The sequence below is a fragment of the Aquila chrysaetos genome, chromosome 8 (genome assembly GCF_900496995.4).
Source record: "Aquila chrysaetos chrysaetos chromosome 8, bAquChr1.4, whole genome shotgun sequence".
In the NCBI taxonomy this organism is placed as follows: Eukaryota; Metazoa; Chordata; class Aves; order Accipitriformes; family Accipitridae; genus Aquila; species Aquila chrysaetos.
The window spans coordinates 23,583,455-23,727,633 of NC_044011.1; the positions used below are offsets into that span (position 1 = coordinate 23,583,455).

The following is a 144,179-nucleotide window of genomic DNA, read 5'->3' on the forward strand; positions in this document are numbered from 1 at the left end:
CAGAATTGTGTAGCAGCACTCTGTTTCAGCATCTCTGACCATAACGCTTAGAGACAGCTTCTTTACAACTCCTGTCCATACGCCATTGCTAGCAGAGGAAAGCATGCAGAAACTGAAGGATCCTCCTGTTTTATCTAAAAGGGTGAAACAGAGCACGTTCTCCCAGTCAATGGCTTTTCTATAGGAGTTAACCAAAATCTTCTGAGGACATACTGTGCTCTTAGTAGTATCTGATCAATAAATAGGACTTTCTGGCTGGTCTATTAACTGTATCTTCATAATTATTTTATATGATTATATTAAAGAGGCTACTTAAGTATTTTTGTAGTACAGACAACATTCTAATGAGAAGTTTGTTTTATAATTCAGCTTTTCCTCCCAGGCTGTAACATCTTTGCTGCAATCGGTTACTTTAAAGAATCACATCACAAAGATTTTTCAGTTACGTAACAATAGAAGGTGGATGCTGATGATTAGTGAGCTAACAGCAGGTGAGCACCAGCATTTTGTTCATAAAACACCCAGCATCTTTAGTAAAGCATTAGGATACCTCTTTTCCAAAGCATGAGAATGAACATTGATCAGTGATGACTGTGTATTACCTCCAAGTCTCAAAAAAAACCCCCAAAGTGGTGATCTGCAGATAAAGTATTCTCACTGATGAAGGGTCACTTCTTTTAATGGGAAGCCCATATTTGAAATCAGATAGCAAAAGATGTATTGTTTTCTTGAGAAAAACTGACAGTGGACTCAGCTGAAGGTTTATAAAGCAAGAGTGACTGGGCTCAATCAACAGAGTTTATACAACAAACACTTGGAGATAAAAATCAAGGCGAGGCCTTAATTCAGAAGGGATGTGCATTATACTCTCATTACTGCACTGTCTAGTTGGATCATCTTGGATCAGCTCCAGTATGTCAACAGCATGGGGGCAAACTCCCGCACATGTAGCAGCACTAAAATCACTGCTAATCAAAATAGTCTATTAAAACTAGAATGAAGATGTACACAGCATTCCTGCAGCAAATAGGCATATCAGAGTGTTTTTTCTTTAGTAACTTTAATTTATGAAAGTGAGAAAAGGACATTTCCAAGCATCAATTAACATAAGAACTATATGTAGGCATGCAAGTCTCGGGGGCTATGTTGTGTCGCCTTTCAGCACGCTTTGAGACACATCAAGAACCACCTATGTAAAGGGTAGTCTTGTCTCTTTCAGGCCTTTAACTTCACTCTACTGTGCTGGCAGTTTATTGGACTTTTCTATCGACGTTGTTTGGTTAGGATGTTATTCAGGTTTCCACTGCTCCAGTTATTTCTAAATCTTAGCGATGACCGAGATCTATGACGTAGCAGAAATAAACTTACACTTCCCCACTTCTGCAGCTCTTCCCTAGGCAAGGCTGGGCTGTGCGGAGGAGACAGCGTTCCTAGCCATCGGGTGCTGCGCACTGTTTGCTCTGCGGTGTTTTGTGCACGGGGGGGTATCCTGCAGATGAAGCAGCCCAGCCCCGGGGCTCTGAGGAGCATCTGGTCCTGTAATTTTCCCTTGGAAGAACTGGGGAGGATGCCGAAGGGCCCCAGCCGCTCATGAGGAGGCGGCCTCGAGGCCCACCTGTTGCTTCTTCCCGGGCGTCTGGGCCAGGAGGAGAGCAGGTTTCACCGTGCCTCTGCTCCCCTCGCTCCGCTCCCGGGAGCCGCCGCTACCGCTGCCCTCGCTGCCACGCGCGGCCCGCTCCTCCTGCGCGCCGCACCCAGGGCCGGCAGCCACGCCAACGCACCCTCCGTTCCTCGTGGTTCCCGGCACCGCGTGCCCCCTCCCTCAGCAACATGTTGCAAATCTCGGCATTTACAGGCACCTTTAAACACGTCCGTAATTCCCCACTCACCTTCCTCTAAGTGTCCCTTCCCCTTTAGAGACAAAGTGACCAAAACTGGAGGCGGTGCTTCAAAGCGGGATATTAATGTGGTAACATCCTACTTCTCACTGTAATACTGTTTCCTTACTCATGTTTTCCCCTCAGTTCCCGAGGCAACAGCACCTTTTCCTTAAATTACGCTCCCTTCCCCCCCCATTCTTTCCACTCGCACGGTGCTGCGTGCGGCTCCCGCGGCGGCCGGCGAGGGGCCGGGGCTGCCCCCTTCCCCCGGGAGCCCCCGGGACCCGCCCGCAGGCCCGAGCGGAGCCGCCCGTCGGGGGCAGCGCCCGGCGGCCCGCCCGGCCCCCGCGGCCCCGCCTCCCCACGCCTCCGCCGTCACGGCGGGACGGGGCGGGAACGGGCTGGGGCCTGGCCGCTCCTCCCTGCCCCGCCGCCGCCCGCCCGCCGTCAGCAGGTTCGCCGGGGCCGGGTAAGAGCAGCGGGAGCTCCGCTGGGGCGCCGGGGGGGTGTTCGCCGCCCGCCCCGGGGGAAAGGGGTGGTCGGGGCGGTGTCCGGCCAGCCGGGAAGGGGCTGCCAGGCGCCGGGAGCCTGTCAGAGGGCGGCGGGAAGGGCCGCAGCTGGCCGGGGCCGCCGCGCCCCGCGGGCCCCGGCTGCGGTCGGGGCCGCCCTCCCCGGCCCGGCGCTGCCGCCTGGCCTGGGGCGAGCGGGGCGGCTGTGGGCGGGAGGGGGTGAGCGGGCCGTGGGGCGGGCAGGGCCCGGGCCGCGGGGCGGGGCGCGGTTCTGTAGCGCGGTCGGTCGTGTCAGCCTTTGCCTCACGCCCCTCCCCGAGGCATCCCCCTGATGTCATGGCTTTGGGCTTGACGCTGGCCGTGATGCTCCAAAGAGGGACTCGGGGCCTGCAGCTGGTGTTTGTTTTACCGCAGTTGATGTCGAACTGTAGGGTAGGATGGTCACCTTCGCCGTATCGAAACGCTCTCCGTGCTGTTCCAGATCCGAGGTGAGCAAGGCACGTCGGCAGGAGGAAGGGAGATTATAAAAATCACCTATGTAAATAGCAAGCCCGGCCCTGGCGCATCAGGCCCCTGGCCTGACCTTACCACTGCTTTCCTGGTGAGCCACTCACCGCTTTATTAGAAAAGGGCACTTCTTGAAACTGTAGAAGGAAGTGGAAGGTTTCGCTCTGCTTTGCGTGAAATGCAAGGCACTGCATCGTAATTGAAGCTCAATGATAAAATCCCAGGGTGCTTATTGCCAGAAGCGATGTGCTCGTGTTGTGAACCCCTCCGCTGATGAACAAGCCATGCAAAGGCAGAGAGCCGAGCTGGCAGGGCGAGCGGAGCCCTCCTGACCGATCATCATTCAGGCATGTGCTTTGCCGGCAGTGCAGCCCTTCTGCTTGGAGCTGAGGGTTTTGTGCAAGTGCTGTTAATAGAAAAGAAGGAAAAGAGGAGAAAAAAAAAGTTAAAATATATTAAAATTAGAAGAAAGTGATGCTAAATGGTGGCATTGTTATAAACTGATTTGTGTTCCCTTCATGAAGACATCTCTTGTAGTCTTATCAGAATATTAACTAGCACTCTTCATGGTGGCTTATGTTGAAGTGAAACTCTTGCGGGGCGGGAGAGGAAAAAGAGAACATGAGCTATAAGTAGTCATTAGCATCCTGGTAGGCCTCAGAGAGCCTCAGCATCCAGCACAATCAGATGTTTGTGCAAAGATAACTTCTCCGTCAGTGTACTTGATCTGAGCACTTGGTTCAAAGTGAACACGCTGCCATTAGGGAGACTTGGGTGAGAACATGTAGCGTGCTAGATGTCCTGTGGTTCTGGTCCATCTTCGTTTTCCCATGAGACATTGTCTATCAGCAGCACAAGAAACTTGGCACTTTGAAATGGCCGTCTCAGGTCCGTTTTCAGCCCTCCCGTTCCCTCCTCTCCCCAATAATTCCAGTACCCAGTGTTCATTTACCTATTCCTGCTTCATCGTAGGGCCTCTAAATGCTTTGTGTGCACCTAGGAAACGTAATTCCTTTACTTAAGGCATTTCCCCGACAACTAATATGTTCTCTTAGGTTTGTGAAAGCTATGTGCTTCCTTCACCTAGTTCATTATAAATATTGGTGTGGATGAATCGGACAATGATAAACATAGTCTTTTTTTAGCCATATATGCTGAGCATTGGTGATGCATTAGGCCTAATAGTATTTCAGGCTTCTGTAATTTAGTTTTCCACACTGGGCAGTTCTAAATGCCACTGCTTTAAATTACGTCTTTGTTGGACAGAATAATTTCTAGGGAAAATGACTAAAACACTGACAAGTGTCACATCTAGTATTATTTTTTTTTTCTTTCTAAAAAAAATACTTCTAGCTATTACACAATGTGAGCTTGGTTTTGGTATGTTTCAGCATGACTAGTGTGGCAAGGCTGAGGGAACTGGGCAGAGAGGAATAGAAAATTACCTTTTGACATCTTTTATGTTAGTGTTGCTGCGTTAGAGCAAAGAAAGTTTTAAATAACCTTTGCTTTTTCCTACCCTATATGGATTTAAGTTTGACTTCTCCCTGAAACTAGATGATAAAAGAAAATCTGGAAATGTTTTTTTTTGTTGTTGTTGTTGTTTTTTTCTTTTAAGGCGGCAGGAAGGATTTCGTTTTACTGCTATTTTGTTTGCATGTTTATTATGCTCCATAGTTGGTTTTGTATTATGGAAGCCCCCAGCCTGCCTTTGTGGACCAGGATTCCAGCACATTAGAAGCTGTAAAAGCACAAAGTGGAAAATACAATCTGTGTCTCAAAATATTTTAGCCTAAGTATAAGGGGAAAAAAAATAGATAAATCCAGAAAAAACTTACTCTCCCCCATCCCCACTAGAAAAAATAGTGACAGATTTAATGCTCACCTGTGTAGTACTAAGTCAGTTGCTATGAGTTGGTTATAAGAATCCCTTAGGTGCTGTAGCAGGGAGTACTTATCTTACAGTGTACAGTCTGCCCTTTATTCCAACAGCTTTTTTTTTTTTTAAATATTAATTTTACCTGCTGCAAAGTTGCTGCTAAAGTCAGCAGCAGATGCTGTCCGAAGATGGTAATGTGTTTCAAGTTGCTGTAGGTAGGTACCAGAGTCACTCTGTAGATGGACCTTGTCTCCTCTCAGTATTTGGGTGGTAAAACCTACTGAGGTGAAATAAATTGAGCAATTCTATATTGGAGGAATCTTACTAATCATGGCTGTTACTGTGATACAAATTTTCTGTAGCTAACATTGTGACTGGCTGCAATTTTTTGCTGCCAAAGTCTTTCAGCAGTTTGTCATTTTTGCCTGTGTTGTCACCCTGCTTGAAGGATTTTGCACTTTTTTTTGGCAGTAGTTTACAAAGGAAGTCACATTTAGGAGCTGTTTGGGAGAAGCTTTGTTTCTGTGACCTTTATTTAGGAAAAAAAAAAATCACATACAAGAAAGCCTTATGACTTGTCTCTGGATATTTAAAGGCATAAAATCCTAATTCAGATCAGATTTAAATTTTCAAGCATTTCTATGGAATGCAGCATGTACTTTTTGCTTTCTCAAAGTTAAGGATCCATGTAAACATTTCTAGGTCCTGATGCTAAAACATTGCTTAAACGGTAAAATTATTAAGGGTTCTTATCCTAATGTATGGGGGCAAGATTTATAGGAGTAGGAAAACTCTTTGACTGTCTAAATGAGAAAATACAAAATAGATTAGGTGCTTATTAACTGTAGCTGTCTGGAGTCTGCAAGTGTTGTGGTTTAACCCCAGCCAGCAAGTTAAGTACTACACAGCTGCTCACTCACTCCTCCCTGCTCCCAGTGGAATGGGGAAGAGAACTGGGGGGGAAGTAAAACTCTTGGGTTGAGATAAGAATGGTTTAATAACTAAAATAAAATAATAACAATAATAATAAAAAATATAATAATTGTAATGAAAAGGAATATAACAAAAAGAGAGAGAGTTAAAACCCAAGAAAAGACAAGTGATGCACAGTGCAGTTGTTCACCACGTGCTGACCGATGCCTGCACAGCGATCGGCCCCTCCTGGCCAACTCCCCCCAGTTTATATACTAAGTATGACATTCTGTGGTATGGAATATCTCTTTGGCTAATTTGGGTCAGCTGTCCTGGCTATGCTCCCTCCCAGCTTCTTGCACACCGCCTCGCTGGGAGAACATGGGAAGTGGAAAAATCGTTAAGTTAGGATAAGTGCTACTTAGCAACAACTAGAACATCAGTGTCTTACCAACATTATTCTCACACTAAAACCAAAACACAGCACTGTACCAGGTACTAAGGAGAAAATTAACTGTCCCAGCCTAAACCAGCAAGATATTTAGGTGACTGCTGCTGAGATCTAACATGTGCTGTGCCTGTCATGACACATCGTTTTGTCCTGATGGAGCTTTCAAGAATGGCACTGGGGAGCTGCTCAGTTGTGGAGTTCCCACTTTCTTGTCTCTGCATTTGGCAGTGATCTGGCTGGAAATAGCAAAGGAAAAGTGGATTTTTCTCCATGCCTGACAAACACCTTTCTAGAAAACAAGTTGATATTCAGGTTAATTTTTTGCTTGGGTATGGAGTTACAGTGTGATGCAGGAACCAGTTAATGTAGAAATTAGGAAAAATATATAGTGATCCTTTGCATTCCTTGAATTTCATGTATGTACAGAGAGGTCTTGCTTCAGTGAGTGTTGATGAAGTGTTCTGATTATTTCATTTGTGCCAGTAGACTCAGTTCTTCAGGCTTTCTTCAGTAGCTCGACAAGCCTAGTTGCCATTAGGTATACTCCCATTCAAAGACAGAGATGTTGAGCAGAAAATAAAAGGTACAATCAAAAGCTCACACCCAACTGAAACTTTTAGAGGAACTGAAGACTACCACAGATGTAGCTGTGTTCCACTTTGAATGCAAAGTGTACTTCCCTCAACTGCAGCAGGTTATTAACTTTCCCATTTAAAAAGTTAGGCAAGCAGTAATACCAAAATACATCACAACAGAGTAGTTAAATGCTGTGGAAGTGAAAAGAGGTAATTTCTATGGAAATTCAGAGTCTTGATGAATGCTCCTATCACCTTGGTATGGAAGGAAGTGCTTGGTGCCTGCGTCTGTTTTGTTTCCTGGTGGTTGAAACCCTAACCTTGTCAAAGCCATTAGCAAAACTCCCATTGGCTTCCCAAGGGCTCAGCTATCTGTGTTTTCAGAGGAGTTTGAGTCACTCGGCACTAACAAGCGAAAGGTGTGTGAATGGAAGTAGGGTGTTCGTTTGGTTCAGACACCCGTGTTTGCTTTGAGAACTAGAATGAGGAAGAAGTTCAAACTTCCCGTTTAAAAAATAATAATAAACAAATACAATATTTTCCTTCTCTTTGAGCTCTTCAGTTTGTTTTTTCTTGACTTGGGGAGTTTGTGGTGAAGACTGGGAGGCAGTGAGAGCTGATGGCTGACCCCTTACCTCTCCTTCTGTCTGTTCCCCAGACCAGTAGCTTACCCCGTCACCAACCTGTATTATTAACATGCTTGGTAATAGTGTTGCTGGTGGAAGAATTTGTATGGAGTAAAACAGATGTGAATTTACACTCCTATCCTACAAATTTACTATAAATCTCAATTGAAATATGTGTGTTGATACAAAGAATTGTATAAACAATCAGAGATCTACACATGCAGATGAAAAGCTAAACTGTATCCTGTGGACTTTGCAGTTTATCATCTGAACATCCTTTCATTATGTGTTGTGTTTGGCTGCCCAACTATGTAGCTAGAAGCCCAACTATGTAGCTAGAAAGTTGAAAAGCTCAAAGTCTTACCTATTGTACAATCTGTACATTTGTCAGTATAGTGCAGTGTAACTTGTTTAAAGATATGTTTAGATGTAGAAATTTTCAAGACAAAACAAGAAAGTCAATCACTGCTTTTGTCAAGACTTGGATGAAATATTTTGTGTATATCTCTTGATTGTAAAGCTGTTGCTGAGAACAGTGTTACAGGCAGCTGTCTCATGAATACCAATATGATGGGAGAAACAAATATCATGAAGGACTATTTCAGTTAGTTCTGTAGCCTTTCTATACCAGGTAATTTGGTCTTTTGCTATCTCTTCTCCCGAGCAGCTGCATTTTAATGTTTAACTTTTAACATTAAATATAATATTTAACTAAAAAGTATTTTTAGCCAGTGCTAGCATTGTAGTTAGCATGCTCCTAATATGTCTAGAAATAGTCATAACTTTAAAAAGAAACAAACAATGTCAACAGTTCTGAGAAATCTTCTTTTTCAAACTAACTTCTTTTAGGTGGTTTCTTTGGATTTTATGCCTATGATTATATTTTCCACTAAATTGATAGAATTTCCTTACTTAGTCAGTATACCAAGGCATAGAGCCATTTATTCGCTATAAAGTTTCCATGGGTTTGGTCTTACCGTACAAATTCAATGGACTATTGCCTAGAGTTTCCAAAAAGATCAAAGGTTGTTATGCCAGCCTCGGACCAGATAAGTGGGATTTAGGCTGGCTGACTGGCTGACTTCAGACTTTCATCTGTGACTCGAAATATCTTGAATCTGCATGTGGTACAGACAAAGACAGGAAACAATACTGCAGAGAGCTAGCATGACTGGCAGGTGTTTGTGCAGCAAGTACACAGAAGAGTGCAAATACACTCCTTGTCACCTCATCTGCAGTGAGGTTGTTCATTACTAGAGGATACTTTATGGCCTGAAGACTCAAAGCAGGGTTTGAGACCCTGCTACAGCAGCCATTTCAAAATTGTGCAGGGTTTGTCTTCACAGTAGCAGCAGCTTGTTCATCCGGCATAGGTAATGTAACCTGCAGGGCAGCAGGGGTGAGCCTGACCTCTGTAGTTATATTGCTGGTGAAGTTCTGGTGGGATGTTTCACGGGTCTGACCAGTGCAATGTCTTGGCAGCTCTACTGGAGATCATTTCGTATCATAGAGATATGAAAACATCGTGTTATAAAACAATCAGGATGTTGCTGTGCTGTATTAATACAGGCATTTCCAAAGGTGAAAGAAAATAATATTTGGCAACAAGGACTGTTAATTTTTTTTTTTTTTTTAATTAGAGTTCATCAGAACTTGCGTTTGCAAACTGTAGCACAGCTGGTATCACACTTGACATATCAGTTGGCCTTCTCATTTCCTTCTTTTCTGTTTAAACATTTAAATGTGCTTTCTCCCTCTCCCTGAAATTGAATTTTAGCAGTGTCTGTTAACCAGAAGCTGACAGGCTAGGAGAGGAAGACATTGCTTGGAAGGCACATGGTTTGGGTTGAACAGTGGACGTGCAGGGAAGTGGTGAGGTTAAAATGTTGAACCTGTGAAGGTGATTGGAAAGAATGAAGTTAAGACTAAGCACAGCCTGGATGAAGTTGTGGGATTGTGTTGGATGCACGTGTGCTTGATTAGTCTGCATTCTCACTGCAGAACAGATAAATGGATGGTTTTGATTTGCACGTGTATCCTAAGCTAGGTCTTGTTAATTTAGATTTAGAGTATCTTTGAGCTTGTGCTGAGATTTGGTCTGTGTGGATGGAAAGCAGGCTATATGACTATTAGTTACATGCTGTGTGATTGTATATGAGTGCTTTTAGGGCAAGTGTATTTGTGAGTATTTGTGTTGTAAGATTTTGACCTCCTTAGATAAGATACCATAGTTTTAGGTGCAAAAAACACCCCTAAAAATGTATTTGTATACCCAGGTTGTTGAAAAATGACTTCATATTGAGAAACACAGCAGCTGAAACAGGACAAAGTGGCAATTCATAGAATGAAACTGGATTACAACTAAAACTGAAGTTGATACAGATGATTGGTGTTTAGAGGGAACTGGGTGCCTCCTTAATTCTGATAACTTGTGTGATATCTGCTGTTTTTTTTTTCCAGTGGTTTATATATGCTAGGTTGTGTTGGTGGGATGGGTGATAAATGGTATGGAAATAACCATATAATTGGTTTGGGACATAGCTCATCAGAGGATTTGGCATTGACAGATTAAATGTACAGCTTTTTTCTGGAATGGCAACAAATGAAAATTCATACTTTTTCTTTGCTTACAGTGGGGAAAATATGTAAGAAGTTTGACAAAGGTTGTAGTTTCTGTGATGTAGCTGCTGTAGTGTAATAGCAGACCTTAAGCTGTGTGTATTACTAAGAATCTTAAGAGTTATTGTAGGAAATACAAAAAGGATGTCATATTCTTATTTAATACTTTTTTAAGAAAGTGTTCCCTTAAATTCCGTCTTTGAAGTACTGTGTTTTTGGAGAGGATAAATATTACTATATGGAGTTTTCTTTAATCTTTTCCTGTGTATTCTTCTTTAGGATGATGAATACTGTTGTAAACCAATGACCAAGACATAACTCTGTTTTCTGGGGTGGGGGGGCTTAGGTTTCCTTAATAGGTGGAGACTGTCTGAGTTGTTCCCATCGTGGATGATCTTGACAGCGAATCTACTCAGCCATGTCGTACAGTGCGGGTTTTGGGGATCCTAATCAACTAGCCCAACGCATAACTTCTAACATCCAGAAGATCACACAATGCTGTAAGTTGTATTTATGAATGTTTTATATAAAACTTTAATAATGGTGGTGTCCCCCATTTGAGGTTAGTTTCTCAGATTCATTCATGGGAATTCACTCTTTGACTTCACCTGCTCTTTTGACAGGTTTGTGGCACCCCGCACAGCTGAACCAGTCCTTTGTATGTATGGTTAAGTGTGATCTATCCTGGGGAAGTACAGTATCACTCTGTATTCACCAAACTAATAAATAATTAGTAAGAAGGCTGCTGGTAATAAGCCAGTTTTGTCCTGGCTAGTTATGTGGCACCTTAAGATGGTAGGCTGAGATGTTTGCTGAGCAAGGATTTCTTCAAATATTTGCTGGAGCTTGAATTGTTTAGCAGGGACAGAAGCTGTGGCCTTGCAGCTTGCCTTTGGAAGTACATATTAGATATGTAAATAAGACTATGCAAGTTTTAATATACTTGGGCTTAGATTCATATCACCTAATTTTTTTACCCACATAACTGGGGTGTTCAAGTTAGAGGGAAGTTAGGCTGCTGGGGTTTTCAGTCCTTTTCCCTTTCCCTCCCTTTTCCATTATATTTTTAATGTGTGTGTGTGTATATATATATAAAGCAAATACAACTTCATCTCTCAAATTATGCAAGGTATACTGTTCATGAGAAGGGAGCTAGCCATGAACAGCATATGGCTAGGTTTTGGCATGCATGTTTTTAATGATGTACAGGACGTAGTGTGCATGCAGAAATGGGTATTTTTTTGTTAAAACTGCAAATGAATTCTGATCAGTTAAGTATGTCATTTTTTTTAGTAAAAACTTTGATCTTTGTTTTTCAAGACAAGTTTTAGGAGTTGGTATTTGTAGCACAGATTGGTGGCACAGATTGGCGTTTTGCCTATTTTTTCAGCTACATTTTGTATTTTCTTCCAGAAGGAATTTCTTTAAATCTCAATAGACAGGAAGAAAAAATTGCACTTTTGCTTTGTTGAAAAGTTTCTGTACATTGGGGTTGTCTTCCCTCAACCTAAAATTAACAAACTGGCTCTGTAAAAGCCCTTATGCCTTATTTTCTAAAATCGGCTCAGTGAATTCACTCAGTCTCATGGCTTCTAACTTGGTCTTCCAGAGATACCTGCCAACCTGTGACAGACACCGAGGCTCCAAGATGTCAAAAAAAAAAAAAAAAAAGTCTCAGTTGTCAGGTGAAAACTTAAAGTTAAGTCAATGGCTGAAACTGGAGCATTGTGAAGACAGTCGCTGAACATAATTAACCATCTTGTGCTGGACTCAGCGACTCCTTAGTCTCATCCTGCCTTTTCCATCTCCTCTCTTGCTTCTGCTGTGTCTCCCCTGCCCTTGTGACAAGCAAGGCGTACTAAAACCAACATGCCCAGGCTCAGATGGAAGGAGACATGCCACAGGGGTTACCTGCAATCCTGCTCTCCTTTCCTTTTTGAAATTTAGATGGCTAAAGTCTGAGCAATAGACAGGTGCTTCTGCCCTTCCCAAGACCCAAGTCCAAATCTCTCTTAGCCCCACTGCTGCATGGTTTCAGAAACAGGAGCTTTGCTTTCAAAAACTCCAGCCAAGCACATTTCTAGGACTAGTAGGCACACAGCTGGATTCCATCCCTCACTCTTCTGTAGATCTGACTGAACTGTAACCAATCAGTTACTCTTGTAGTCCATTCTCCTCTGGTGGATTTTAGGAGGATCTGGATCCTATGGGCATGCTGAACATGCTTCCTGGACTGAGCTCTCTAAGGGCTTATATACACTTTTCTAGCTATTTTGTTCCCATGTGTAGTACCTGTCCAGCTTTCTGTTGGAAGATGTGAGCTGCAGGAACTTCCAGGTCAAATGGGGAAAAACCTGCAAGCTTAGGGAGCTATAGAGCTAGTCAGCTGCTGAGGAGGTGTCTCTTAGACTGCAATTTATGATCTTGGTTAGGGAGGGAGGGAGTGGGAGAGAAACAGGAATCTTGACCCTAAATCCATATTTTGCCTTCTAAGCAGTTGACTTGATTTTGCACTTCAGTCCAGAAATGCTTAGCACTTGTGAGATGTGTCAACAGATTTGAATTGTTCTTGATTAACCTGGAGCTGTGTAGATATTCTGGTTTTCAGAGTAAGATTAATAGAGTTTGGTTTCAGATTACAGAACCATTTCAGGAGGTCCCTGAAAACTAATTCACACTTCTGCTAAACATGCAAGCAAACTGTGAATACTACTACAGAGATACAGATGAGATACAGATTAGTTGAAAGGAAGCTGGCTCTTCCAGCTAGAAGCTGGCCCTTTAACTCGTGGGAGAAATACAGAAGAACTTCCGGAATCAGACAACACTGTGCTGCCAAGATTTCATAATATACCAGAGTTTTATAGGAAGCAGCATCGGTCGGAACAACAATTTTTACTGTAACACTTCTTCAGGGTTGAATTATTACACACACACCCTCCAAGTAATAAATTTGATCTGGTTCTTGATTAACTCCTTGTATATGTATGGCATATTAAAAAATGAAATACATATATTAATACCTCACATTTCATAATGCATCTACATGATGCTGCTGTCATATTAATACTTGTGATCCTTACCTACGTTCTTTCCTAGTTCACATAGCCCACTGTTACTGATTGACAAGCAAAGTTCACCTCTCTGCTGGTTTAGCACACCTTTATTTAGCACACCAATAACTAAATCAGTTGCAAGATAGTATTTTCTTTGGTTTGGGTTTTTCCATGGTAATGGAAGAGGACCTGTATTTGTATCAGGTAACAGCTGGGTTAGCTTAGCACCCTTTTAAATTTAAAGAACAGATTCTTTTGATCTGTTGATCCAATCATGCAGTTAATTGTTATGTTGAAGGTGTGTTAGAGTTGTAAATTGCTTCTGCCTTGCCTGAACCGCTGATGACCCACTACAGTAAATGCTATCTGTTGTGGGCTGTTTGAGTTTCTTTCAAGGAGAGGGTCATTTTTAGGACCTTGAAGATATAATTGAGCTAACTAATGGGAAGCAGCATATGCTGCTGTCTGCACTCTCAGCTCTCTTGGAAACTTAGGCCAGGAAGGCACCTATATGTGTTTGGTATCCCAATCCCCAGAGCATTCCGTGAAAAGGAGGTTCTTACAGCTGTTCTTTAAACAAGGATCTGTGCTCTGTTTTGCGTTTCCAGCATTTCTGCAGAAATAAGTGATTGTAACATCACTTGGTAACATTTAGGGAATGGAGTCTAGTTTCCTCAGCCTGAAACTCATGTTTTGCTTATCAGCAGCATCTCTGAGCTGAGATTGAGGGAACTAGTCTGCAGACCGTTTCTGGGTACCTTTTGTTAAAACTGTTCCACTGAGCAGCTGGAATTGCAAAACTTGGTGGTGAGGTCAGCAATACCTGTGAGCTGCAGCTCGCTAGTTGGTTTCAGGTCTGTGTTAACTGTGGTGAGAAGTAGATCTGTAAACAGATAAGGAAAATTCAGATTTAAATAATAAAACCAGAGAAGTGTATAATGAGCTTTGGCACCTCTTAGGCTTAGGCAGCTGCTAAATTTCTGTGTTACTAGAACACAACTTATGATTAAGGTTTGAAATTCTGTCTGTCTGGAATCTGGTCCAAAGTAACTCTGATTCTCATTCCAGGCCTATCTTGTATCTGATCATAAAATCTAGATGACACACATTGTGTTGGACTTTTGAAATGTGAATTTAAAGGTGGTTGAAGTTTGTCCCTAACTTTCTGAATATGGAGAACAGAATATAGGGAATGATGCAGGGTGTAGAGCTCCAACCTGTCTGGGCTTTGCAGATGGAGAACCTATTATCAAGGTGTTTTAATCAGTGTTTGCTGAAGGAGCAGTAGTTCCAGAACTGGATTTCATAGGTTGCACTCTCACTTACGTGGCAGCTTAATGGCAGCTGCTATTAACTTGAGAGAAATCTCAATGCCTGCCTTCAGTATTTCCTTGAAATATTTCCTGTTGGTCACTTATTTACAGCAACTGGATAGAAAAGGAATGAGTGTGATGCACAGAAACAAGGTGAGCTAGCAAAAAATATTTCTTTGTGACAAAGCAAGTCCTGTCTGCTTACAAATCTGTATTTCTATCAGGCATGTTCATTTACCATACTAGGGATATGCCTAGTAGGATGAGAGCATTGAGTCCCTATTGTGATTCCCCCCACCCCTCGTCCTCTTCTTAAAGAGCATGTAACAAATTGTACAAGAAGAAATCTGGTCTTTCAACAAATGGAAAGATGAAAGTAGAATAAGTAAAACAAACAAAAAGCCTAATTTAAACACTTTAAAATACGTTAATTTCAGATTTCTTACAACTGTGAAGATGAGGGGGAGCAGTTCTTTGAAATCTGACAGTTTTCTGCATTTTAAAGAATTGATTCTCTGTGTGAAGCAAAAAGGGGGAAAGCATTTTGTTTAAAAAAGATGTTCCCGAGAGGAAGCAAAACGGGAGTTGCATTCATCTACAGGGCCAACTCCAGAGTTGTCAGAGTAGGAAGGGTATGGTTAGAGGAGGAGGGGCCTTTTCTACTCAGCTGGAAAGATTTGACTCTTGTCTCTGACAGGAACTGTGCAAGAAGTAACCAGCGGTGGTTTTTCCTCCCCCCTCATACTTCTTCTCAAGTCTGTCTCCTATGTGTGGGTCATTGAGGAAGCAGACTTGTATGACTTTGTTTTGCTTTGCTCCTCATATATTCTTTCTAGCTACTGAGTATGTCACTCAGTGCAATCCCCCAAGAAAAGCAAGAATGATACAGGCTGGATAGATAGCTATCGTGTCTCCCCTGGCATCTTAAGCCAGGGTTTGGGAGCTATTGGTTTAGAAGCAGTGTAGATTGCTGCCTTTTGCTTGGGAACACAGAACAAAGCCTGGCGTTGATAAAGTACACCCGGTCTTTGAGTTTTAGAGAATTTCTGGTTTGTAATCAGTTACAGAACCTACGCTAACTGAAGTGAGGCATTCGTATTCCCTCCCTACCTCTCCCTTCCCAACTCTTCCAGCTTATAAAGGTCATGGCAGGATTTTGTGTAGTGGTAGTTGCAAAGTCAGTAAGAATGGTATAATCTACCCTTGCTCAGTATTGGCAAGGTTAGTGATAGAGTATTTGACTTGTTCATGCACACTGAAAATCAGCCCAGCTGGAGAAACATATGCTCTGCATACTGCAAGATAATAAAAATAAAATAAAATTCAGTAGCCACAATCCACATATAGCTAGAGGGAGTCTGTCTGGCTTTGAGAGGTTCTTTCTCATAAGTGCTCTTGCTTTCTGCTGACTTTCTTTTCTGGTCATTAAGGTAGCACAAACATCAATTCATACAGAGCACGTTCCCAGAAGGTCAACTTCAGCCAGCTGAGATTCCTCTGTCATGTGATACCTCTCCTGTGACAGCAAGATTGTCCAATTTCTGTTGCATCCCAAGTTTTCAGTAAGCCAGTATTTTTGCTGAATGTTGTTAAAATGGGAGTTGAATTACATCCATTATATGACTCTCCCTTTCAGTTTATGTGACTGTAGAAATTCATAAACTTAGATTAAACCCTGAAGAATATTAGGTTTCTGATATATGCCTTTTTGTTGTGGTTTAAGCCCGGTAGGTAGCTAAAACGTTCAGCAAAACAGGCTGAAACATTAATGAAAAACTATGTCTGCCACTATGTTTGTATCACTAACAGTTTTGCATGATTATTCTTTAGCTAAAGAAGGATACAGATGGGCAAGTGAAAAGTAAATGAAATTGCTGAAGTGTTGAAATCGGAGCCTGTATGAAAACAAAATTCTGTTTTGTCTATATTTAAAGTGCGGTTTTGTACAGGTGTGGTTTTAAAGCAAATAGGCTTAAAGTAGAGCTTGTTGAGATTTTTAACAATGATATTGTCAGAAATTTCCAATTAGCTGCAGTTAACCAGAATTTAACTTTGTGGGAACATACTAGTTGGAACAGATCTTTTTTATTATTGTTGCTGTTGTCAGGAAGGATTCTTGGATTTAGGATGAAGTTTCAGTAAAACCTGGGAAAGGCTGGTTATTTAGGGGTTTTAAGTATCCATTATGGTCCTCCACATTCCTTTTCGTGGGCTTTTCCAAGCCGAGGAATTGAACTTGGATCTGCTTTATCCAATTCATAACATGAATATGGAGGATAATCGGAGGAGGAATTCAGATATTTCAGGTCTTTCTAAATGCCTGTCTTTCTGCAACAAGGTAAAGTCATGAAGCCCACAGTTCTTTCAGAAATGAACTATTACTGAAAACTTCAAGCATTAATTATTTGCATGCTGTTCCTAAAGGCTTTGTTCTATGTAAAGTAGCATATCTATTTAAGGTATTATGCCTCACAGATTTGTTTATGAATTTGGAGTGTTTTGTTAATACTTTTCTGTGTTTTGTCTTGTTTGTTAAAAATATTTTGGTTCTACGGGAAATGCAATATGAAACTGTGTCTTATGTGGATGACATTGCACAAGAGGGACAGGGATTTATTTATGCTAGCGGCAGAATAGAGTGAAAAATGTGTCTTCCGTGTACAACCCAGAGCGCTATTTGTGTTAGTATGTGCAGGAAAGGCAGAATTTTCCTTGTCTTAGACTGTTTTGCTCTGCCTTAGTTAACTAGTCTGGGGGCGACGGGGACAGAAGAGCTCTGTAAATTAAGCCATCTCTAAATGGAAGACATTTAAATAGCAATTGTAAAAACACTGTGCAATTCATAAATACAAGGTGACCAGTGAAGATATCCACAGTTTGTCTGCAACTGTTGCTTTTGTTGTTGGAGCAAGTATAAATGGACTCACCTAGACAAGTTAACTTTTTTGCAAACCAGCCTGCATTTGCAGCAGAGAGAGGGGAAGAGGTGTGGCTGGGGTCCTCATGGTCCTTCCCATCTCTAGAGAGTTTCATGTCAGTGCCTCTCTAAGGTACTTAAAATACCTATTCCAGTTCAATTCTATTGGATTTTCCCCTTTGCAGACAGGAGAAGAGGAGATTGCATGGCAGTTTGATTATGCAGAGAGCCCTCTATCAAATCTCATATATAACTGCTGTGCAGGAGGCTGCACTGCACTTAGGGCTCAGAATAAACCCAGGTCAGTGGTTGATTGTGAGTGATGCCAGGAGTGACAGCTACTTGCTTATGTCAATCAGTCTGTGATGTGTTGCATGTCTTTGCTTTTGTGTTAGCTCCTGAGTTACCTTCCTGTGTCAATGACTTGACCTTAAAAAACCAAGCTTTCTTCATGTAGGTGGGCTGGGTTTATGGTGTTTGTGCAGCTACTGTTTACTGGAGAATCGTGCATCCTTTTCATAACTTAATAAGCTATTGGTTTTCTTTAGAGAAGCATTCAAACTTTGGGGTTTTAGGGAGTTACCAGCGGCGTTTTAGGATATGAATATAAAGTGATTGTAACTTGATTTAATGACTTCCCCTTGGCAGAGCTGTAATAATTGATCACAAGATCAGTTATTGTGCACTTAAACTGTGTATTTAGTGTGCTCTACGCCCACATTAGAAGAACAGGCGCTATTTCAATTCTACTTCACAGTGTCCTTGAAAGACCTTTATAGAGGGTAGTACACTAGCATGAAATAATTACAACAGCACTGAAGAAACTAGAGGCAGATCCTGAACTCCAGACGTTGTTACTGATGTTCCTGGTCACTTTGGGGAATGATTCTATTTAGAAATGCTAGAAGCTCTAAAAAAATCCAACAGGAAAGGGTACAAGACTTGATGTTTTCCTACTCTTCCATGCTTAACAAGTCTTTAGTCCTTAGAGCTCTGAAGACAATCTTCATCTCCATCCTCATTTTATTTTCTTCTTCCCACACATACTTCAGCTACTGTTTTTCTGTGCCAATGTATTATCCTGTTTTAGAATAATCAGTGTTAAACACTGAGTTAAGACAGAATAAAGCAAATGACTTAAAACCAAATTACTGAAGCTTTACATACTTGATTCCAATTAGGTGAGCTCTTGGGCATGAGGGTGCTTTTTACTAAGCTGGGGTCTTTTGGCTGGTGTCCTGGATTTGATTCCTCTAGTGAAACTGTCACTCTTGGTTAAAGTAGAATTAGCAAGGTGTACAGCACTGGCATTTTGATTTATTTAAAATTTTAGTGAGTGTGAACTATACTAGCAGCTTTAAAGAGGCACTTAACGCTCATACAGAAAACTTGAGTCTGCTGAATTTATTGCAACTACATTAGGTTGCTATGTGTAACAGCTTTTTATAAAAGATTGATCCAGAAATGTTATCTGCAGCATCTGTCCTTCTTTAGTCTAGTATCCTCAGTTGAAGTGCAGAAGGAAAACACATTGAATTGGATTTGAATAAATTGAGGAAGTCTGTTGTCCCCAGGCAAAAGCAGTTAGAACTGGTGTATTTTTACAAATAATTCTTCTGTTCCAATTACCTGCTCTGAAGTGACTCTGAAGTTTATTAGATTCCACACAACTTAATCTGTAACTGGATGTGCTGTTTGTTGACTCACTTGTTCAGCTGGAAACAAGTAGGACATTTCTTCATAGTTACCCAACCGGTGGCAGCGCGTGTAAGGTCTTTGATGAAGCATTTCTGAATGGTGACTGTGCTGGTGTTGTATTCACTGCTTATTTGCTGTATGAAGCCATAGCTGAGCTTGAGCCTCATGTGGAGCAGACTTTGCATTGGTGCACACAAAGGAACGCTTTGCTGATTCTGTTTATTCTGCTTGGGCTCAGGAGCTAGGAAGATGACTGAAAATCAATGGCTTTAAATCCCCATTGTTAGTTTTAGTCCTGTGAACCTTAGGCAGTGACTAAAACCCTATCTGTCCCTTTTTAAGTAAAAGACAGGGGCATGGAGGGGGCCCTCACCATTACACCATTAATATTCAGGAGCAGCTGTAGCTGCTGGTTGGAACAGTACTCTGCTCGTTCTTCCCATGACAGGTCCCAAGCCTTGCTGTTCTGTAGGGCAGGTTTCATTGTACTTGCCCTGCCTGCTTGTCTGGTTCTTGTCCTCTGCAGTACAATGTCTCAGTGTTTGTTGCTCCTGTTGCTGCTGGTGTTTTTTCCAAGCACACCCAACAGGTGCTGCATTTCCTCTGGAAGCATTAGACTGTAGCTTTATGAAATTGGGTGATGTGGTGGGTCTGGCTTGGACGGTAGAACTGAAGGGAACTGCTGCTGCGTGGCTGTAATGTGATCTTGTGTGATCCAAGTAAGAAGTGAGGTTCCAGGCTGCAAAGGGGTAATAAGCAGCACTCATTAAACATATTTTTTTCCCTAATTTCATGCTTCTATGTTGTGGCCTTCTTTTTAGAACTCTGTGGATTATGTGTTGATTCACCTCACTCTCCAGCTGTAAAGCAGCAACAAGCTTGATCATGGCCACTTGAAGTTTAAAGTTTGGTTTCCCAAATGCTAAACAGAATGGAGGTTGAGATGGGAAGAGAGATGACTGTAGGTAACCTGGGAAAGCTTCTCCTGTAGTTGGAGTTACTGGCAAGTGTTCCAAAGTAAGACCACCCTCAGTTTCCCTTGTCTTATGCTGGGGATGAACATGGTGCTTGGACACTTCTCAGTCCTGCCAGAGAAGGTGCGTGACCTACAGTTCACTCTTCATTTCCCTCCTCTTAGTTCTTTGCCTTTTAAACATTAGGATTTTACTGAAGGGTTTGGAGGTTTTTTCCCCCTTTTATTCTGCAACAGTACTGTGGTGTTACAGCCTGTACAGTGATTACTAATTCTCAGTTGGGGGTAATACTCTTTGCTCCTATGTTCTTAGAGGAAAGAAGTTGTTTACATTTTGGTCTTCATTGTATTGTATTAATTTATTTATCTGTATCTTTAAGTTTGAAACTTCCTGTGTGATATTAAACATTTTCATGTTCAAGGAGCAGAAGCAGCAGTTATGTCAATGTGGATTTACTTGTGGTAATGGAACAGCTTTGCAGAGCTGGCTGAAAAACAAGGGAAGATGAGGAGAATGAAGATGAAACTTTCTTCTTTCCCAGCCAGCTAAAAGCCAGCTGTTAAGCAAGGATAATGTGTGATCCAATATGTGAAATATATTTTTATCTATGGAAAAAATAGTATGTATTGCAGATCTGGCCAGAACATGTTTCTTAAATACTCCTACCTGTTAAAAAATGTAAATATTTCCACTGTAAATCTCACTACTCCTGTAACTCATGTAGAGAAAAGGAGGCCTTTTATACGAGACAGTATTACTAATTTTCTTCTGTGCCCCTTTTTTTTGTTCCCTTTAACTAGAGGGAGAGCTTCCACTGACTAGAAGTGGAACCACTGTTTGGCTGAGTAAAAGTAAACATGTGCTGACTCTTAAATAATTTTCCCTGTAGAAATTCAGGTTAGGCCTTAATTGTTTCTCTGGCTCATCATTAACCGTGTCTGACCTGTTCCAGAGCATGTGACCAGTCTGAGAGTAGCCGAGTACCTTTCATCAGCTAATAGTTATGTATTACGAGATTTAGATCAGGAATGCTGCAAAGACAAGTGAAAAGTCTTCTTACTAACACGGTATTGCTTCTTTCTAATACAAGACTCATTTTCAGGTGGAAAAAGTGAGATTCTTTTCTTTTGCATGGGAGACAGCAGTTGCTTGGAGAAAATGCACCTTGCTTGCCTGATATTGTACACCTTGCTTCCTGCGCTGCGCAGTTCCCAAGGGGCTTGCCTTCTGCGGTGGCTCATTGCCAGCCTACAGCTGGCAAGGTGCTACTCCTGCAGGGTTGCAGTATGAGCCCTGAAAGAGCTGTTGCTCTTTATTATATGCAAACATCTACCCTGATCTTCAGTGTAGAAGTGGCTGCAGGAGTTCGCGCGCCCCTGACAGAGGCTGTTGCCATATCCAGGTGACTTTGGTGAAGAACACCTATGTGTACACAGTGTGCGCCCTTTGCAGCTCCTGAACAAAGTCTAGCAGCTAGCTGTACATACCCAAGGAACCTGAGTGTCAGACTTTGCACTGAAATGGTTTAAAATCATGCACAAGATCCAGTCAGCCTCTGTTACAGGATTGGTAATGCCCAGAAGGTCAGGAGGGACCTCTAGTAGTCGTATTATTCCTGTCTTTCAGAGCTGCTTGGGAAGTTGGAAGAATGACGAAGTGGGGAAGGGAAAAACATAAAGGGTGAGGTAACCTAGGAACCCGTCAAAACTGTGCTCTGATCTTTGGTCCCTCACTGTTACCAGTATGTTTGCAGTGCAGAGCTAGGACTTCGTGCGTTGGGTCTAAGTCTTTGGCTCTCGGGGACAGTTGAACATTACTGATGGATTGAGAGGCACCAAAACAGTTGCCGGGTGCCTTAATGTGCCAGCCTGAACTCCCTGCACAGGGGCAAAAAGCTGGTTAAACAAGGGAGGCAGTACCTTTATAAATACCACCATCAGCAGTGAAGCTGGAAACTTAGGGCTGTCTGTTTTATGAGAAGTAATCCCAGGTTTCCCGTAGTTTTGCTCTCCCCCTTCAGTGCCAAGAGCCTCTCCCTGCTTGTTTCCCAAATGGGGCAGTGAAAGGACCCAGCAGAGATGTTTCTACAGTCTAACCTTCAGGAGGACAGGCTGAGGCTACCCTGCGTTTCCCTTGAGGAAAGGAAGGGATATTGACTTTTAACAAAGCAGTTTTGAAGCCAGTTCTTGCTTTCAGATTCTATAAGATCTCTGTGTGTGCGTGTGAGGGGGAAAAGGCACTTTACCTCTATGGTCCAAGTGGTAATGTCTTAAAGCCTATTTTAAATTTTGTTTTTATCAATAAAGTTGTACGAGTTCATGAGTCTGGACAAATGTCTGTGGTTCAGATGGTTTTGTGATTATATTTATAATATTATGTCAAATGTCTGAAGGATTAATAGCTACAGTAAGAAATCTGTAAAAAAAACCAGGCCAAACCAAAAGAATTATGAGACTATAAAAAATAAATTTTTTAGCCTGTATACACTCCAGCATGTTTATGTTAATATGAAGGAGTACAAAGGATGGATTTCATTAACTCATCAACCTGCAGGTGTGTACTGTAAATCAAGATTTCAGGAAGGTCAGCTTCTCTGCTTCCTGTGTTATACTGGTCCTACCAACTTGCTTTTGTTTTTTTTTTTATGAAGATAACTTCAGGAGTGCTGCTGAAGACTGTTGGCCAAAATTTACTTTTACTGCTCTGCCTTGTTTCTGTTTGCTTACTTGAATAAGCAATGTTTCACTTTTCAATGCAGTATACTTCATATGAACAAAAAATTGAAAAGAGAAATGCTATTTTTTTTCTGGATAATATCCTTGTAAAAGGTTAAGGTGGAAAATGCTAAATTACAGGGAGCCCAGAAAAATTGATGTCAGTTCAGTCCTTGGGTTTTTTTTCTTTATTTTATTTTAGTTTTTCCCCTTGAGATTTGAAAACCTGTTAGAACTTTGCTGTTTTGATGCATACGTACAGACTTCTTGGTAAAAGGTGTTTTAATTTTGTGCTGAATTCTTGAATCACAAGACCTGAACTGGGATGAACTTCTCCCTGCCTGCAATTGTATAGCTGACTAGCTACGCGGTGCTGGCTTTTAATTTCCCCTCAATTATCTAGTTGTGTTCAGTTTTAGAAGTAGGATAAGTATCTAACTAAGTTGGAATGCGAATTTTTTCACTATAGGCTTTGTTTCAGAGAATTTTTCGAGTGAGGGCTTTTATTTAAAACACGAACCTGTATTTACTTTATTTGCAGTTAAATAATGCACCTCTAGGTGGCAGTAGGACACACCGGTACTTTTTCTGTCTGCAGTGCAAACAGCTGTTAGCAGAGGGCTTGCAGTTTGTTTTGGTTTTTTTTAATTCTCCCTGTAAAAGTACATACAGAATCACTGAGCTCCTTGGCCCTTGAATCAGAAGGGAGAGTGCCTTGGAACAAATAAAGGATAATTTGTGTTCAGTTTTATAGATATTAAAACTTCACACTGTTGAAGATAACACGAGCCAGTTACCTTTTTGTTTGTTTGTTTTAAAACAATGCATTACACTGAACATAAAAAGAAGGCTTAATTACCCCAAGTCGGTATTTATCAGTTCACGTGACCACCCCAGCTGCCCAGGAGAAGCACAGTGGGCTGGCCGGTTCCCCGGACCCGGCAGGTTGGAGGCCTCCACTGGGCAGGGAAGGGCTGGTGCTTGGTGGAAGGTGGCGACTGTAGGCAAAATTCAAAAATTGTGACTTATGTTTTGCTGCTTTCCAGCTCAATTAAAATACAAGCTGCATGAAACCCATCTTACAGTGCTGTTCCCCTCAATAATCCTTTCAGCAGCTTATGTCCACTCAATTCCCCCAAAGACTTCTGCCTTGAAGTATTTGATTTTTTACCTCATGCAAAACTTAGGTACTAACTTTCCCCTTTTTTCATATCTTTGTTACCTGGGTATGCACAGGTATACCTGGCTATAGCAGTTGTTGACATCGGGACGTTATGTAAAGCAGTGTAGAAAATCCAATATAATCTAATTGGAGACTTGCTATGAAACAAAGATTAGACTTAATATTATTACTTAAAATGTTCTAAGAAATTCCAGTTCTATCAAACTGCTTAACATAAGTCATAGGTAACTTTTGTCTTGCAACTGAAGTTCTGTCTGTTACAGATCTCTTCCATGGTATATGGAAAATACTCTTTTTTTTTTTTTATGGTTTTCTTCATTACTTATAGATGCTTTTTACAGCAATTTAAACTGTATTCAGGAAAAAAAGATAGTGTGCTAGTAAAGTGAGGATCCCAAGTACTATACTGTCATATTTTCTATTGACTGTGTGGTACACCAGTTTGCCTGGGGAGGGCCACAGAAATACAGGGAAGAGAAGTCTACTCCTAGCTGAGGTCAAACAAAAATAAGTTATTTTGCATATGTATTCTTTCATTTTAGAAGATGTGAGGGTTTTAAGCTGAGATAAAATATGTCAAGGTTATTAGTTTTGCAGTGTGATAAACTGCATATCCTTGAAGTGTCTGTCCATTTTTCTCCTTGCTTTCTCATGTGACAGTAAAATACATTAAGCTGAAACTAAGGCTCAGATGATGTGTCACTTCTTGCAGTTCAAAACTAATATATGAAATACAAACCACCAGTGATTTTTAAGTGTATCCCACATTTAAAAATGTAAGGATCTCAAAATTACAATTTAAACCTGGACATTTTTGTTTGTTTGTTTTTTGTTAATTTATCTTAAGCCCATGAATGCGTTGTTGCTGTCTCTTCATTAATGCACTGGTTCTGAGATATTTGTGTATGATAATGTCATGGCAGTCTTTCATATGGCTTTCCAAAATGGCATGCGTAAAATACGATTAAACCAGAATAAGAATTGTACTGCTTATTTTAAAAATTAATATTTAAAGGCTTGATTTATATTTATTATAGTGAAACTATTAACTGATCTTTAAATGGCATGTTTCTACCTAGGCACTTGAATACATTCCCATCCTTTATAAGAAACCCTGGGCTTTGTCTTTGACTTGGCAAAAACCGTTCACTAGTTGTTCTGGCACTTCTTAAGTGGAGTCTTTGTAGTAGGTTGAAAAAGTCTTGAGTATCAGTTTCTGTCAACTTCTATGGCTTTAGAATTGTCAAGCAAACATGCATAAAATTAAGCAGGGAATTGTCTATGCCCCATTAAAATTTCTCTTACTCTTCACAAACAGCTGCTGAAATACAAAGAATACTACATCAGCTTGGAACACCACAAGACACGCCTGAGTTGAGGCAACAGCTGTGAGTACTTCACATGAAAATGTTTAATTTCATTGCATTGTAAACAGTCTCCTGGTAGGTGATGAGGTGGGTTTTTGTTAGGCAGAGTACTTGATGTCACCAAGAAAGGCAAGGATAGAGAAATACTTGAAACTTAAATGTTGAGATGCGCTTTTTAAAATTAATCTTGGGTAGTCTGTAAACTCAAGTCAGCTGGTTTGCCCATGTATGTTGCCTGCAGTATCAATACATCTATAAAACCCATGCTGTATGTCAGCAAAGGGAAAGTGGCAGGACCAGAAGCACTATCACTGTTTAAAAAACAAACACCCGCACCCCTCCACTCCAGTCAACTTTTCAAATCTGTATGTATCAGTTTCACAAGGTAATGAATATATTGGGGGAAGTTTGTGAGATATGATACTGGGGGAGAGAGGGGAATGTCTTTTTAGTGATGAAAGCTACAATAAGGGATGACATTATAGAATAAACATGTACCAGAAATGCTAAAATAGCAGAAATTAAATAAGGCTCCAAGGCAGATGCTGTGCTGTAGTTCAGTCACCTGAAGGTGCACTTTCATTAATACGCCACTAGCAGAGACAGTTGGCTCTTCTCTGCTTCTCTGTGTGGTCTAATGAACCGGTATGATTTTTTTCCATTAAACTGCTTTACCACATTAATCTTAGCATCATAAATGCATGTAAGCTATGTGTTGTGCTAACCCTGAGAAAGTTGGCAGTCTTCAGTGTGGTTAATGCCCCACTGTGGCCATTGAATAGTAGGAGGAGGTGTGTGTTGGACCAAAGGTATCACATTCATCTTGTGTGAACAGCCAAATTGCTTTATAATAGCCTGAGTTCAGGGCCCATAACATTAGCTAGGTACAATCCACAGTAGATATGCTACTGGAGTCTGTGAATAGGTGAAGATCAACATATACAGTTTCTGCAGTAACCAGACAGGATCTGGGCATAAATTCACAACTAAACAGGATAGAAACTGTTGTGAAGGTCATGTTCCAGTCGCTTTATGGAGGTAATATATATGGTAATTTTCCCTGAGTTTTCATCTGTCCCTTTTTCACTTGTCTGAACGCTTGGCCTTTCCTTTCATGTTGGTATGTATCTGAAGAGTTATTTTATTATTTTAAATATTGATGTTGATTGTTTGCTAATAGCTTTCCAGATAAAACCTTTTTATATACACTGGGGAGGAGGATGCAAAAGCAGGTAAAGCATTTGAGTTGCTCCAGGAAAAAAGTATGAAGATTGGTAAAGGAGTGTGTGATAATATCAGAAGCAAAGAGATAAAAAAAAAAAACAAAAATAGCAATGCTGTTGAAGACAAGGCTTTTTATTTTAAGCACTGTTAAAGCTATTAGCAAATCATGAAGTTTTCAGTTAAGTTTGCAGCTATTGTATCATGGGAGCATATAGATCTCTTTGGAGAAGCTTTCCAGTAACTATTAGGAATTGACCTTTCATGGGCTGTGGTATTGGAATTATATTCAAGCCACAGTATGTTCTTCCACACAGAAGAAACTTGGTCTTTTCTACAGTTATTCTGAACTCAGAAAGGACCAGGTGTGCCCAACTATTGATAGACTCAAAAGAACTATGAAAAGCATGTTTGGATATTCATAATAACTAGAAACCTATTGCTGCACATTAGGAAAATAGGAGAAACCTCAAAAAAATAAAGGTGAGTAACGATGCTGTCATGCTAAGGAACACACCTTCTTCAGCATCTGTCCCACCTGGAATCCATGATGTCACGCCTTTACAATGAAGAACAGAATAAAGATGGCTTTGTGCACTTGAGGAGCATTTAGTACTGCTGCTTTTCTGAGAATCAGTGAAATTCAAAGGAACCCAGTGGTCTCTAATGAAACTCTGCATTTGGTTTTAGGCAACAGAAGCAGCAATACACCAACCAGCTTGCCAAAGAAACTGACAAATACATTAAAGAGTTTGGATCTTTGCCTGCAACAAGCGAACAGGTATAAAACCAAAGAGCATGGCTTGTTTGACTATCATGTTGGCTCATGTAGAGTATTTGAGTGACTTCAGTTCTGCATGCCTATGTTTGTGCTCCTCACCGGGCTTTCAAAGTGCTGTTTAGTTAGTCAACACATTTGCACAATAGGGACACTTAGAACATAAGAGTATTTTGTTGCAGTCCGGACTTGTTCCAAAGTTGGTGTTATGTATCAGGAATGAGGTAGCTTGACTGAAATGGTAGGAATCAAGGCAGTGCACTGTGCCTGTGATTTCAGGTAGCTGGGCACTTTGTAATCCGTTGCAGTGATGCTAAGTCTGACTCTGCAGGTACTCTGACTGCTTCCAGGGTCAAGGAATTGTGTGCCAAAACCACTTGCAGGGAAGGTGGCCCAATAATTTGATTATGCATAGTAGGTCTGTTCTACATCACTCAGATTAGCATACGTGCTATGTCTTGTCCACAGGCTTTTCCCTTTCTTAAGAGAAGCGGACAGGAGCTGTACAAGTTGGTTTAGTAACAGTTTTTAAACTGCTTCTTTCCCAGGTTGGTGTAAAATCTCGTCAGGAGGTAACATGTGAAGTAGCTGTTGTCATGAACGCACTCCTGTCTGCCATCCTATAGTTTCCTATCCTAGTGAAATCCATTGCTTAAATAAGGGATGAGCAACTGGATCCCAGAAAACAGGGATTCAGGTTATTGTCACTCAAACAACTTGCCTGGTCTGTGGCTGGTTACCAAGGAGCCTTTAGGAAAATGAATTGTCTTGAAACACTGAATTCAAATGGCAGGCCATGATCTGTGTGTGCTCATCCTGTCAAGCTGTAAACTCCTAATGGAAGTGTTAAAACTTGGTCTTGGTATATAACCTCTAGTTCAGGCAAAGTATGTTTGGGTGGGGTTTTTTATGGTTTTTCTGTTTCTTTATCTTGGAGCTGAAAAGTTGGCGGTGAGATGTTTTACTGTTTAATTTTACTCCTTTTATCATGAGCATCTTCATCAAAGCTACCTCTCAATTAAATGCATAAATAACAGATTGATAAATGGCAAATTATAACCTCTCAGAAATTTGGAAGGAAGGGTTGATATAATGTATACATTTAGGGAAATATGGTGGAGGCTCTCCCGAGTGCCCAGTAAAAAGCACTTAAGAGGGGACATGAACCCACTTCTGGATGCAGCTCAATATGTATTTCCAGCATTTATGTAAAATACATGTGAAGTGCCCTGTTCTTTCTTTTCTGCACCCTTCCGCCCCATTCGGTCACCTTTGCATATTTTAGCATTCATGGTATCAAAATATTTCATAATTAAACAGTATGTTTTATAATCAAAAGATAATAAGGAAGATAGAAGCTTTCTTGTCCCTGCCCATTTCTCATTTCCAGCTGTTAAATGAAAATAAATACATTGGTTTCCTCTTTCAATACCGTAAATTGTGCAGAGTTACATGATCCCAGCGGGAAGGAAGGTTTGTTCATGCAGTTGCTAATGGTTTTGTAGACAGCCTTCCTGTACAACTATTTAGAAAAAAAAGAGTATATGCCTTAGCATCGAGCAGCCTGAAAATGGCAAAGCCTTGAAAAGCCTGAGCTCATTTGACTTGGTAAAACTTTTTCTCCTGTAGCGTCAAAGAAAAATACAGAAAGACCGTCTTGTGGGGGAGTTCACCACAGCACTAACAAATTTCCAAAGACTCCAAAGGCAAGCTGCTGAGAAAGAAAAAGACTTTGTAGCCAGAGTAAGAGCCAGCTCAAGGGTATCTGTAAGTATCAGAAAATGTGCCATTATACTCTGTTTACAATGGTGTTAGTGGTGGTCGATGTCAAACTTGCCTCCACAATGCTACTTTCAAAAGCTCAGGTCTGACTTCAAATACTGCAAAATGCGTGCTATATGATTTTATAGTAAAGGCTGAATTAAGTTTTGGTAACTCCCCCGAGAACTGTTACTTTTTCCTTGCCTTTGTCACACAAAGACATGAACCGCCCCTGGGTTCATGCCATAATCTTGCAAAAGCCATTCTTAGTAGATTTTTAAATGCTTTTGCTGGACTTTTAGATATCAACAGATTTTTCCTACAGGGAAGAATCACTTGCCAGATTTCTATGCAATATTAAAATGGAGAATTTGAGATTCCTGAGGAGCTTGAGATATTGAGCTTTTCCTTGTTAGCATATCAATTTTGCCTTTTCATTCTGTGCCAAATACACATTGCTGTACTTGTAAATTTTAGCAGGCAGTTACTGAGCTGAATGTTTTTGCTTGTATTTCTGCTTTATGCATACATAAAGCAAAATGAGGATGAGAACATGTTAAATCACGTTTCAGTTTGAAGTTGACTTACTATAAGCCCTGTAATATTGACTCATTATAGAAATGCTGATGGTGCTCCTTTCAGGGCCATAATGTTTTATTTCTATTTTTAAACACTGATCATGTAGGGTGGTGCTCCTGAAGATAGCTACAAAGAAGGAACACTTGTCTCTTGGGACAGGTAGGCTGAATTTATTACTAAGTCTTAACCTAGCTCAGAATAATAAATGGCCTGCAGGGAAGCCAGCTGCCAATTTTTTTGTTTGTTTTTTAAATTTTATTTTCTGATCAGTTGCCTTTTTCTGGAGGGAGTTGGGATAGGTTGTTCAGTTAGACTTTCTTCCATAGGACAAGTGTAGAGAAGAGGCTTTGATGGAATATGTGGGAAGGAAAAGGAGCAGTTCACATCATCTCCCTCTTTTCTTCCCATGCTTCAGCATTAGTCATCTCCTTAAGCTGCCCTAAGTCTGTATGTGGGCTTTCTGAGACCCAAACTTAGGTAAGCAGAGTCCAACCTGTGAACAGAGTAAAACTGCTAAGTTGTGGTAAGGGTCCAGTTTTTATTGGGATCTCCCATTTCTTTCTTACTCTCCAAGAACTGCTTCTCAGTCTCAGATTCTGTTTTGTTGGCTGGCTTGCTTTTGCCTCAGATGGATATAAACTCTGCAATTTATAATTCAGAAGAAACTTTGCCCTTGTGTTCATACTTGGAATTTCCAATCAGGTAGCTCAATGCTATGTGCAACGTTGCTACAGCAGCAGCTTCCTATACCAAAGGTGTGACTGTTAGACCTTCCCTGTTAGCTAGACAGGCAAGGGTAAAAATGTGCATTTTTGTTAACTGATAATGTAAAGTATGTGTTATGTATTAACTGTTGTTTTATTCTTCTGAGTTATTTCTCATCATGCCTGTTCCATTCTGGGTGGGGGTTTTTTTTGTTTGATAGTCAACCACAAGCACAAGTGCAAGATGAAGAAATTACAGAAGATGACCTCCGTCTTATTGAGGAGAGGGAATCTTCCATTAGGCAGCTTGAGGTAAGTACAAGTGGTTTTACAGCAAAATATGCTTTTAATGCTTCCAAAGAAAAAACATTTAGTGGCATGATCATTAATTGCAGACATTAATCTTGAGGAGTCAGGGTTTGTTTGTGGATGTGGGTTTTTTCCTTCAAAACTACAAATAATTGCCTTTAGATGTGAAATGTGCATTAGAAATCTACTGTATGAAAGCCATGTTTTGATACTGTATTTAACTTCAGTGTTTCAGTTATGGAATAAGAGAGTGCTCATGTGATTGCAAGAAAAAATACATAAAATCTTTTTCCAACATAGTTGTCATATTAAATAACCTTTTTTTACCAGTGATTATAAACGAAGCAAAATTATACCTTTCCTCCCAGGTGTTCCCAATGTATTGTTCAACATCTTCATTTCTTAAGCATTTTTTTTGAACACTTCTGGAAATACAGTGATACTCTGTTTCATTCAAACTTTTGCAATTAAGGGCTTGTCAAAAAGTTAAACACATTTAAAAACAAGATGTAAACTACACAAAAAATTGTCACGTGTGATGAAATGCTGACATCAAGAGACTTATGTGAAGACAAAATAAATTTTTGCAGCCAGTCTGGATTCCAGACATCTCTACGATCAACAAGAAAGATCCTGGAACTGGAGTTTTTCAGGAAGTCTTACTGATGCATGTGGCAAAGTCCATTCTATGTGTACATTTTTCAATAATCTCTCCCTTGCCACCCATAACTTACAGTGAATTGAACTAAACATGAATCAGTCATCAGTTAAGAAGAGATCATGTGCACAGTGGTAACATGGCATCTATCACTTCATCATAGCCAGATGGTAATAGGATAATGTAATATAGGTGCAATAGCCTGGCCATATTATAGAGGTAATTTCTGTAAACTGTGGTGCTTATGAAATTCGTGTGTGTTTAATTTAAGTGTACTAAAACTAATGCAAAATACTTTCTGCACATGCTTTTACTGATTTGGCTTAACCAGATAGCTTTTAAGCAAAGTTGGCATGAGCCTTTCCCTTCGGTTAAACTAATACAAGGATGTGTGTAGACAAGCCCTCAGTAACGAGAGGTCCTGTTTGTGATGTGATGTGAAGTGTACTTTGCACACATACTCATCTTTGGTTAGTTTGATTATGATAAACTTGGTCTCGTAGTACCAAAAAAGCCTTCCAAATAAATATATTAAGGGGTTTTTTTTATCCTGTAAAGAGTCATGGTTGTGTACTCAGGAGGAGAAGGAGCAGTACTTGTATCTAAATGTACAGAGGTGCTAGAATATGTTATGTGAATTAATACGATGATTATTTCCTTGCAGGCAGATATTATGGACATCAATGAAATTTTTAAAGATCTAGGAATGATGATTCATGAACAAGGTGATGTGATAGGTAAGTCCAATTCAAATGTTCTTTGAAAATTTTTTATACTGTTTCTCTGGAGAGCAGTGATGTAGAACTTCCTTTTGCTGGAAGAATTCTTCTAAAGAGAATGTCCATGCTAAAGCAAATCAGGTGTAACCTAATAATGGGTACACTGGCTGAGGTGACTGGGGAGACATTAAGAAAGTTTGGTTAAAATGTAGTTTAAAACATTATGTAGTTTTTCATGTGTATAAAATGTCTTTAAAAGTAGGTTTTTGAACTGTTTGAACATAAAATTGGAGTTCATGTGGGGAGTTTTACTGTATTGACTAATGATATAGGTGTGCAGATTCAGCATAGGTTCCTGCTTTGCCCTCCATGCAGACAGGTTTATTCTTTTAACTAAATGTGATTGGAAAATACATTTTCTGAGTCTGCTGCTAAGCCATGCTCTTGTCTGTGTCCAGCATACATTTTCAGGGCTTGTTCTATAACCTTAGCCCATAATCTGTTCATAGTTTTCCAGGAAAAAAAAAAAAAATCTGTGTCAGTATGGTAGAATACCAAACTAGTGTCGTGCCTCTTGGGGTGTTTTGTGTGCCTGTTTCCTCTGCTTTCATAGGCCTTGGGACTTTTTTAATCTGAGCAGAGGGTAGCCAGTAGCAAGTTGGAGGACAAGTAAAAGTTAAGAGAAAAAGAAAAAAAAAAAAAAGTAGAAGTACTGAAAGTTTCATCTAGAACAGGGGAGCTGTTACTGACATGAATTCAGCTACTCATTGCCTGGGTGGTTCTGAAATAAACTCGGACATAGGTATAGGATGGGTCAAACTTCCATAATGCAAGGTATAAAACTTTGGGTATTGATGAAGACACCAGCAGTTGAGGGGGCAGCTATTACATATGCTCTCAAGTGTATTTCAGCATTCCAAACCATTGGCTGGGTTATGACTAACAACAATTTGATATCTTTCCTTTTAAAATAAAGACAGCATAGAAGCCAATGTCGAAAATGCAGACGTACACGTGCAGCAAGCAAACCAGCAGCTGTCAAGAGCAGCAAACTACCAGGTAACGTCAATGCTGACTGCCAGTTGCGTGTAACTGTCCTTTCTCAGTAGTCCTGACTTCCACTTTCTTACGCAGTTCAGATTTTTCTTATCAATTTCCTCAAGGCTTGGAGACTTACTTAAAGGTTTATGTTAGACTATGTTGGTATTTCTAGGTCACTATAAAACAAAAGTCAGTGACCTCTGAAAGCTTTGGGTTTCCTGTAAAATTAGCCAGGCTGTTTCAGAGCACCTGGAGTTATACCTTTATTTGAAAAAAAACCCAACCAAACAAAAAACCCAAACAAACCAACCACTCCTTTTACAGCTCAAGAAGTAAAAAGTTCCTGTATATGGAGAGCAAGCCTCTAAAGATCACTGGAGGAGCAGGAAAGATAGGCAGGGAAGTCTTCTGAAGATGCTGCCAGTTAGTACCAATTTTTGCTGTCTAAAATATTCTCAAAGCTGTATATATCCAACTTCCGTTAATTGCTACCCTGATACTAAAAACATATTTCAAACTCAAAATTTTTTGAAAAGCCTTTTAAATACCTTGAAATGCCACTTCTGTGTAACATTTTGGCAACTTATTAGAAATAATCTTATTAGTAATAAATTTTCCCTCTTAAGTCAGAGTTAGTCTGCGGACTTTTTTTTTTTTTTAAATCCTCTTGTGTGTGTTACTAGTAGCCAGGACAGTAAATCAGTGACAAAATGTCTGCAGGATTGCCTGCTAATTTCAGAAGTGCGAGAGGGAAAGGGGTGGATGCATCCTTGAACTGTATTTGAAGGCACTAATTGGCACGTTAAGAACGGTTGATGGCTCCTATTTTGATACTGACAGAGTTCAGGAAAAAAAAAATAGCAGCAGCCAAAATTTTCTGTGGAAGGTGTTAGTTTTCTGGTTGAAATTTAAAATGAATAACTTTGTGATTTATCTTGAGGGGGAAAGGATGAATATCTTCTGATCTCAAAGGAAGGTCATCGAGACTTTTGACAAGCTTCTGTTCAGTTGGGTCTTGCAGCAGACACCAAACACTCTGCAGAGTTGGCCCATGTTTGAAAGGATTGTGTAGTTTGCTTCAGATTTGAACTTTCCTTTGCTTGAAAACTCATCCTTATTCCAAGACACTGAAAAATCATTTCCACTTTCAGCAGACTTATCTTAATTTAAGCAAATATTATATCTGTATGGTCTGACCCCCTCAAGAAAGTGTTAGAGGCCCAGGCATGCTGGCGGGGACGAGGCTGCACATGGTTGGTACCCTTACAACTCCTGTTTGTGGTTGGACGAGGTATGCACCACTCATCTGCCATGTGGGGTGCATTCACACAGCAGAGCTGTTTGGGCAAAGCCAGGCTCCTCTCCTTTCTTTCCCCTTTTACCACTGTTGCTTCAGCACTTGTAGAAATGACGATCAAGTGTATGAGGGAATAAGATCGCCATGGTTTTAGTCCACTGATTTGCTTAAGTAGTGTTACAGGGGAAATGTTTGACTTCAATGCAGTGTTGGCAAGAGGTGGTCTCCAGGATGAAAAAGGAAGAGACTGGGAGTGTAAGGAGAGAACTGAACACAGATTTAAAAACAGGAAGGTACTCTAGCAAACGTATTGAGTTCTAGCAAGTGAAACAATGAAATGAAGAAATCTTAGCCTGACGATGGGAGAAGTGGCAGTGAGATAGTAAAACTAGAAGAAGAGAATAGTTAAGAAACTTGGTAGTCTGCATGGTAGTGGGCAGAGAACTGGCAGCTCCAATGAAGAACTGACACAGATGTAATTCTTCAAAGGGGAAAAAAAAACCAAAACCATCCAGGCAGAACAACCTCTGCAAAACAGAGCAAAGCCTGGCTTTGCTTCTGGAGCTGTGGCCTAGAATCCCAAGATTTGAGTGTTATTATCCCTTGGCTATCAGCAAAAGCCTGTGAAACCCACTGGTAATTTCCTTTCCTGCTGTGAAGGAAACCTTCAGATTCCATATCCTTCAGATAAAGGATGACAGACTGCTGCTAGTCTTGGGTGCTCTGATATATCAAGTTACAGACCTGTATGGGAGATGTGAAAGTTCTGGACAAGTTCATAACTTTATTGTAGTGATATCTATATAACTGGGTCTCTAAGTCAGGTGTCTTTTTTTTTTTTTTTTTTCTTTTCTCTTTTTTCATTAAGAGCAAGTTGTACCTAAGAAACTTGACAAAAACAACTTTAAAATAACTCTGTGAATAGATGCAAAGTCAATCTTCCAGTTTAAAATTGCAGTCCGTTGTCCTTTTCTGTATATACATTAATAGTCGTTAAATATTTTTTTTTCTAGCAGACCATTTCTACCTCATTTACTGTGCAGATTGATTGCTCATTTTCCTCTATATGTGGTCACCTGCTCTCTCATGTTTTCTTCCCCCCTGTGTTCTAATTACATCCATTCATTACGTTACTGCATTCTCTTTCATTAGTTTATTATGTATGCCAGAAAATACCACTGAAATCATTCTGTTGAATAATATAGCCATAAAAGTAAGTTGTGGATAACTTAGCTCTTTTTTTTTTTTTTTCTTGAACAACTTTATATGACTTGTTGTTAGTAAGGACACAATTTAGATTGCATAAGCAGTAGGACCATAAAAGCATTTGAGTAGTCTTCTGATGTGGTTGTGCCGTTTTCAATCAACTTGTTTTCTTCTCTGTTGGCAGCAAAGGTCCCGAAAGAAGATATGCATCCTCATTATTATACTTGCTGTTGGAGTATTGCTTCTTGGAATCATCATATGGTTATCTACTTAATAAGTCTCTGGAGAAAGCACTGTAATTGGTATTTAAATTATGAAAGGAAATTCCTAGTCATGGTTTGCTCATTGTGAAGCTGAGTAAAATAATGGTTCTGTACTTCATCACACTTCCTTTTTTTATAAGACTTCTTGTTTTAACCTGAGAAGTAACATTCTCAGTACTACTGTCAATATAACTGCCTGCCCTCTTGGATGTGGGTGCTGTCTTACCAGAAAAAAAACAGTCAAGGTCATAAACTGTTCCATTAACTTAAACATAAAAACCTCCTAAGGTTTAGGGGTTAATCAAAATCCTGATAATTTTTTTGATGGGGCGGGTAATTATCTTTTGGGATATTGCTAAATGTTGCTGCCAAAACAAACTCCTGAATTGTTGCTTGAGGCAATGAATTCACATCTCAGAATTTATTTTTAAGTTAGAAATGTCTTTCTGTCTCTTTCCCTTCCATCCCACTCACCTGCCCATTTGATATGGGTGGTTCAAAAATAAAATGTAGGTTGCTGAAGTTGGTGTGATCTCTCTTTTGTAACTGAAGCCTTTGAATTAAGCCTTCAGTTTGCCTGAAATCTTTCAGATGCTTTATATATCTCTGTACCTGGCATTGAGTATGGTTATGCCTGGAAGCCTCCTGCAAAGGCAGGTAGGGTGGATGATGTAATTATGTGGAGTTTTTGTTTCAGTTCTTGCATTAAGAAATACCGTGGTTTATGTGCACGTCTGGTATCTTTGCATCTGAAGTGTGCATCAATGAGCTTGGCTAGATGAAAATAAGCTCTAGTCTGTGAATTCTTAGATATACTGGGAAGAACAGAAATTCCCAACTTCCTAACTGCACTTGAATGTCACTGTTATGAAACTGCTGTGATTTGGTTTCCATGAACAGATCCAAAGTTGTATGTGAGGTCTTTCATACAGCTGAAGAAAAGAAGATTACAAGTTCAATTCCAAGTTCAACAGTGATATATGAAATTAAGTTGAAATCAGTTGAACTGATTCAAACTGTTTAAGACGTTTGATGCTTATAGCCTTTAAAATGACCTTTTTTCTTTTGTGCCATTTTGTACTAATATATTAAAAATGCAACAATACTTTTTTTGCCAATTAATCTATTTGCCTTTTTAATTGATCTTGGTGAACTAATCTGAAAAGTGTACAAATGAAAAAGTCACTTAATCTGTATTTTATAAAGTTCTTGTACACTAGTCTGATAGAGAATGCACTGTTTACATGGTGAGCTATGAAATATTATTTGGGAACAATCTAACTGTAAGCACAAATGGACTTCAGAATTGTAACCATGCAACCCAAATAAAGGTCTTTTAAAGAGTACATTTTTCTAGTAGCTCCTTTTTTTCAGAATCCGTCTTTACAAGCACAGCTGTTGTCTTTGCCTTTTTATAAATGATTGAAACTGCTCTGAACAACTCCAGAGAATTTCAGCTCTGCTGGCCAATCAGCCCTGTGATGCACTTCACATGGTTAATGAAAATGCTCCTGGATGTTGCATTCCCACCCGCGTGAGCCCAGTTGCTGGAGGAAAGGCTGCTTTGCTCTGTGTGGCTGCTGACAGCGGGTGCTGAGGGTAGATTGTTACTAGTTCTCCTTCGGCATAGGATGAAGCATTTTGAGGGATGGTGCGGAAGGAAGCTTGTGCTGCTGTACTTGGATTCCAAAAGCAATGGAGGAAAAATAAGTCCTGTGAAACTGCATGATTATGTTCTATGTAACATGAAAAACATCTCTGAGATTGAAAGAGGAATTTAAGTTGCAGTATGGACTCTTCTGTGTTGAGATCCCAGCCACTGTGTTCCTGTGGCTGCCTTTGTGCTGAGAGTGAGGCTGGGACTCCATTCACCCTTAGTTGTTAAATAACCATCAGATATGCTTTGGGCCACTACCAGCCATGGTGAGGCTGTCACTAGTGGTGCTAAGGCCTTTTTTTGTTTCCAGACTACACTAGTCTAAACTAAAAGAGCAGCTGAGTAGCTTCCTCACCAGGGAACTGTCTAAAACAGACTTTGCAAGTTTCCTGACCCTAATGTTTAACAAACTCTTTACGCTATTGCAAACAGGTGCAGAGGAATGGCCTGATCCTACTTGCCCAGGAGATCCTTTTCTCTGTTGCAATACCTCATACCTGCTTCTGTCAGTGACTGACTGATTCCACTGACATGCCTGGGGAAGGAAGAGCAGCACTTCAGCAGCAGATCTTCAGCTCTGGCTCCTGGCAGATCAGAAAGTCTATCTATGCTTGATACTTGTCACATTTTGTCTGCATTGCAATTTGTCTGTTTGTTTGGTTTTCTACTAGGAGGGTTCTCTACTAAAAGGCTTACCAAGCTGAAGAATATCGCTCATCTTGGGATGAGTGACTGCAAAGCAGAATAGCCAGTATGTAAACCTTCATCCATCAGGAGCTGGTGAGAATCAGGCTGGGGCAACAATTTTGAGTGACTCAGAATTTCCGAGGTGCGCAGCATTGCGTTTCCTGCTGCAGCCTGCTGCCTCTGTTCTTGTTCTTCTGTGTCTGATTTGTCTGCATGTCTTTATTTCCCACATGGAGTTGGCTCTTTATTTTCAGGGTCATGCGCCCGTTCAACTGCTCCCTGGTGGTAGTGGTTCAGGCACTGTCAGGGAGAAGAGCGCTGCTGAGAGCCACGGTGCGTGCATCGCTTGCGTCTCTTCATGATCTACTGGTAAAAAGTGCTTATGGTGTGGGGGTGGCTCCCCCACATGCTCTCAGATGAAAGATTTCTTCCTTTCTTGAATCCCAGTGGAGGGGGGACACTGGAGCCCTTTACCTGTGGAACTGCTGAAGGGCCAGCTGTCAGAAGTCATGGGGATGTCTCTGCCTGGGCAGCCAGCTGGGGGCTGGCTGGTTCCAGCAGGTCAGCACTGCAGTGTTTACACACAGGCTCCTGTGCCCATTGGAGAGACCAGCCTGCAAGGCCCTAATTGCTCATTAAGAATCTTGGTGCTATTAATTTTCAAACTTGATTACGCAGAAACAAAAGTGTTGGGCTTTTTTGTATTTAGAGTGTCCATGTTGGGGGACATAAATACTCCTTTTTAAGCTGCTCTTAAGGGAGCTCCTCTCCTCCTATCTTTTCCCTCCCCTGCATACACTCATGCTTAACTGTATAAAATGCAATTTCCAAGTATTTAAAGCAAGCTTTGATATCTGTTAAGAACCCAGTAAAACATCTGGATGTAACATGTATGAGTCAATGTTTTTAGAACAAAGATTTTGGCTGTTCCATATTATCCATCAATATCTGTCAGATTAGCAAGGCCAAAAAATGCAATCAAAGCACCCTTCATTTTACTGAAGGAACCTGGTAAGAATAGTTCCTTTGTAGTTATCTTAACCACACACCAGGGGTGCTTTTCTGTTCTTTCTTGCTTTTTCAAAGAGCTGAAAATCACAGGGGCAGACAGCTTTTTAAAGGCTTTTTCCCTGCCCCCTGCACCTCCCCCCTTGGAAATTGCTCTTGATAATCGGCAGGGTATACAATATTCCCAAACTAACTTCATACCGAAGAGCCGCCTTAAGTCACCCACATGCACACTGTGTGCATATAGTCAGCAAATATGTTTGATGTCAGAGGTATGGGCTAGATGTGGGGCATCAAAAATAGTTTGAAACCATGAAAAAAAATTTCAGCTTGGGAAGTAAGGGGTCAAAAGGTGGAGGGAGGGAGATAATGACATAATCTGTTAGTAAAGTTTGAAAGTTCAAATACCCTTGTAGTTGATCACCAGTTTGGGATGTTTCAAGGACTGTTTGTGTTGCTGGGTATCACATTTGGAAGAGACGACTTGCTTTGCTTTTGTTTAGTTCTGGTTGAACTTATTTGATGCTTTCAGGAGCAGAAAGTTAGTGAGGGAGGAAAGAGCAGAGATCTCCTTGCTGCTGTATATCAACATTTGATGACCTTCTGTTTCTTATGATACCTACAGTGCAAAGTGGTGCTTAAGTGCATGGCATGCAGTTTTCCTTTTCAGTTTGCAATTGAGTCCAAATCTCTCACCCAAAGCTGTTGTGGAGTGAGGAGTAATTATTCTCTGATGAGGTGCCCCCCTGCAGATCCATTCTAGATGCTACTGCAACATAACGTTGCAAGAATAAATATCTGAAAGCGATCAGCTTTCAGACATCTTTGTCCTTGTACGTGCCTCCGATGGTGCCCCTGAAGCTGCAGAAGTTTCTGTAGCTTAAGAATGCAGATAACAAGGCATTTATTTAGTTCTTTGTGTGTCCCGAACATATTCAATGATACAGGAGGCCAAGTGTTTGCTTGCACAACAGTAAGGAACTCTACAAACCCAGAAATAACCAGAAAAAGTAATAAAATGTTAATTTTCGAAAGGCATGCTGTATTCCCTCAAGCAGAACATCATGAGAGCACCAAACGATGTCGTAATTTACTATTTATACAACTGCTTCTCTGCTTTTCCCGTTGGCTATTTTGAATGTCTGGGCTTGAACACAGCTGTAGTGATTCCTTTTGCTCCTATTCCAAATATCAGAAAGGTACTTGGGGTAAGGGAATGCATCACACTTGTTGATATTTGCAAGAATATTCTGAAGAAGTGTCTGCTTGCTGATAGTTATGCCTCAGTCCACAGCACAGCACTTTTCTCCTACTGCTGATAAGATAGATTCTTCCGATTTAAGAAAAAAAACCCCAAACCCTAGATTACAAGGCTTGTTAGAACAAGAAAAGATTGCAGCTTTGTTTTTATCAATGCCACATATTTTAAAATATGTCTTGCAAAAAGTGGGGGGAAAAAGTAAAAATAAGAAATAAAGAAATTGGAGGTTGCTAGCAGCATTGTTCACACCGACCCCCCCCAACCAAGTTCTTCAGGATTTATCATGGACTGAGTTATGATCACGTTTTTCCTTTATTTAATGTTTAAGCAGAAAATATTTGGTCTTTGGCAGTGCAGATTGAAGTCTGAAGAGGTAATAAGCGTAGGAAGGAGCAGGCAAACTGCATAATCCAGGCAGTATAAATGATAATATACCTTCCTGCCTTTACTTAAAGAAGGAAAAGCTGCTGGAGCTATTGCTGTGACTGCCAAGCTTGCAGCTTAGGAGAGAGGACTTGACCACTCTCAAGACCCACAGCAAGTTCCTCAGCGACAGCTTCAGCTGCTCCTGAGCCCTGCCCACTGGATGGACCTTTATCTAAAGGAGGTAAGCAGGGACAAGGAGAGGCTCTTTTCTGCTCTAAAGGAGAACATCAGCCAGCAACTTGCAGAGACAGTAGATAAATGTATTCCCTGCCATCTGCGCCGTGTTTGTTCCCTCCCACTCAACCTCGCCCCATTCGCGTACACTCACATGTTCTCTCTGCAGAGAGAACTGAAAACCCAACATTGGGTTCCCAGAGCCCAGCAGAAAGGAAGAATTAGACCTTCGTATCTTGCGCTCTTCAAGAACTTCTCTGCCACTGAGTGTCACTGAAATAGCGAGAAGCCCCATTGTCTGATATGCTGTTCCCTGACAGCTGCTCTTCAACCAGATAAAGAATAAACATAATCTTGGAGAGTAGCCACTGTGTTGTCAGGGAGAATTAGGATGAAGAAGCTTGGAGGATTAGAAATGCTTATTAAAAATGAGACTTAAACTGTCTTTGTAAGATGACAAAAACAAGTTGAGGTTTTCTTATCCTGTGTCAGCCTTGGTTTTGATGTCTTCAGCAAATTACTTAAAATAATAAAAAGAGAACTTTAAAAGGAGAAGGAAACTAGAGCGTTTGTCCCTGATCTGCATTTCTTCTGTTAGTTTATAAGCTTGTTTGTAAACTCCCAAGCAGGCAATTGCAAGCCTTGAAGCTCTAGGGGAAGAGGAGCTGTCTCCGCAGCAATGAGCCACCATCCTTCTTCCACTGCTGACCCACAGTGCCTGGAAAAGGGCAGTCTGGCACCTGAGCCGCCAGACAAAAGCACAGGGCATCATTAATTTTCAGGTCTTAAGGCAAAAGCAGGTTTTTCATTTAAAGGATGAAATACTTTTAAATACCATCTACTGCAAGAGGAATCGATGTGTGCCTCTCTGATGCCTGAGTTTTAGAGTCAGGCAAGGAAGGGGCTCTTCTGCAGCCTGGTCAGCCGTCACATGCTGGGGCGGGATGTGGTAGTGATTTAAGCTCGTCTGGTTGCAAATAGGAATAGAGTCAGGTGTTTGAACACCTGAAGAATCTGAAATTACAGTGAGCAAATGCAGCTGCATTATTGGAGAGAGCCACTTGGGTGTATCTTAGTAGTTGCTTTGTGGATGAGTGTTGGACTGGCTCTTGTTAAAGACTGTGGTGCCTTGAGATGAGTGAAGAATTTCTTTGTTATGCCTTTTGTGGAAGTTTCTTTCACAGTTTCACTATCTGGATGTTTCAATGAAGGGTAGAAATCACCTTCTCCTAATTTGTTTTAAGGAATACGGATTTTGTTAGAAATATTTGGAATATAAAATATGTTTTGAAATATACAGATTTGCTTTCAGTACTGTATAAACCGAGAGGAGTGGATTATATGCTATTTGGGATTTATTCAGGAAAAATATCACTATGATTCTGTGAGATGGGAAAGGTATTTTCTTGGTTTCTTGTTATGCTAAACTAAACGAGCAGCTACCTGGAAAGATGGGCTGTTTTAATAGGGTTCCATAGCTTTTGTTTGGGGCAGATTGTGACTGTCCATAAGGACTGAGACCTCGTCAACTGCTGCTCGGTCATTCTGCTTAACTATGTAGTGTCCCTGTCCCTTTGAAACTGTCTCTGTGAAGCACTGCTTGCAGAAACTTGAGAAGCAAACACTGTTTTTTGCAAGAGGGGGTTGTATCTGATTCACAAACGGAGTGTGGGAGGTGCACAAACCAGCACAGAGAAGGCAACCACCGCTACAATCCACCTCTCGGGCTTTGCCACCCTTGGAGTGGTGCCCTCAGAAACCGAGGTCCCACTCCAGGACTTGGGCTTGCCTCCTTCAGCATCTTCCCCATGCTCCTCACACCAACTCACCCTGACAGGAGGCTTTTTTTTTTTTAAAAGCAACTCTTTGCTCAATTTATCCTGATCTTGCCTTTCCTACTGGCAGCTTTTCCCCTGCTCCAGCTTTCGCCTGGCAGCCCGTACGGGCAGAACCAGCTCTGTTTTAAGGTTCTGCCTACCCCATTGTGCCGACTTTCTTTCTGCAAATAAGGTCATTTAGGTTGGCTACATGATTGCTATGCAAGTCAGTAGTTCTAGGCTGGGAACAAACATTTTATTCACTCGGTGTCAAAGGCATTCAGTGATGGAGCAATTTGACATCATCAATTCAGTGACTTCCATGAACTCAACCAGTTGTAGCCTTGATCTCAGTGTATCTCTTCCCAGTGAAGAGGAAAATTCAGTTTATTTCTTCGGGCAGACACTGGAGTGGGATTTTTTTTTTTTTAATCTCTCCAGTTCTAATTTTCTGATAGAACTGCACCTGAAAACAGGCAAGTGCCCAGTGAGCCAAGCATTTCCTTGCCAGCCAACCCTCCTGTCATCTCCTCTGCCCCCCCGCCCTGCCCCAATTTACTTCTGAACATTGCCAGGGCAATGGAAGTTTGACATCAAGTTTCTCTTTCCCCCCAGACATAAGATATCCATAAACTCTCTAGCTAAACTGCAGCTCCTCTGGATTTTCAGTAGAAATTATTTCTCAAAAAAAAAGTATGAGGTTTGTGATTCATCCATTTGCAAACACAGCTCTGCATAAAAAGGCTAAAGGGATGTTTTGTAAACCATGCACATAGACTAGAAGAGCTCTGAAAACCCAGAAATATTACATAAAGACCACAAGACTAAATGAAAGTAAGAAAAATATTTGAGGGGAGAGGATGAGGTAGGGGAGACAGAAAAGGATCTTTCTATAGCTTGTGCTATAGAGAAGGGCAGAGGCAAATATAACAACTGTAGGTTTGAGAAACTGGATATGACTGCGGAGGGTTGTACTGAGTAACACTATGCAACATTGTTCTGGGCAATAAATGGTGGCTGACTGTCACCCAGTACAGATGACTCAAATTTTGGAAATTACTCTTCTATGAATAGCCTTCTGAAGCTGGTCTTCTCTACAGCCAGAAAAACCATCTCTGCTGTTGTTGTCTTACAGCTTTGGGAGGGAGAAAAACGGGAGCTTTTCTGCATGTTGTGTTTTGTTTGTATCCTGAGGATTCAGTAGTCTGAGGGAGTCATTTTTATTATGAGTCTAGGGAAGTGCTCAGATCCCTGAACTTTTCTTGACTTCCCAGTTATGTTCTTGTTTTCTGGGAGGGGTGTGTGCAGAGCAAGGACAAACGTAAGGAGGACTGGAGCAGAGGCAGGATGTGTTAGGAAGGCTTGTTAAAGGATTAAGAAGACCAAAGTAATGGCATCATAGGAATATCAAGGAATTGAGATATACAGGCATAATTCAGCTTGGTTATGCACGAGTTGTTGTAAGACAAAATATATACCATTCTCAAAAACTTAGACACTTAGCAAGTCAGATATTTTATTAATTCATATTCAAAATTTCAGGAAGACATAAAGATATTTGCCTTGACAGCATCCTTAAGATTGCAAAGGGTCCAGGAGTGTTGATATTTAAATTACTTTTGGTTCTTAATTACTTTTGTGCCTCCTCATCTCTGCTGTTCTATCGGGAAGGTGCTGGTGAAGGAAATGGGCTGTTCCCAATGCACGTTTCTTCAGTAGTGCTTTTCACCACGATTCCTCTGCACCAAAATCATATCTGCAATACTCCTGTGCTATTCTGTTGGGATGTTTCTAGCAAGAACCCTGCCCCAAGCTGCGTTCTCTGCTTGGATGCAGCAACTCCAATCCCCAAAGGAATGCAAAGGCAAGACTGATCAAGACTGATTTTTGGAAAGGTGTGTTCAAAATACCACAGCAGGTAAGGAAGATGTAGTAAAATCTTATGTTTATCTGACATGCTGCTCTTTGATGTCAAGGACACCTTGAATATTTTCATCTGGCAACTAAACCTTTTTTTTTTTTGGAGCCCCAAATTTCAGCTGGCCTTCAGTAGTCATTCCTAAAGGGAGAAGGGAGGAGTTTCCTCAGCTTGGTCCTCAGTCTTTCCTGGTTAGGCTTTGCCATGTAGCTACATAGAAGATCTTTTGATGCGGTCCATAACAAAATCAGCACAGAAGCATTTAAGGCAGGCAAAAAGTACATTATCAAATGCTTTATCAAGAAACTACTTGTCTGATCAAAACTTCCTGAGCACTAAAGAAAAAACCATATGGGGTTTGTAAATCAAAATGAGAAAGGAGAATGCAAATTTAACATGGTTTAACCCAGCCTCTAACACGAGCTCTTTTTAGGAGCTGTTTGTTGTTGTGTTTTTTATACTTATCCAGGGTTGTAAAATTTTCTGTGGATATGCATTACAGAATACTTCCCACCGTGCTGAGTAGTGCTTAATGACTATTAGTCATTACGGTGCTAATAATACTGATTTGCTTTTAATGGGTGCCAAAGTAACTTGAGTGTTTACTTTGTTAAAGATGCTGTGGGCAAGGGGATGAAGTAGACTTAAGAGGATGGCACAAGACTGGGGCTAGTCTGGGCTGGTGCATGGGTGTCATCTCAGATGAAAACAAGTAGGTGACAACTGCACCTCAGAACCATGCTGCTTCTGAGGTAGTGATGGGGAAATAATTTATTAAAAAAACCCAAACCAAACCAACAAACCAAACCAACAAACCCTAACTGTCTGGTTGAAACTCAGGCAACAGCCTAGTGTTAAGAGTTGGAAGCCCGAGATGCTTCTGTGGCGTTCCCACCTAGGCTGCCTTTTCCCTCAAAGAGGGTCAGAGCAACCTGGACCACCTGCACACCAGTCACCCCATTGATGACATTTTTCCACCAGCTGTATGAGCGCAGTTTGGTGATACACGGTGGTGAAAAGGACCAAGACCTAGAGCCTAAGTTCTGCAGATGCTATCTGGAAAACCCTTGAGGGTGTTTTTACATCATTAGCCCAGACCAAGATTTGCTGGAAGAATAAACAGGTGACTATGGATGTCTCTTGAACTAGCAGTGATGTACTTCACAGAGAAATCTCTGACAAGAGGCTGCGAGCACGTAAACTAGCAATTTGCAGGGAAGTTTGGGGTTGGGCTGTAACCTCTTATCCTACCAAGGATAACAAGAGTATGGTGTTAAAATAATGCAGAAGCTCCTGAAAAATGCTGAGGAGTCAGACTCTGATCTATACTTAGCACTGTGAAATTACAGTACAGCGCCAACAAACCAAAGTTCATTACTCGTAGACCATCTATTTAATGGAAAACTGAGAGTTTGGCTTTGCAATGTCAGGCTTGTAGGAATAGAGCGAGCTGAATGAAGCTAAACAAAAAAGACATTATGATTTAAAGTCCATGAAATGCCATTACTTACTGAAAATGACACATTGTGCAACTAGGTTGGAAAGAAGTGGTCAACAACAGCATTGGTATCACATGAGTCTTCTGAGGCTGTGACCACAGATGGATGTGTACTGTGACCGCCTTCTCCAGCTTCCACAGAGGGTTTGGGGGAGAGCACTGAATTCACCGCTTCCTCAAGGAACTCTGCTTCAAAAGCACAACTATTATGGGCCCAGATACGTGAGCTCCAGAGCATTATGCTGCCAGAACAAATCATTGTCTGCTGGCAATAGCGGTATTGGTATTTTAAAGCAGATCTGTAAAACGCTAACAGGGCAAGGGGCCATCAGAAAGCAAACGCTGTTGGTAAGTTTTGCTGGTGAGTGCTAGTAGTGTGTTGTCTGGGAAAGGAAGATGCAGTATTGGGAACTGGTGTCTTTAAAGGGCTTAGCTTCAGAGGTGGGAAGTCTGCGAAGTGGTGGTGGAAGTGTGAGTTCCCTGGGCAGAGCCGCTGGGACCAGTCCCTGATGAAGAACAGCTTCTCTGTGCCCAGAGAGACTCCCCAATACTGCTCTCTGTGGCCTGTCTTTATCATACAGCCCTTCCTAAAGAAGAAATGGAGATCCTCTCTAATGGAATTGCCCCTCCCAGCAGGGATTGTAATTCCCTGTAGTTTTCCCTGCTGAGCAATTTCTGTATCCAGTTGATCTCAGTAGGGTGATTTTCCTCTTATTGGAGGAAGGAAAATGGGGGGAGAGGGGGAGCTTCTTTTCCTGCTCTGAGCTAGAGTAGTGTATGAAAACATATCATAAAGAAATCATGGACTGTGGAAAAATTTTCTGTTTGCAAGGTGCTTCACAGGCCATGTCATCACACATCACCCAAGTAAGTCAACTGCTTGAAATCTTGGCACCAGTGTGGGGCATTTAGGGCAAAAAACCCAATCCTTTGCAAAAATTCAGTTTGGGAATGCCTCTGACCTCCGTTGGGAGGGAGGTTTGAGAAGACTGTTTTGTACCTACGTATTCCTGTATCCAGCTTGCACAAAAGCCACTTCTCTTATATTTGCACTGTTAATAGTTTGCTTGTGCAATTGCTGCAGAAGTCTTGTTTGCCCAGCCCCCAGCGCACCCCCAGAGCCGCTGGCTTTGCAAAACAAGCACTCCTGTTGATTTACAGCTTTTGTAGACTGGCCAGCTCTAACCCCCAAGCCTGCAGGAATGGGGATCAGAGCTGTTTTCCTATCTTTATGCCTTTTTCTCATAGAAATCTTTTCTCTTTGGTAGTGGGGAAAGGACAGCCCCTGCTTTGGCTCTTCTGTAGAGGAGTAAGGTGGGGGGGGGGCTCCCTGTCTTATTGTGCAACCTCTTCCCTGCTTTCCTCCACCCCAACCATGAGGTAACCACACAACCTGACCTGAAGTAAATTCAGGAATCAAGTAATCAGGTTTGATCCTCATATTTAAAAGTAAATGTTTTCTTAAATTAGAATAAATATTTAAGAGATTTTTTTTTTTTTTTACTTGTCAGCTTTTCATATTAAAGGACTGCAGCTCCTGGAAGTTCAAAGCAAGCTCGGTTACGGGAAGAGGTAGTTTCTTTTTGCCGCAGCCCAGCAATGTTTTGTCAAAATAGGATATTCTATGTATTTTGTTAATATCATGACTTGTGACTAATACAAAAGGAATTAAAGGCTCGGTTAAAACAAAAGCCAGCAAATAAGCAGTCCCTTCTGCATGATCTTTGTTCTCCCCTCACACCCACGCAGCTTAGCATGCCTGGAGTCATCTGATGACTTATAAAGCAAACAAGGACCCAAATTCGTATCACCAGCAGAAAGTGATAAATACAGCTCCACCCAGAAGTCCCTACAAACAGTCTGTGGCTATTGAGCTGAGCTGGTACCGTCACATGTAGAAAAGTTTCTTATGTAAGTACGGGTTTCAGGCTTCAATCTCATGGGTATATGAACAAACCTGTCATCACCAAAAATTGAAATAACACGTATTCATGCTTTGGATTGTTATTGTGTGCTCCAAGCAATGATTCGTTTAGTTTTGTTTGGAAGACTCCAGCTTTGGTGAAGTGAGCCCTAATTTGAAAATGTTTGTGCCGATGAAAGTTAGATGGCTGCAAATCCATACAGTAGTGCTCATATGGGAACATCTGACAGCTGCTTTTCTCCTGATGTTTAGAAGAAATGTCTGTGATCTGCTGTGGTCTGCACTAGAAATCTCTCCATCATAATTATTGTTTCTTCTGCAACACTTGCATAATGTCTTTGAAAAAATGTCAGTGATTCATAAAATAATATATACTGATGACACTGTATCCTCAACATGGCTGTATTATAATAAGAATGCAAAAGTATAAATAATTCTATTAGAGTAACTCTTAAATGAGCAAACTGAGCATGGGAGAATATTTCACCAGATAAGACATTCTCGTATGGTCATAAACCATCCGTGCAGACCCCTCTCTACACAGCCAGCTACTGGGAAGGTGAATGGTGGTGTTGCAAAGCGATTACAAGACTCCCTCATACAAATATGGGGCAGGGCTATATAACAAACCTGAAAAAAAAAAAGTAATTTCTTGTCAAAACTATAATGAACTAGGCTAATTTAAAAGTTTTAAAAGCATGATTTTGGGTCCACTCATTTGGCAAGCACTGGGTTAGGGAGTGGTTAGGGCAGTAAACTGAGGAGCAGAAGCAGTGTAGGGAAAAAAGGGAGAGATGGGGGAAAAATGGTAACTCCTGCCCAGGAAAGTGATGGTGAATATTTAGGATTTGGCTGGGAGAGCAATCTTTCTACCCAGCTCAGATGCTGGAACATGTGCCGAACAGGACATGTACAGCAGCCTGAACGTGCTTCAAGTTGTATTACATCAATTAAAATATCTTACAATGATAACTTGTCATTAAACATCGGAATTTATCTTTCCCATGAAGATTTTTTATTTAAAATCTATGTCCTGCTATCTCCTGCCTGTGTAAAGGCCAGAACGGCTACTGTGACTCTGATGTCTGTTCACCATGAAACATTGCCCAGAAATTTCTACACACAATTCACAGCTCCAGGTTGAGCTGGCACGTACCTGCATAGAGGACCACGGGTCCTGCCTTGAAGCCTGCAGGGCCTGAGTACCCACCACGTCTTTTGGGAAGCTGGTCAGGCATTTATGGTTACCGTTTAACTTTTCCATACAATTGTCCTTCTTGCTTTGAAGTTGAACAGCTTTTGCTTTCAGTGATACAGTTGGATGATATCTTTATTTACAGATTATCTTTTTTATTGTAATTTTATCCATAGGTATTCACAGGCCATGATCAACTCATCTCTTACCTTTGACTCAGAGCTAAGAAATGGAAAGAGATTTCTGAGGCCTTCAGTGAGTCTTTCAGTCATTTTCTGTATATTTTCAGTTTCTTAACTGTCTTTTTAGTGTCTGGATCCTGGCATAAGGGACAGGGCACAGCAATGCTTGCTGCCTTCCCTGGAGGCACAGCCAGTTCTCCTCTCTCTTGTCATTTCACACTGGGTGTTTCTTACTCAGTAGATTATTTAGCAAGAAGCCTCAGTCTCTTTCAGCATCACTGCTTCCAGGGTACTTTTTCTATCACGTATCTGTGACTTTATTTTTTTTCTACACTTGATGTTATGGTTTTGCTTTTTTTTATTCCTTCTTCAAGTCTGCTTTGTGTACCCTGAAGTTAGTGATCCATTACTGACATCACTAATGTCAAGAGGTAATGTCATTTGTTAATTTTAAGGATTTCGATTTCATTGCTTTTTGTCATATTCCTTTCACTTTCATAGTAACAGTGCTTGTCATTCTAGGTTTGAAACTTGTCAAAAGCATCTACGACCATGACAAGCAACTCAACAAATCCAGGAGAAAAATCCAGACATTTTAACGGTGACCATGTTGAACACCATCTTTTGGAAATCTTAAGGTAAACTTACCTTGAAATCAGCAGGCAAGAATCTCATTCCTCAACCTGTGTACACTTTATATGCATACACTTTATTTATAAACTCCACATTTTGACAAAACTTTCTTCTTTGCTTAAATATAAGCCATCTTGTGTGTGCGTAAGTGTTTGGGGGGGGTGTTATATACACAGGAGCAAAACGTATTGCATCAGTTCTAAGTAAAAAAACTCAGCTCAGCAGAGTGCTTGAAAGTTTTAAAGATGGGTATTTTTTTTCCACCAAGGAATGTTTTTCTTCTCAAAAGCAAGGTTACTTCTCCTGTTTGCATTGGGAATTTACCACTGACTTCAGTGGAAACAGGATTGGGTTCAATAGTTTGCTGTGTTGAAAAATTCTGGAAACTTTTATGTGATGCAGTAACTGCAAGCTAATCTTCATAATTCGTTGGGAAGACAGATGCTACCGTTGTTGTCCAAGGGATGTAGTACATTTGGCACCCTCTTTCTGCTACATTTTTGTTTCGTGTGTGTATTTATAACTTTGACTGGCTATGCAGGCTGTTTGCACAGAGGGTAGGGCATGGGGATGCTCTCCACTTGTGCAGAATGACACATCCCCCCAAGGCACCAAGTCCCACCTCCTGCTCTCCTCCTGTTTTGTGTTTGTTCTGCTAATTTTGACATTATAAATAAGAGAGGGAAATTAAACCCAGAGGTAAGTTATGCTCTCTGAACCCATCCGTCCAGTTAGGAAAAAAAGTAGAGATCATTCATTTAGATTTAGGAAACTGGATGCCTATCGAGCTTTGTGAAGGCTGCACAGGAGGCATGGTCTTCAGCTTCTTACAAAAGTCCTACAGGCTGAAAACCTATACCCCCCAGTTGGTTTCTGAACTGTATGCAGACAGAGAACAAGGCAGTGAGGGGTAGGGACCGGGAAGCGCCTTCCTTTCCTCCAAGAACAGCTGTGTTGGCTTCCACACAGTCAAATAAATACATAAGGTGCAGAACAGCAGTTATGGGCTTAAATCGCTGCTTCCAAGTTTGGCACCTAACAGAGCTTTCTAATGGGAAGAATGGTGATGGATCGGAGTCGATTCTATCCAAAGGGAGAAGGAGAGAGGAGAAGAGAAAAAAATCTGCGCTGATGGACATTGTGAAGGGGAGGCTAGACAGACATCTCTTAGGTCTGACACAGGTAAAAGGTCATCCTGCCCCAGAGTCAGGGTTTTGCTTAGGTGGTCTCAGGAGGTTAACTCTCACCTGGGAAGTGCATTACTTTGATAAAGACTTTCTTTTTTATTTTAGCCAGTCTGTCTTAAGGCGGGGGGGGGGAATCATCAGGTCTGTTCTCAATCTGACAATTATTTGACAACCTGCATTATTATTTTTTTTTTTTTTAGTAAAAGAGACATTAATATTAAATCATTATTAACCCATTAGCATATACTCTGTCTCAGAAATTTAGTATTGTGTGGAGATAGCAACAGACAATATTTAATTAACCAATAAAATCTATGATAGTCTCTCTACAATCTTGTTATAACCAGTAAAAAAAATGAGTTTAATAACCTTGGTTTTCCAGATTTCTACTTGTGTTTGAAATTAAAAAGATACAGCAGAAAGAAGCAGTTTGACTCCATTTTTTTCACCGTTGTCATTGTGGTGAAAGTCCACCTGGCACTGGTTGTTATTCTTCCTGGGGCCGGCTGGCTTCCTGCACTCTGCCTCTACTGCAAATAAATGGATTTATCTGGCCATATGAGAGGAAGAGTATAGGAGGTACTTTGTAGATGAACAAATATTAGAAAAGAGGAATTATTTTATAGTGTTTAATCCAGCCAGGTGTTTTGTGTAATCATCTTTGGGATGGAATTTTTAATGGGACTATGAGACACCAATTTAGAGGTGTACCATAAACCTCCCCAAACCAGAAGCCTCAGATGCCTCATTTGTTTTGGAAAATTAATGTATGCAACTCTAAATTTTGGGTTTTTTTCAATTTTTCAGCTATGGTTTGTGTGCATTTAAAGTTAGAGAGATTTCTCTCTAAAATATATGCTGTTTTCATACTCATTATATATAGGGATTTTCTCATTAATTCAGGCCTGCACGTTACAACTGTAACACCTGTACGTAAACTAAATGTGGTAGGTTTTAGTGCTGTGTGGAATACCCAGGTTTAGCAGATGGTAGCGAGTTCTGGGAAATAAGAGATGCTCTTTGCCTCCTGGTGCTACCTTGTTGAGGATGCTCCTAGGTGTTGACAGGAGCTGGGGAGCTAAGGGCAAAGAGATGATGCCTCTCTATTGTTCCTTAATGAGTCAATTAATTATGAAGATTTAGCCTGATCATGGGTAGTGGCCTAACACCTAATTTACCCGTGCTGGTGTGTTGTGGCACTGAGGCATTCTTGCTAGAGAGCAGCCCAGCAAGAGCTGTCTGTTCTGTCCGTTTGCAGGCAACAGGATATCCCAGAGACATAAACCGGTTTGGTTTCAGCCTGTTTCTGGTGTATCCTGTGCTCTGTGGCACACTTTGGGTTAGATGCCTGCTGGCCGTTCTCTTATGCAATTTAGCTTACACGCAGCAAATTAATGAACATTGATTATACATTACTAATTAATGCAAAGTCTTTTATAAACTACCTAGCCAACGGCAACACCATCCTGCTAACAGAGGGCAACAAGAAGTCTGTTCTTACCAGTGAAAATGAAATTAAGCACCTTTTATTTACCCTTTTAATTTAATGATTTCTATCCCCCATTGGAATGACCTCCATAAATCCAGATTTTGACATCAACATGATGCAAAAGGGTTGGAGAAGTAGCTTGCAGATCCAGCTGGAAGCTTGTTACAGTGGGAGAATACCTAGGCAGAATAAGCCCACCTTCACTGACAATCCTGTTTGTGTTCATTGTAGATGGGGGACCGAGAGCAGGAAGGTTTGTGGGTTGAACTTGACATTGTCTCCAAAATGCTGAGCCAGCAGGATGGGCTCCTAGGGAACATTAATACCAGCACAAGTAAGAGGAGATGGAAAACGGTTCTGTCTTGTTCCAAGGCCAAGATTGCTTCAAGAAGAGGAAGGTGGAAATGTTCCACCTGTGCCTCCGCCAGCGCCAAACATTCCCTCGGGCACACACGATGATCTGGCTGCTCTTAAACATTTGTTTAAAGTATTTGACTTAGAGAAAAAAACCTTCAAGTTGGGAACAACCGTTTTGTCTTAACCTACTTGATTAAGGCAGGAGTACAGAGCATCGTGCTTATTTTACTGATGTTTATTGAAGCTGCACTTAGGAGAACAGCAGCATGGCCACATAAATACACCAGAAGTTGTGTATTTGCCATTCCTATGCACTCCTGTGTTTTTCTAAAAAGTTATCAAAGGCATTGACTAGCTCTTAGAGGAGAAGTATCTGGCTCCATTGTGTCTTCTGAAAATGGAAGGCCTCTGAAAGCAAGTTGTAAGTCAAAGTGGCGATAGAAGCTCTCCAGCATTTCAGTATATATTTTTTCTGGAATTCGCTCTATTACTTCACCTTTTGGTCTTTAAAGTTTTTTTTCCCCCTTGTCCTTTTTCCACCCCATTTCCCAAATACTTGAAAATTATTTTTACACTGTAGAGTGGAAAGTGCCTGCAATTTAATTGATCACTGTAAACAGAGTAACAGCACGAAGGCTTTTATAAGTCTTTTTAATTCTCTTTTTATACATTTTATGTACATGGTTCGCATTTTTCTTTTCTTTTGCTGGGGGTAGTAGGTTTTTTTGCTCTCAGATTGGCATACCAGGGACATACAAATTCTCCTTATGAAGTAACATATATTAATCACTGGAGCTGGAAGCAATGTTTGGGACCAGTGAGTACAGAGGTGGACCATTTCTACCTTTCTGTTCTTGAAGCAGCCTGACCTTGGCTCGAGTTAGGATAGTTTTGGAGCGCTCCTGTGCTCCCTACAACCTATGTTTTAAATGCTCTGTTAATCTCAAACTAGTATAAATAAAGACTAGGATGCTTTCAGCTATTCTTATGATGAATTTGCACTCATGTCGGTTGATGTTTTAAATGACTTGCCTGAGGACAGAAAAGTAAAATCAATGTTAGAAAAAAATTATTTTCCTGATCCTGTGCTCGGGGCACTAGCAGAATGATTTAGCTTTCTTTTCCACACTGGCAGGCTGGTTTCTGCAGATGTTGCCAAATTTCCAAATACCTTGACTCAAGTTCATAAAAACTTCTTACTTCTCTTGGGAGAGAAAATTGGAGGGCAAGAGTTTTATTAGACCAGTTGGAAAAGCCGACAGGCTTTACAGCAAAGAGTCTCTCATTTCTCTTGGTTGTGGTTGTTGTCTTTTCCCTTCTTTTACGAGTACCTCTGCGAAAGGAGGCACTTAGCTGCAGTCAGTTCCACAGTGTAATGCTGGGAGCTGATTCACAGCAAATGCCACAAGGGGATACCTCAGCCACGGCATTTCTACATGGTTGTATCTCCTCAGGTGTGGGGAAGAATTCATTCCCTTTTGTTTGAATTTAACCCAATCTCAGTTTTTTTTACTTTTCACTAAGTGTATCTATCTGTTTGGGCACTGATGTTCCCTGAAGAGGAATACCTTTTAACATATGTACCTTTAAGTACCATTTTAAAATGGTTACTTGTGCTTTATATATCTTTACTAAGTTAATCCACGTGTAATTAAAAGTGTACTTGTCTGTCCATCTGTCTGTCACACACAGGGCATACAGTTTAAATGCTTTTTGCATAGGTGTCATAGCAGATTTTTTTTTTACAGTAATTGCTATGTACTGTTCTCCACAGCATTACTCACAGGTACTTGGTGCCATGCTTGTATGTAACGCATTTGCATGCATATCTTGCAGGACCAGAGAAAGTCCTTACGCAGACAGTGTCAAATGTTTCTATACTAATTAGACGAGGGATGTCTGGTGCAGGAGTGTTTTTTAGGTAAGTTAAGTGGTGTGTTCGAGGGAGACAGTCATGTTGTTGCTCTGGACGAAACCCAGTGTCACTGTTGACTCCAAGTGATTTTTAAGGTTTCTTTCTTATACAGCTTAATTATCTCACTAGCTGAGGGCCAGCTTTCTTCTGGACAGTCAGAGGTTGTTGTTTCAGCTGTGCTGTGTTCTTTCTTTCCTTACAGTTTTGGGAATTGATGGGTGGAGTGTCTCCTACAGCAAAGCGCACTGGTTTGTATCAAAAGATGTCTACGGTTTTAGTAAGTTTTTAATGCTTCATAGATCCTGTGCTTTTTTTCTCAGGTATTTGTGATATGAACAAGAAGGTGCCATTTTTCAGTCAGTACTTTAATATATGAACCATGCTGTGCAATGGTGCGAGGGAGCAATTGGCAAGATCATCTTAAGTAACGGTAGTAAGAGATTTTTAAAAAGAAAACCACTTGCTGAATCTTTCTGTACTTGGTTAGGCGACTGCCTTCCTCGAGAAGAGAAGCGGCGGGATTGACTTCAGGTGGTAATCTGATGTCGCCCTGTGCTTCTGCCAGCAGCATCACTTCTAGGCCAAGGCTCAGATTTAGACTGTGTTTTCTTCATATGTTTGGTCTCTTAACGATGCAAAAAATTTTTGGTGAAGTCACCAAAGTCTCTTAATGTGAGTTTTGGGAATTGTACTACCCTGCCCACAAAGTGCCTCTTCTAACTCTACTAGGAAAGTTTTATTACATGAGTATTGTTCTTGGGATTATAAATAGCAGCAAGTTGAAAAAGGTTGGTTTTGTCACAGTATTTGTAGATCAACTGTGCAGCTCTGCAAAGCTGTTCGGATGGTTTGTTTTAATGGAAAAATATCTGCTGGAGGTTGGAAAGCAATACGGCTGCTATTCCTGCACTTCTACTAGTCTAAACGTCACCAGCTTGACGGGGTGAGCAGTGCTGCTGAGTGCAGTGCCATTGCTGGAAGACAGGTTACCAGCACCCCCAGGTTTTGGTAAAGGGTCACAAGGGCTTTGGGAATAAGGGCTTCGGAGCTGCTGAGAAGCAGCAGACTGACCCTCGAGCTGTGCGGAGGGAAGATCATTCAATCCCACAGGAGATTTCAAGAACTTGAGTATTGTTTCATTCCAGCTCTCAGCCTCCAAAATGTCATTTTTCCCCACAAAAGCAAAAAAAGCCCAGGAGCAATCTGGGGTTAGCTCCAGAGCTGTGGAATAGGGAAGCCCTGGCCACAGGCTCTGCCGACACAAGACACTCGCATGCCGGGCTGTGCGGGGGCTGTCCACCCTCCAAGGCCCCTGCAGCTCCCCAGAAACACCGGGCTGTTTCCCGTGAGTGTTACCGCTTTACCAGACCCACTATAACCAACCTCTGGCTTGTCTGAGATACTGCAGTTTGTCCAAGTCACCAGATGATCCTGCTGCTTTGGCTTTTGGCTGAATGATTGGAATGATCTCAGCTGACCCCAAGGTTGAGTTCATTGGAGCCTGTTTGTCAGTTTTCTGTCTGTGCCTGTTTGCTGTAAGAGGAGCAGGGAGTTGGCTGGAGGTGCGGGAGCCGGAGGTCGGGCTTTCGTACAGGGAGATGCACAGCTCTTACTGACAACAGCCTCTACGGTGCACATCTCCCTCCAGCTCTGCTTCCCTCATGGCACCCGCATCCAGGCTGGCTGGGGAACCCTATTTCTTCCTGCTGTGCTGGACGGGATATTCCATCATCTTTCCCTAGGTAACAATATCCCCTGTTGTATACAGGCTTCTAAAATGTTGTCAGCACCATCCTTACCAAACTGAGACACGATGGAGTACTTTAAAGTGAGTATTTTCCATTATTTTGTACAAACGCTTATACCGTGCATGCTATACGAAGCGCTAGTTAGACTTCGGTGACCACTGTTGTGGTTGAAAGGCAGCAATTCTCCTACCAGATGTGTAATTCAAGTGTTCTTTCCGAGAGCAAAGTTGTTGTATGAGCTTGTCATGTCCACATGATTGAAACTTTATCTCAGGGTTCCTGTTGTGTAAAAACATAGTATACTGTCTTATAAGAAAATTAAGAAAAAACCTAATTTTAAGAAACATTCTTCATTCCTTCTTTGTCCCTGCCCCCAGAAAACATAAACATGTTCTTTTGTAACTGTCCTAAGGACCCCTTCTTTAACACACAGTTTTACAAAGGGTGCATCCCCCCAGTTTAGTGCTGAGGTCACACCTTTGGCCTCGAGAGGTATGGCACACTTGCAATTTCTCCTTAAATTAATCCGCATCCACTTGTAGGTGTTAGCAATTTTTTAGAAGAGAATCTAAACACTCAGCATCTCACCATTTTCTGTTTTGTCAGTCATCTGAGTTTGTACCTTTGAAGTTACTGCTGTAATTAGAAGAAAGGTCACGCCAATCTATTCCCTTTAAAAATTATTTTCTTTCCACTGGTATCTAATTATTGTTTTTCTCTGACTTCTTATGATGTTTTAGGTGAAAGTCATTTTTGGTGCTTAGCATTTTTTAAGCATTTTCTTTTCTAGAAGTTGTTTTGTAGTTTGATGTATTCCTCACATCACAGTAGGTGGTGATATTCTAGAAGTCCCAGTGATACTTGTGAACTATTTTCATGCAAAAGCCTGGAAAGGAAGCATTACTAACTTCCCTTATGTACTAGTTTGATTGGTTTTCATAGAATTAATGTTTAATTTCTGTTGAGTGCCAGGTTCTTTCTCTTTTGTTTAAACATGGACAAAACACAATTCAAACAGCGTAACTTCATTTTAAAACTGATTTCGTATTGCTTGGAGCTTTCAAGGGCCTCCGTGACTTCTTGTGGACCATGACTTTGCCGTTTTGGGTGCCGTGCTCTTTTTTTCTTTCCATCCAGGTTCGCAGGGGGCCGGGGAACATTCCTCCAAACCCATCTTTCGGATCTTTACTTTCCTACCGCCGTGGCAGTGGGGTTGGCGGTGGGTGCAGCTGCTGCTGCCGGGGTGTCGGGGACGGTGTGGCCAGGCCAGCCGAGCCATGGTGGCACCGGGGACCCGGACGGGGGGTGTCGAGGGACGCGGGTGGGGTTTTGAGCTGTGCTTTTGGAGCCGTCTCGGTGCAAATCACTCGGGGGGGGGGGGGTCTCGTTTGCCACTCACGGAGCAAAAATAGCCCTCCCGACGGGGGATCGATCGCCCGCTCAGCCATCCCTCCGCGGCACCGCGCTCTCGCACTGAGCGAAGGAGCGGCTGAGAGCTGGGAAGCGCTCCTTTGCCTCCGGGCTTCCTCCCGCGGACTCCTTCCACTGGAGTTAAAGCTCCCGCGGGGCCGGGGGTCCCCGGCGATCAGCGGGGCAGCCCCGTCCGCCGCCTCCTCTCCGCTTCCCCCGTCAGGAGGAGGATTTTTCGCTCGTTAACGCCAGCCCCGAGCGCCTCTCCGGGCAGCCCCCGCGGGAGCCCGGCAGCGGCGGCGAGCGCACGGCAGGTGCTGCCGGCGCGGCGCGGCGCGGCGGGGGCTCGGCCCGGCCCGGCCCGGCCCCGACGGGCGGCGCGGGGGAACCGGCGGGGGGCGGCAGCCAGCGGCGGGCCGGGGCGGGGAGCGAACAAAGCGGCTGCCGAGGGCGCGCTGCCCCGACGGGGCCGGCCGGCACGGTGCCGCCCGCAGCGGGGGCGGGGTGACCGGGGCACCCGGCCCCCCTTCTCCGCGCACACACACACACACACACACACACACGCACAAACAGAGACGCACGCACACGGGCGCAGGCAGAGACACCGGCGGCCGCCGGTGCGCGGCGGGAGGATGCGGCGGCTGCGCCCCGGGGCGCTGGTGCTGGCCGGGCTGCTGTGTGCCGCCGCCGCCGCCGCCGCCGGGCCGCCGCCGCGGAGCTACCCGCACAGCGCGGTGCTGGACGGCGCGGCCGCTTACCGCCTGCGCTGGGGCCGCCGCGGCAGCTCCCTCGCCTTCCGCCTGGAGGTGCGCACCCGAGGCTACGTGGGCTTCGGGCTCTCGGCCAGCGGCGGCATGGCCTCGGCCGACATCGTGGTGGGGGGCGTGGAGAGGGGCCAGCCCTACCTGCAGGTAAGGCCCGGCTCCGTCCCCTCGCTCGCAAGCCGCCGGCGCCTGCCGGGGGAGAGCGCTCCGGCACCCCGCTCCCTCCCCGCGTCCGGGACCTCTTTGTCCTTCCCCCTGCTGGTTCTTTCTCGGGACGCCCCTCTTGCCCTGCCCCTCTTCCTTTGGCAGCCTCCTCGCCCCTCATCTGCGCACCTCTTTGCCTCTTCCTTCCAGCTTTTTGGTTATTCCTATCGTTCGGCGTTCCTCTCCCCCCCAGCCCCAACCCCGGAGGAGCTCTTCCTTTTCGGTCCGCTCCGTGCCAACCTTCCCGCTAAACTTGTACATGGGTTTCGTCAAAGGTGTCGGGTTTCCTTCCTTTTTAAGCAGAAAATGCAACAGCCCTTTTCTCTCTCCTTGGGCGCTCTCTCCTGCCGGCCCTCCGAGCCTGGACCCGAGGAGGAGAGGGGAAGGATGGCAGAGTCTCTCCCGGCGAGGTGCGGCACCTTTCCCTCACCCTGCCAACAAGTGGCAGAGCTTGGATGTCCTGGTGCCGCCTGAGCTTCCTCTTTGTAATCCCAGTGGTGTGAGGGCACGGTCCCACCAGCTTCCCAGCCTGCTGACCTCCTCGTCTGCTGGGGTACAGCCGGTGCTGCTCCTGGCCTTGGTGTTCCTCCTCTCCTCACCTGGAGGTGTTTTGACCCAGATGTTGAGAAGGACTTACAGAGTAACTACTGGGGCTCCTGGTGCTTGGCCTCGTAAAGCAACCTCAGAGGAGCCCAGCTGTATCAGTATAATTCTCTAGGTGTGTTTCTGTAATTGTCTAAATACTGCCAGGGCTACGGCTGGGAACAGGAGTGTGGGACAGAGGCTCCGCTGGTGCTTCCAGTGAAGCATCCCCTTCAGAGGCACCGGTGGCTGGTGGGGTAGGAGGGGTGAGAGGGGAAGGGTCCCACACCTTCGGTCCCCTCTCAGCGACCTGAGATCCAGCCTGGAGGAGTTGCTCTGGGGCTGGGGGAGCAGGGACAGCTTGTCCCACGGGTGAGTGAAAGGGGAATCAGGCTCGCCAGGACATCTGGTCGCCCCCAGTTGCCTGAATGAGAACTTTTAGAGAGGCAATTTAAGAGCAGAGTAACACCCAGTTGTTAGAGTACAGTCTAGGAGAAGCTGTCTGTCTTGTCTTCGTTGTGTTAGAGCTAGTTGATCTTTGAAGCTGCTGCTTAAATTTTGACAGCTTTTACTTTAAGGATATGGATTTTTGTTAACATTTCACCATGAGAAAACTAAATGCTTAATATGGTCTCCCTACTCTGTCAAGATTTTATAAAATCAAAACTTTTCCAGAAAAAGGGATCTTTTATCATAAATATTGCCTTTTTTTTTCCCCAATTAGTTTGCTGTATGAACTTTAGGCAAATATTTGTCTTATCTAAGTTCAGACTAATGATTTTCAGAATATTTTTTTCTCCATATTTCAAAATGAAGACCATTTTCCGAAAAGCCTCAGTCTAAATGAAACACTAATGATAAAAAAACCCTATTCTGGTCATCAAGCAATGAGCTTTTAGCTCACAGAATGTAAGGCTTTCTGGAGCCTTACGCTTAGGAAGATACATCTATTAACCGTTAAGAGAAACCCAAACCTTGTGCTTGGTTAGTTCATAGATCCTGTTAGGGTAAAGCAAGCCTTTTAGAAAGGCATCCAAAGCTAGTGTAAAGACATCTAGTGATGGAGAATCCATTGCTTCCCTTGATAGTTTGTGGCAATGGCCAGTCTGTGTTATTCCCGATTTCCAGTGTTAGTTTGTCTGGGTTCAGGTTCCAGTTATGTATTTTCTCTACTATATTAAAAACTCTACTTCCCCCACATCCCGCCTCCATAAAGTTATTTATAGGCTGTAATCAAGTCACTCCTCAATTTTCTTTTGCATAAAATAAATAGATTGAGCTTTTTAAGCATCCCACTGCAGCACATTTCTCCCCAACACTCAAAACACTTTTCTGGCTCTTTTCAGCACCCGTCGCTGGTTTTCAGCGTAGTTTTAAAATGGCCCATACAAATTCCATTCTTCTTCTGAAGATTTTATTCACTGGCATCCCATGACAAATACAACTGGGACAGAAGAGAGAAGTCCTGTTACAGAACACCTGATGTTTTTCCTGAAACACTAATTTAGCACATAAACATATGCTGTGCTAAGTGCTATGAGTTTTGTTGCACTTTTGAGTAGGTAAGGCACAGAAGAAACACTTCTGTTAAGGCACAGAAGAAACACTTCTGTTAAGCTTGGTTGTGACATGAGGTTTTCTCCATCCCCATTCTTTCTTCAGTTCTAGGCAGAAAGGTTTCTTTTTAAACTGGACTGCGGTCTTTTAAAAAGTTGCTCTGTTAAAATATTTCTGTACTTGCACCAGAAACAAAGACGATGAAGAAACAGAATTTGTCCAAAGGCTTTTTCTGGCCAGTCAGCAGGGATTGCTATAAAATGAATAACTTGTTCTAGAATGCTATTTCAATAATATCTAATTCTTCCCTTTACTGGACACACAAATACAGTTAATATTTTAAAAACACGTTCCGTGTTAAGTGTGTATCATCATCATTTACATTATTTACTGCTGAAAAAGAATTTTTCATAGATAGTACCCTTGAAAGTATGTGGTTTTATGCCTAGCTGCACTCTATAAAATACGTACACCCTAAAATGAAAGAACTTACTTTTCTTTTCGGTTTTAGAAATATGTTTTTATTCCATGATCATCAGTCGGAAAATGTGCATCGTGGTCTAAACTCTTAGAAGGGTCATTTTTTGGTTTCTTTGAAAGTTTTGAGGTGCTTGTTAGTGGCCTGATTTTCAGAAGATGTTCTGAAACACCTTTATAGCCTTTCAAGTGGGCATAGAAATCACTAGTCTTTTGGGAGAATTTAGCGTTTTTTCCTCCCCTTAAATTCTGCCTCCTCCTTTAAAAATAGAAAGTGTTCTTGGAAGGAAGAGTCCTCTTCTGGGAGCAAACATGTAAGTGTAGTTAGACTACAGCCGTCAGTAAAGGTAAAAGCAGATACTCCTTCGTCTGTGGAAGATCCATGTATCAAGGTAGAGGAAAACTTCCAGATAGTTTTCAGAGAAGAGAGAAAACATTTCCTGTGGCATTTATTCTTCATCCTCTCAGAGCAAGTAGATGCTATTCCCACCGTCAGCAGGCAGTGCTTGCCTTGAAAAAATCTGGTGACTCAAAGTTCTGGATAGCCGAGATTGGGTTTTACTTTCTTAGTTTTTAGGTGTATCCTGAACTTGGGTGTAATGAGTTATTTGTTTTGGTTTGCTTTCTGGTGTTTGAGCTGTATTTAAGCTAAAAGGTTGTCTGGCTTAAGTAAAGACTAAAATGATTTGAAAGTCTGAGGTTTAGTTCTCTCTAAATACATCAAGGTGAAAAGTGTTACAATGTCATGAGGGAAGAAGAACAAACCTTCACGGTGTACCAGAGTATTTTGGAGAGCATTCAAATGATGGGAGAATTATGCATTTACTGTCGTAACATTTCAGAAGTTCAGTATTTGGAATAGGAACCTTGACATATTTTGGAAGGATGTAGAGGACGTAGCATGAATACATGTATACATATATGCATAGCTTTACTGTATTGTCGTGAGGCAGGCACCTCTACCAAGCAGAAGGAGAAAAAGAGGGAGATCATTGAACAAATTATTCTCGCATGTAACTGAGAGCCCTGTGGTGACAGAATGGCAGATTATGTGTGGTTTGGGTGAGCGTGTTTGAGAACAAGTAGAAGATACCAGTGGGGGCTGGTGTTGGAAAGCTGGGAGCTGCCTTTGTCTCTATAGAGAGGGGGTGGCCTTGAAAGGAGAGTTCATACTTAGCAAAATGTTACCTTGAGATATTGCCATGGTCGCTTGCAGCATGTGTTACTCTTTGTAAAAGTTCTTGGGGCAGCCTTAGCTTTTGCATCTAGTTTTCTTTCTTCCCTTTTTTTTTCCTTTTCTTTTTTTTTTTTTTTTTAAATGCATCTCTTTTGTGCTTATGAATTGACACAGCATGCATTTTTCATGCTAGACCCATGCCTTTTCCTTGGTCTCCACCCCTGTCTGGAATTGTGCATCCCCACCCACAGCACGTAGCTGCTGAGAGCCCCATTTTGGGGAGAGTAATCCTCCTTGATGAATGCCTATTTTGTGCAAGTTATACAAGAGGGTTGCATTGTTAGAATCTTCTGTTGAACTTGCACAAAAATAGTCCCTACTCAGGGTGAATAGGGACTGTGTGTCACTAAAAAGTGCTTTATTATTCATTACAGCCTTGCTTGTTAACTGTCACCCAAGCTAAAGAATATCTGTTATCAAATGTATCCCATAGAGTTAGCTTAATTGCTCATAGGGAAGTACTTGGAAGAGATTTTAAAGGACAGAAAACAGTGAGCATTCTCTGTACTTAACGATATGCTGCTTTTAAGTGCACTCATGCCAACAGCAACAAAAGAAGTGTTTAGAAAACAACTTGAAAGGCACCAAGAGAGAGATGCAAAGTGAGTGCCACACTGACATATCTCAGTTGGTGCTCTGTTGGAGGTATTTCATGCCTTTGGGCATTGGGGCAAAGTCTCCAGATGACTAATGAGTCCCTCATGGCTTCGATGTGGGGCATAAAGAGACACTCCAGTGTACATCTCCACTGGCTGGGGGCTTTGTAGTTCCCTTTCAGAGGTACAATAGTTAGGACAAGGAAGCAACAGTTGGTGAACAAAAGATGAGAAGAATTCTGTAGCTCTTGTATTTTGCGGGCTTTGGGGGGCTGTCTTGCAAGGGTTTTTTGTTCTTTATGGTATTTTTTGTTGTCCTTTGGATTTTGGGAACACCAAGAAAATGAAATTTTCTTACAGCTCCCCAAAAATAAGTACCTGGGGCAGGATGGAAATTTAGCCACCGTGAGTGATGCAAAGGCTTAAAATAATGGGGGAAGGATTTAATTCTTAATATAAACAAGTATCTTAGAAATAGGAGAGGGAAGGGGTGAGATTTTCTAAGGCACCTACAGAACTTTTGGGAAAATGTATCACTAATAGCTGTGCTTGAAAATCCCTTAAGTGTTTTTAAAACTTCCTCATAATTGAAGTAATTAAAGTAATTAAAACAAGAAAACTTGTACTGGTTAAATGTGGCTCCTGTGTAAGGAATGTTCCTTGTGATAAAGTACAGTTGTGAGATTGGATCATACAGTGTCTCCTACTTACAGGTTTTCTTTCCCTTAAAACATAGTTACATGTTTTGTCTAGTCTGTTTGTGTTAGGACAGCCTTTAATCTAGCGTTATAGCTTCTGATATAACTGGAATATAACCTCTTAAATCAACATTTATTCTTGATGTAAAGACTCGGATAGGTCCTCGGGACTCTGCTGCAAAGTCAAATTATCCACGCCAATAAGCAATGTCATATTTCAACTTCTAACCACTCGTGCTTCTTACACCTTTGTGTGGTAAGTTAGAGAGCTCTCCACATTTCAGTGTTTTTCATTTGTGCGTGGAGAAAGCAATATTTTTGTATCTATCTCCCAGGAATGCCACAGAAACCAAGGGGTGTTACTGCTGGCTGTAGGCTACCAGGAAGCCGCCCCAGGCAGCATTTAACTAGATACAAGAAATACACTGAAGTGTATTCAATTGACTTACAGTTTGAATGAAGAAAGACATGTCTCTACGTAAGTAACTGCGTTTCATGTGTAAAAAATTGCACACCCTCTTTTTGCAAAGATAATATATGTACATGTACACACACATACATGCATTATCTGTTTTTATAAATACACATGTGGAAAATGTATGTCTTTTTTTGTGTATATGTATATGTCTGCATTTAAAATGCAGACACACCCACAGTTATGTGTTAGAGATAAAAATCTTCTGTCCTTGTCAAAGTTAGTAGTACACCTGACGTAAATAATCCACATTTACTCCGGTGTAATTCAGCCAGTTTAATTGGGCTTGTACCAGGAATTGTGCTCAGCTTCTCGGAACTGCCGGTGTGAGTGAGATCCAGGCTTCCTAGCAAGGACTGAATCACTTCATGCTAATCTGCTGCGTAGGTAAAAAAAAAAAAAAATAAAAAAAAAAATCAGTACATTAATTACAGACTGCTCATAGGGCAGCAACTGAATTTACTTGTCCCAGTTACTTTAGGACCTTCTTGCAACTGCTTGATTGCTGTTGCTGTACCCTTTCTGTGGATATTGTTTCATTTGGGGCCAATCCCAAGATTGGATCAGTCAACTGGAATGCTCTCAAGGTGTTCTTATACAGAGCAGTGATGCTTTCAGACTCCTGCTTCATGTTAGTTTTCTGTGGGTGGGCTCTGCTTTTCCCTAAGAGCATAGTAAGATCTTTGCCTGAAACTCAAGCTGCAGTTTATTTGAGGATGCAAAAAAGTTTGGTTTGCTTATTTGTAAACTCATGCTTTGTTTGCTTCTTGCCAAATACAATGTAAAACCAGCTTCTTTTTGGTGGTAACATCCAGTGTGTGCTGGAACCATGAGCAGCAGGATTCCATCTAAATTGAATGCAACAATAAAAAAGAGAAATGTTAACCACAGTTATTTTTTTGGAAACCCGGAAAGGCATAGCTTGGTGCTTATTTCAAACAAACGTTTTGGTCAGTTCTTTTGCGTACTGTAGCAATTTATCCATCCTATTTATACTCAGATAGATCCTCTCCTGCGCCAACTTTCTTCTTGGTTACAGCTTCCCGATTCCTTTGCCAAACTTGTCTTTAGCCCTGGTCTTAGACGTCAGTTTGGGTAGTTTGGGGATGTTCAAAACTGCATGGCTTGGCTACAGACCATAGGTGAAGACTAACTGCAAGACAGCTTGTTTTTCCCGCATTTCCCATTCCTGGCTTGCCCCTTTACTTGCTCGTAAGTGTTAAATCGCTGCTGAAATGGCAGCGATCTCCCAGTTAGAGAAGGGCAGCATGTATAAATCAGGGCGGCAGAGCTGCTCGCAAGCCGAGCCTGCAAGGCGATTGCTGGACGGGGCCACAGTTTGCGAGTTATTTTATGCTGCCTGAGGTTGAAAGGTGCTGTATATAATTTAGGATGGGAAATGGATATCATAAACAAAACAATCTGGTACATTGTAAAGATCTGGGGAGGGAGTCCCATAAACACCTGCTCAAATCTGCGATGACAGCTGGTGGTGCTTTTGGGGTTAGGCTTCCCTCTGCAGCTGTGCTTACATTCTCGAAGGAGAAACCAGCCTCTTTTCACATCCTTAAGAAATTATTCTTCCCGACTGCTTGTAGAGCAGCAATCAGAAACCATATATGCCGCAAAACATTTTTTTTAAGAAAGAGAGAGGTCAGTGGGATCTGAAAAACAGTATAACGTGATCGGCTTCACATCTGGAAGAGAACATAAAATAACTTGTACTGTCAGGAAGATTTTTCATTTTCCATATGTTGTTTCAACTTCTAGGTAATGTGAGGAAGGAGATACCCAATTATTTGACTGATTGCACAACTTAGTCCAGAGTTTAAAATGCCATTTTATGCAATATTATCAAAGGGAGGACAGAAAATTTGAATGTTTCACGTGTAAACAGTTTATGTAAGCAAATTCTGAAATAAAAATAACATATTTGTTATTACGTAGCGTGACCAATAACACTTCTGAAACTGTTTTAAACACTTACTATTTAAATAACCAAAATAACATATTCATTCTAGAATTCATTCACCCTTATCTTTTCTTTCTGTAATGCTTGCACTTCTGTAAAGCTGATGTGAAATTTGAAAACTTTATCTTCATTTAATGCGTGGTCTATACTTTTGTGTGTATAAGAAACTGAAGAATCTGGATGCAAGTGCCGAATCAGTCCATAAATCCATGTTGTCAGGTTTGTGCTGTGAGTGTTTCAGGAATTCAGTTTTAAGGACTTGATAATTATCGTAGTTCTCTGCTGGGACCCCATGAAATTCAGGGGGACTTGTATCAGTATAATCTATCCCACAAAAGACACAGGTTTTCTAGCTAACTGTATGGGCTGAAAAAACCAAATCTGTGTAAAAGAGGTCGCCACATTAGAGCCTTTTCCCACCTGGTAGGAAGGATAAACTCTTCTAATACGAGGCACATTTCAGACCATCTGTGATAGATATCGAAGCACTGTAATTCTGTTGATGAAAACGTCACACCCCTTTCTCTACAGAATTAAATGAGTGAAACTTGTGAATTTAGATGAGTTCTGTGTTACAGCAGTCTGGCCCTGAGGGAGTTTTGAACCATGTTTAGATACCCTCAGTTCAGCTGAAGCCCAGCTGCCTCATGTCCTCTCTCTGGTCTCTGGTGGATCCAACCTCTGTGCTGTCACTTTTCAAAGGCCTTCAGAGGTACCCAGCTTTCTCCTTTGACGAGACGCAAGGACTTCAGTGGAGTGTAGGCTGTCCAAATGTGGTGGTTTTGATTGCATTTGTACCATGGGAGCAGGACTTTATTCTTATTTTTCTACTCTGAAATGAAGCGTAGGAGATATATAAAGATACAGACATATATCCTTGTAGATATATCTGCAACTAACTTTTTCTTACTTTTCCAAGATGCTCCTGAAAAGGATGTGGCATCACAGTTTGTCAGTGTGTCTTCATTTTTGATAACCTCCTTTTGTTCATTACGTTTTGTACACAAACACGTCTTAAAGGCTTTTAAGCTCTGATGAGTAAATTGAGCAAAGTCTGTGTAGTTTGACTTAAAATCTTCTCTTTGAACAGAAAGAGATCAGTATGTTTCCTTGGAAATGTGGCCTTATTTTGTTTTAAAACTGGTAAACAAACCGTTTTCATGTGAGAGTTGAGCAATCAAATTCTGAGCTGTTCAGAAATTTTTTTGTTACATTATTTGATTTTATTTTTGTGATGAACATCTGGATAATTTTCAACAAAGGAAATAAAAACAGTAATAGAGGCAGCTCACTAACACCTAAATAGCTCCTGGCAAGCATACTCACACTTGATTCCTCTAGGGTAGTCCCCCTGTGCTCAGTGGAGTTGTAGGATTTGGGGAATAAATGGACATCTCTGCTTCCTGGGCACTACATAAATTTGCTTCCCAGGTATTCTCAGCACCCCGATATTCAAGGGCTGTTTCAAGGTGGCGCGTATCAGGCAAAGAAAGTAAGTAGAGACAAGGAATTCATTAATTCACAGAAATTTTCACATGGGAAAGATTAATGTTAGTTGGTCAGATTAGCATCTACCCACAAAATAATTTAAGGTGAATCACTGAGCGAGGTGTTGTTCTGCATCGACAGCAGGGGTAGGCAGTGAGCGCCCGGGCAGGCAGCACTGCGAGCGCCCGACGCGGCTCTCCCAGCGCGGCTCTTCTCCCGCGGGGAGCAGTGTGGTCCTCTCCTGGGGCCTGGGCTTTGGGGCCACCTTCCCCAAAGCATTCGCCGGCAGCAACAAATGAGCCCCTGGCAGTGAGCCGGAGCTGTGACCTGTCTTTGACCGTCATCCAGGCGAATGAAATAATTACGCCGACAATCACGTTATCGAGGCACATCTGAGCTAATACCTTAATTACACAACTTCTTTGAGTTATTTTTGCATTTCCCCCGCAGGCTCATGTAAGTCAGGGCTATATCACAAGAGGTTTTTTTGTTACAGCTGTGTCCTCTAGACTTGTTAAGAAAAGGTGAAGTTCACCAGCAAAATATTTGAGTGTGCACACCTAACTGTGCTTCACGTTTCTGAGCTTTCCTTCACAGCAGTTTCAGGCAGACTTTCAACCTGTTCGCATGAGGAAAAGCTATTCTTGGATTTGTATTCCTCAATAATTCAATGTGTGGGTGCTTTTCCTAGTACAAGGGTGCCTGCCTCCAATTTAATGTAACATTTCAGCAAGGATATCTCACTTTAATAAAAGCTAATGTTCACAAGGTTACATTTCTCGTCCAGACAAGCCCTTACTATTTTTAAGGTGGAAGCGGAGATTCCATAGAGGAGTGTTTTCGGTGCAGAGATGGTATTGCGTATAGACATACACTGCCTCTTCCCAAGCTCTGATGCAGGGTTAAAGTGGAGTGTTTTGATTACATAAAGGACCCATCTTCAAGCACCATCCCAGAACAGGCCCATTATTCCCCTCTGGAAAAGCAAATCGAAGACTCTTCCTCTAAACAAACATAACTCATCAGTCCCCTTTCTTTCAGCATACAACTTCAGGTCCCAGACACCTCTTCTGCTCTTTTGTGTGATTATTTTTCCATGTGTGTATCCTTTCCCATATGTACTCATTCCTTTGTAGTTGTGAGAGGTGCTGACAGGAGAAGAAGGACTCTTTTCGGTACCTTTCAACATTTTGAGATTTAGATTTATTCCAGAACTGAAAAAAACGCAAACAGTTTCACTAGTTTTGGCAAGTCAGAATTAAATCAGAATATTTCCGTACTGATAAAAAACGGTCAGCTTTCTACCCTTTTCTTCCTTGAAACTGCATCATGACTGAGATAGTTTTATACAAATTTTCATCCAAATTAATATACCTTAATGAAATGTTTGGGCATGCAGTTATTTGTACATCCATAAAAGGCGGACCAGCTTGTGAACTCTGACTGGTGTGCATGTGGTCTCTTGCACACACGCTGATTTCTAGGGTGGGGTTAAGCTTAAGATTACAGCTCCTAAATTATCCTTTAGGGAATTACTAAGATATCAGCTACTTTTACCGGTATCAAAATACTTGGACGTAACATTTTACAATTTTTCAGCTTGGTAACCTCCACTTTAACAAAAGGGGAAAGCTAGAAATCTCTCTAAAAGTGAATGGAGGTCCAAATAGCTACAGAAGTACACGTCTTCCAGGAACAGCCGGCGCTGCACTGTTTTGCCAAGGACACCGCCCAATTAATGGTGTCTGCCTGTAGCCTGTTGGGCGTAAGAAATACATCTGTTAGTTAGAAGCCGCTCTCCCCATCCCAAACCGGGCAGAAACAGCCTAAAACTCCAAGGAGGGCGACCAGAGGAGGTGCGTCTGAGGCGGTGGCCAGCCCTTTCCAGGTGGCCAGGGTGGGAGGAGAGGGAGGGCCGGCTCCCAGCTGCGCGGGGCCGCAGGAATTCGGGGTGAGGAGGTTAATGACTCGGCATCGCTGCAGCCGCTCCTCCATTGTACCGTGCCTCTGCTGAACCCCAGGCGGGGAGCGGCTTGCTTACAAACTGCTCCACCCCCCCCAAAACCCCAACCTAACCCCAGCCCAGCACCTTTTGTATGAACTGAGCACTTTTCGTGCTAGTTAAGCCGTAGGGCTTCTGGTTCCGGTCGATGTTCATTCAAGAGGTTTGCTTTTTGTGGGGAAGAAAAAAACAAAGAAAAAGTCGGGAAAAGAGGGAATGACAATAGCGTTGATGTGAATATTAAGTGAAGTTCGTTCTCTCTGTAATTTCTCCCAAAGTTCACGACATCCCAGTTAAGATAAATTAGGCTTCTTGGTTGTCGGCTACAGCCTTTATTTCTGCAGTTACGTACAAGCAGTGTGTTGTTAAAGTTGCTCAAGACATTCTTTAAGCTGCTTATCAAGGAGACTTGCTTTCTTGGAGACTTCTAATAAAAAAAGTTCAGTGCTGCCTCAAATTTATCATTTGATACAAAACTCTGGTACTTCAGCATTTTACATAAAGATGTGTTTTAAGGGGCTTCAGAATTGGGCATAAAGTTTCATTTTTAATTTAATATTAGATTTTAATAATGGGCCACCTTTTCTTTTCAACAGGATTATTTTACGGATGAAAACAGAGTACTAAAAAAGGACCCTCAACAGGATTACCATCTGGAATATGCCATGGAAAACAGTACACATACAATACTGGCTTTTAGCAGAGAACTGCACACTTGTGACACAAATGACAAGAGCATAACGGTAAGAGGCCCTGTCTATATGTAAAGAGATGAAGTAATTAATATAGGCCAAATGCATACGTGGTTACAAAGCTGGTTATTAAAACCGCATCTTAGTAAAAGGACAGAATTGGAGAAATTCACTTTCCAAAACATGTTTGGTCAACTTAAGTTAACCAGGTAAAATATTTGTGCTAGTTTTATTAAGCTCTTCTATTTTAATTTGAGCTTTCTTTGTCCTTCTACTTTAATGCATTATGTTCTCTAATTTCTAACACACCAAGTGAACACAGGATTGAAACAGGTACTTCTGGGCCATGAAGTCCCATATCCCACAGTTGCCAGCTTGAGAAACACTTTTTAGGTCTGACGCTAACTTGTAATTCAACTTAAAGATAGACTTTTTAAAAAGTTTGGAGCAGATAGATATATTCAAAGTACATATTTGTTTTATTTCTTTATTCAAAATTGAGAAGTTGAAGTGTTTTATCATAAAACTCTTTCCATGGTAACTTACTTTTAACGGTAAATTCTTGTGTTGCCCTAAGGACTGCTGTACTGTTTCCTAAGCATAATTTTGAATTATATGAAGTTGATGTCTTCTGTATTGGAAATGACAGATAGGTTAGAGAGATTTGCAAGGCTTTCTATGCTTTGGGTTGTTTACTACTCATTTTGTAAGCATTGCTACAGTAGTTCAAAATTATTTTCATTGTCTATGTTTTCACAATATACACAATAATAACAACATGAGGAGCTGAAAGATGCAGGAAGCAAACCACAGCTGTATAAACCGCCAGATTTTCAGGCAGTCAATGGATCTATGGTTTTCGCACCTGCTCCAAATTCTCAGCATAATTTAACATTCTGGGACACTTCAGGATTTATTAGAGTACTTTGTCTCAAGGGTGATTATTGCAATCTGAGAATGGTTTACAGAGAATTGATCTGTGCTGTGGCTGTAGATTGATTTTTAAGATGTAAATCTGTTCTGTAATTGAATGTCTATCTTCCCTAGCATGTAAGGACAGCAGTTCACAGAAGTATTCACAGCTTTACAGAGCTGAGCCTGGAAAAGGTTTTGGGGGGAAACCTTCTGATTGCTGGCCAAATAAGTGATATCTCTAGAAAAAAATTTTCATGCATTTAGTTGGTTACCTATTTATGACTCTGTTCTGCTATTTGCAGATATGACTTAAATTCACGACTTTAGTGAAGGAATCCACCAGAGACAGGTTCAACTTCTGCATATCTCCAATGAACACTATGAGTATAAAACATTATTAATTTTATAGGCAAAATTGTGTCAGTAGGTGACTGCTCCTCTGGTATACATTGTCATTGTTCAAATACAGCAAAACCTACATCATATCTATAATAGGATTTATGTGAACTATGTAAGGAAGATATTATTCCTATTTCTTATGGACTTTTTGGTTTGTGGTTTGGTTTGTTTTTTGTTTTAGGAGAGCACGGTGCGAGTAATATGGGCCTACCACCACAAAGACATGGGAGAAGCAGGTCAAAATTACCATGGGTCTAATCGTGGTACAAAGAGTCTACGTTTACTGAATCCTGAGAAAGAAGAAGTCTTATCTGCCTCTTTGCCATACTTTGACTTGACAAACAAAGACGTAAGTTACTCCGGGTTTTGGCTTTATGTGGAGTTGGGGATAAGGTGGCAGCCAAAGCTTTGGGCTTCCGCAGCAAGGTAATGTGACTTTTATAATATGGTGTTCTTGCCCTTTTTATTAAGACAGGTGCCTGTACCAGATAAGGATACAACATATTGGTGCCAAATGTTTAAAATTCCTGTACAACATGAAAAGCATCATGTGACGAAGGTGAGTGATTCAGACTGAGCAAATTTAGAGGAGCTCAGATAACGATTATGCTTCAAATCAATTCTTGCACTTTCAAAATTTGTTTCACTGCTTACTGGAATGAAAGCAAGACCTCTTGTCTGTCTTCTCAAACATGGGTCAAGTGTATGTGTATGTGTGGCCAGGACCCGATTCTGGTGTGCCCTGACAACGAGCACGTGCGGTGACAGAGCTTCTTCCTTTCTCTTGCCCTATGTCCTCTCTCCCTTAAGAAGATGAGGTTGAAAATTGTTTCTGTCTGTAAACATTTCTGGCAAAGACTTAAGTAAAATTGTCTAAAAGCATGTTCCATCAAGTTTCTGCTTTTGTATAGGAATTTAATGAATTTCTTTTAACAGACAGTAATTTTAGATTAAAAAATAATTAAATGGTGAAGTTTGTTCAGATAAAGGGCCAAGTTCTTATTTGATTCCAGTCACCTCTCTTGCGATGACCACAGTGGAGTTATGCCACGCTACATCACATGAGCACAGACTCCGTTATCTTCGCTGTGTAAAAGCCAAATATTATGAAAAAAGAGATGGATGTTGTAGTTTATTTAAACATTAAAATGAAAACCTGTAAACATCCACACAAGGTTCAGTGGGATCCAAGGCGATTTCAAAACCCACATGCATAAACATGTTTTCCTATAACACATTTTCTAACTTTTCTTTCAGTTTGGAACTGAAAGCTTAAGAGTGCTGGGGAAAAGACAGTTCTCACATTCCTTCCCAGGAGCAATATACTGAAAACCTCCTAAAAGAACAACTTATTATTATTGTTCTAAACTGCTTAAGATAGCACAGTGAGATAGCTCTGGCCCTCATTTTTACCTTTCTTTGAAACCATGAATTAAGTATACATTTCTATTCCATTTTTTGGATTATTGTCAGTCATATTTCTCCAATGCATTCAGTAAGACTGAAATTTTAAATTAACTCAGAGAACTTAACATGTGATCTCCAGTGTATGTCTGAGAAATACCTATAGTTATCCTGAAATACTGTGCGTTTCTGCACTTTATCAGAATGAAGAATTGCAAGGTCCAAACTTCTGCCTGCAGGTACTGGATCTTTAACCACATTTGAAATTTGTGACAGTTACTTTCACAGATCTGTATGAAAAGCAGAATTTGCTTGTAATACAGTATGCTTGTTGGGATTCCTAGCTTTCTGCTTTCAAGTGAGAGAGCTTCAAAATGGTAGTATCAGAATGGTGCTTTCCATGTTAAGTTTGGTGGAAGTTGTAGATACATGCTGGTTTGCTAAAAAGTTACCTGGAACTATTTATTATTTATAGTTTCTGAATTTATTTTTTAAATGTTTTGCCTGACTGCACATGCAGTTACTCATTTAAAAAAAAATCGTGGTTGATTGAAGCTGAAACATGATTTTAGCTCAGAAATACACTGACTAGTGTACTTGCAGAATAGTTTTATATTCTTTATTTTTATGATGATGTATAAAGAATATTATAATTTTAAAATCATATTTTAAACCAGCAATTTATTTGTTTTTTATAAAGTTAAACATTAGAGTAGAATCCTTAGCAATTTTCCACCTTCAGAAAAGCAAACAAATTTCATCTTGCTGCTTAAAAAAAGTTTAGAGAGAGAAAAAAGATTACAGAAAGAGAGAAGAATTATGTAGGAACACTTCCTTAGCATTTCTTTTCAGGGGCACAACTTATATTTTCATATATGTGACTTTTGTAGGTGACACATAGGGGGTTGTTGTGGAATTGTATCTATGCACTCCTGCAAACTGATTAAACATTTCCTAAAGCCTACTGATGCACAAAAGATGGGGCTTATGGCTACTCAGGAGGATATTAGCTATGCAAACAAAGATTGAATTTCACAAAAGGAGGACAGATGAATTATTTGGCCTGATCAAACTGTCTGTGTTAGTTAAATACTTACACAGATGTTGATTCTGGATTCCTTCTGTAGCACTATTTTCATACAAACCTACACATCTCATTTTTACAGACAGAAAAAAAAATGTTTAGAAAATGGTACAGATTTGTCTCTGGTATAATTCAGTCTACTGAAGTAGCGTACGTGTGAGCTGACTTTGGCCATTTCTGTCCTCCTGTATGATTATGTGGAGCAATTAAGAGCAGTTCAGCTCTTGTTGGACAATGTGTGCCATCAGCACCATGGAAGTGTGTGCTTAGCTGTGCATTATGTGTAAATCTGCTGATGATCTGGAGTCTCAAGTAGGTGCAATGGCCACAATAAGAATTTTTTTCATACTGTTCAGCTGTTCTCTGTCATTCCTTTCTTCCTGAAAATTGCTCTGAGTGTTTTGTAATAATGTATTTTTTAAAATATCAGTTTCATCAGGAAAGCACAACATTTTAATGAAGGAGACGACAGTGTGCAAAAAAATTAGACGTATCATTAAAGGTAGAGGCCAAGACTTTTAATCGTCTCTGGTTCACGAATGCAAGATTCTGAATCCAGATTCCGAATTAAAAAGGATTTTTTAACTTCCATTGACCGTGCATTATTTTAAAAAAGAGTGACTATATGCTGTCAGGCAGAACATATTCAAAGCATTTACAAATATATTTTGTAAATACAATCTAGTGGTGCAACAGCTGGGTAAGTGAGAACACTTGGTCTTGGGGTGCATCTACAGTAGTGTTTTAGTTTGGATGAGAAGCACGCTTCTGAAGTGAATCTTCAAGTTTTTCTTGCTTACTTCGGCGTGGTTACTGCCATGGAGCAGTCATGGAGCTCATGAACTGAATCCCTTTCGGTGAAACTCAACCGGAGGGTGTGTGCCAGGAGCACAGCAGAAGTCCCCCAGGTGGAAACGGGCCGTCGGTCCATGGGGCCAGACCAGTGCTTGTACAAATAAAACATTTCTGATGCTGCATAGTGAGGATGCCCAGAACACGTCCTTTTCCTCTTTTGTGCTTTTTCTTCTCATGGAAAAAGAAGTCCCCCAAATTGAATGACTGTCTGGGCAATGAGAAACTTTTTTTGCAGATGTCCCAATAATGCTGCCTTTGCCTTCCGGGTAGTTCAGGTGCGGTCCTCCACCTGATTGCTTGCATGAGCAAGCTTGTGATTTGAAGTGAATCAAAAGCCTTGTCTGGGTAGCGATTGCAAGGCCTGGGTTCTTCTGTTAGCACAAGATAAAGAAATAACTAGCATAAGAGATCTCAAAACCAGTCGAAGGTAAATTATGTAAGGCCTTATGTCTTTTCTTTCACTTTACATAACATTCATGCTACTTTCCAAGAACCTCAGGTAATGAGAAACAGCATATTTTCATTGACTGTTCTTGATCAAGCTGCACTACATGACATGTAAATTGTGCAAGAGATAAGATTGTAATCTTGTGTTAATCTCATAGGTAGAATAAGGACATGGATAAGTAATTTCTCGTTATGCTGCATTTACTAATGGAGAGCAGAGCTTCACTGCGATAACAGGGCATCCAGCCAGGGTTAGGACTTCTCTGTTTAATCTTCCTTTGTTTCATATCTCTTGCAGCTTCTTCCCTAGGGAAGAGATTGTGTCTTCCTACATGTTCCTACAATGCCTTCTGTTACGAGATCTTCTCTGGTGCCTCTGGGAACTCCCGGAGAAATAACTCAAGTAACATTATGCCTGCTAAGAAATAAAACAAAATAAGATGATTTCTCAATAGCTGGGCATAATAGTGATAAGAGTTAGCCAGATTACAACCCATACCAGGCACCGAGCTGGTTTTGTGCATCACTCCTCAGCTTCAAGCTGCCTACCTGGCTGGGTGGTGGCTGCTTGAAAATGTGCTAAACTTCTTCAGGTTTTCCCTCCTTTTGTTAACAGAACCAATTATCGGGGTAATAGGTCAATTTTGAAAGTAACAATATGCAGAACAGATGAAAGGGATTGCTGGGAGGTAATAGCAGGCAGTCGCCTATCTTCAAATCAGCTGTTGCAGGACAGCTCTACGGTGGTCCTGGAGCGATGGACCCTGGCTGCTCCTCACATGGGAGAGTGCCCATTGCTGCCTGGCTGCAAACTCCTCCTGCAGCTACGCGTGCCTTGGCCTCTTTTGCTGCTTTGAGCTTCGGGCCGTGGTATGTACCTCAGGCTCGCTACCCTAGGGATTTTTATTTTTCTCACATACGGAAGTTAGCCGGGAGCTTTCTCAGAAGTAGCTTGCTTAGGAAAAAAAGCATTCCATTTATTAGCCCAGGCTTTCTGGAGATGGGTTTAAGGTTTTTTCTTGCTAGGATTTTTGCAGTTCTTTGTAAATATCGTTACTCTGGCTGGTCCTGAACGTGCCTCTTAATCACATCCCTAAAGCAAGTTCTCTGGTTTCACTGACTGCACCTGGGGAAGGACCTCTGCTCTGGCAGGAGCTCTCAGAGGGAGGGGGGGGACACCCGCTGGTGGAGCAGACACGCAGGCATGTCCGTGCACCGACGTCTGCATGAAAAGGTTTCTGTCTCCCAGCTGAAGCCACGCTGAGGGCAGCTCCCTGGGTGTGGGCAGCTCCCTGGGTGTGGAGAGCCCTCGCAGGCAGAGTCCCTGCCGCGCCGGGGCTGGCAGAGCGAGAGGGGCTTACCCGGAGGAGCGCACGCTGAAAAGGGGAGTCTCTGCAGCAACCCCCCTCTTGTAAATTGCCCGTTTTAAAAGTCTCTTTCTTATTGCTCTTTCAGTTTAAAATCAAAAAAAGGAAGTTATTCAGCGGCAGCACACTGCATCTTCTGAAATCCTTTAATTCTTGTACCGTTGAGATGTCTGATTTTCATGGTTTTCAAAGTGTGTGCTGACATGCCTCTCTGTACTTTCACAGTTTGTAAGGCTATTTGTTGATGATTGTTTTTTCCTGCCTATTTGCTGAATTTATTTTTTGCTTACTGTGAGCTGGCATCATGCAGACGTTTAGCAGCGGCATGAAAGTGAAAATTTGTTTCACATTCGTAAGAAATACTTCCCAGTATTTCAGTAAATACAGCTTTTGCTTTAAGTTCAAAGCTTGTTTTTACTGCTCTTTCTACTTGTGGTTCTACAGATACAGCTTTTTTTTATTACTGTCTTTAGCTTAGGTTTCAATACTCTGTCTTCTGTTAGTTTTATTTAATTGTATTGCTTATTAATATAACTGCATCTGCTAAAGATTCATTATTTTGGCTTCACATTAACCGCAGATCTCCCATGTGCTCCACTGCTTTTTCTGCTGCAATTAAAAACCTTAAGATAGAGTATTTCCTCTACTGTCTCTAGATTTTTCTGTGAATTCTCTATACCTGTGGTCTCCCACTACACCTGACAAATTGTTTAATGCTGTGTGTAAACGTCTGAAAATTTACAGTATATACTGGTGAAGGAGTGGTATGTGTATTCTACATGCCAGGCATGCCATAATCGAGTTGTGTGAAGCTTTTCAGCTTCAGTGTATAGCATGTCTGTGCTAGTTTCAACACTCCATAAATTTTCCCTCTATATTTTCTTAATTTCTTTGAAATATACTGTGTTTTCCTCAGGGAAAGTAGTTCCCAGGCTTCAGTAGTAATAATCCCATAGGCAAAAACATGTCAGACATTGAATTTCACTATTAAAAGTAGGAAAAACAGTTTATGTAAAATAACAAATACAATTGGGTAGTAGGGTCATTTAGCTCTTTCTACATGTCTTTTCTTGAAGAATTACTCATTTTCCTGCAGTTCTAAACTTTCTGGGTTTTTTTGAAACTAGTATAGTCAGAGGAAATACTGGCAGAAGGGCTGCGATGTGGCTGTGCTCAAGAGCATAAAGTACCTCAGATTCTGTAAGAGAACTTTTTTAATGGGACACCCAGTTTTAGAGGCCATTTGGCGTTGGAAAGGAGGATAGTAGGTTGCATTTTTGTAAGCTCTTAAACATTTAGATTCCTGTATAAAGCACTCCTTTTGTGTGCATTATTTGAACCTGCTTATGAGACTGGAGTGAGCAGGTTTAGCGCTGCTGAAATGGGGAAGGAGCCCCACGCTGAGGATTAGGCTAGGTGGTCAAAATACAGTAGCTCTTAAGTACAATAAATTAAACTCTGGCAACGCATTAAAGGCAGTAAATTTCCAACCGCAAAGATGGGCTTCCTCTCATCTAAGTGGGTTTACCTACAGGTCTGAGCCAGCTGCTTACATGACCTTACAGTGGCAAAAATAGGCATTTGTATCATCTTAGAAGACGTGTCTGAAATATGTGAGCTCAGGCATCCCCTGTTAATGGCTCAGTCTCTCTCTATTGACAGATGAGAGAACCCAGATAACCAGCCTGTATTAGATATGTAGCTCTCGGATGGATGAAGCAGGGGAGACAGGTCCCACCAAAATGGTCAGGGGAGAGGAGAGATTGTGATAGGAGCAAAAATTGCAAAATAATACTTTTTTTTTATTTGCCTTTGGGAAAAATGGATTTTTCTCGACCACAACCTTGTGTAATTTTTTGGCATTGAACTTAAGATGTGACTAGTGAAAACAGGCCAAGCATATTGCCAGAAAAAACTTAATTATTTAGCATTAAATGAGAAGCGTTACATTGGGTGTGTTTTTATATAAGCACCAAAGTTTGCCATTGTTGATCTCCTTAGGAAAGGGAGCCTCTTTTCAATTGAAGAAAGGCCTGTATTGGAGCACAGCAGCAGCTGCTAGTTAATCTTCATGTTCAGTTTCAGGGCAATCTCTGATAAGGAAGTAAAAACTCAGAAAAAAACTTGTTGCCAAGGGTAACTCTGCTTTTTGACAGTGGAATGCTTTAGTAATACCAAAGACCCCAGTGTGAAAATACAAAGGGACTCCAGTTTAAGAGACTGATTGATTGAAAGCCAGAAGGGCAGATTGTAGCCTTCAGTACCTAAATGAGGGCACTGATTTTTAACTTGAGGGATACCAGACAGTAACTGCTTGTCATTCTCTGGCTTGAACTTTTACATTTTGCTAAATGTGATAACTCTAGCAAATTGCATTATGCAGCCTGACATAAACAAATGTTCTGTATTTTCCTGTATGTTCCCCTGCAAAGCAATTTTGGCCTCGGTAAATTAGATTGGCAACCGAATGATATTTTATGCTGCAGAGCTTGTAAGCTATCTGCCCTTTGATCTGAAGGGCTGTCTCTTCAGTGCAAGCCTGAATTGGCCCATTAGGCTTTGCAGTGTTAAAGAATCGTATAACTGAACTGGCTGGAAATTAAAAGTTTCTGAAGCAACTGTCTTGGGAAATAACGGAAATACTGTCTTCTCTCATGTTCTGCTAAATTATTTCATATGTAAAATTATTTCATATATTATTTCATTCTGTGATCAAAGATGAAAATACGTATGACCACAGATTTTACTGTCACACCAAACTTTATATTTTTTAGTGAAACATATTCTTATTTTGTGGTAGTCTTCTTTCGTTTCACTTCTAAATCTTTACAATAAGAATACTTAAACTATGCAGCTATTGCTGCATTATTTATTCCATACTTAGTATGCAAAAATAATTTACTTCACTTCTGTCATCAGCAAACTTGAACATCTAGTTAATTTAATCCAGTTTCTTTGATTTTTCTTTTTTAAATTAAAACAACATCTGTCCATTATGGCAATGTATTGACTATGCCAGCACATGGTTGGAAAATATGTATTTTATGTGATTTTTCTGGTTAAATGAAATTCAGAAGTTATGTAATTTCTAGTTACATACAAGTGTGAGATGACAGGAGCTTTAACTTAAAATATGACCAATAGTGAGCATGAAGAAGGGGAGGGTACAGTTTTTGTGAAGTTCTCTGAGTTTCACCTTCTAGTTCTGAGATGATTTGTGGGGTGATCTTCAGGAGAGGATTGCTATTGATTAACCCCATGTTGTCTGGTATCATGTCTTTGTTTCTTCTTCCTTATCCTTAGCTTTGTGTCTGGTTTTAGAGTAAGCCTGTGATTAGTGCACTGAAAAGATAAGAAAATTATGTCTAGGAATTGTCTGCAGCCAACTGATAAACGCTTCTTATCATAGAAGGTAATAAAATATTTCAGAGTAGAAATGGGCCTTAGATGAGCAATTATAAAGCATCTTCTGTGCAAATAGCAGAACAGCAGGTTCATAGGTAGTAAAATCTGACTTGATGGGGCTTGCACGGTGTGAGGTGAGTGTCTGGATGGATCACAGAACAGATCTACCTTGGTCCTGCTAGCGTCTTGGCATTGCTTCGTAAGATCAACTTTATAATTCAGACAAGTCACATAGTAGCAGCATCTTAAGCAAACTTTCTGTAAGGCCACATTTAACTGCTGCAATGTAATTTAAATGGAGAAGAAATTTCATTTCTGATCTGTTTAAAGTGTTTCTCTTCTGTACTGACCTCTCATTCTGCAACCCCAGCATTAGCTAGTGGGGTTAGTTCTCATCGAATGACATTGTGATACCCTCTCCATCTCTGCTTCCACTTGCAATGCACAGTAGTCACAGCTATGTCCAGAGCATAGATTCATTGACTCCCAGGGGTAAAATAGAAAGAAAGAACATTAATAACAGTGGAAAAATAGACAGACAATAGTCAGACAATAGCACTCCACCACATCCACACATAGCATGCGTGACATCAAAATCCACGCAGATGACAACTGAACCACAGGTAGATGGTGAATAGTTTTGCTTTGCACCAAGACTGAGGTGAAGATTTACCTGGTATGAAAATAATTTGCATCTTAGATCTAACTAAAATACACAACCCCCAAACAACCCTAACCTGAGAAAACATAAGTATCTGAGCAGATTATTATAAACTGCAAACTAATGCTCTTTAGTCTCCTTTCTCCATCCTCTCGTTTCAGTGACCTTTCTATTACTATCTCTTAAATTGCTTGGACTGAAACTGTGTCTTTCTGTTTTATGAAGTGCCAATTACACTTTTGGTTTCTAGAGAATTAATGTAGTATAATTTTAATACAGTATTCTCAAGTGACTTCAAAGAATCAGGTCATCTGAAAATGGCCCTTGTTGTGTGACTTCATGGGTGTCGCTGAGGGGTGTTGAAGCACTGCACAAGGGTACCAGGATCTGGCTCGGGGTGAGAAAATGTGGAAATCATAGTATTAATGTAGGCATTACCTAACCGCACTTATTCTGTAAGCCATCTCATGTTTGTATGTTAAGCCTGTAAATATAAGTTTTTAGAGGGTTATGAGCAATAGCTCCCGAGGTTTGTTCTGCTGACTCAGGAGGCTGTGTCATGTCAAAATCATGAGCCTTGTGCTTATTTTACCCCATGCTTTCCTTTCAGCTTTATGTGCCAGAGTGCCCAGGTTGGTGATTCCTGTAGAAGCTCAGTATCTGAATGCCTAAGGCCTTTCTCATGTGTGTTCTCTTTCGGTAGTCCTTCACAGAAGTCAGCATTTCCTTGTCAGGAAACATGTTTCCTATCAGTATACCCCAGTATGTGTAAAACAAGAAATGGACACGCTGTAAATTCTTATGTGCTCTGTCATCGGGCAAAGCTGCACATTCACTCCCAAGCAGGAGGAGAAAAAGTACGATGCTATTAAGCTACACTATTGAAGGGAACGTTTTGCAGTTGTACAATAAAATTAAAGCCTCTTCCATTGCCATCTCATTGCTGTGCATGAACGGTGATTTCATGAACAAAAGGGAGTACCTTTGTTGACTTTAGACTATTAAAGTTACATGTTCCTCTTGATATATATAAACTCTTTATAGACTACCCATTTTGGCTTTAGATCTGAAACGTATTTGGTTACATATTACTTTATTGTGATGTTGTTTTCACAAGAAAGTAATGATGTTGCTGATTAATTGCCAATTAATTCTGCTTGGAGTGTGTCAACTGTGCTGAGAGACTATGGCCGCACTGAATACCGCAACCACTCTGCCGGTGTTTCTGCTGCTTAAGAGTGCAATGAGTGTATTGCCAGGAAGCGTAACTGAATGAAACATGTTTTTTCTTGACCTGAGCTTTTTATCAGATTGCTCCTCAGGGTTATACTTTTTAACTGTTACTAAACGAGTTATCTTAAATCTTCAGACATACCTCAGGCAGAAAAAAATGTTTTATGAATATTTCTTTGAGGTATACTTCTTTTGGATTTAGTTTAAATTACTGCATGCCTTTAAGGACTGAAACTCTTTGAGTGGCGGAGTTCCAGGCAATTAATTAGGAATAAGAATTTGGGAACGGACTTGATGGCAGAGAGAACAAGAAGCCCTAAATCCATCTCTAGTTCTCATTTTTAAATGTTTGGGTTTATTGGTTATTGTGTTGTTTGATTCCTCTCTCCTACTTAAAATATTTAAGTTGTTCTGCACACTCACCTATAGAAATTCTGGACGTACAGGGTAATCATTAGCAGTGGTATGTGGGGAGAGAAAGACTTGTGTGAATTTAGATATATAGCCTCCTCTCCAGGCTAACAGCACAGCAACAGTAACTTTTACCTGAAAGTATGTATTCTTTTCCAACAAAAATTCAGCAGCTTAAAAAGGAGGTATGGTAATTACTTCTTAATGTGGTATACTAATAAAACTTAAATAAGAGCCCTCATTGAACAATGCAGTCACTGTGTTAACAAATCCTTTCTTCTTTACACCAAGAACAGGAAATATCTGTGCTTTGAATAAGGTTTTCCATTCATGTGGTAAGGACTCCACAGTGATGTTAGAATTTTTGTTATGCTTTTTAAAGTATACCCAAAGCCAGTTAAACCTAAATGCCCACAATACAGCTTAAATAAATAAATAAGTCAGCACTGTTATTTCAACTTGGGATTATGTCCTGTATTTGAATCTTGCTTTGGAAAAAACCCCTCCACACATATTAAGGAGGAATCATGCAAATTTCAATGCCTTAAGTTGTATGGAACCTCTATTTTTGGTCTGGAAAATGTCCATCGTCCAAAGAAACCTTACCTAATCACATTATGGGGTTGGGGGTAGGGACGGTTGCTGTTGCTGGGCCTTTTTCTCATCTCCATCTCTTTTTTATTAAAATATGAGAATCAAAATATGTCACTAACTATACAGGTTATATTTTCCTCCAGCTGGAAGACGTGAAAGATGTGTATGAAAATAATTTGGGTGAATATTTTGACATTTGAAGGACAACTCAAGTCAAGCAGTAATGCTCCCTGTTGTACGTAGATGACCACCGGTGAACCAGGAACAGTGGCTTTACTCTGCCTCCTGCAATTCGGTCACTAAAAAATACACCTTTCTAAGTAGGCGGCACAGTATAAACTCCGAAGCACTTGCGACAGAGGGCGATTTAAAGGGCTTTGTTAGTAATGATGGCTGAATTTAGGATCTGGATTGTACAATGGGGAAAACAAATGGGCACTCAGCTGTGTACGTGCAAATGATACTGCTGATCTTGGGAAAGATTATGGCAGCTAGTCCATGCTAGGCTGCAGCCGGTTGAGCATTGGAGGTATCTCTTTCAGCTGTAACTATTCTGTGGCATTAATTTAATGCTTTCTGACAGGTGGGGCGGGGTGGGGGCACTGGGAGGGTGGTCCCCACTTGACCCCAGGATGCCTGAATTGCAGGCTGAAAGTCTGCAGCAGATTAGTGTCCCAGATGTGATGCTGGCCTAGGCAGGCTTTTCTACTGATGTGAAATAGCTGTTAGGTTGTTAGGGTTAAAATACTGGTCTGCCCTGGAGTCATGGACTTAGACGCCTACCCCAGCTCAGAGGCATATTTCCAGCTCTTGAGTTTTTGCTCGGCACACCTCTGGGTTGTGTGCAAGAAGCAATGTTAGTCAGCAAACGACTGGTGTTTTTCTTTCAGAACATTCATATGAAAATAAAACCATATCATTATTGAGTTTTTTCTGGAATACATGGAGCTTTTTGCTGAAAAAGACCCAACTTTATTAAGCCAAGTATTCTAAGTATTTGCTTTTCTGGAGAAAAAATCTGAAACCTTAAAAGAGTTGGTTTAGATAAATATTTGTTCATTCCGCAACTACACATTTGAAAAGCAGAAAAAATAAAATCAGAAAAAAACCTTGATGCTTCCTAATAGGAAGACATCATGTCTACCTTTGAAGAGCTTTTCTAAATCAGACAAATATTCAATATATGTGCATGGTACACATTTGTGAAAGAAGTACAAAGACTGGAGTAATCAGTAAGAAGGTAATAGTTCTTCTGAGGATGAGTATAGAAAGCACAGACCCTATAACTTTGTCTTCTGCTACAAAAATTCTCTCAGGTAAACTCAGCCAGTACTCGGTTTCACAACCATCACTTTTTGGTCTGAGTTAATCAGAGACACGGCAAGCTCGTATAAATAAAATAACCAACCACAGGCTAGAACCTCTCTTAGATGCAGCAGTGTCAGGACAAAAATACTGTGTCAAATTTTTATTCTCAATTTTGAGACTACAGAATAAAGTTTTTTCCCTGTGTCATCACCAGCTACATACACAAGGTATTGTGTAAGGCTGTGGCCTTATTCAGAGTCATTTATATGCCAATATACCATCCCATAGCGTCTTTAAAATGTAAGATTAAGTTGAAGCTACCTTTTGAGCCAGAAAAAATAAAATCGTATTTTTCATTTGACATTTCAGTGTAGAAGCATCACTGCAACAAGATCAAAAACCTGTTGCCATTTTCATATATAAAAATAAAGTCAGCCCACATGCAGTGGGCTATATTTTCTAACAGGGACACTATGGGGAGACTATGGATATAGTGTACTAACTTTCATCATTCTCCCAAGCAGGCATGAAGAACAAACCACAGCTGTTAACATCAAAGAGAGCCAAGCAAATAAAAAGGGAGATAAACAGGAATAAGCAAGAAAGACTTCCAGGTTTCTGGAGATATTTTTCCCTTGTAGGGAATCTAACTTCTTGGACCATTTGAGCTGTTTGCATTTTCATCCTTTTTAATACATCGTACATTAGTATCTTGACCCAGCTTATCAGCAGCTTGAGATGCAAGGCTCTACTACGTTACAATTTTGGCTTTTTTTTTTTTTTTTAAGAAAAAATGACATGTGGTAGGTTCAGTTGTGCAGTAGGTAAAGGGATAATAGGAAATATTGAAGAGAGGAAGACAAATTGAAGCCAAATAACCTGGCAGTGGCAGATGTAAGCATGTTCATGTTTCTTTGTTCATGTGATGTCAGCCTGTTGACTAGAATAGGGTTTCTGTTAAATTAACAGGTGGAAAGCCCACATCTTATCTGTTTTAACTTGATAATAAATTGAAAATTTGTTATTTTATTTTCTTTGAAAGTCAGGAGTTTCAGAAGTGCTAAGAGATCCAGTATGACGAAAGGAGCTCTGTAAAACCTCTCAACCTGCCTGAGGAGTACAGGTCATGCTAACCAAACACCATAACCGTAACCCATGCTTTTGGCTGAAGAAGGCAGTGTCTTCATTTTGCATTTGAGTGCAGTGTATTTTAAATATCTCCTTCTTTGGAAAACCTGATTTGATGTGGTGGGGAACTGTCGTACATCTATTATTTTTTTATCTCTGTTAGTGCGAGTCAGATAGGTTCATATATGTCAGTGTGCTGGGTTAGAAAGATCTTTTGCCCAAGCTTTCAAGAAAGGTAGAGAGGACGCAGAAAGCAAATCATCATGAATAATAAAACAGGAGCTTCTTTCTGCAGGTTTCATGAAAAAGCAGGAGAGAACATGTCTTGTTGCATGCACTTATGTTTTGCGGTCCCAAACGCTTTCGGCATTTTGATGGAGGGTGGATATAGGGCTTTTGTTCTCTGAGCCTCTGGCAGTTAGGAAATGTCAAGCAGAAAATGCACTTTGCCTGCAGGGGAAGAAGTCACTGAGGTGCCCCGGTGGTGCAGTATCTCTGCAGGCTTATTCACAACATGGGAAAGAGATGAACCCTGACAGCTGGGTCTTCCTTGCATGTCAGCAACAGTGAAAGCACCACAGATGAGCCTCAAAGAATGATGTGAAATGGGGAAAACCAGTAGTTATATGCATATTCCCTTTCAGTCTCCTTTCAGCCTCTTTCTTGACTCCCTTGGCTAGCAAGAGGTGGGTAGGAATTAGCAAGGAAAGGGGAAGGAACTATGTTTCAAAGTCACAGGTTTCCCCATAATTATTGAAAGGCGGATTTCCATTTTCACTGCAGCCCATCTAAATTACTCAGTTATCGGTGGCCGAAAGTGTCATTTGAGAGTTCCCTTACACTACGAGAACAGAGTTAACAATGCTGTGTATAAATATGAATCCAAATAAAAATGAATTGTTCTCTTAAATCTGCAGAGTTTATTGACTATTATGTGCTATGCCTATTTTTATCACTTTTTCTGTATTTCATTCCTTTGCCCTAATTTACCACACTAAATTATTATCTTTTCATAAGTATTCTAAAAGTTGCACTGTTTCCTGAGACAAATTAACAAGACAGTCATGGTGACTTTTCAGGGTTGGTCCCCTATTATTGTGACTGGAGACCTGCAAAAGTAAACCTTAGCTTCGTTTATCATTCTGTTGTGTGATTTGGGGTTTAAAGATTATCAAAGAACCATAAACTTTATGCTTAAAAAATTAAAAGAACTGGAAACTTTGAATGTGTTCGTTAAACAGCCCACGTTTTAAAAATGAATGCATATAGTTAAGGGTCAAGACTGATCAAGATCTGTTAACACAGGAATAACCTTGTAGGAGATGAGCCCTGCAAATTGTGTTATCATTCATTGAGGCTGCAAGTACTCTGGAAACCAGGCCACCCTGATCTGCATATTTAATTATAGATACCTGCTCTAGCAACTAGTTTTACACCTGGGACTACTTATGTGCACTTTTAAATGCATTAGTGATTTGCTGAATTTGGCCCTGTATTTGAGAAACTCGGTTATTGTTCATCATTGTCTGTAAGGCTGGCCAGAAAACAAGAATTTTGTTTATTTGGAGGGAAAAAAAAAAGAGGTTTTGGAATTTCTTTTCAGCTTGGAGCAAACTAAGCTGTACAGATGCTCTTAGTGGAAAGTGAGAGAGGAAGAGGGAGGCAGCCTAAATAACTGACTTATTCTATAAGCTAAAATAATAAATGGCTGAGTAAATAGGGCAGCACTTACCTGGGATGTAGAATGGCATGGTTAAATCCCTTCTCCAGTTAATCACTACAGTAGAGAATGAGATCGTATTTTTTAATTTTCTTTTCTGCTGAAGTTATTCTAGTACGTAAATACAGTTAGCTATTCATCAAATCAGAGAAAGGGAATCCAACGTGTCTAGGGGGTCTGCTCCTCTTCCTTCTCTTGTTTCAATCAGAAATGAAGCTGTGATCCTTAGGGAGCTGGCCATTAAAATATTTCCATACATTTCTGGGAAATGAACACTTTGTGATTAATAAGATTTTTCTAATATTTTTGTTGATAGATTATTAACCACTCCTACTAGTTTCTTTTTTTCTCTATTTAAAAGGGGAGAGAGAAAGGTGGCACCTCTTTAACCAAATTGTAATAAAAATGTGTAAAAAGTGTAACTTTGCTGCTTCTTTTCATTATCTATTTGTTCATCTGAAGAATGTAAGTTGTCTTACAAGATGCATCTGAAAGATGCTTAAGGGTTTGTTCTAGTTTTTTTTTCTTTTCTTCACTGAAGAAAGCTGAACCAAAGTACTTTTTGAAGTGCTGTTATTGTTTAGGTAACCGCCACTAAAAACTGATGACAGGATGCGAGTTTCTAATTTTGGTGATGTCCCATTGTTTTGAGGGGAAGTTGGTTTTGAAGTAGCGATTGTAAGCACAGCAGGTGCTGGGATCATGTAGCAGCAGACAGAACTATCACATGTTGGGACAAAAATACTCTTTTTTTCTTGGTAGATACAGGGATAATATTCCCATAACCATTTCACTGGCTAACCTGTATATTATGTGGAGCTTCAGAATTCTTGAGAGATATATACTGCTACTTAATGTATAAGCTGCCATGATATGAGCGTGTTTTGGTTCTGCAGTATTTGGATAAGTATGCAGGTATATGACAGAGCAGAGGGAAGAAGCAACATCAAGCTGAAATGGATTTCTGAATCTTTGTCAGTCAGTCTGATATATTTGGGAATAAATTCTTATCTGATGGGAAAACTGACTCTCTTCTTCAAAAATACCTTTTGCTTCCATAGTACAGTAATTCATGATGATGGTAACACTAACTGAAATAGGGATTACTGAGGACAGTACAGAAGATCTCTTGTGAAGTGTTTCAGTCTTGCCATCAGAACAAAACTTTGGTGCCTCCGTGTAAATTGGCATCCTTCCATTGACTTCTAAGCACAGTGAAGTGGGTGGTTTTGGGTTGTGCACTTCTTGGACAGACATGCAGGTACTCAGCAGCAGCTGGACTCCCTGAGAGCCTAACTTCAATGGTATTTTGCAGATTCATATCGACGAGGGTGGTCTTGATATGCATGGGCTCTGGTTGCTTCTTCCTGCCCTTCCTCTTTTGTAATTGGTTTAGTGGTTTGAACAAAGTGCAGAGAGATAAATTTCTGGTAACAATATTGTGCTGACAATATTTTAATAATGTAATAAACTGTTCTTGCTTACCCTGTTCTGGTCCTCTGGTAACTAGGGTTCATGTGCTTGCAAAACAAATGGATGCAAATTTAGGATATATATATATGTTTTTTCCTGTTTAAAATACCTTCCCTTTCCCAAAATTAAAAGGCAATACTGCATGGCACCCTACATTTTAAGAGTTGCATTGCTAAAGCTTTACTTTTCTTGTGAAAACATTAATGTGTATCTTATTCAGCTTGAAGGTAGATATGATAGAACAGGATGCAATCTTTGAAAGCAAAAGCAAAAGAAAAACTCCTTTCATTTTAATACTGTTTTCTATATGCTGGTATTTTGTGGAATATGATCTTTCTGAAAAACAAAATAATTTTTTTCAGAAGTATTCATGTTTGCCCCAGGGATGTCATCTCTGACAGAGATGATTTAACATCATCCATCCAAATAGAGTGAACACTGTTATATGGGAATGAAATCATTTAAGCCTACCCTGAAGTTCGGTCAAATTATACTGGGGGCACCCGGGCACCCTTGAGAGCCCTCCAGCTCATCACTGCCATAAACAGGCTGGAGCACCCAACCTCTCAGGAATGACTTCATGTTAATAAAGTCTTTACAACTGAGCAGATTGTAAAATAATTCTAGTTTCTTGTAGATGTCAAAAAAATTTGAAAGTCCATCTTGAGGTGCTGAGGAATGTGGGGTATGCCTCCAGGCTCACCGTAGATGTACAGAATCTATGGGCAGCTCTAGTTTGAAATAGTACAAAAGAGGCAGAAACAGGGATGAAAAGTTCTGAGTAGTTCAGATACCAAGCTGGTTTAGCTGAACAGACTTTCAGCTGGTTTATATCCCCTTTGTGCTGGAATGACAGATGGCAATAGAGTTTTCATCAAGGCACGGAATTCTCTTGTCCCCTGTTGATACACTTGGGCAATCAAGTTTTCAATGCTTGAGGGTACAGAGTGCTGAAGTAACATCTCAACCTAATGTTAAGGCTCCTCTTTTAAAAAAAAAAAAGTACCCTGTAATTTTTAGTTCTGTCTGCATACCTGCATTGAAATAGTCACATTTGAGACGTATTTTCTTTCTTTTTCATTTTAACGTTGACAGGTTGAGCCATTGATCCAGAAAGGCCATGAGAATCTGGTGCACCATATCCTGCTCTACCAGTGCAGCAGCAATTTGAATGACAGTGTGCTAGACTACGGGCATGAGTGTTACCACCCCAACATGCCAGACTCTTTTCTCACGTGTGAGACAGTCATTTTTGCTTGGGCCATTGGAGGAGAGGTAGGATGAATGGCTGTCCAGTATAGTTCATCAATGGGGCTTTAGGAGGGTGTGTATTATAATGAAACTTCTTCCTAGTATATTAGTGATTACATAATCTGTCTGGTTTTAAGGGTACACAATCACAATCCGTAAATGCCTCACCAGTAAATCCTCAACTTCTTGTTGGTCTTTGAAGTATGAAATGCAATGATCATCCAGGGTGACAAGCTAAAAGTAATGAAAATAGTATAGAGAGAGTTGATGCCTTAGGGGAAGAAAGATGGCTTGGGAGCATGGAAGTCTGTCGCTGTATCAGCTTGTCCCATCTGATATGGAAATACACTGCCTCCAGCAATGACCAGTATCTGCTACCTGTGGAGAATGACAGAAAGAAAAGCAGTCTCTGTAGGTGACTGCATAAAAGACATGGAAGCAAGATTTTCCAAAGTTAGATGTACATTTAATGCATTTTTTGCCTCACTAGGACCTGGTTACAGTGTTGCCCCATTCAGGCATATTGTGCTGAAGTTTCCCTACCCTGCCCAAAGAGACATCATTTCAGTGTAGGAGTGATCCTGTGTCAGTGCAGTGCCAGCACAAGGACCACTTTGCTCATGGCAATGGGGCATATCTACAGAAAACACAATCTCTGATGCCATGTTAACCCCAGGCTCTGTTTTCAGCTTATTTCATATGTTAATTTAGGCTGCAGTTAATGCTTTCAGCTGACATAAGGCAGCATTACTGCCAAAAGAATCCCCCCCCCCCCCTTTACCCCCTTGATTCAGTGTGTGCCCACACAAACCATGGTGTGCGCACAGAGAGGGACTGGGGTGATGATAGTTTCTGGAGCCTTCATTTGCCGTCTTGCAGTCCAAAACCGTCTTTGAGTGCTGCAGTGTGAGGAAGCCAGAGCTGCTACATGGACCCATCAAAAGAAGTTTAATCCACTATGAGCATTTTCCCTTGTGTATGCTTTGTGCATTTTCGCCATCAGCTATGCTCTGACCTAGTATTTGTACTTTCAACTGTCTTAAGCTAAGTGAAATAAAAAACTCATATAAATAAGTTATCATTTGACAACTACTATGGAGGCTTTTGCAAGGATGATCCTGTTGTTAAAGATCTATAGAGAGGAATCTGACAGATCTGGGTTACATCCAGGTTTACTGGAGTGCTTGATTCACTTACTTCAGTTTACCCTTATGTAGAATGGGGGTGATAATATTTATTACTATATTCTACGATTAATTCATTAATGTTCATCAAGCATCAGAAAGTTGGGATCTCAAATTGAGCATTTCAAAAAGTTAGAATCTCAAATTGCGTATTAAAGTATTAGCTATATACTATAAAATGATGCAGAATAATTCCTATGAAAGTGAATTTGGTAAATAAGTTCACTTAGGAGATACTGGTATTTCGGTTTGAATCAGGAGTGAGCTTTTGAAGTAAATCTCCTGGTTATCCCCACTTACCAAGCTCTGTTTATCATCGTGAGTGGTTTGAGAACTTGTGCAGCCCCCTTTAGGATGAAGTTAAACTGAACATGCAGGGGTGAACCCAGCATCTCCCAACAATAAATGGGGTTCAGTACATGGGGTCTGACCAGCGCTTGTCCAAAGGAGCATCACTTGGGGACAGTGGGTCCAGCACAATCTGTGGCACTGTACAGAGCTATTTCTTTTGCACTACATGGCTTGCTAATGTAAATGTAGCCATGAAGATCATCTTTATATACTTATATACTTAGAATGCAGTGATTTGTGCAGGAAAAACAATCTAATTATGTACAACCTCAGTATTTCCTGGAAATTACTGCTTTTAGAAACTGGGAACATTTAAAATGTAGATTCACTTTTTCATAAGGGTTTATTGTCAGACTAACTACTTGATGATGCAATGTTTATACGTTTAAAATGGAATTTTCCTTTTCTGCTCAAGCAATAAATACAGGATAAATAATCATAAGATCACAGGATAATGCAGGTTGGAAGGGACCTCAGGAAGTCCCTAGTCCAGCCTCCTACTCAAAGCAGGGTCAGTGGTGAGGTGAGACCAGTTTGCTCAGGGCTTTATCCTCTAGCAAGCACAGGATCTGCTGGTTTATATTTGACATAGTTATTTAGCATATTGAGTATATAATAAATATATTATGCTACAATGCCATGTTCAGAAATTTTTAAAAGAAGTTACCTTTGTAAATTTTATCATTAATATGATCGTATCATTGCAAAAAAAAGTCGATGTATTTATAAAAAGAAATTAACTCCTAACCATAGCAAAAATACCTTAACTCTGTATGCGTGTGTTGATTTCCAGGGCTTCACCTACCCTCCTCACGTTGGCTTATCCATTGGCACAGCAGCTGACCCTCAGTTCGTTCTTATGGAGGTGCATTATGACAATCCATCATACACAGAAGGTTTGTACCCTCACACTCTTTAAAACATGCAAGATTGGAAAATGTACTAGACACCAGTGTTTCTCGTTGCATTGCATGGCAAACAGAGTAAATACAAAGCTGAGGCTTGTTTTTCCCTGCTCAATAGTTCCTGGTTCACAGTGTTTTTCTCACTGCACTCAAAACCTTAACCTGAAGTCAGTGGGAGATTCAGATATACAAAGAATTGTGGATGGGGTGAATACATCTCCTTTTGTAACTACATTCTTCATGCTATATCTCTCTCTCCTTTCCTTTTGCTGGGAAATCCAATGACTGAGAGCGAGCAGCACAGCACCCAGACTGTGAGACAGCAACACAGGGAATGAGCCTTTTATTAATTTTTTTTTTAGTATTTTTTTTAAGACATCTACCTGAACTGTGGACAGTTTCTGAAGGTGAAGCATAGACTCAGGTTGCTAGACCATTCACTGGGTTAAAGAAATTAATCTTAAAAGATAAGCTTTTCATTTATAATGGTGTATTTTTTAATCTTCTTTCTAAAATTCATTTATATTTAGAAGAAGCAAAACAAAGAAACCAGGGAGCCCCAGAAACTCTAGGGAACTTTGAAGCTGACTTTTGGAAAGATACTTTTTTGTTCTGAAACAAAAGTTCATTGAGCTACTGTACCTGAGAATATTCTGGTGATTGCTATATAGGAACTGAGTAAAATCCAGTGCAGCACAGTGTACTTGTACTGGCCTTTCTTTACACACCCATGTCCCATGTGTTAAAATAAAATCCTCTGTGTGGGTTATGGTGTTCTGTCTTACTGTTATTCGCCCTCTGTGTTGTAGTAGATGAACTATCTCAAAATTGTTTTATTTAATGACAGACTCCCTCCCTTCAGTGTGCACATTTGTATGGGATAGAGCAAACTTCATTTGCGTCCTTGATGTTGCATGCTTTTCCATCAAATGTTACCTGAAAGCCTGAGAAGTCACATGTGGAGAAACTGTTTCTAATTGGTTGTGTCCCTAAATTCACTATTATATTTTAATCAACTGCGCTGTACGATACCATTGTTTTGGTTGAAGTGGCACATACAAAAACTGGGAATCAATAATGTTTCATTTTCTTTTTAAGCAATTGGGACAATTTTGCCTTGCTGGGAGAGTCCCAGGTGAACGCAGGGTCTCGCCAAAGACCTGGGAAAATTTGGACAGCGTAGGCAGAGCAGGGTGCCTGTAATCCAGGTCATGTTTCTCTGCTCCCTGACAAACTATATGGTATAACATCGTGCCAGGAGTGTGAGGGAGTAGACCTGGGTGCTCCATCTGCTTCAGGTGGGGGCATGTGAGTCCTCCTGACACAGCACCAAACCTGCAACCAGGTCACCTTCGTTTTCATGTTTTGGCACCTGCATTTTCCCAGCTTGGGTCTTGTGGTTAAAGGCTGCATTGTTAGCCTCATGTTGTGATCTGGGGTAATGTTTTTGTAAGTGACTCAGATTTGGTAGTCAGCCTTGGCTCCTGGCTCCCTGTCAGACTCAAAAATGTTTGAACTGCTCCTAACATGGCTGGTTTTGAATGTTTCTGTTTCTAATATCCTTAACATTCACTTTTCATTTGAAAGGTGGCATCTTTTGAGGTTGTTTATCAAAAACTCTTGGATATCATAAAAATTTCTGGTAGTTAGATGTTAGCAACAAGCCTGAAGGGGAAGTACCACAAGGGGAAAAATTCAGGTTGATGAGACTGTACAAATAGCTTCAGAAAGGGAATGAGTATGGATTCCCATTTAAAGTTGGGATGTTGTGGGACAGTATATATCACCTGAAATGTCATGATTTGTATACTGCAGAATGCCTCATAGTTGATTACCACTCTTAATTGGCTATGCATAGTTCATACCCTTTGCTCCTTAATAATTACATACTACTCCGTCTTAGGTATTTTAGTGACTGGGTAACTTAGTCCCTGCTCTGTCTCTCCATCATTTGCTTGTCTTAAAATAGCCTGCTGATTTCATATTGATGTCAAACTTGGTTTCAGGCACTGTTATTTCTGTTATGTTTTTTAGAAGACTAATATAGGTCACTAGGAAGCCTCTTACCTTCTCTACTTGGTATGTTTTTTGCATTTTTAATTTTCAAAATTGAAATTTGAAAAGGGACAACAAAGAAGGTAACAGATGAACTAACAGAATGTAGGCCTTGTGCAACACAAATTAATCTTTGGTTTTTGTGCATCTTGGCTAATAAAATGGCTAATGGAAGAGAAATAATTATAAGCATTTAGATGATGGAGGCAACATAAGTTATGAACAGATACACAAATACACATATATGGCTAAACATGTAGGTGAACAAAATAGTTTCATATCATTTTGACTCAAAAACTCAACCTTTTCCCAGCAGGCTTTGGTTCTTTAAACTGCTTTTTGAAATCAAGAGAAGTCCTTGAGTGAGTGAAGCATTAAAATCCTCTGTAGTTCTCTTGCCTACTTTACTCAGGGTGCTGGTATTACCTTCAAGTTTGGGATTTAGGAGGCCAATTTTCATGTTTAGTTGATGCTCTCTTAATTGGGGAGATTGTAAAAGGGATGTATTTGGTCATCTGAGGTGTGCTGTAATGTGACAGGCAATCCAAAACAAAGGAAAAATATAATTAATGCTAGGGCTTAAGGTGAAGGAATAGATAAATTCACAAGTAGAAGACAACACATGGCTTGAAAATTTTAAAGAAAAAACCCAATAACTTTAAGCTGTGCTTCCAATATTTCATTTGAAAATCGTACATGGAACCTTTTGAGGTCTTATTATTTCCTTGTATTGTTTGCTCTGCCTGTGATCTAACTTCTTTTCTCTGAGGTCTGTGTTGGATAACTTAGCGGAAGGGACACAAGGGCTACAGACAGCACATATTTTTCATTCACATCTGAACGCCACAGATATCAAGATACCATGTTTAACAACCCTCCTGTGGGCTGCCCCTATTTATTACTTCCTGCATATGGTTTGACTCATTTCCAGATTATTGCGGTTGATTACTTGATTTTCATGTAGAAAATTAGTACAAGCCTTGAAAAATGTGAAACAATTGGATTTTTTTTCTTTTTTTTTTTCTTTAAAATACTGATTTATAGCCATGGCTGACTGTGTTCTTTTGTTGCAGGCTTGATAGATAACTCTGGTCTGAGGCTAATTTATACTCCAGTTTTAAGGAAATATGATGCTGGGGTTATAGAAGCTGGTCTTTGGGTCAGCCTCTTCCACAATATCCCACCAGGCATGCCTGAATTTGTGTCAGAGGGTCACTGCACACTGGAATGTCTGGAAGAGGTATGTCTCCTGCCTGAACCCATTGGTTTTTATTCTTAGAAATAGTTTTGGACAGCCACTTTAACTTCTTGGGCAGATTGATAGTTACCAGTTAAAGATACGCGAGCAAAGGCATCTGCTACATGTTGCCCTCCAGAATGTTGAGTCTTTTTGATCTTGGTATTTGGGGTGCTCAGTATTCAGACTGCTTTACTGATATGAGTAATAATTTGCAATGCTTTAATTGTGTGTTCAACATATAAGCGTACATTGCTTTCCATGGCAAAGCTATTAATAGCCTGGAATAGCTAGCCCAGAAAAAATGTTGAGAGAGGTTAATTAAGACCTGTGCATGTGCAAAAGGCTCCTAACAGTGAAGTGCAAGCCTGAAAAGTATTCTTAGACCAACCACAGAAACTAAAGACCTGAACAGGTTTTGTTGTATGGCCCAAAGTACAAAATTATGCGTTCATTAAACACTTGGTTACATCAAGATAATTTAAATATCTCTATAGATAATGGAAGCATTGTCTAAAATCCGTGATTAATGTACCACGGGAGATTCTCATATACATTGTCATTTATAGACAAAGCTTGAGTCAATGCTTGTTATGATGTGGTTTAGAGTGAAAAGCCAATTAGATATGGACTTTAGATTTCTTCTTGGTGATGTTAAATGTTGCATATTGTTATAGCATTTTTCAGCCTAAAGACACTTGAGTAATCTATTATTGCGAGGCTGTACTGTACCTGAAAGGTATTGCGATAACAGATTATTTCTAGTTTGGGCTCTGAACAAGGATCAAAGTTTGGCATACCAGAAGTTCGGATCCGTAGATCTCAGCTAGAATGGGATTGATGTCAGATTTGTGTCAATTTGGGAAAGTTAATTTTAAAATGTTTTTGACCTGGAAAAAAGTTTCAGATGTAAACTTACAGTATTTCACTACCAGTTTACTTGAAGATGGGAAGTAGAGCATATTATAATTACAGCCTCTTAATTTAAAGTCCTTCTTTTGGCACAATATTGCTAACATCGTTCATAACTGCATATAAATTCTTTTTCACGTAAGCATCCACATTCATCAGTATCGACCATTAACACTAAAATAATGTGCAGGTTCTAGTATAATTCCCTTGAAAGTCTTAAGCTATTGAGAATTATTGGCAGTTTGGTTGCTTTTCGTAAAGGTGTGTGCATTAGGAGTAAAAAGACATTTTTATTTAAAAAAAAAAAAAAAAAATCACAGAAAAAGACCTAGCCTTTTTTGCATATAAAACCTTAATTTCACATATGGATTTGTTTTGGCACCAGACTGAATTTTGCTGTAAACTGAGGGAATGTAAAATGCATTTATTAATATATTTTCACTCTGTACATTGCATCACATTGTTACATTGCATCTGGGCACAGATGGTGTTGGTTTCCCCTGGCCAGGCTCTAGGTGCTGAGAGACCTGCTGGGATTCATGTGTTTGCGGTACTTCTTCATGCTCATCTTGCTGGCAGAGCTATCAGGATGCGCCACTTCCACAATGGCGAGGAGCAGAAGCTGCTTGCTTATGACGATGAGTTTGACTTCAACTTCCAGGAGTTTCAGTATCTGAGAGAAGAACGAACCATCTTGCCAGTATGACACTCTTAATTCTTTCCCTGAAAGTGCTTAGGAGATTGTGTGCCTAACATTTACTCACATTTAGGATTAATTTTGCTACAGAATTTCTTATCATAGAATCATAGAATTCTTGAATGTTTTGTTAATTTTTCCACTTATCGCAGAGTGACTAATATATTAAAGTTGCAGTCTCAGGAGTGTCCACCCAATTCAATACAGAACTGGCTTGGCCCATCAATTCAAGCTATTCTTTGGGTGTGTTTGGTGTCCACAGTTACTTGATTTGAACTTTACTATCATAAATGTTTGAACAAAGCAGATTATAAAGTCACATGTGCGCCTGGCTATGCATCCAGCCAGCTGAAGAACGGGAATGCCACCACATGGCTTTATGGAGCTTTATGGAGCAGTTGGAACCAAGTAGCACATCCTGAGTATTTGCACACAGGAAGTATCCAGCCTTGCAAATATGTCTACAAATCAGCCAAGTCTTCTGTTTGTTTCACATTTTTATTTGTTGTTGGGAGTAAAACTCCATGCTCATGTTCCACGTGAGGTTTCACTAGTAAACAAAACTCTTTGGAAGAAGAAATCATGCAATTCTACCTTCTGTTCTTGTGAGAATAATGTGATATAACTTTTAGAAAAATCCCAACTACAATTATATTGTAAAGCAGTAGCTATCCATAGGTACTGCATGAAAAGAGTCTGTATTTTTCTGGATGAGTCGCTCATTTAAAAATTATCCACTCATCTTTTGCTAGTTCCAGCCGGCATCTGTTTTTGAAGCTTTGGCCTCAGGACAGGAAGTTTAGTGCTGCAAAGGTTGGGTGCTCCAGATCCGGCCAGCAGAGCAGCTGGGGATGTGCTTGTCCCGGTGCATGTGAACAAGCCCGTGGTTACTTGATGGAATTGGTCAGATGCAAAATATCAAACAACTGGATTTTGTTTATGATTGGAGCCAGTAAGGGAAAGGGAGATGAAAAGATCATCGCAATGACTGAACTTCAAGTATGGTCAGGACCCCCATGGTTTAAACTTCCAAGCTTCTCTTCAAGTCCCTTTCTCTCTTACGTCTCTTCTCCCACACTGGGAGACTGATATTTGTTCTTTAAAGGCAAGAATCTAAAATGCTAACTTTCTAATTTAATTTCTACAGCAAAACCTGGATGTTCAGGTGCTCTTTGAAGTCCAACTGCCTGTACTCCACAGGGACTTCAAAGACAAACTGGTGTTACCTCCTCCAGGAAAGAAGTGTTGAAGGGTTTAGGAAGAGAGCTGGCAGAAGATGACAGGCTTGCAAAGAAAGCCTGTAAAATTTTTAGGAAAATCCATGCAGATTATAGAGAAAGGCCTCTTAAAATTCAAGAACAAAAGGGAGTAGACAGCAGAAAGACTGAAAGAGGTATTTGATAGTATCAGTAACTTAAAAAAGACTGCTTGAGAAGAAGCTGGAATTCTATCTCTGAAGTGAGCCCTTTTCATGCCTTTTATTGTTTTCATCTTATGCAAAACTACCTGTACAGCTTTACATATATCATCTGGTGTAATTCAGACCACAGTCTAATCAATTAACTAATAATATTAAAAATTTTCATATAAGTTCTTGTTATTCTCTCCTTCTGCAAGCTCTTCCAAAGGTGTATCCTCCTTTCCGCTTGCGGAGTCCAGGTTATTTGTTTTCTTCGCATAGTGACACTCTCTTCTGAATTCGGAAACAAAAGATCTAATCTCACGGAAGGAACACTTTTAGTGAATGTTACCCAGTCCATAAGCCACGAGAACCAGGGACCTCACTGGTGGGAACCAGCATATTCCCCCTGGGAGCAGCGAAGCTGTGCCAGTTCACGCTGCTTCAGAAAGCTCTGTCTCCATTTGGGCAACGCAAGGCTGACACACCTTCTTCCAGCAGCCCAGAGTACAGTTAGTGCTAGCATTGATCTGGCAATGAGACAGCCTGCAGGGAAGGAGAAATTCTCAACCTTTGAACGGTGATATGATTTTTTTCAGGGAATATTAATACAATGAGTGATAAGGGAAGATGACAATACAAAAAAGTGAACCAAAGCAAATAGACCTCTGGCATCCCTGTGATAAGAAGTTGCCCCAAAATATCAGATTTTTAACGTCTGGCTATGTTTTTCAATATTTTAATTTCCACTTGATTATCATGGTGATTTTGAGATTTGTATTTGATTAGGTACAGGGAATAAAGGTAGTACCAAACTGTTAGATCAGTTTAAGACAGCAAAAAGTTAATTGTATGTATTTGAGAAGGTAAGTATTCAGCCTTTCCCATACATATCTGTCAATGTAGTTAAGTTTTTGCCTGCCACTGCCACTCCTCTACTCCCAGGCTTGGCAGATAAATAGTTGTTATTGTGATGTGGAAAACCTTCTTTTCCTCATTTGGCAAGTATTTCTATTGAAGTTGGCAGGATAAATTAGCCTGGGGAAAGCTATCCAAAGTAGCACTGGATGAATTTTGGAGCAAGAACCATGCGTATACATCATCTACATATACAATTTTCCTGAAAATAGGATTATAACTGGGCACCTCCATTGCTATTTAAAAAAGAAAGACAAGACTTTTATTAAGACTCCGTTTAAATCCACGGGGGATCCCTGAGGATCTGGGATAATATGAATGCTAAGTGCCAAGGCCTTATCATATGCCAATTACCTAATCCTTTGCTCTTTCAAAAAGTCGTATCCACTGCTCTGATCTTTATTTCTTAAGTGTTTGCTGTCATCTGTGGTTACCTGAAGCTGGTGTTGATAAACTTCAGAACTGTGAACTTCCTAAATCTTGTGTTTCAGGGGGATAATTTAATCACAGAATGTCACTACAGTACTGTGGACCGAATTCGCATGACATGGGTAAGAAAAGTTTTAATGGATCAAAATAAGTACACAGATAATATTGGGGACTAAAATCTTTTTCATAAAATGCTATTAAAAAGTGTGAACTTACTTGCTAATGCCTGTGTGCATGTAATTACATATTATCTTTCCTCTCATAGATTCTTAGGTTTAAAAGTCATCAGGACGATTATGATCACAGTCTGATCTCTTGCATAAGGCATTCGTATGACTAGTTTATAAAAATAAGCAAGGCAGGTCATAAAAGACCTTTAAAAATCAGAATTTGCTAGTATAAGGAGTGCTTTCTTCATAACATGTATTAACATGCAAGTTCTGCATATTCTAATGAATTATTTTTCTGAACTTGCTAGGCATTTTTCCCCAAATTTGTAATTACCAGTTCTTACGTATTGATTTTTACTTATGCCATGACCAAGATGGGACCACTTGCTTTTGTGCCTAACATAGAATCCAGGCAGGATGCAGGTCCTTTGGGCTGGGAGGAGGAGGAGGCTGGGCACAGTGAGCCTCTGCACATTACCTTTCTTTCATGCGGTGGGTTTTCCAGCGGCAGGGACCCTCCCGAAGAGCTGCTGCCCCTGGGGCGGTGCAGGAGGAGCCCGCGCTGTACCTGTGCGCCTTTGCCGAAGGCATGAGGAGTGGCTGTGCCACAGCCCCGAGTGCGTGTCCGTGGCAGCGGACAAGGCAGGGCCATGGCCAGGGGGTGAGCATCCCCTTCGGACTGCAGCGCATGGTCTCCCAGATGCAGCTTTTTGGGTTAGCAGAGGCCAGGCACTGTCCGTTGCAACGTGGCCACTGCGTTTTGGAGGTGAAGCAAATTTGGTTGTTGGGACATGAGCCGGACTGTGCCAGCTGGCTGCGAAACCAGAGAGTGATGCCAGACCCACTATGTTTATGGGAGGGATGTAGCTGCCGGCACCCAGCCTTCGCCAGGGGCTGATTCCGCTTCCTCTGGAGTGGCTGGATCCAGACCTCTGGGAGGTGAGACCTGAGGGGTTTCTGTTCGGCAGGGAAGACCTGTTGCCGGCATCCAGAGAGCACAGGGATACCTCTCCCTGAATCATGGCTTGCGTGTATGCGCATGCAGTAGGTATATAAAGAAAAGCAAAAGAGTGGGAATGAAGGCTTTTGTGTTTTCATCCTATTTTCCTGTGTGGGGACGCCACTAGCTCTTGGCCCTTGGTTCACACGTTTTGTCTTCTCCATTCCTATTCCTGTGGTTCTGTGAGATTTGTGGAACTGTTCCCGCATGGGATTTAGGAATGTGCAGCTCATAATCTTGTCCATATTTACCAAGATTAATTCTAAATTAGTTGTTTGCCCCATGGCTCTCAACGTCTGTTTCTTCTGCTAGCTAAAAATCTTACTCTAATTATTTTGTAGTTAATGCTCATTTGTTCTTGAGTCAACATTATCTGTTAACTTAAATAACACTTTTCTTTCTTACTCTTTACCTGCATATTTACTTACAAGGAGAGTCCATACAGATACATATTCCATCCTGGCCTCTGTTTTACTAGACAAAGCTCATGTAATTTCTTATTAAACAGACTAATTATCCTAGGAGATTTTTTTCTACATCTGCTCCAGTTTGAAGCCCTTTTTCTGAAACATGGTAGATATAAGTACCTTGGAGACAACTGAAAATAAACCTGAACTTCTCAGATAGTACCCTTCAACATAATAGGAGTCTTATTTTATTGATGTTCTTTCTGACATCTTTTAAACTTGGGAGCTATTGCTTGAACTTGCAGTGTATTTTGTAATTAATTATGTAATAACTTCTTGCTACTTGATAACCTAATGTGCAAGATAAACCTGTTGAATTGGGCCTCCTGATATACGTTTCATTAGCATATAAATGCTAATCAGTGTTTTTTATCTGGGGGATTCCAATGCTATCTTGATTAAAAGAAAAATCCCATTTTCAGGGTGGTCTGAGCACCAGGAATGAAATGTGCCTGTCGTATCTGCTCTATTACCCAAGAATCAACCTCACCCGATGTGCAAGTATTCCAGATATAATGGAACAGCTCCAGTTCATTGGTGTTAAGGAAATCTATAGACCAGTCAGGCAAGTAAAATGTTTATGAACATGTGTAGCACCTCTATTTCTGTCTGTGGGATTATAGGGTCATTTTTATACGACCTTTATTTCTTTCTGGTAGTGCAACATGTTGCAGGGTCACTCATGCTACTTCTCTTTGGTCAATATGCTGTGCTGCTACTTATTTCTCCTGCCAAATTATTTTGCCTTTTTTTTTTTTTTTAAATAAAAAAGCAGTTTCTTCTGCTAAAGAAATACTATTTCTCACAGCAGGCTTTTTTTCACCACAACCTTCTGTAAAAAGACTATGTATCAATGGCATATCAATGTTTCAAATCTATCAATTTATTAAAATATATCAGTGTTTCACATATATAGAGATACTTTTGAAAAAGTAGTTTGGGAGCATGGGTAGGTTTGTTGTCAATAATTCTGCTGCATTTCATAATGCAGCACATAATTCTGCACATAATTCTAGTGCAACAAGATCCTAGAACTGTTGCTTACATATAGAGCTTAACGCTGTCTTGGTGACACCGACAAAAATGTGCAAAAGGGGAAGAAGGTGTATGTTAGAAAGGAAATTGAGGGATTGAGAGAATATGAAATTGTTCATAGTAAAAGATAAATGGTAGATAAGCACCATGGTGGAGAGAAATGAGAGAATGGAGTCTTTGAAAGAATAACAGGTCAGAGGATGACATTCAAGGTAAGTAGAGAGAAAAACATGGAACCAGTGGTAGGAATCTAGCCAAGAGGAAGAAAAGAGCTTTTTAGGTGAACTGTTAGCAGCAGGGGCTTGCAATTCTGTGCAAAGATACTCTCCTGAGTCTTGGACTCCTACTGTTCAGAGAAGCAGGACACTGCACATTTTTGAGATGTAAATCCATGTCAGAAAGAAAACCCCCTAGCTTATTCATCAGTTTTTTCTTCCTAATAAAAATAATCCATAAGTATCTGAACGTTGGCCTACTGCTCAGCTCAAAAGGGGTGATATCGTTTTGTTGTAACATCTGTCTACTTCAGTGCTCCACAAACATTAAATATCCCCTCTGTGAATGGCGAGGGTAGGGGCTGTTACCATTTAGGCAACTCGGGATCTATAATAACCACCATGAAGATCCATGCAATTCAGTTGGCATCTGACCACTGGGGTAAACCACAGGCTGGTGAATTTTAAACAAGGTATTAGAGTTTTCCAGTAAGTCAGCAGAAGTCTTGCTGTCCTTCATCATGAGAGTCCTTGGCAAGAACAAAATGCTTCCCAGTGTGTTGTTGGATCTGGCTTTTCTGCCCTTTAATGTCAGTGGGATGACCTGTACAGTGATAATGCTCACTAAGAGCAAGACTGATTTCCAGGATCCAACATAAAATTTAAATTTTGGTAGGAGGTGGGAGGAAGCCCACTATAGACAGGATAAATGTGTGTGAATATATAAAAATCAATGAATAGCATATTTCAGTTTTTAAGTGTTCCTTATAGTGATTAAAATTAAAGCATCTCAATAGCAGATCAGCAGTGGAAGTGATTGTAAACAGAGTGAGAATAGTCTAAAGAGGAAAGTTCCCAAATGAATGAAATGCAGAAAAATAATCAAACAATAGAAAGTAGAATGCACTATTAGTGGTGAAAGTTAAATTACATTTGTATTGTTAGTTGCACTAAACTAAGGTAATAGTAAGATTTTTAAATAAAATGGATAGGTTAATAGTGTGTCATCACATTTACATTTTAAAAGTTGTCTTTCCATATACAGTTTATCTTAACAAAGCCATATAAAACTATTATTGCAAAGTAAATTGATGTACAGGCTTACTGGTCTTAGTTCTGAAATTTATATCCAAGACAGAAGAGCTTGAAGAAAGTCACAATGCAATCAATGTCTACTTCATTTTCCACACTATTTCTATTTACAATCTTTTTTAATACAGAGAGAACACAGTTTCTAAATCAGTCCTAGCTAAAAGAGTCTTTCTGAGCTTAGAAAGAAAATATTCTAACAAATGTATGCTCTCTTGAGTGTTCATTCATGATAACTGTACTTAAGGAAAAAATGCACATTTGGCCTGGGGAAATAAAGATGTTTTGAATAGAGTAAGTATGCAGACAGTCTGCCGCAAATGGAATAGTAATTAGAAGAAGAGATTATTAATGCCCCTAGTATTTATGACCTAATCCACAATTCTTGTTTCATTAAGCTCTGTCAGCCTAAGGATATGTGACCTGATACTCATCTCTCGTGTCAGTCTTACACTGGAATTGCTTCACTGACTCCTCTAAAGTCTCTCGACTTACACATGAAGGCAAACTGGAAGCAGGATCAAGGCACTGTGGCTCACTTTAAAACTTTTTTTTTCCCCAGCCTGGTGGCACAAACAGTGGTATAAATCATGAGGAGCTGAGATGAAAGCCGTTGGGCCACAATAGTGCAAAATAGGTGCTTGACTAAAATTATGTCCTCTGTGCCTAGATGTTGAGTAGAGCAGAACTTTGGCATAGGCAGCACTTTACCCAAAGCAAGTGGGAGACAGTCTACTGCAAGCTAACACAGATCTGTCTAAAGTGCTTTGAAAAGGTAACTCATGCTCCAACCAAAGTATTAATCAGGTTACTTAGATAAAGTTTTAGCTACTTTCATTCTTCCACTAGCTGTACTGGACTTTCTGTTTTTAAAAACTTGATCCGTCCACCATGTTGTTTCCATTCATCTCAGTATAGTCAAACAAGGAGAAAGCAAAAACAATGGAAAAAGTTTTTTTTAGCTGAGTTTTTGGGTTGGTATTTTTTGTTGGGTTTTTTTATTTTTATTTTCCTTCATGGTTGGTTGGGTTTTTTTGCATTTTCTGTACTAAATGAAAGACAAGAAATCTCATTCCTTCCCTTTCCACATTTTTGGCTAGTGGGAAATGGGATTGGCCCCACTTGTTCATGGGGAAGATTCCCAGATGCAGGCAGATAGTCAGCTCTCTCATAGTAATGCAACAGGTCTCTATGCCACCCCTGGCCAAAAGTTCCCTTGCAGCCAGCATATAGGGACATGCCAAAAGGCAATGTCCACACCACCAGTTATTCTCATTTGATCTTTTGGCACTGCTCCCAGCCAATGCATGTTAGAGCAGCTCCTGGGCTAGGCTGAGTTTTGACCTATTATCCCAGTTATGACCAGAGCTTGGCAGAGCCATCTGGAAGCAGCTTTCTAATGGCAAATGTTTCTTTGCAACACTGCTTGCCAAGCCTAGTAGAGGGTGTGGCTTTTGTTTTGGGTTTTTGAGAAGTTACAACACAAGATCTGTTTTGTATTGCCTGTGTATTCAGTTTGTAGATCAGAGAACAGCAATGTAATTCTTTTTAACTTAAAATCCTTCATTTCTAAAAGCATCTGGCAGCAAGTCCTAAACTGCTGACAAACTTTCGTAAGCCTGTTAAAATCAATGAAACTGCATCAGTTTTCAGTAGCAGAGAACTTAGCTGAGAATGTGAGTTAGGCATAATATATGTTATTAATAGTACATTTGTTTTTCTGAGTAGAGTCTTCAAAAGCTTTTCCTCATCAGTTCCAACTTGATGGTATTTAGCTATTTTTTTTAAATCTTTATCTATTTATTTTTCTTTAGGACTTGGCCTTTCATTATCAAGAGTCCTAAGCAGTATAAAAACCTGTCTTTTATGGATGCAATGAACAAATTCAAATGGTCCAGATCAGAGGGTCTCTCCTATAATGAACTTGTGCTTAAACTACCAGTGAATGTGAGATGTTCAAAAACAGACAATGCAGAATGGTCGGTAAGTCGTAAGTGCTGAAAAGGAGGCAACAATGCCATGAAATAAATGTGATTTACCGTGCTTCATTGCCAACAAGTAAGTACTTGGTTATATGTCTGCAGACTGTTTACATGGCTATATTACATTTACATACAATAACAAATTATGAGAATGTTTTATCAATGCTTTCACCTAACTCGAGTTCTAGAAGTATTTAAAAAGAATAGAAAAGTTGGAGCTTTGATCAGCACTTGGGATCAGTAATAGGAATATGGAGTCTTTCAGTGTGTCTGAGATTGATTAGAGAGTAACCCTATGTGTCTAGATTAGGTGGCCAAGTTAGAAAGCTATTTTCCCTTGGCTGCCTCCATTGTCAGGGACTTATGTTAGGGTATTGTGATGGATGATTCAAAATCCCTAAATCAGATTTCTTCTCTGAGTCACTCTGTAGGGGGAAGCTTATTGACTGCATAAGGAAGCCTTGAATCTAGCTTAACTCAGGCATCTAGACTACCTGAAGTTATATAAGTACTCTTCCAATATATCTTCATTTTTTGTTGGTCTTGTGTCTTCAAGATGTCTATAGTACCGGGCCAAAAAAAGTGCATTTGGATCAGCTGTTTTCTTTGTGCACCTTCGGAAGATTTTATCTTCTATAGTTTTCCTTTCCCAATTCTCTTGATGAAAAAAACTGTAAGATAAAAATAATTCCCCAGTAAGTTATTATTTATTCTAAATGTCTACTGGTGTTTCAGCAGGACTGCTGGGAAAAGCTGTCATCTTTAGTGTTGTGTGTGTTTATAAAGAACTACTAGTGCATGTAGTATCATTCCTGAAGGAGATGCTGAAAAACATATATTGCTCCTTGAATTCCTTTACAGGGTCCAAATTCAAGACTTCATTTTACTTTTTTGAGGTTTTCTGCTCAGAAGGGTACATTGTTTCATTGTACTGGCTTATATCCTACTGTGATTTTAAGCCAGCCTAACAGAGCTAATACAAGATACTACTGGTGAAATAATTCCTAGGAAAGGACCTTTGCCTCATTCTCCTCACCCCACAAAACAGCCCACACTGCCTTGTAGCGGGTCACACAGTGCTTTCAGGTGGTGGAGAAATTGCCCTTCCTGCAGCAGCATTCTTGGGTCTTTCCAACATTGATCAGACTGTTCTGCCTATGGGATGTCAATGAAATACTGTGTGCTATAAGTAATCAAAGAGGCTCTGGTTTTTTTTCTAATATTTGTCCCACTGCAGACCTTCTGTGACAAGTAGTTATTCACACTACATGTGACTATTCACCAATTTTGGTTAAACTTCTTGACCTTTGCAACTCCTGGCCAGTAGCAGCTGTGTAGCCACTCTTTCACTGACTGTTGGTCCGAGGGCAAGTTAAGATGATGAAAAGCACACAGAAATTTTATTAAGAGGGCTTAGGCTTCTTTCTTTTTTTTTTTTTTTTTTAAAGGTACACTTTCTGGAAAATGCTGTTCCCCTTTATCTTACAGGATGAAGGAACAATACTTATGACTTAAAGAATGTAGTCAAAGAGTGAGCTCATTGGAACTGGGAGTGCTTAGTTCTTCCTTTTAATCATAGTTTCCTATTTCAAATGACTAGGGCATATTCATCAAAGCTAAGATTAGGACTCTTTCCTTTTCTTTCCCTTATTAGTGATACTACATTAAATTGGCCATCCTCATCAAAATCAAGAACAGATTTAACCTGAATGACCAAACAATCAGTGAGTTGTTACAAGAAGGAAAAAACTTGAAGCAGAGGAAGCGAGTTGAAAATACTTTCATCCTTCTGTAGGGATGGTCCCTTGATCACTTTTAGCTTTGTGTGTTTGCTAAGATTAAGTCAATATTTAGATTATTTTTTTTCTGCAGTGCAGGATAACTGCAACATGGTGGGGGGGGGGGGGGAATCAAAGTAAGCACATGCTGTGCAGGTGGGCATTCAAAAATGTTTGTGCCCAGGAGCTTGCTTTTTGCAGAGCTTCTTTTCTTTAACATGTAGGGAGTATATTTAGGAAAAACATAGCCAAGCAGTGTACCCAGATCTCTCTAATTTCACATCAAAACCATGACAGGCAGGTACTTATGTCTAACTCCATAAAAATTGCACTGAGGTCTAAGGGAAGAGTAAAAAATGCTCAATATATAGAAATATGACACTGCTGTAGGTGTCCTTGCTTGAGCAGGGACGTTGGACCAGATTACCTCAAGAGATCCCTTCCAACCTCAACCATTCTCTGATTCCATGAAATGTGTACACAATTAACTGCCTTGTACATGCAAGTGTAAGCCCTGTATGTACAAATGAATACATTCAAATACCATCCAATATCCCCATAGCACTGTAACACTGTAAACTTCCATTTTTATCTGCCAGAAAGATGAAAACAAAAACCAAAATCCCACAAAGCAAAATAAGGCCGTACAAATCAACAAACAAAAGCCTAACCTTGCTTTACTGGAGAGGATGCCAGTGTGTATGGCTGTTCCCAAGCTGAGAACAATGGATGTGCACACTGGCTGATCATTTGGCGTGCAATATATTAATATTTTTACTAAGCCTGATGTCTTCACAGTAAGAGTTGCAACCCCAGTACAAAACTAACAATAGATTCTCATGCAAGCTGCCAACTAGTTATGTGACAAAACTCTGATCACTTTTATTATTTTAATTGCAGATCCAAGGCATGACAGCTTTACCCCCTGAAATAGAGAGACCATACAAGACAGAACCAGTAATATGCAGCTCATCTTCCTGTTTACATTGCAGTTTATTCCTCACCCTGTTGTTTGTTGTATGTGTCACAGCCAGTACTATAGGAAACATTGGGCCCTTTGTATAATAATTTTTATTCATTTGTGTTCTCTATGCCATGCAAGTTCTGATGTGTTTGCACTGTTGCTATTGTAGATTTATTTTTTTACATATTAATAAACTAAATTTGCCAGTTCAAAATAAAATGTGTACTTCCCCTGAAAACTGTGGGTGTTTTGGTTTTCAATGTAAAGTATGTATAAAACACAGTAGCTACACTGGCACATTAAATATTGAAATCTTTTCCCATACCATTTTGTTATACTTTGTCCTGGCTCTTTCACATGGTGTTTTCAAAATCAGCTATGTATATGGGTAAAATTAATAAACTAAAAGCAACTTAGTTAACCACATTCAATCTGGTGTGTGCTTTATTATTTTGTCTTTGTTCTTGACATCTGCAGGTTATGAAATTATTGCTGTATGGACAGGCCTTGCGAACATGTATTTGGGCATGACTGACACGTGCCATAAAGCTACAGGAAGGATTCATTCAGGAAGGACATTTCTGGGAGCAACACACTGCAAACCAGCTCAGCTCCTGAGAAGAAGCAGGTGCTATAGGTATCAAAGGGATGAAAACACAGGCAGAACCCCAAATCTCCCCATAGCAATTCCTGTACAAGTCCTTTGACTTGGCAGGAATTTTTCTTCCCCAGTCCCTGGTAATTCAGTGTGTTTCTTTTGTCTTCAGGTGTTTGTACAGCAAGTATAGCTTTGGCAAGGGCTAGGCACACCTTTGCTAGATTTGATCTGGATAGCACTAGCAATAAAGATCTATCTTGCAGCCAGGCTCTGGCATGCACAGGGAACCAGAGTACAAGCCTGCCAGGAGCTATTGTTAGCACATGCTGAGCAGCATGATAGGCCAAACTGTTAAGAGGTTATTTTTGCATCTGGTGTACAATTTTTTATTTATTTGGAAGCCTGCAGCTTTTTTACTCAAATTGTGTTGGGCAGGGAAGATTCCCAAAAGTTACCTAATCTATTGCTCCCCAATGAAATTATGCAATGCAGTAGAAAAGGACTTTGAACATCCCAAAAAACCCTTACTTTCATAGCTACGCTGCAGTTACAATAAACTATAATTTTTCCACAGTGCTGCATAAACTTTACTGGAGTGTGGCTATAAAAATAAGTTGTTTTGGATGTTGAGAGTGCTTCCCTGACCACTGCAGCACCTGCACTACAACCAACCTCTGTAAACTTAGTTATATACAGACTTTGTTACATATGTTTTATGTCACTGAGCACTCTGGTGCAGTGTGGTGAGTCCAGAGCAGATCAAGAACCTGACTGAGCTGAGATAAACTGGTTTTCTGAACGTTTTTGTTCTTTGACTGTTAACAACTGATACCTGTCTGTGCAGTTGCACCTCTTAATGCAGGCAGGCTGTTCTGATGCAAAGAAATACCACATAAGAAGAAAAATAAGGAGAGGATTTTGGAACTGTCTTCTCTGTATTTGAGAAGTGAGACTGAAAGCATCACAAAGCTGGTAAGGCTCCTTTGTGGGTAGCCAAAATGACAATGTGTGTGTGCTAATCGACACAGAAGAGAGGCACTGAAGCAGCTAATGCCTCAAGTAGAGATGAGAGAATTAATCAAGTATAGATTAATCTTCTAGGAGCTACAACAATCTCATTACAAAATTTATGCATAAAGAAAGTTTAAAATAGCTGTGAAGACAGAGGTTCACGGTGCCTACTAAATCCTCCTGAGGCTCCAGTCTGCACTTGGGTAAGAGCAACTCCCACCAAATCCTGGGAAATTTCTTCACCGTTGATGGGCAGCTGCTTGCTCTAAATATACCTGGACAGTGGTATGTTGTGCCATGCTTCCCACTGGTGCTGGGTAAGGTAAGGAAAAGGTGTATGCCAAATAGCATATGGATTTTTTTTTTTTTTCCTGGTCAAAACCCTGAAGTTTCAATAAAGAAATGTTAACTGTTTAGGTGTCTCCTTCCTCCCAGCAGCAGAACTATGCTTTTCTGTTTAATGTTCCTGAATAGAACTGGTTGAAAAAGGAAAAACAAGTAACAGTCATGGTGAATTGTAGGCAGGAAAAAAAAAAAAAAAAAAAAATCTTCTGAGTGATTATTTGTACAGATCTGTTCTGAATGTGAAAAGCTAGGGCATCCTCCAGCCAAGATATCAGAGAGTCCAGGGTGCATCAATTGTAAAAGCAGTCAGCAGGAGCCTTGGCCTTTCTTACACTTAAACCCATCCCTATAGTGGGCATGTTTGAACAGCTTTTTGTCAGGGAACGAGGGGAAAAATAATAGGGAATGAAATGAGAAAAGAGCATTTGTGTTGGACAGGGGAGCCCCTTCACATGCAATGCTGTCTCTCGTTTTCCAATAGATGTGGGCTGCTGGCATCAGTCCTACATTGACTTGGTTTGCAACAAAGATAAAGCAGATCCAGGGTTATTTTCCATTCACTTGGCTGTTCTCTGATTTGATGCATTTTCTTATCTATGGGGATTTCCTTTCCATGGCACCCATCCTAGGAACATGTGAACAGATGGGTGTTTATTGTTGCCATCCAGAATGCCATGAGATGATGTAAAGCAAAGCCAGCTCAGAAAGGATGTCTGAGAGACATAACTGCCAGTATATCAGGAAGACCTGCTGTATACACTAAAAGTTCATTTTTGTTTAACCTGCAACTGTTTTATGGCTTTTGGAGGAATGGAAAGGAAAATTTTGCTTCACAGGTAAATAAAAAGAGAGACTGGTGATACAGTTCTGGGATGCTTCCAACTAAAAGGATCCAAACCAAATGTGAGCACATTACATTATTAAAAGAAACTTAAAATAAGAAAACAAATAAAGAGGAAAGGCTGAAATTGTCAAAAATTCAAAGCAAGGATAAAGGTGAGAAATGCCATGAGCTAACTCTATGCCACTGAAGAAAAAAAAAAGGTAAGGCAAACAGATACCTAGTCACACTGCACATGAAAAAGCTCTCAGGCACAGATTTCTGTGGTTTTCTTTCAATATTGTGCTATGCTAAAGCATATACTCTTGCATTGTATTGCTACCCAAAGCTTTCATAATAGTTACAGTTAAGAGTATATATGGTAAATACTGTTTTCAAGCAAACCATGGTTGAGATGTTGAGTATACACTGGAAACATCAATGAATTAGGGATGTTGAGCACAAAATGACTAAATGTAATATCTCCTTTTAACAATTTTGTTATTCAAAGCTTTTCTGTGTGAAGAAATGTGTTAAGAGTTTCTAGTGAGAAGCTAAATGTATAAATATTTTAGTGGGATAAGGAGTTGCACTCTGCAATAGCAGTTAAAAAATCCATTCTCCTTAAATCAGATTCCCCACACAATGGTCCAGCTGCCTGTCACTTGTAGACTATCTATAGATATACTATTAATATCATTTAATCCCTTTTTGTTTTGTTATACATTATGAAGCTTTCATTTAATAAACACATGGCCCTCCTCAAATATTCACGGTATCTAAATCAACAAATCATTTGGGATTTTGCCTGTGTGTCGTAAAACCAGGATGCAGGAAGGCTGAGAAGGGAGCATTGGAGTTTATGTAGCTCTTCGATTTGCCCCTATAGAGGAGGGTGTCATTCTCTGTTCGCATATCCCATCCACGAGAGCCATCATACGACCCCGTGTCAGCCCATCTGTGCCTGCATCGCAGTGACATCTGGGCTGGGTGCAGGTGTGGACCGATGCAAGGGCGAGAAGCAGAGCTGCAGCCAGTGGGAGTGCAACTGTGCTGGGCTCAAGCCCTTTCACTGGGGAGGTCTTGCTTTGTAACCAGACTGGCTGGTTAAAAAGAGGAACTGTATGGCCATAGTATGCCTGTTGCTGAAGAGGCACAAATTTAATAAATAAAACCTAGCAGAAACACTGGCCTCATTCTCCTCTTTCCTCCGTTCATGCAGAAAGTGGTCTATTTTTAGACCAATTATTACTTCTGGAATGTTTAAGAATTTCCACTCCTTCCGCTCTCTGCCTCTTATTTCTGATTTTCAGTACATCCCTGCCTTTGCATGAGAGAGAGAGAGATAACAAACTTATCCCAAACCTTTTAGCAGAGGGGAAAGCTGGGAGAAGAAAGTGACAGCTGTGACACGGAGAGCTCTTCTGGGCTGCTTCCTCCATCCCCACAGAGGTTTCCCTGGGCCTTGGGTACCCCAGGAGCATCGGACCCCCCGAGACCAGCGTCCTGTGGGTGCACCGAGCCTGGCACAAAGCTGACCAAAGGGGTGGGGGCAGCCGTGCTGTCTCCCTTCTTCAGCCCCTGCAAAGTGCTTGCAGTGCAGATGCCCGTCCCCGGCTACCAAAACCTAAAGCCTGGTGCTTAGTGCGCTCACCTACTATAGAGGTATGAACATGATTTATGTTTGTACATCAAAACTAGAAAAGTAGAGTGTTTTCCCAGATTGAATTTTTAGTTTTGTGGTAACTCCAGTTTGCAAGAAAACTGTAAGATAGCAGGCAAACATAAGATGATTTAAGATGTCTAAAAACATGACATAGTCTGCTTCTGAGAGCTGGCCATTTTAGGATGAGTTATTGCATCCTGCTCAAAAGAAGACACACTAAAATTCAGTACAAGCTCTTCCAAACCACTGAGCAAGAATCACACCCATCACCACTTGAACGATCCCACATAATCAGATGTGGCTCTTCCTATTACCTGCTTGGTTGGCATTGTATCCACAGACTTTGATGTTGAAAAGCATTTTCAACAGGTACAGTTACACTGCATTTCTTTTACAGGTACAAATGTGTTTCTGCTAAATTTGTGATTGTTTCCCCTATTCATCCTGCCCTTCTTCAAGGTAAGATAATGTATTACCTATATGAGGTAATATGCATGGAGGGCCATTTTCTTCTACATAGCGTGTAAACACCAACATTAAATGGTGCAAAATTATTTTTAAATGCTGTCATAAACATAATTGTTCTAAAATTTACTTTGCCCTGGTTTATGTAACTGCAGAAGGCAGAGGAGAATAGTAACTCCTGCTTCCAGTACCTACGCTAAATCTGACTACCTTCAAGACAACCTGTAAAAGCTTTCAAGACTACATGTACCACAGCTGTAAAAATATGCAAGGGACAGGAAGCTTTTCCCAGGCAACTGCAGTGAGCAAGCCATTGACTCTAGCAACATTTGTTTGCTCCATGTGTCCTGCCTTTCCAGTCTTTGTAGCACTGATGGGGACCCATCGTTTATAACTTCAGTGCTGGCTGTGTGTGGCAAAGTTCAGAGGCTCTGCTACTCTTTGTCCCTTGGCCATGGAGAGAAGGGCTGGGACTCACTGTGGCCACCAGGTTTGTCATGGCTGCCCTGCAAATTTCCTTGCGTCTCAATGAAATGGATAAGGAGAAAATGAAATATGTTTCCTTGTTTTTAAAATACACTCACAAAATTGGATAAAACTGTATTTTAATATATGACAGGAACCCTGAACTGAAGAAACTGTATAGTTGGATTGTATATATACTACATGGGTTTTAAATATGCATGGCTGATGAACATAAAGGTATAAAGAAAGTGGGACATTTTAACAGTGCAAAGGAGGATAGTTGCTCTGATATACACGGAAAACATTCAGTACCCTGTGAATACCTGCCTTAGAAGCAAAATATTAATTATAAAGTATAACCATTGTGCACAGTTAGGAAGGTGGATGAATGGTGTAGAGGGGGCTGATTAAATACTCATTGGAGTGTCCTTTTAAAATTGCTGAAGTTTAAACTGTATTGTTAAGATTTTTAAGAAGGGCTTTTGAATTAAATATCTACCTTTTTAGTCAAATGCAAACAAACCCTAAAAATGTAAACAAATTACTTCAGAAAGAGGAAGGGTGATATGCTGGGAGTTTGTAAGTGATATTGTTACAGACTCAGATGGTAGCAACTGCCTTATCACCACTCGCTCAGAATAAAATCATTGTGCGATTCTTTGCTTGCTCCCTTGACTGGAAGAGTCCAGGACAGACAGAGCAGGGCTTGTGTTAGCTAGGACAGGCAACAGCTTTCATCTCCCAGACTTATTAGGTTTAAACTATTTCTATTTAATTCTATTTGAGTTAAATTCTTTCAATTATGTTTTTAATTATTAAGATTATGTCCAGATCATACTGCAGGAATCAACTTTATGTTGGAAGCAGCATATAGATAACTATATATATTGCAGCAGTTCTTGGCTTGCAGAGCATGCTCATTGGGAGAGGGATGACCATCTATCTTGAAATATCACAACCTTTTAATAATTGAAAAAATACAGAATATGCAGTGGGACATATTTTTCATTCAACTTATACCTTTTCCTTGTATTTTAAGCCTCAGATGCTAAAAGCATATGTGGCCTGGGGTTTTTTTTGTACCTACTGTACAAAAGGCAGCCCTTTTCCCCTAGCTGCCATGCATGCCTACGTACTGTTTTACCTGGGATATGCCAGAGCCCCTTAAATGACACCAAGTGTTATTCCCTCTACCTAGCTTCAAGCCAGCTGAGGCCTCTAGCTGCTCTTCATAGCAGAGGCAGATGGTGCAAAACACGGGTCCTCCTGGAGGGACAACTCTCCCCGACAGTATTTCATGTGAAGTAACACTTTGCACAAGATCATACTAACAAAGTATTTACATTAAGCAAATATATTTTTACACATGCTACCTACTCTGTATGCAGCAGACTCACATAACAGTGAATCTGGGGCATCGCATCTGACTTAGGACAACATATTGCAATTTCACTACTGATGACAACTAACAATGTGGTGCTGAGGTGAGCTCCAAGAGACAGAAAACACTTCTTGTAAAACACAAACACATTGCACAAATACTCCTGGAGATTCAGAGAGTTACTGGCAAGGTAAATTCCTTTTGTAAGACTGTTTTCTCCTTTCCTATTGATGTCTCCCATGGGTTACATATACATCACCTTATAAAGGCTTCCAGCTTCTTCCATCCTAGTGAGCAAGAAACCAGCTGGGAGCTGAATGTGGTTCTCTTACTAATGAACCACCAGGCAGCCTCATTACACATGGTTTACAACTCCCTTACGAAATAGTGGCAAAGCAAAAAAAATTACTCTGTCTTTTAGTTTTATAGGCCTGAGCAACCATTTCCTCAGCACATTGTCATTATTAAATCATGATTTAACTTCCCTGTTTGAAGTGATTTTTAAGAAAGATAATGGTATTTTTTGACTGGAAATTTCTAATCTCTTGAAAGGAAAATTCAAGCTGCTGACTCCTTCCCCTGCTCTAACCTAGGGACTAGAGAATAAAAGGTTCTTACAGCTTGACACAATACTGTGAAGAGCCTTGCTTTATGAAGGAGTAAAAAAATAATGTGACAATCTAAAGTGGCTATCAGGTTTATTTAAGCACAGATTATCAGTACCATAGAAAATACATTAAAAATACCTACTTCGTCAAGGCAAATACAATTTTTGTGGGTCTCCTGTTGGCTTTACCTAAAATTTCTGCTCTCAGGACTAAAAGAGGATATTGTATAGTACATTTTTCTTTTTCACTGGTTGTTTTAAGATTGTGTGACTGGCTTGTTGTCAGTGGATGTCTTTAAGATATTTAAGGGGATATAGTTTGAAAACTTCTTCATAACCTGTGCAAAACCTTGCAAGGAATTTCTGGGGAATACAGCAAACTTCTATAAATATCTATGTCTTTCAGACATCAAGTTACAAGTCTGCAATATGCTGTGAAAGCCGTAAAAGCTGCTCAAGTGTTGGCCATTATTTGTGGCATCATGTAATAAACCTGGGAGAAGCTATTCCCAGATTATGCCTCTCTGGGGAGATCGTAATTGAAATACTGAACCTTGACACATTTTTAGACTTAACAGGTTGGATCCACTGCTGATGTAAGGTGACACAAATCCATTACAGAGCTATACGAGACTACCTCATCCTTCAGCAGCAGAGGAGTTGGTCCTTCAGGGCTGGCAAGATGTAGAAAAGAAGGTCAGAAAGTTAAGAAAGGCATCACAGGAACCAGACAGCAGGGAAAAAAAAATTAAAGATAAATGTGTCCAGCTGAACATACCTCCAAAGGTTAGTGCTTTTTAGCTAGGGTGGGGAAGAACTGAGCTCTAGAGACAAGAGGGATGATCCCTGTATATGAAATCTGTAGGTATTTTTGAAAGGGATGACAGAAAGAACAACTGGCTTCATACCTAATGCACTGAACCAAGCTTAGGAGTCCTGAGTTCAGTAGCCTACCCATGCCATCACCAGAAGTATGTCTGCAGTTAAACTACTACACACTCCAAACCGGGCAATGGTGGATAAATCTGTGAAAATGTGCACATGGGAGCTGGATATCACAGAGATAGAGGACTGTCAGAAATGTACAGGGAGTGTATTGGTGCAGAAGAGGAGAAGGAACTATTAAAGGGATTTTTGGGACAATTAGGCAAACTAAAACTATCAAAAGCTGGAAAAGACAATTAGCCAAGACTTCCTGATTATTAAATCTGTCCAATTGCTTGTTCATCTCCTATTTGAAGTCCTGGGACTTTATTTTCTGGGAAAGGTAATCTTAGATTTGGCAAAACCCATCTACTTTACAGAACATTCATGTATTGGCAGAAGATGGTCTGGTAACCAGACAATAACTTTCCCTTTTAGATAGAAAGATAAAACATGCCTTTTACAAGCACCTCTTTTTTCTGTAGGTATATTTTTGCATGCATCATGTTCATAACCAAAACTGTGTTAAAGGACTAATATCTGTTTGCCAAAATTAATACTCAGAAATGGTTCTTTTCTGGGGTTGTTTTGTTTGTTTGTTTAAAAACATGGGTTCACAGAGCATGTCTCTATATATTTGGTTTTGAAAAGTGTTTGTGTGATATTGGAACAGGTTAGAAATTTTGGAAATTGCAAGTTGAGGAAAAGATTTCATATCAGAAAAATAAATGTATTAAATTTGCTAGTCAGCCTCAACCCCAGCGTGGACAGTAAAATATATCCATCTATACAATGTCCTCTTCAAAGTTTAATTTTTACTGAAAACTCAGAATTTTCAAATTCTGCACTATCAGGAAAACTCAGGCTGTTCCCTTTCAATCAGTACTTGCTGGACTAGGGCTTATCTTCATTTATTTAGGTTTAGTTCCCAGCTGGTTTACTACTGTAATTTCCTTTCTCTGGCTTCCCTCCCTTTAGTCCTACTCCAGAGCCCTAGCTAGAATTTTCCTATTCCTCCCCTACCTCATCATGTGTAACACAAGATCCCTGCTGATCTTGCTTTTATTACCAAGGTTTTCATTTTTCTTTTGTCTCCTAAGAAGAAAAGACACATACTTTACCCAGGCTGGCATAAAGAAATAGTTATTTTGCTTGTTCAGCCCTGATCACTAGCAGAACGAGGGTGCTGATCCTGCCTGCAGAGCAGGGTAACAGCCGAGGAGGAATTTTAAAGTCCTGAATTCTGGACTTGATAGCAGGTAATTGCCACCTTCCCCATGCTATGCTATGGATCTGCCCCCCTATGCCCACCCGTTAGCCTTTAAGCAATGTGCAGCTGAGATACCCAGACAGGAGAAACAGACTTGCCAAGTACAGTGAGATGTAAATCTTGTACAATACAAGCTGTTCACATCTTTTTTTTGGTCCCATACCAGCTGGTATTTAGTACACCACTTAGTTTGCAGACTAGGGAGGGCTCTTTCCTATGAGCAGGAGTCGAGTACTTCTTTTTCCCCCTTTCATGTTTTCCTCTTTGATTTTGCATTAAAACTTGAAAAAAAGAGAACCAGACTGAAAACATAACTGCTTATTGAACAGCACTCTCTGCTGCCTCCTGAGAGATTTGCATGTGGTATGGGCTCTAAGCTTTTCAACGCTAAAAGGGACACTTCATAGGATGGGAGAAATGCCACCTTCTGACAAAGAGCTAGAGGGGATGGTGTTAAACAGCCTTTGATACCAGTCCTAAGTCCTGCTGTTTGCCCTCCCAGGCAATGGGGAAACCTCAGTAGTATGAATGAAAGGAAGGTGGGGGGTGGTCAGTGTACATGCATGCATTAAAACCCATCCTCAGTCCCCACCTGGCTTATCTCCTACTGGTGTAGCATCCTGTGCAGGTGCAGAGGTCAGAGGGAAGGAGCTGACACCAGGCAATGCCAGCGATGGGCATGGTCAGCGCGCTTCAGAAAATACCTTTACAACAGCAAAAAAACCCACCCAAACATCTGCCTTCTTCAAATAAGTCAGTTTGCTAAGGTCTTGTCCAGGGACAAAAGCCGAGGCATTTTAAGTGTAATGTATTACATCTGTAATTTATACCAGTACAAAAATATTTGCAGTGGCTGGCCTACTCCCAGAAGGAAAAGGAAATAAATGGTACCGAAAAGAAACCAAAAAGGTGCACTTACACCAAGTTATACTGGTAAAGCAGTGTTATTTTTTTGAAGTGTTTAACCCACCCCAGAGCTAAAGCAACAATGCTATGCAGATAAAACCTCATCACTAAAAAAGCATCATTTAAACTCCTTGTTTAATCTTAATCATGTAAATAGCAGGAGCTGAGAGTGTTGGACAGCCCCAGAAAGAAAGGAAATTCAAAAACAACCCAGAATAAATAAAATAGAAATATAAACCAGAGATTTAAAATTAAGGTCCTGCCATCGTGTGGTACCAAGGGAGAATGACTCCAGAGCTGTAGCAGTCACTGGCAGCCCCGACACCTAACAGTGCAGGGTGATTTTTCAGCTACGGCTCTTGAGCAGAGAATCACCAGAATGCTCAGTGCCCGCATCACCTCGCCTGGCTGGAACAGCCCAGCAGAGAAGGACACTTTCCTGGGGTTCTGCTCCCGCTGCCGCAAGCTCCCCATCAGCCCTGACTGCCGTGTGTGAATGTACCAACAATAACTGGTGTTTAAAGAAGTGACAGGCCGTGGGAGATGCAGGGGTTTAAACACTGTAGCATTTCAGTACTCACCTAATGGGAACTATTAAAAGACTTTTATCAGTTTTATCTGCCTATTTTATTTGTCCATTTCATCTTCATCTTTCTATTAGCACACAGGGTGCTTACTCTACATTTAGAGATACCGTATCTCTTTGGGTTTACTGAATCCAGCATCCCAACAGAGGTGGGGTAGCTGCTGCTGCATGTCCCCAGGTCCAGCCAGTAGCAATTCTGCGTGTGTATCCCCTACAGGCACACATGCACAAACATGATGTGTATATGTATACTTGCATATATGTGTACATGGCTGGCCCCACAAAGCAACACCAGCACTTATGCATGCGCAGACAGCACAAACAGCTTAATCCTGCCCCCTTCTCTGGCAGTTCACAATGAAGGTCCATCAGTGGGAAATAGATATGTCCATGTAATGTCAATCCCTCCAGTAGCTGGCCCCAGGACTTACAAGCCCCCAAGGTCCAACACCCTGCTTCATTTGCTGGTGCTCACATACATACACACACAGACACACACCCCTCAATTCCCAAGCCCCTTGCCCAGCTCACCAGCCAGTCCAGTGAGATGTTGGCCGATGGTCACACACTCACCCCCCCCATCCACTCCAGGTGCTGGCACCCAGACACATGGCCCTGTAACCCACCGTCCTGCTCCAGATGCTGGCACTTAGACCCCCATGTGCATACATGCAGAGGAAAATAATCAGAAATTGAGTTGAGCGAGAAGCCAGGAGAGGCTGTGCTGATTTGTCTGGCCATGGCCTGTGCCACATGTACTGACCAGCAGCTGCTTATGTGCAACCGGCCCCTTTTACCCCCTTAACCCTATGTTTTCCCACCCTTGTTTTTGCCCAACCACCTTGATCGCTCTATCTCACTGCCTTTGGTTCTTCCCCTAAACATCCTATAATAAGTCCCCAAATGTTCTTCTCCTGCATTCAGTAATGGGTTCTCCTGGCTTCAGCTGGGATAGAGTTAATTTTCCTTCTAGTAGCTGGTATAGTGTTATGTTTTGGGTTCAGTATGAGAAGAATGTTGATAACACACTGATATTTTTCAGTTGTTGCAAAGTACTGTTTAGACTAAGTCAAGGATTTTTCAGCTTCTCATGCCCAGCCAGCAAGAAGGCTGGAGGGGCACAAGAAGTTGGCACAGGACAGAGCCAGGGCAGCTGACCCAAACTGTCCAAAAGGGTATTCCATACCATGTGACATCATGCCCAGTAAAAAAACTGGGGGGAGCGGATCGCTGCTCAGGAACTAACTGGGCATCATTTGGCGAGTGGTGGACAACTGCATTGTGCATCACTTGTTTTGTATATTCCAATTCTTTCATTATTATTATTGTCATATTATCATTATTATTTTCTTCCTTTCTGTCCTATTAAACTGTTCTTATCTCAACCCACAAGTTCTACTTTTTTTCCCCGATTCTCTCCCCCATCCCACAGGGTGGGGAGGGGGTAAGTGAACACCTGTGTGGTGCTTAGTTGCTGGCTGGGGTTAAACCACAACATGAGTCCAATACCCCTAGGCACAGCCCCCTTAGCCTGTGGGATGCTCCAGAGAGCCTCTACCCTTAACTCTTGTAGTGGCTGTCACCCCCAGTCACTCCCCATGGGGCTGACTGCTCCCCTTGTGATGTGCTGGGAGGGTCCAGGCAATGCCCCTTTTCTTTGATGGATTAATAGGGTTCCCACACCAGCACCATGCCTCTGTGCTCCCCCTGTGTAGGAAGACAAACCACATAACAACGTACCTTCTCCTAGGCTGAATAAGCAGCTGCTGTATTACTTAAAACCTGCCAGCTAGTTCTTGACACTATTCACTATTTCCCACCATTTATTCTCCACAACTGATGAGGCAGAGATCTTGTACAAACCACAGCACATGATGAAAAGGCACACATGGGAGAGAGCCAATCTGTCACTGCCTGACTTTGCAACCTGGGAGATGTTCTTCAAAAACATCGCAAGATGTTCTTCAAAAACATCTTTTTTTTTTTTTTTCTGCAATTTCATCTTTAAAAATAACAAGAAGAGAAAATCAGAGAGATGCCACTAGGTGCTACCCATAGAAATGCCAACTGCTCTCCCCAGATGTCAATTAGGCAGCCTACAATTCAGTTCCTCCTGGACGAGGAGACAGAAGCACCTGCAATCTTTGGCCAGGATGGTTTGCACCAGCCAAGGAGCAGTCTGGGCAGACAGCCAGAAGCTCCCTGGTTCATGCAGACTGCTGCACAGATTTGCATAGGACTGGCAGATGGGGAGGAGGGGGAAAAGATGCATGACCCAACAACAGATTTGAGGGACGTCTGCTGGCAGCAGCCCAGTGAGGAGAGACTACTGGACTTGCTGGTTTACTGCCTATACATCAGAGTGTGCTCTAAGCCCACTCGTACTGCCTGAGCACCCCTCTCCCCTCAGCCTTCACGCCAAGCCCAATTTCTACTCCAGGTTTCAAATGAGAGGGGTGCTTCAGTGCCTCCAGGGAAAAGTGACCAGAACATTTTTACTGTGTGAAAACCAATGTATTTTTAACTAACCTCTTACTTAGAAACCAGTGAATCATGTTGGCTGATTTTTTCCCACAAATAAAGCAGCCTAAAGCACACACTAGACATAGAAAATTTTGTCCAAATGAAGAGTTCAGAAACATTATACACAGCTGAGAATAGGACCTGCAAATGGGAAATGATGGGGAAACCTTAGTAGTAACTGATTCTATTAAACAGTTTTACAATAATCCTACTGGAAAGCTGAATAATTCATCACAAGTGTTTTTTATTCTTTTTCACCTTTTGTCTCCAATGCTGATTTTTACCTCCCTTCTAACACATGTCCTATGGAGATACATAGCAGTATCTGAGAGAGATTAGTGCACTTTTACATCTCCCTTCAGAAGCTAATATAAAACATTACCACTCACTACGATCATCCTTTTCTTCAGCATTTTTATCACACATGGAAGAATTAGCAAGATTTTTCTGAATTATGATTATTAGAAGTGAGAATTACTAAAAACTTGAAATTCAATATTTTTCTCAGGTTTCTCACAGGCTTAGCCAGACTGTACCACACATATTAATTTTTAATTCAGTTGTGAGTTTTACAGTCAACAAGTCCCATGCTGTTTTTGTTATGAAAAAGCAGACTCTGAATTATAAGTCGCCTGGAAAATGGTGTATCACTAGCAGTTATGGTTTACCTTCCTTTCTTTTCTGCTCTACTCTCAAGTGATTTTACTGTAGAACACGGTAAATGCCAATAATAGATTATCAACTTCTTTAAGATAGTAGGTGAGGGAAAAGTTACTTGGAAAATATTGCATATTGTTTCTACTGTATCATCCCTTCCTTGGAAAGGTTCATGCTTGCCTAAATAACACCAAAGTAGCGAAAAATGAGGAGTTTGGGAGGCGTGCACGATATGTCTAAATCTACCTCCCCACTGCCTGTCCCAGAGAGAGCATCCCCCAGCTCCCCTGCCAGCACGGGGCAAGGGCAGCTGGCTGCTGGCCGTCTTCCACAAACCGGAGGCTGGATCACAAAAACAAAGCCAGCTTGTTATTGCTTCCAGAGCTGAGACAGCAGGTCCAACGGTAAGAGGGACTGTTTTATCCAGTTCTCTAACTTTATTCAGCTCGTTTGGACTGGGATTTGGACTGCTTTCTATTAATCTTCCTTTTCTGTTCTCAGCCCCATGCCTCAGTGGGTAGATGACTGGACACACAGGCTCCCTCATCTCCCTGTACCTCCTTCCCTGCTGCTGGCAGTCAGGGAAGAAGTGCGAGTGGGCATTACATCAAGGGTAAAAATCGAGCTCATGACATCAGAGGATCACAGGAACAAAATCCCTATTCAGGGCGAAAAACAGGGGCAATGTGTAGCCTTGACTTCCACATAGAGCCCAGCTGAGAACTATTTTAATCAAATACAATAAAACTAATAAAGACTTATGCTACAGCTGTCAGTAGTGAAAAGACTCTATTCTCCTTCCTCCCACAACAGATCTCTGGTAGTAACTGGAGCTCACCGACCAGCACCCACCAAACTAACTCTCGTCTTCCAGGGCTTGTTTAGCAGACCTCTAATACTCCCACACAGAGAATTTTGGAAAGCATCTATAGCCAGTTGTATTGTTTAAAAGAAAAATGTAAAGCAGAAAATGCAAGACAGTAATTCAGCGCAGTGACAGACAGTTAAACAGCAGACAGACCGGGCAACAGCATGTAATCACTTTGCTCGCTGTTTTGACTCTGATTCTCAATATTTTGGTAAATGTGAGCTTAACGTACCTCTGCCCACCCCAGAGTCACTGCAGATGAGAAGCATCGTTACAACAGTAAGGGGCTGCCAGGATGCTCTCTTCCCTGCAGCAGATCCCCCAGATACCCGTATCAGTTGCTGGCACTCATCCTTTCTGTAACTGCAGCCGTGATGCAAGACAGCCTTGCATCTTTTGGCTGAAAGCAAAACTGACAAGTGTGGCAAAAGTTACATTCAAGGGAATTTGTTATGAATTGGTCTTAGGTGCTTACTAAACATTTATACATCAGCTTTCAGACCATGTAATTCTCAGGCAATTAATCACCCTCCCTGAAGATAATTATGCCCTTTTGGCTGTAATATTTTCCCCTCCTTAAACTCACATTCTTTCCTTTCTTTGGGCAGGCCAAGAAATGTCATTTTCCATTGGAACCAGTGAATTAATTAAGCTTGTGTCTGTTAATTCATGCTTTCTTCAGTCAACCTGGAAAAGGTTGTTTCCTAGGAGTTGTAGAGGCTCACAGGGCTTGTTTTGGAGCCTCATGTTTTCGCACTTCACACTTACTGGCACTGTGTCCTTCTCTAGAGCTCTGTGGAGGTAGTCACCTCCAAGTCAATAACACAGTTGCGCCCCATGACTATAGAGTTTGTCAGGAAAAATAGCTGAGTAAGGTATGCTGGCTGCTGCTGATCAGCTGTGTTTATCTAGACTGAGTTAATAAATATGACCGAGTCAAGATGGTGAGTCTACTGTCTGTGGCAGCTGGCCAGGAGCTCCTGGGCAAAGAGAGCAGCTCAGTGACACAGGAAGGCAAAAGGCAAATGTTTGCTGTTGGTACACAACTGGTAAAACAACTTACGCAGATCACAGTGGGCTGAACAATCAACAAGGCTGATATGATGACCTAGGAAAAGGCTGGCATCCTGGTATGATATCTGGAAAAATAGAGGGATCTTTTTCTTCCTGTTTTCTTCAAGCTGCAGTTTGGAAAACTGCAAAAGCAGTCTGATGGGGAAAATATTTTCTCTGTGCAAGGGCTGTCCTGATAGTAAATATCAATAGCAAATGCTATCTTTCCTCCCTGTCTCTCTCTTTTCCCTTCTCTTCATAAAACCCACACTATTTTTCTCTATGTACACACACACATTGTTGAGGAACCGATAATCTTCGTTATCTGCAGGATGCCGTTTCTTTCGCCACATATCACAATGCAGTACTGAATGACTGGCTTACTGTAAGCAGGACAGCAGCACACAGGTAGTGTTGTCAGCTAAGGCCCTGGGCTGGAAGCTAAAGTTTTGCTGAGAGATGGAGAAAAGAGAGAACTGGATAACTGGCAGCCTCTGACTAGCAGTCAGCATGAATCACTCATTGCTTCCTTGAAGTTTCTTGGACTTTTCTTGTGCACCTGGATGCAGACCGAGTCAAGATGTTCCCTGTGCATCTGAGCCTACCCAGATGGTCTATGATCTTCAAACTGGTTTAAACCAATTTTAAATTAGAGCTTTAGCCACCCTCTTCTTTTTGTCTATATGAGTTTCTGTTTTAATCACAACTGTTGCAAAACAATTTATTTTAAAGTATGTGAAAATGCACTTCATTTAACCTCACTGAAATTAATTTATGACTATATCTATAGTAAGACAGAAGTTTTGCAAAGAACAATCTCAAAACAATACAAGAAACATTTATAGTATCTTATGTCTCTGGAGCATATTTGAAATGTAAATTTTGATCCTGTTCAAGACAGATAATCTCAGGCATCCACAATGAACAAGAACAACATAACCAACAATTAAAAATAGCAACAAAAACATCTCAAGAATTTGGCTGCCTGAAATTTCACATGACAATTTCAGGTGATCTTTCTACAGGTCGTCAAATGAAATGAGTAACTGGTCACTTATTCACTCCACTTCCTTGAAGGGAATTTTGATGCCTTGGACTTCTGGCAGCACAGGCAAGGAGAACCAGTAATAATTTCTGAAAAATTTCTCATACCTTCATATATATTCAGAAACAACAATTCTGATTCAGTCTCGTGAGGACTACTTGTCACGACCCGGGCTGGACAGACCAGGGAGGGGTCGTGGTGAATTCGGAATTCCCTGGGGCTAAATTAAGGCGAAACGACACCAAACGACCAGTTAAACGTTTTATTCGTGGCAGAAGCAACCTGAACCTGGAAGGCGCTAACAGTAGGTGGCGGAGTTTCTCTCAACAGGAATTGGCATGGAACTACCTCAGTAACCCGTGGTAACCAGATATACATCAGTTCTGGGCAGGCGGGGATCCCTCCCGCTGGGTCAGGAGGTTCAGAGCAGACCCCCTTGCTTTCTAGGCTCCTTCTCAGAGAGGAGCCCGGGGGCGCCTGGATCCGCTCCTAGTCCTAGACTTGGTCAGCGGTTTATGTCTAAAGGGATGAGGTGTGGGGGCTGTGGAAAAGCAGAGAGCGAGCCGGAAGGAGAAAAGAGAAGGATTTCACCGGTCCTGGCTCCAGCGTTGCTCCAGTCAGCCGAGGGGTCCCGTTCGAGTGGGCGAGGCGCACGTGGGGCTTCGATTCGCGCCCTTTTATCATCCTTGCCCCTCCTTCGGGCGGGCACGCGAGCTCATTAGGCTAATTAGGTGTCATGAGCGGTTTGTGAGCCTTTGGGAACCGGGCCGGTGGGCTTGGGGGTCGTTCGGGGAGTAACTTCCCCTTCCCTGCAGGCGTGACCATGGTTTGACGTTCGGCCGTGCGGGCTGAGCTGCCCCGCTCAGCACCCTCAGAACGGCACGGTCAGAACGGGGAGCTGCGCACCCGCCCGCACGGCCTCCCCGCCGTGGCTGCCGTCCCGTGCCGATGGGAGCTTCTCACCTGGGGTTCCTCGCTGCGCGGGGGTCGTTGTTATGCAGAGTTCGTCGTTAAGCAGAACTTGCCCCACCGCAATGCTTGGGACGTTAACTCTTTCAGTCTCTCACACCACTGACACATACAACCTTTAAAAAACAGCCTTCGGGCTCTAAATAGAATTTCTTATTCACATATGTTGCACCATTCATGACTTTGTAAATCTCTATCATTCTCTCACTCCACCCATGCACCCCGTCTGCTTGCTCACTTCTCACGTGGAAGCCCCTGCGTATCTCTGATCACCTATAACAGCTTGACGATGCTCAGTTCTTCGCAGGAGTCTCATGTATTTTGAAGCATGTCATCTCCTGCCACTGTATCACATTCATGCACGAGTTTATTAGATCCGTTCTCCACCACAGTTCCTTTGAGTTCATGGCAACCGGACATCCTGGCATGTACCTCCCTGGCTTGCTCATGGAAACTTAAAATTTCTGTTTTTAAAGATTCAGAGAAACTTATTTTAAAACCTTCTTTCCGTTCTTCTGGTTGTAAGGCTCTTTTAAGATGATACATCATATACTATAGGCATAAAAATAATAATTCAGTAAGTCCACAGCTGAATTCCCTTTGACTAATACCATTTGGCCCTGACCTTGTAGTGAAGGGAGTAGTAATATCTCTGAAACTTAAAACAGAGCACAGGCTGCAGGGTGAAAATATTTGGAGCAATCACCAGAAAATGACTGACATCTAGAATGTTAGATGCAGCTGTACCCTTTCAGTTGTTAGACTTTTAATAAACAACAAGTTTGCATTTTAAGGACATGAAATCCCCTTGTCTTCTATCCCATTGCATAGCTGATAGACCTTGCAAAGTGCCTGGAGGCAGGCCTGTAGGAAGTGCTGGCAACAACTCTACAGCTGTGGTCCTTTTGTGTACCAGTCCTATGGCAAAGGGCAGGAAAGAAGTTCCATGAATTCCATGAATTCATGACACATGAATTCCATGTCCTCAATGAATTCCATGAATTCAGACACATGAATTCCATGTCCTCAATGAAGGATCTGTAAGAGGATGAAACCCATCAAACATGAGTGCCAAAAAGACCACCAGAGCAATGATACTCATACTTCTACACAAGTGTAAGAAGACTAAGAAATGGGAGGGAGATTTTGTTATGTTTAGATGCTTAGCCCGCAATGAAGACACTTAGTGGGAACTCTGTGGTAGGAAGACAATTGATTAGGCACTGTAATACAAACACGGAATACACAGAAAATATAGAATAAATGCTGGTAGTAGAGTAGTGCTGTTTTTCACAGACAGCCTAGAATCAGCTCAAATGAACAAACTAACCCCATACCAAATGACTCACTTGATCTGTGCGGATTGAAATTCAGGCCGAATAGGGAGGATATAGTCTGAGGCCTATAGTAGTGCCCTCCTGAGGTAGTGGGAAATCAGAGACACAGTGAGGGCACAGCACACATTTGGAGTGGGATACTCCAGTTACCATAAAAACCGGGCAAATGTTGTACTAGGACATGAAGCAGGACACACATTTTCAGATATTATTGGTGATTATTTCATGGCAGAGTGGTATAACTGCTGGTACAAGCCACAGCTCTGTACTTAGCTTCAGCATCTCTACAGGTCAAAAAAGATTATAATACCCAGAGAGCTCTGCCAGCTTTTCACAACAGAAGATGTCATTAAAGGAGTTCTGCAAGCATCTGTACTTGGCCCAGTGCTCGGCATATCCAGAAATACTCTGGAAAGTGACTAGAAAGTGAAGTGTCAAAATTTGCTGATAATACCAAGTTACTTAAGGTGGTAAGGATGAGAGTGGACAGTGAAGAGCTGCAGAAGTCTATCAGATTTCCTCTATAGTCAATAGGAAGAGGGTATCCAAAGGGTTACTCAGATTCCAGATATGCTGGATGGTCTTCTGAGATTATTACCTCCCTTTCTCACTGGGAGCCTGAGGGAGCCAGCTCCTAATGGGCATTAATCCAAGTTTTAGTACTGATGTCTCATAGAAGTTCTCATCTCATCGTGCCATTCCTCTCATTGAGGAACAACATCAGGTTCTTTTTATTCTGTCAATCCACAGGGTCTTAGGGGTGTAAAAAATGGGTAGGAGTTTGATGAATTCCTTCTTTGGGCTTTCAGCACAATCAGGGGACTAGAGAGCCAGGATCTGGTCCTCAGTCAAGGCCTTTCATTGTGCCTGCATAAACACCAACAGTCCTCAATTTCCCCCAAATATTCCCTCTGGGGATTTCCCACATGCATTATAAAGTAAGCACAATTGGTCTTTTAGCACTTTACCTCTCCTGAGATTCAGGACATGCAGATGAGAAAGGGTGGTTTGTTCTTGGCGAATTCTAGGTAATAGAAAAGTTTAGTATCATGGATGGGAGACTGCAAGTTAGAGCAGCTCATAAATTTGCCCTAATTTGTGCTGTGGGTACCACCATTGCAGCCAAGAATGGAAATGGCTAACAAATAGGATTGAGCCAGAGATAGTGATCTGGTGAGCTACAGCAGACCATGAAAACCTGCAAAATTTGTACACGGCTGGTTCAGAAGAGGTGAGGGGAACTTGATCTGTGGAAAACAAAATCATAAACAGTTCCTCTATTATGTTGTATCGTAACACAAAGAGCGATTTGTAGCTATTCCTGTGCAGTAATTTAAGAGCAAACATTGTCAATTTTTTTTGTAGTCCGTTTATGCAATTCATGCCATACATTTTTAAAGAGTCCAATGCACACTTGGGTTTAAAGTGGGTTGAATAACATTTTTCCAAGACTAAGGAGTATTTTATTTCAGCTTATAAAATAGATGCTTCTTGCGGTCACAGAGTGAATGTTTTTCAGTTACCTGATATTGCAAAGGGATGGTTCAAAGTGTTGTGCTGTGGGTGGAGAAGCATTGCCTCTAATTACTGGAAAAAAGAGTAAATTAATTAGGGTTAGTATGGCATTAGATGTGGTGCACTCCTGTGCATCACAAATATTTTTAGAGATTGCACTTGATGTTCTTCCCCAGTGTGGAAATATCTCTGGAGACATGCAAGACTACAAATCCCTCATGCCTGTCAATTGAGACCTCCAGGGGGCATCTGAAGTATCAGACTTTTCAGTGGAGAAATGAGTGTGGTCCCTGCCAAGATTTCTGTCTTTTCTTCCCTGAAAGACATGTGCGTATAGCTCTTCATCTGCTGACAGCTTACCACTGACCAGGAGTTACCTCCTCCCAGCAGCAGAAACCTGCCCAGTTCTCCTCCCATTCACGAGTACCCACTCGAGTCCTTCCTGTCCCAGCTGTGGAAAAACACCCGCTCCTTGGCCAAGAACACCCAGCTCTCTTGGACTGTCCAGACAGAGCTGACTTCAGGGCTGGCTGTGAATGTGACCATAAACAGTACGATACTGATGGGGTTGGCCCATGGTCAGGGTACTCGGAGCTCTCTAGCAGGCTGCTGGGGGATACACCTATACTTACATCTGGATTATCGTCTAAATACAAAGCCTTATTATTCCTTGCCTACCCTGGATCTCAGTACAAAGTGCACCCTAGGTGATTGATTTCTGAGAAATGTAACATTGGATCTGTGATAATGAGCTACAGGCAACATACAAAATGTTTATGTTCCACCGCAGGGTCCAAATTTGTGAAATAAATATTTGCTCTCTTGTATGTCTGTGGGCTCCTGCCATAGAGAACGCTATGTGCTATAATGTGTTTCAGAGCCGCCCATGGCGGGACTCGGACAGACCTTTCACTGCTTGTTTAGTGTGGCATTTTCTTTAGACTCTCTTCCCATTTTCTCTGCTTCTTTGGAAAAACACTTTATAATGTATTTCTGTTGATGTATCATGTATTATATAAACTATAAATTGTATATTAAATAGGGTATAATGTATTTCTTTTAAAGGTTGGAATCCTATTGTGCTGAAATGTACTCAGACACATCAGACAGGATCTCAGCCCAGAGCCAATAAAGTTCAGGCAATATTTAGGAACTGAAGGGATGGAGAAAAGAGAGGCTGGAGTACAGGTAGGAATGTACCACATCGACTGACCACGGCCCATTTAGCAAATTTTACATCATTGAGAAAATATGTTACTGTTGTTTGGCTAGATATGTAATCCCTACTTTGTCATTAAAAGATATCAAAGAACTACATGTTCCTAGATTACCTCGTATCAAATGATCAGCGTGTGTTCACTAACAGCATTTTAAAAATCAGAGACTGAGTGTTCTTGACAAGAATCCATTGTGTTCTTGTTTAAGCATCACCATATTTTTTACTTCTATGAAATTTAGATTGCTGAGTGTGAAAATTTGCTAGGGGGATTTATTAAGAAGCAATTCAGATCATGGGAAATGTACAGAGGGGAAAACCATAGCACTAGGAAATACTGGTCCCAGCTTGAATTTTGTATGTGCCTGCTCACTTGAAATGTCATCTTCCTTTTTGGCCTTTGGACAGCTATACCTTTTCTTTCTGCAATGTATGAAACCATCCTACCAAAAAGTTTCTACCTAGGATAAATACTTTCTCACACAATTCCTCAAATTGCTGACATAAAACTGGAGTTTCATATTATTATTTGTTTAAAATTTACCATTTGTAATGGTAAGTAATAATGGTAAAAATAATCTTTTATTAAGGCTGAACATTACATGAAGGTTTGCTGCTCAATTAATATTTCATCCTTTCAATCTTCTGGCTCTTTGCTAGAGACAGCTGGAGTGATGCTTTAGTCTCACTGACAGTGACTACAACCAAGACTTGTAACTCTCAGAGGTGCTTCTGAAAATTTCTTTTGTCAAATGAGATTTTGTGAATAAATTATCCCTCAAATTTTATTCCATGTCTTACATTATGCATACATACACATATGCCAAACACACCATTTTAATCCCTGAAATAAGCTCCAACATCTATGTGAGCATAGTCTTTGAATCTATTTGCAAAAACTGTGTACACTTGAACAGTTAATATTTTAAATTTTTTTAGCAAGTATTTCACCATTTGAAATGTGTTATTCTTGGTCATTTATTATTTACTAGATTACCATGTTACTGACTAAATCGCAGCAAGACATGAGGAGAACAGGGTACCAGTAGTGAGAGCAAAATTTATAGCTAGTAATAAGGATGCTTTGGAGTCCAATAGCACAGCTTTGGCTGCCTCATGCAGGCCTCTCAGTGCCACACGCTGAATTGTCACAACCAGGAACTCTGCCACGCTGAGCTGTTTCACAGCTATGCTGTCAAACCTCTTCTCTCCTTTAGCATCTCTTGAGTGAACTATGATGTCTTTACTATTTGTGAAAATTCTGGAAAATGCCCGTCTTCCTCAGCATGAGTTTCTGACTAAGCCAGTACAAGCAATGAAAATAGCCATTTACATACTTTCCAAATGAAATTCAGATCGAAAAGCATGGAAATTCTTGCAGTTGCTACTGGGAAACGGTGAAACCACAGCAAGACCTGACCTTGACTTGTGCGATCTGTGTTCTCAGCTGAGCTATATTCATATTTTCCACGTTTTCAGTAAAGGATACATGCTCTGAGTGAAAGTTTCTGCCCTGGCCCAGGCCCTCTTCACACTCTGAAAGAAGAGGTCCCATAAGGGACCAGGGCAGCCACGCAAGTACTTCTCCCTGGGGGGATCAGCTGGGGAGATGCAATGGTCCCCTGCCCTCCGGCCGTCAGCGGGGCCCTGGGGCCAGCTGTCTTCTTCTGGGGCCAGGAGGAGAGAGACGCCCAGCCACTCTTGTTAACATGGAAGAAACACAATGAGGTCTTCCAAGGCGTGGTATTAAGCGATACTAATAGTAGCACAGACACTAGATTACGCGATGTCTCAGCCCCCCGCGCAGGTGCTGCCTCCGCGCGGGAAAGGGATTCACACACACCGGAGGGAGCTCGGTGGGGGTCCCCGGGCTGGAGCACGCCGCCCGTGCGGGGCGGCTGAGGGACGAGGCCGGCTCAGCCTGGGGAAGAGATGGCGACGGGGGGCTGACAGCGGCCCCCCCCCGCACTCCCTCCCGCCGGGGGAGGTGGCTGAGGAGACGCAGCCAGGCTCTTCGCCGTGCTGCGGGGCGGGAGGCTGAGGGACGACGGGCCCGAGCTGAAATGAGAGAGAGCTTCGGGCTGGGTGTAGGGAAAAGCTTTTTCACACCGAGGACAGCCGGGCAATGGAGGGGTTTCCTTGGGGGTTTCCCGCACCCGAGTGGACGCGGCCCTGAGCAACCTGGTCTGACTGCGCAGCTGGCCCTGCTGTGAGCCGCAGGTTGGACTGGAGACCTCCTGAGCTCCTGCTCAGCCTGAATGACACTCTGGCTCAATCCTGTGATTCTCTTTTATGTAAATACATACTTATGTGATAAATGGAAAGCATTCTTTTCAAGTGACTGTATGTTCTAATGAGTATTTGACTTTTAAAATTGTCAGTCTGACCCTCTACTCATCAGACTGGAAAAAAATCCATAAACAGTTGGTGCCATATCTTTGAATATCTTTTTCTTTCTGCAAAAGAAATTACCAAAGTTTACCATTGGAGGGAGATAGCGATGAAGCTTTTGCTCTCAGACAAACTGTAACAGTCCGTGCAGATAGAAAACACCAAAGAACAAATGCTTCCAGGCCAGGTGGTAAACTTCATATTTAAATTGATAGTAAGTTGCTGAATGCCATTGCATTCACTATTACTGTAAACTCTAGGAATAGGTATTGCTCTGCAGCCAGATGAAATAGCTGGTTCCTGCCCTGCAGAGACTGTGACCTAAGACTGCAGGGTTAAACTTTTAAAAAGCACCTAGACTCATCTGAATCAATGGGAATTAGACTCCTAGAAGACTGATGCTCAGGATGGGATTTTCTGTGTTGTACTGCAGCTTTAGGCTTTTAGATGACTTAGTGAACTCCATCACCTGAAAGGTAAGAATCCTACCCTCCTTTCACAACGTGCAGAGAGGTCTAAATCCTCATCAGCTGGATCCACAAAAGCCAGTGTGGTTATAAACAAACCAGAGGAAATATTATCTGAGATTCCACTTCTTCCCAGTCTCCAAACTGCAGGCAATTGGTGATTTTTTGTCAGAATTCACTACCCTGAGCTCTCTTCCATCTCCAGCTGCCTGTGCTGTGCTAAACTCACACAGTTTACAGCCATGGCGACCTTTCTGCAGCAATATGGGGGCTAGCAGAAACAGGACCAGAGAAGAGAAGAATATGAGATTTAGTTCCTTTCCTTTGCCTGTATGAACTGGAAACAGTATTTCTTACCTCCTGGATGATCATTAAACTACACAAATATTAGATGTTCTGAGCCAGTCTATGGCAAAAGCAGTATTTTATGCAGGGCAGAGCCCGACAGAGCTGTGAGCCAAGGAAGAGGGGTTCCTTTCCCAGAGGTGAACCCTCCATTCAACATAGTTTTGCAGTCAAGAACTACAGCAGGTGAGATGCTTCCCCAGCCATGGGAACACTCAACCTAAGAGTCTGTAAAATCATTCATTCTCTCTCTCTGACCTAATGAACATGCGGTCATTCACTGCAGTTTGTTATTCAAATCATCAAAGAGGGTCTCAGAGTACTCTGTTGCCTGGGATTTATGGTGTTCACCTGTAAATGCATTAGACATGCAAAGGCCTTTCAGAACAGGATGGAATTGAGCCTGATCCTCTCATATTGCAGATCAGAGCTTTTCTTGCAGTTCAGTGGGAAGAGGACAATGGAGGTGAATATGATCTGAGGCAAAAAGGTGGAAGCACTTCTGCTGTGGCCAGACTTCATCAGTAGAAGTGCTCCAAAACCACCTACCAGATCAGATGGAAGAAGCAGACCAGAACTAGATTGAGACATGTTGTGTTAAGGTTGAGAAATATGATGGACAGAAAATGTAAGTGCTTGCAGGGTCTGAAAGCAGCTAAGTAAAGGCCAAGAGGGACCACATTTGGAAATTAGGTGCTTTCAAAGCAATTAGGCTGGAGTTATGAGCTTAAATCCAGCTGTGAACCCAGCCTAAATGCTCACATAGTCAGAAATTGAATGATAATTTTTTAAGAAGATGCCAAGACTCAGCTGAGATATGGTCACTAGCCAGTTATGCATGCCTAGCTCTTTGCAAATATGAAGCAAAATTAGATGTTTTGTCTCACCCTCCAGTTAGCATCTTTGCAGAACATTAGGTCGGGACACTAATGACCAATGATTGTGTCTCAGCTGAGGAGGAGATCACTTACTGAATCAAGGTCCTAGACTTCAGGCTAGCAAGTACTAATACATGTGTTTAACTTAATTCATGCTAGCGCCACTGTTTGCTTGAATCGGGCATCTTCCAGTTCAAACACGTACATAAACTTTTGCAGCATAGAGTTAGGCCATAATATATTTTGGTTCAAATTTATCCATAACTGACTTTCCATTCAGGGCCTTAATGTCTGATGCACTGATGATGAATTGATTTGAGCCAGTTTGTACTGAAAAAGAAAACACTTAAATGTGGGAAGGCTTTCCATTCCAACTCCTCTCTCTCCATCTGAACTTCCTGGATCCAGCACAGCCTGGGTGCTTGCTTTTCAAACACAGACACTGGCAGGTGGAAAGTCAGGCCACTGTCCTCTTATTCGTGTAACGACACTTGCTTTTCTAGCAAGGGAGAACACAACAAAATACTACCAAATACATGGTCAGGTTCCTCAACTAGGAAGAGCTCACTTAATGCTGGTCCAAAAGTGTCCGCTTTAAACATGGTCTGCATGGATCTGTGCAGTATCCCAGCACAACATTAGTGCGCTGAAACAGGGGATAACAACAGTGAGTTGAGGTATGAGGGAAAGATGAGGGGGAAGGCCGGCAAGAACATCACTGCTCTCATGTTTTTCCAGATGCAAGGAGTCCCTGAGGTGACAAGTCCCTGATAACAGATGTCACTTTGGTTGATCTATAATGCCAGTAAATGATTGTTACATTTATATGTGTGTGCGTGCAGATGTGTATACGTACATACATGTATACGCACAATGCAAGTATAAATACATATGTACACATACAAAAAAATTGGTGGAGGGGGATCCAATGAAATGCAAATTTCAAACAAATGGTTAGGTTAAATTCTGGATTGAATAAAAATACATTGGGTTGAACAGATGGGGTTTGACTGCCTGATGACGTCATATGGCAAGTGGAGAAAGAATAACAGGTTTAGGTATAGAAGCCAGAAGGACCTGGCCAATGTCAGGGCACTGTTTGCCTGGGCAAGGCACACAATGTCTTAGTTCCTTCCAGATTTCAGCCAGCACAGCTTTCCCCATGAGGCCTCTACAGGCAGCATAAATGAAGAAAGACAGGTTACTGTTCCCTCATCCCTCCAGACACTTTGAGACACTGGCTGATCTTCCTCTGGGGAAGTGATAAAAGTGGTTCACAGCTGCCTTTCCCTCTTACACTCAGGTGCTTGATGTATGAACTTTGCGCACATGGATCTGTTTCTTCACCACTGACTTCCCTAACATGTGGGAAAGAGATTAAGAAAGGAGTGCTGGAAAGTGAGATACTGTAATATCTACAACTTTGTCTGTAAAAATGAGTATGCTATGGTATATTGTACATAGTTTTAGTGTAATGGAAAAGACTAAGTATGTGCAGGTACATGCAGAGAGTTTACTTTTTTTTTTATCTTCTACTATTCAGAGCTTCACCCTCCCCATTTCCTATCTCTTCTTCTCTGTTCCTTGCAAGGTCAAGAGCCCCCACTACACTGAAGCATGCACTTGTTGCATCGTACTCACTGCACTGTGTTCTCCAGCGTTTTACAGCTGCCATACCAACTGAACTTGGACAAGGTGACTGATATGGCTAAACACAGTTAGGTCTCCATTACCAAGCACACTCAAATCTAGAAACCACCAAGTTGTGAGAGTAATTTCTTTGTTTCACTGTCACGAAACTTCTGAGTAGAAAGCAGAAAACCACCATAAAGCTTTCCATCCCTGACAGTGGGGCAGTTCCACTTCTAAATACACTGTGAAAGATACGGCAAAATCAAAGAAGAGGCAAAATGTCATTGCATTATTTAGAGATTGCTGTTGGCTATTTAAGTAGTTTCTTTTATAACTAAACATAAAGGCTGAAAGATCTTCTTACATTTATCTGAAAGATAACAGCTGCTCAAATGATTGACACACCTTTTAGATTTAGAAATTAGAGGCTGATTTGCATTTGATGGGAAAAACAGGTTTCTGTTCTGAAGAAAAAAATTATGTACCTAGAAGAAATGTAATGATGACTACACTAGGCTAAGATCTTGCCACAGTCATCCAAAACACTATAATTGTGCTGCTGTAAAATCTAGTCTGTTTGAGTATTCTTACAGTTTTTGTAGTATTTTAAAATAAGTGAGGCAATATTTAAAGTTTGCTTTTCCAAATGGACTTTATTTCCTTGCATTCAGTTGCATAGACTGAAAGATTAACAGAAATGTACTTAAAAGTAGGTTCCTTGGCCCTCATGCAAGGATATAAATGGTTTTATTTTCCCAAAATTTGGGTACCTTACAGTTGCCTTTGGAATGACTAAGTCAACAGGAGATGCCTGGAATCCCAGTGCTTATGAAATTCAATCTATTTCTTTAGGTGCACAAGCAAGAATGTAGGGCTCAGACACATGATCTAATTATGTGGTTTAGCAAGTTGACACTCATCTTATGATGTGTGATAAACTGTCCTTTCATTTAATGCAGTTCAAGTCATCCTGAGAACTCAGAATTATTTCTGTTACAGATGTAAATGGCAAAGGTCCCGCTGTCTTGAGAGGAATAAGTTCACCGAAAGCCCAAGATGTTTTGCTTCAAACTGTATGCACATTGACATGCCTATATGGCATTTCTTCTGGGTTTTTCATCTCCTCTCTTGCAGCTGGCGTTTGTGCAAGTCTATGGATGCATGTTCTTTTCCAGCTGCAGCTGTGCCAACAAAAAGGTGAGTGCCCCAGCCTCCTCCCCACTCTGCTACTGGAAGTTATCATCCCCTCTGATCTGCTGGCCAGGCTTCTCATGTGACTTCCCATACCTTGTTTCAGTCAAAATAAGCAGCTGCAATAGTGGCCCCTTCTTTAAATTCTTAAAATTTGCTCATCTTTTTTTGATGGATGTTGGTTAGGTGCCACAGAGAGAAGGGGACGAGTGCATGGGGCCAAGGTGCTGCTTCAATAACTTCTTCAGCTGATGCAGCTACAGCCCAAGAGGGTGCGTGTCCGTAGCCTACATGCAATTGTTAATTGAGTTCCCTGTTGTCAAGAAGCCCTATACTCTGGGAACAAGCTGTCTGAAACAAAACCCTTTATACAGCCCAAGGAATTCCTGTAGGCAAAATGAATGGTCAGACTGATGAATATACTAATACTGGTCCATTTAGATTTCTAAAAATTAAGTCAAAGAAAGCCATTAAAAAATGGCTTATATTAAAAAAATTTGAATGAAAGCAAGCCAGGATGCCATTTGGGATAGTGAAGCAGAACAGAACAGGAACAGAAAAAGAAAAAGAAAGGGTTGCAGTAGAGTGAGAGGTGGCTACTGGACAAACAGATGTGTTTATCTTTGAGGTATTTTTTAATTTTTCTGTTGTTTCATTTACACTTATACAAAGTCAGCATCAGTCATATTTGTCTTGGTTTCCAGTGACTGTTATTTTAAACTAACTGCATACATTGTTGTAACATACAAAGAGGACTTAGTACAGACAGCTTTACCAGGCTGATGACTAATTTTACTTCTGGTTCCTTTCTGGATGACTTTTTGTGACTAGTTTCTATGAAAATTCAGTTTATACCTACAGTAGTCAAGAGAATGTTTTTCATTTCATGCACTGTTTCTTCCTTCACTTCCTGTTATCCTGTGACACAGATTTCTTGGAACTGTAAACTTGGTGAAATTCATTGTATCAATAAATCCCAGCACTAGCAAGCAACCCATGCTAATCTTGGATTCACAGGAAGGCATGAAGGAGCAAGTCAAGAGCCTACTTCGCACACTGCAGCCCGATGAGAGTAAGATTGAAGTAAATACAGAAAGCATCCTTCCACATGAAAAATCTTTCCTAGGAAGGAAGGGAGGCCCAAAACACCTGGTTCTGAACAGGGCGAGGGTGAAGATTTGGTCTCTCTTAGGACCAGCAGACAGGACAGTGTCCTGTCAGTTAAACTGTTTTCTGTCTCTCTTTTCTACCTAATATTAATCATCAATGGGGGGGGAGTCTACAACTGTGCGGGGTGGATAAAGGGTGGGAAAGGGAGGTTACTGCCATAGATCACTGTTATACATTATTATATTATTGGTACATATTATTATTATTATTATATGAGTATATTATATTATGGGCATATATTTTTATATATGTACCCTTTCCACACTTTGCAGCCAGGGATAGTTTGAGGTTAGAAACAGGATTCCTCTCTAGGTGATAAATTATGCTTATTAGAGGTCAGCTAAGATGTAGAGACCCAAAAGGTAGAGCAGAAGCAGAGGAATGACAATGAATTTGGCAATTCTGGTGCATAGAATGGTGCAAAGAAAACTTGAAATGTGGCAGTCTGTGTTATTGCCCTGGATTATCAAGACTGGTTAACATTACACAGGGGAGCTGACAAATCAGAACACCAAGGCAGTTTTTGTTGTTTTTCAGACTGAGTCATAATTATGTATGGTACACTTTCCAGTAAGAGGTTATCTTTCCTCTTCACAGAGAGTTTACACATGGATTGCCATTCAACAAGGAATTTGGGGCTATTGTGAACAAAAATAAACTGAAAGGCAGTATACCAAAGTAATTTGCGGTGTGGGTTTAGTGGGTAAAACAATAACTGACTCCTGAAGCAGTCAGCCCTGATAAATACAAAAGAATGGATCAAAATGAATATTGGAAGTCATTTCCGAGTCAAAGGCTATAATCTCATTCCTGAAACTGATGTAAAAATATGGTCCACTTAGTTCTCATTCACCAGCTGAAGCAAGACTAGCAATGATGCTTCCCAGCAGTCCAAAGTACGCAGAACCTGGCTCAAGATACTGGCAATTTTTGCTGAAGTCACGCAATTTTCTCAAGTCCCATTGCCACAGGGGACAAAGACGTAGCCGAGCCACTGTGGCTGAACTCTGCCTTTATGTCAGTGGATGGTTGACATCGTGGGAGAAAAATTTGACACTGATTCTTTTGGGTTTTGTAAATTTATTTCTCTCTAAAAACAGCTCGAAGGGTTGGGGGTTTTGTTTCTACTATATGACTTTTTTACTTATGTCATGGGCTCATTAAAGTAAATTTTCTTTACCTGGGGAGAGGTTTAAGCTGAAGCTAACTTCAGCCTAAATAAGCCAGCCTCCTTGACCTCGCTAGAGAGCCACTGGGGAGTGACAGTATCCTCCCCAACTTGCTCTGTTGAAGGCATCCTAGGGAGATTAGTTTTTCTAGATTAACATTAACAATTGCGTAAAAATATCTGTTGGATTGGGGATGCCGGGGGGAACATCCCTCCCCATTCCCAATGGTGTCTTTTTCAGACCTATTTTGCTTTATTTTGTCTAAAACTGTTCTGAGCCTGGAGGTTTGCTCTGACTCCTCACCAGGGCTCCTGCGGCAGCGTGTTTCAGAAGTGCACTGCCTGCTCTGTAAAGTTATTTTTACCTGTTTTAAACTGAGTCCTGTTCTACTAGCAGAGAATTTGGGTGAACACCTTCTCCCTCACCTTCTCCACTGCCTTCCTTGTTGTGCAAACCTTAGTTATACCCTCTTTCATCTCCCAGCTGAGCCATCCCAGCCTTCTACACCTCATAGCCATCTCATCCCCTAAAATGACCTCCAAATATTCTCAGCCCACCCCGCAGGGTTTTGATGCACGAAGTACAGAACTCTTGTACCGTGTAAAGCTGAGGTTTTGGAGAAAAGTCTATGCCAGTGCAACAGCCTGGAGACCAATGGGTACCTAAGGCTGCCGTGCCTGGGTTTGTAGTACTGAGCTGGCTGAAAGTCACCATGAAAAACCGATCCACAGCCTGCCACAGCAATGCATAAATGCACACCTTGTTGCCACTGGATGTTTTGAGGTATTTTGTTTTGGAAGAATTTAGATCTGGTGGTGAAATCAGGCAGCTCAAGTCCATGAGTCTCCATGGTATTATTATGTTTTCCCTTTTTCAGGAAAAAATGGGTGCTCTAAACGGCCAGCTGAAAACAGTCTCCCCCGCACAGCTAAGTAAACCGTCATTGTCAGGAATGTGGGCCCACTCTGTTTTGTGCCAGGCTGTGTGTGCGCTCCCTGCTGAAGCATTTCCTTTAGCAAAACAAGTAAGCACCACAACGACAAATACTACAACAATCAGTCAATTGATGAACTGAAACCCTCCTTTGCCATCATGCAGCGAATCTCCGCATGAAAAACACAGGGCCTGGAGAATTGCTTTTCCTGCATCTTATAACAGCACTGTGTTTTTTCCATGATCCAGACCTGACACGCGTTGCTTCTTAAAACTCAGAGAACAGGGAGATTATTATGGTAACTCAGTATAATACCATGTTTAAATCTGCCCTCACTTATCCTCTTTTGTGTGACATGAATCAAACATACCATTAGTTTGTCCTGATAGAAGTGGGGTCCTATCTGAAGAAGGCAGCAGGGTATGTGCTCTGATGGTCCTTCTAACACTTTACAGAATAGAAGCATCTCGAACAGAGCTGTCTGTCTTGGAAAAAAACAGAGATTTCAGGCCATGAACCATTGCCACACAGTTCCGATCACTCACTTTGAATTCACGCTGAAAGTGTCACAAAACACAGGGACATTTGGGCTCTCTCAAAATTAACACATAGTAATAGTATTTTCCCTAAGATAGTGCACAAACACAAGCAGAAGTGCATTTTTCTTTTTTTCCCCTCTAAACTAGCAGCAGTGGCTGTGTGGTCATTTGGTCTCCTTCCGTTTAAAAAATACGGTACATTCCTTACTCCCAGCCACCTTGACCACTAGCTGTTGCGTTACCTACGTCAGAGGAGATGAGATCATTAATACCACCAGTAATGATGTCTGCAGAAGCTCCTCTTTTTGCCAGCTCATGGGACCAGTCTGGATGAACTATGAAAAGGATCTACGATCCATTTAAACTCCTCACTGTTTAAATTGGCTATTGGAGATATGCCTTCACTATCATTCCTTGGCTTCTTCCTGATAAAATAAAAGATCACTCTGCTGATCTATCTTGGTTGAGAAAAAGAGTATGAAAGCAGAATTTTGCAAAAAATTCTTGAAGAGGGAGGCAAGGAGAGAACTTGTAATATAGCAAGAAGAAAGGAAAAGGGGAAAAATAAAATAGAAATCTGAGGGAAGGGGAAGAAAATGGTAGATCTGCAAACATAAGGGCAGTGGAACACAGCTGTGGTCAGATTATATCTTGTCATGTCTTCATCATCTTCAACAAAGGCGTGGCCGTGTCCAAATATTGTTGAAGTAAAAGGGAGTGATAAGGCCATTATGTGATTTAAATGTTGGAAACTGGTTTTGCCATAAAGGTATACACCAATAGATCAGGTTGGTTCATATTTTACTGATCTTTATCCATAGGAAATAAAGAAACTAGAGAACACAGACAAAACCACCAATTTATAGATAACACAAGAAACACCTAGCTCATTCTACTGTGCAGTGCAGGAGTTGTTTACTTTAAAATGAGTAATGACATGGCTGTCTTTGAAAAGCAGCATTCAAGGCTGATATTTAACTCTTCTCCCCGGGAGCGTCTGAAAGAGGCAATTCAGATCGTGGAACAAGAGAACTGGCTAAATCCCAAGGGGATGGCTCCTGGCCGTCTTCTTGGAGGTGCTCTATGGCAGTTTGTGGGCATGATTCTTCAGATGACCGAGGGTGTCCTGAAAAGAGCTGCTGCATCCTTGCAAGGTGAAAAATAATATAGGAGACAAAGGATGAATTATTCTTTTACTTGCTGATGCCAGAGAGCAGAGTGTCATGGCCATGGAGCTTCTACAAAGTAGAGTGCGTAATGGGAGACTCGATATTTTAATTATCCCTGACCTCAGTCCTCCAGCTCAAAGAAGGATGAGTGTATTTAGGAATATCTGACAAGACTTTTGCTGCTGAACGTGTTTGCGAGGAAGCTGCCTGGCAGAGCGACGGCCTGTTGCTGCCTGTGTCCAGCAGGCCTGAAGAGGGTCTGCAAACATTGCAGGACTAGGCATGATGAGAAATCATTTGAAGCAGACTGCAATATGGATTTGTTTCTGTTGTTTTCACTAATATGCTTCTTTATTTGCTGTTCAGTTAACACACGGGCTGTGACATCCCAGAGGAAATACAGTGATGCTCTGGGAGCTGAGACCAGCGCCATAGATATAGTGCATGGTGTTTTGGCACAAAGCTCCAGAAGGACACACAGAAAAAGGTGGGCAACAAAATGGTCTTTTTTGAACTCAGCCTTCCCACCTTCTACATTCACCAACACTCAACAGGCTGGTGAAGGCTAGTTGTAATCTAGCCAGGAACCAAGTACTTCAACAGATTCAGTTGCAAGATGTCACTTACCATCCAAACACATGGGTAGGTTGACACTTTCTTTTCCTTACACACTTTCTAT

The 144,179-nt window shown here is 41.2% G+C and overlaps 2 protein-coding genes across 5 annotated transcripts; both read left to right on the forward strand.

Moving 5' to 3' along the window:
• Nucleotides 1–2,228: 2,228 nt before the first annotated feature.
• STX7 (syntaxin 7) lies at nt 2,229–37,062 on the forward strand. Of its 4 annotated transcripts, none has more exons than XM_030022916.1 (10): nt 2,229–2,349; nt 10,305–10,458; nt 25,132–25,201; nt 27,092–27,182; nt 28,809–28,946; nt 29,626–29,678; nt 30,445–30,535; nt 31,855–31,927; nt 32,886–32,968; nt 35,638–37,062. In XM_030022916.1, the coding sequence occupies exons 2-10, from the start codon at nt 10,377–10,379 to the stop codon at nt 35,725–35,727; spliced, it is 771 nt and encodes a 256-aa protein (XP_029878776.1). In that variant the 5' UTR covers nt 2,229–2,349; nt 10,305–10,376; the 3' UTR covers nt 35,728–37,062. The 4 variants fall into 4 exon arrangements, with proteins under 4 accessions (XP_029878776.1, XP_040981373.1, XP_029878778.1 ...); XM_041125439.1 differs by lacking the exon at nt 35,638–37,062 and adding an exon at nt 33,275–33,529; XM_030022918.2 differs by having other exon boundaries at nt 2,233–2,349; nt 10,294–10,458.
• A 21,539-nt stretch (nt 37,063–58,601) lies between these two features.
• On the forward strand, nt 58,602–109,814 carry MOXD1 (monooxygenase DBH like 1). The gene is made up of 12 exons (XM_030023390.1): nt 58,602–59,113; nt 70,851–70,997; nt 72,442–72,609; nt 72,736–72,819; nt 90,446–90,625; nt 92,930–93,032; nt 96,170–96,336; nt 97,754–97,945; nt 100,751–100,810; nt 102,748–102,890; nt 106,479–106,647; nt 109,325–109,814. The coding sequence occupies exons 1-12, from the start codon at nt 58,835–58,837 to the stop codon at nt 109,487–109,489; spliced, it is 1,857 nt and encodes a 618-aa protein (XP_029879250.1). The 5' UTR covers nt 58,602–58,834; the 3' UTR covers nt 109,490–109,814.
• Nucleotides 109,815–144,179: the final 34,365 nt, after the last annotated feature.

Excerpts from the sequence above, each read along its gene's own strand:
- MOXD1 (XM_030023390.1), top strand. The coding sequence starts at position 58,835 with ATGCGGCGGCTGCGCCCCGGGGCGCTGGTGCTGGCCGGGCTGCTGTGT. Across the intron at positions 93,033-96,169 it reads CAATCCATCATACACAGAAG|GCTTGATAGATAACTCTGGT; the intron begins GTTTGTACCCTC and ends CTTTTGTTGCAG. Across the intron at positions 102,891-106,478 it reads GAAATCTATAGACCAGTCAG|GACTTGGCCTTTCATTATCA; the intron begins GCAAGTAAAATG and ends ATTTTTCTTTAG.
- STX7 (XM_030022916.1), top strand. The coding sequence starts at position 10,377 with ATGTCGTACAGTGCGGGTTTTGGGGATCCTAATCAACTAGCCCAACGC. Across the intron at positions 25,202-27,091 it reads CCTGAGTTGAGGCAACAGCT|GCAACAGAAGCAGCAATACA; the intron begins GTGAGTACTTCA and ends ATTTGGTTTTAG. Across the intron at positions 31,928-32,885 it reads TGAACAAGGTGATGTGATAG|ACAGCATAGAAGCCAATGTC; the intron begins GTAAGTCCAATT and ends TTTAAAATAAAG.